The following is a 144179-nucleotide window of genomic DNA, read 5'->3' on the forward strand; positions in this document are numbered from 1 at the left end:
CCAGGGAAATACATAAATCTGCTCAACTATAACACTGCATACTGAATATCAAGGCGGGTAGTTCAGAAGTAAATAAGGCATCCCACAGCCTGCTGTGGCAACATCAAATGGTTCAAAAAAGTCCCACAGCATGCTGTTGCCACAGCCTGCTGTGGCAACATCAAATGGTTCAAAAAGGTCCTCAAGTGATACTCCTAAGCCTGGTTCCATAGGAGTAGAAACACGTTTGCAATTTGCCATTTGGAACCTTTCTAAGAGCTGCTCAATGTATCTCCGTGGAGATAGCATGATGCCCCCCAAAATTGGTATAAACGGAATACCCAAATAGCAATGCAAAAGCCCCACGTCTGTAACATCAAATGCATGCTGTAATTCAACTATGAAAGCTGAAATTTGCCCCTTATCAGGGCCAATCACGAGTAAATCATCCACATAAAGGTTCAGGATTATGAAATTTTCCCGTTGTCTAACATAGAGGGTACTCTCAGTAGGACTATTCTAAAAAATATGAGAGATCAAGAACGCATGAATCTTTTGAGACCAAGCACGAGGGGCTTTTTTAAGGCCATAAAGTGCTTTACGCAATCTACACACTTTATGCTCTGCACCTTTCTAAACAAAGCCAGGAGGATGTGATACATAAACCTCCTCCTGTAAATCACCATTCAGAACAAGCAATTTTGACATCCAACTGATGCACATTCCAACCTTTATACGCAACCAATGCAACAATAATGTGTATGCTAGTCATACATGAAGTAGGCACAAAAGTCTCCTCATAGTCAATGCCCTCTCGCTAGGCATACCCTTTGGTGACTAAATGAGCCTGATAGTGATCAATCAAGCTATCAGGCTCACGTTTCAATTTATACATCCACTTTGTGCAAGTCACATAACTCCCATGTAGCATTCTTTTCAATGGAGGCCAACTCCGAGCGCATGGCTGTAACACAATCATCACTCTCCAATGCATCAAAATGAGAAAGTGGCTCTTCATTACATGCGGTAGCAACAAGGACTGTGTCAACAAAATGAGATGCATGTCAAGAGGCAGTGTGTGTACGACCTGGCATAAGTGTAGGCAACTTGTTATCACGCAAGGTGTCAATGAGCCAGTAGGAATGTGAGTCAGGACTTGGTGCATCCTCTTCAACCAATGCATCACCCATCGCATCCTGATCAAAGTGTGGCAAATCTAGAGCAATATGGGAATGTTTGGCTACTGCTGATTTTTAGCAACAACAGGGGGTTGATTTGGAGCCAAAGCAGGCTCTCAACAGGTTCAGCACCTGTACCAAATAATGGCAGCAATATATCAAAGACATTTGGGGCATCAATTGATGGCTGAAGCCTACATGAAAGCATGGGCTAAGATGCATATTCATCAAAGATTACATCTCTGGCAGAATAATCTTCTTGGTGGAAGGTACATAAAGCCTGTATCCCTTGCTCTCATTGCTATACCCCACAAAAATACATTTCAATGCTTATGTTTTTGTCTCTGCTATGCTGGTACATGCATGTAAGCCAGACACCCAAAAACACACATGAGTAATTACATGAATTCTGTCATTCCAAGCCTCATAGGCTGTTATAGACTTCAAGGCTTTAATGAGACAATGATTCAATACATAATTAGCACAAATGACGGCCTCAAGCCAAAATCTAGATGGCAAATCCTTGCTTGTTGTGGCCATTTCCATAAGTGTACAAGCCACATCATTTTGTTGTGGTGTATAAGGAGTAGTACAGTGATGAGAAATACTACGGGACTACATAGAAGCTGTAAACTCATGTGACAGATATTTCCCCCTCGATCTGTATGCAATGCCATGAGCTTATGGCTACAAAGCATTTTCAGCCATAGGGAGAAACTATTGGATATAGCTCGCACAATGCCATCCTTTGGAAAGGACTGACGACACATCTTTCCCAATATGCATCCCTCGCATACATGCTTGTGTGGGAGCTACATAGGTGGCAACTCATGAACCATAGACTCATGCTATAAATGCATAAGAGAAGGGAAATTAAGGTGATCAAACCGAGCATGCCATAGTTTAGTGTCACGCACAACCTGCGAGGTGGAAGCAACCATCAAGCCTGTAAAGGCCATTGCTCAATGTACCGGAGAGCATAAGCATATCAAAATATGTTATGTCATAAATGGAGCAACGATGATTAGGAAACTGGATTTTGAGACCAGCTTTTGCCAGTGCTGAGATAAAAATAAGATTCTTACAAATCCCAGGTATATACAAAGTATCTGCAAGAGTAAATGTGTCCCCACTACATGATGTCAACTCTACATTGCCAATGCCTTTAATGGCATATGATGCATTATTAGCACATAGAACCGTACCACTTGATGGGGCATCTCTCAAGGTAGCAAACAGCTTCTTACAGGAGATAATGTGTTTTGTAGCACCACTATCAAAGTACCAATAAGCTTCAGATAAAGACAAGCATGAAGAAGACATAGAAATAGCACTGCATGTGACTCTCAATGCATAGCCATCATGTGTGAAGTTTGCCTCTTCATTAGTGTCACCTATAGTTGCAACAACAAGACCTTGCTGTTGCTTCTTTTTCTCACTCTTTTTACGCTTCCTACATTCCTTAATTACATGGCCAGGTTTCTGACAATACTTCTCAATCTTCTCCTCTTCAGACTTAGGAGGATCTGAATGGGCTTGTGCTTTGCCCTTAGGCTTAGCAAGAGAACCAGCCCAGATTTTCCTTTGCCATGATAAGAGGCAGCAAAAGCTTGATCTGCAGTAATCATGTTGTTCTGGTTGGACCAGGATTACTGTTCCTGTAAACAAGAGAGCTACCAAACCATCAAATGTGTACAAATATGAATTTATCTTCGTCAAGAGATGAAGAGTGGTAGGAAATCCTTGATAGGATTCAAGTAAACCATTGAGAACCGTAGAAACAAGTGAACTGTCCGGTATCGCCTCATCATTATTGATTAATTGCTCTCGTAAATCCTTAACACGGGTGAGAAATCCATCCATAGAATCACCCTCAGTCATATGCTCCAAATCCATCCATAGAATCACCCTCAGTCATATGCTCCAGATCAAGCTTTTTCTGGAGTTAAGCTACACAAGCTTCATTGTTGCGGATCTAATTTATTTGCCAAAAGTTAGGGTTTCCAAAAACTAGGGTTTCCAAATAAGGGGGTTTAGATTAATAATGCTTTCACATGCTATAGCAACAGTTCAATGGTAGGTCCAAATCACATTTACTTTCTTGAGATTGCTTGTCGGGATGCATGCATAGAATGCACAACCTAATAGTTGTTAACAGAATATGATGTGATGCCTCCTTTGAGGGAAGAGTTGCAACCACTATCATTTCTGGTCGTGCTTGCTTTACTGCACAAATGAAAGGAGCCACCCACTCTCTTCTTAGTGCTTTCCTAATCAGCACCGCCTTTTTTTTCTCCCTTTCTTGAAGTGTCACCTAGTTGTTATTATTGTCTTACGATTGTGACTTTACCTCTATAACTACTCTTGATTAGCCTTCAACCATTGAAAGAACACACCAGCAGTGAATGGTCTCACACCCTATCACATGCTACAACAATTCCAACAACTTCAAGAGTCCATGGCCACATTGGCTTCTCAGATCCAACAATTGCAAACAGATCGCCATTCTCATACCAGTTTTGTACCAATAGTCGACATTACAGCATCAATACCAGACAATAAAGACAACATTCCCCTTGAGGTGGAGGTAACAATCTTAAGACTCTTTATCGTCTTTTGCAAGCTAGTAAAACAAAGAAATTGGAAATTCAATCCCCTGAGTTCTATGGAGGACAACGCAAGTATACACTTGAAAAATGGATTTACAAACTTCACCCGTATTATGACTTGATGGTCCTTACCGATGCCAAGAAGATTACATTTGTCACATCCTCACTTAAGGATACTACCTTACTTTGGTGGTAACAACAACATGTTGGGAAAACGGTTACGATGTGGGAAAATTTTGAGCAAGTCATTTGTAAGCAGTTTATCCCTGCCAATGCGGATATTCAAGCCTGAACTCATTTACGCCACTGGGACCAAACTCGTTCTCTGGCTTCTTATATCTCACAATTCACTAATCTGATACTGGAGATTGATTCTTTGTTCCCAGCGAACGAGCTTCATGTCTTCTTTAAAGGTTTAAACCCTACACTTAGTACCGATTTGCAAAAGTACAACCCTGTAGACCTTTCTACTATTGGAATTAGGGTTGCAGGAATGCACACACAACTTCAAGAAGATGAGGAAGCTTGAGCACAACACAGTAGTGTATTATGAGTGCCAAAAATGAAAGATAACAAGCCCTAGAAGATAATGGGCGTATATACAATGCACGGGGGAAAAAACCTCCTAGTGAGGGAAAAAGTGCCCCGGCGGTCCTAAGTGTGTTCACACACATCACTACTATAATATGGTAACAAATCCCCCCTGGAGTGATGCGGTGAACAAGAGCTAGCACTCATGTATAGGGAAGTGTCTAGCTATGTGGATGAATCCACAAAAGGGAGTAAGCCCAAAGCTTTGCGAAAAGCTTCGAACTTCTCACGAGGCAGAGCCTTTGTGAAAAGGTCTGCAAGGTTATCCTGTGTTGGCACATAAGCCAAACTGATCTCTCCTGTAGAGAGTCTCTCCCTGACATAATGGTAGTGCACCTCAATGTGCTTCGTACGAGCATGGAACACTGGGTTCCGCGCAACTGCCAATGCGCTCTGACTGTCAGTGAAGATGGTGGTGGCAGATGGCTGCCCAACACCCAAATCAGCCATAAGGCGTCTGAGCCACACACACTCAACCGTAGCTGTGAAAGCTGCCCTGTACTCAGCTTCACAACTAGAAGTGGCCACAGTAGGCTGCTTCTTGCTCAACCATGATATGCATGAGCTTCCAAGCATGAAGCAAAAACCACTCGTGGACACGCGTGTGTCATAACAACCAGCCCAGTCAGAATCTGAAAAAACATGTAAATCTGGCGGCAATGATCCCCCCTTGGGATAAAACAACCCAAGATGCCGAGTACCACTCAAATAGCGAAAGATACGCTTCACTGCCTGCCAATGCTTAATGCCTGGGCTATGCATAAATCTGCTCACCTGTGAGACTGCAAACTGAATGTCTGGCCTCGTAATGCATACATAAATGAGGCAACCAACAGTTGTCTGATAGAGTGTGACATCAAAGTGATCTCCAGCATCATGAAGACTCAACTTCAAACCTGTCTCCATTGGAGTAGCAATAGGCTTGCAGTCTTCAAGGCCAAATCTCCGCAACAATGTTTCAATATACTTTGTCTGACACAAAGCAATACCTCCATCACACTGCTTAAATTGTATCCCCAAATAATGATGCAAATGCCCCAAATCTGACATCTCAAAAGAGGCATTCAAATCAGCCTTAAAATCAGCAATATGACTCTCATTTGGTCCTGTGAGCAGCATGTCATCGACATAGAGAGCAATGATTAGATGTACACCATCCACACGTTTAACATACAAAGTGCTTTCTGTTGGACTATTCTGAAACCCATGTGCAGTCAAATATGCATGTATTTTTTCATACCAAGCTCGTGGAGCTTGCTTTAAACCATATAAAGCCTTTTTTAACCTGCACACTTTGTTTTCCTGCCCTCTTTGAACAAAACCACGAGGCTGCGATACATACACCTCCTCATGCAAATCTCCATTTAAGAACGCAGTCTTTATGTCCAGCTGATGTACATTCCAACCATTATGAGCTGCTAATGCACAGATGCTACGAACAGTGGTCATACGACATGTGGGAGCAAAAGTCTCATCAAAATCAATGCCCTTCTCTTGAGCATAACCTTTTGCAACAAGCCTAGCCTTATGGCGATCCACTGTGCCATCAGGCTTACGCTTCAATTTGTATACCCACTTAGTGCCAATGGCCTTCTTGCCAGGGGGCAAGTCACATAAAGACCATGTACTATTGGGTGGTTGCAAGATCAGGGTACCCAGTTTTGTCCACTCAGGCACCCTGTAAACAGTAAAAAAACAGGCATTTGTTTACCTTTAGTGGCTAATCTCTCCTAGTAAATGAAGGAATTTCGTTTCAAGTTCTTTTGTTGGAACATCATATTCAAAGTTGGAAATATAGCTGCATAATTTGATTAAGCATTAGATAGTCAAAAGTTCTCATTTTCTTAGGTACAAAGTCAATGTATACACCTTGTCCCAATTTTGAACTGATTCCATAAAATGCTAATATCTTTTACATATAAACTCATATGAGGTTCCTACTTTGTACCTTAGATCTTCACATAATATGGAGCTTAACTTGATTTTTTGAAAAAATTTTAAGATATTTGTCTATTTTCTTTAAATATTTTAAGATCTTTAAAGTGTTATAATATACGCCACTTTTTGTACCCATAATAGCTAACACTTAAAATCCTCAATCTTGTAAATCAAAAGATTGGGTAGATATTGAGACATTAGTAGAATGTGGTGGTTAGTAAAAATTACAAATCCAATGGTTGGATTTTTAATGATCTCTTTTTCAAAATTCTTCCAGACTATCAGAAGGCCTGCAAATATTAATAATCTAATTAGTAAAATTACATTTTTGATGTGAATCATCTAAAACCTATAGGGAATAGTGTACTTGTAATGGTGCACCTATGGAAAAATAAATTGGATCACTCTAAGTATGGAAATATCATTTGTTTATCATTTTATCATATTTTTGATTAATTTTGATTAATTAGACTAATTTATATTAATTTAAGTTATATTAGGTTAATTTAAGGGCAAGTGTATTTTCTATTATTTGCTTGATCTCATTTTAAGTACCTTGCCTCCCAAAATTTGCTCTCCAAGCATTGTCCCAGTCCAGCATAAACTGGATAAAACTGGACACCCTGATCTTGCAACGACCCTATTCTTCATAATAGCATCGTATTCTGCTTGCATAGCAGCCATCCAATTTTCTGAACTTTGTGCCTCATCAAATGAAACAGGCTCACTTTCATCGCACATACTAGAAACAGCCAATGCATAACAATCTGACGCATAAGAGGCACCATGAGAGCCAGAACGAGTGCGACTAGACAAAGGGGCATCCAACTTGCTGTCACGCAAAGTCTGCACCAGCCATCTAGGCATGTTCCTAGAGCCCTCAATCTCTTGTCTCTCATCCTCAAGTGCATCATGCACATCTGCATCAGATATAGGCTGATCTGTGCCATCATTTAAAACCTGCATAGGCTGAAAAACTGCCTCATGAGGTATTGCACTTGACTGTGCACCACTGAAAAGAGGCAACAATGTATCATAGACATCACGTGAGCTGATATCTGTCTCCTTAGTACATGAAACCAAGGGCTGAACTGCATCTTCCACAAACACAACATCACGGCTAACCAAAATGCGCTTTGTCTGTGGATGATACAAATGATAGCCTTTGCTCTCAGCACTATATCCAACAAAAATACATTTGACAGCTTTGTCATCCAATTTTCTGCGATGTTGCACAGGCACTAATGCATATGCTAGGCAACCAAAAACATGTAAATGGCCAACAGATGGCTTGCGGCTATGCCAAGCCTCATATGGAGTGACAACCTGTAATGCTTTGGTGGGACACCTGTTTAGTACATAAGTGGCACACATGACAGCCTCAAGCCAAAAACCATGTGGTAGACTTTGACTCTTAACCATACATCTTGCCATTTCCATGAGAGACCTGTTTTTTCTCTCAGCCACACCATTTTGCTGTGGTATATACGGCACTGTACATTGGTGTTTTATCCCACGCTCAGCCAGAAATGCATTAAATTCTGAAGACATATACTCCCCCCCTCGATCTGAACGGAGGGTGCCCATCTTACTTTCTGACACATTTTCAGCCATAACCAAAAACTGTTTGAAGCACAAAAACACTTCGGACTTTGCCTTCAAAGGATATACCCATGCATGCCTGGTAAAATCATCAATGAAAGTCACGAAGTAAAGGTAGTTTCCAAATGATGGAGTTTGCATGGGACCACAAACATCACTGTGAACAAGCTGCAATCTGCGTTCAGCTCTCACTGATCCATCTTTGGGAAAGGAAGCACGCTGCATTTTACCCAATATGCAGCCCTCACAAACATGCTTGACAGGTGCCTCAAGCTTAGGCAAAGAAGACACCATTTCAGATTTCTGCAGGCGCAGCAAACTTGCAAAATTCAGATGACCAAAACGTGCATGCCACAGTTTTGCATTTGAAATAGCTTGCGTATCCATAATAGCACATGCTGAATCCTCTACACATTTGCCATCCATATTGAGCTTATACAGCCCTCGACATAGTGAACCAGATGCTACAATGATGTCACCACAAGAGAGATCATGAACAGTACATCTGTCATCCACAAATTTTACAACCAAACCTGTTTTGGCAAATGCGGAGACTGACAACAGATTCTTTTTGATCCCTGGCACATACAATGCATTAAAAAGTGTAAAGGTGTTGCAATTTGCAACATTCAGCACAATCTGTCCAACTCCTTTAACGGGATAAGAGGAGTTATTGGCACAAGTGATAGTATTCCCTGTGGGAGCAGACTCAAGGAAAGTGAATAAACTGCGCTGCGAGGTGATATGCTTAGTGGCACCACTGTCAAAGTACCATACATCTGAATCTACTGCAGACATACATGTGTCATGCAAAGATGGGTCATAACTGCACTGCGCATTGAATGCCCATTCTGTATCTTGAACAACATTAGCAGATTCATTGTTAGAAGGAGAGGCATCTGCAACAGCCATACCAGCCTCTTTCTTCTTAGCCTCTTTCGCAGCCAGCTTAGGACACGCTTTGATGACATGATCATTTCCCTTACAGTACTTGCAAAATGTCTTCTGTTTGTCACCCTTCTTCTCATCTTTGTCTTCCTTCTTTGGTTGCGCAGCATTTGCAGATTTCTGCTTACTAGAAGAAAAGCCAGCTTTACCTTTCCCGCTTCTCTGACTAGCAACGAAAGCTTGATCTGCGACACGCATAATATTCCTGTTTTGCCTTGACTGGTCTTCTTGCAGCAAAACAGAAACTAACTCCTCAAATGATAAGGCATTGGGATTGCCTTTCATCATCAAGCGAAGAGTGGAAGCAAAACCCTGATAAGAATCTGGTAGACCATTCAAAACAGTCTGCACAAGTGAACTGTCTGACAGGATTTCATCTGCAGAAATGAGCTGCTCTTTGAAATCCTTGATCTTTGTCAAAAAACTATCCATAGAATCACCTTCGTTCATATGCTCACTCTCCAACTGTTTTCGGAGGTAAGCAACACGAGCCTCATTTCTTGCCTGATACAATGTGGCAAGTACATCCCAAGCATCCTTAGAAGTCCTGCAAGAGCGAATATGTGGGATAATGGTACGTTTGACAGACAGCGCAATCAAGGCATGAGCCTGCGCATCTCTACCATCCCAACGAATCTGCTCTGCTGAAAGTGGTGGTTCTCGAACAGCTGCTACAGCACTTGTGCCTGCACCATCATCAACAGTACCTGTTTCTGATGTGTTTGCAGCATTCCCAGCCACAATAGGACGTGCATCAATACCCTGCACAATGTTCCATAACCCCTTTGCTCTACCAATACATGTCGCATCATATATGCCCACAATGGATAGTTGGTGCCATCCAACTTATCCTCAGCAGAGCCAACATGCGGAATACATCATTATTGTCAGCCATGGCAAATGACTGTACTACTAGATGTAAATGCTGTCTGTAAGAGGTAAACCTGTATAAAATCGACCTGTGCTATGTAGCACAGCCCAAAACAGACGAATGGGCACCTGTCCTGCAGATTTTAATCTTGACAGAAAATCTGCACAGTAGGACGATTTTGCCTGCGCAATACTTGGAATGCAAAAACGGAGGGCGAAATGACTTCAGATCAAAATTCTGAAACGAACGTGCCCTACGGGCTCACCCACGGCATATACTAACCTGCAGACGCTCGTGAAACCTCGTCGCAATCGGAGGAGATGAAGCGGCAGGTGCCGGTGATGCTGCCCGGGAGGAGGAAGCCTGCTCTGATACCAATTGTTGGAATTAGGGTTGCAGGAATGCACACACAACTTCAAGAAGATGAGGAAGCTTGAGCACAACACAGTAGTGTATTATGAGTGCCAAAAATGAAAGATAACAAGCCCTAGAAGATAATGGGCGTATATACAATGCACGGGGGAAAAAACCTCCTAGTGAGGGAAAAAGTGCCCCGGCGGTCCTAAGTGTGTTCACACACATCACTACTATAATATGGTAACATCTACCACACCATTCATTATGCCGAGCGTGTTGCGGATCTCTCAAACATCGACCTCTCTGGGTCATGAAGGTTATCAATAGTCCTCATTAGGCAACTTTCAATTCCGACCCAATTTCCCTTGGCAACATCACAACAACCTCGCTAACAAGAGGAAAGGTCATCTTCTATCATTCTAAGTGTCAACAGTTCTTTCAACCACATGCATCTGATCGTGGATTGGACTCTGGACATGAGTAGCCTCACAATCCTCCTACAACAGCCTAATCTTCCCATGGACAACAAAATAGGGATTGTATATAATTTGTAACAACAACCATATATGGTTTGAATGCATTATGCTTTAAACAACCCAATGCTCCTCAAAACCGTAATGTGGAACCTTCAACTTTAGAAGACTACTCCGATACAAGAAAACATGCAATAGCTCATACGTTGCATGGTAGTGCTAACCTTGACACATCTATGGTGGCAAACTTTATTGAGTCACTTGATGATAACATGGAGGATTCTTGTAGCATGACTTCAGAAGAACAAGAAGAAGATATTGAAGAGGCTTTGGATTCTTTTTCTCAACATGATGTGTTACATGCACTGAGGTTGATCGTGGGTAATGCACAACATGGCTTTCTTTATACCTTTATCTAGAGATATCTTTAGCATCCATTCACAGAGTAGACAGAGAGAGAAAAGAATAGAAGAGAAAGTAAATGACACAGTAGTGAGTCCCAATTACCCACTAAAGCTCCCCCCCAAAGTAGGAGTACTTGATTATATTACTTCTTTGGAGAACTGTTGTACAATGCTTGAGAACAAGCAATATGACTGCCCAACGCAATGACAAGGAAGATCGTACGTCGGCTGAGTATCCACCAATCCAAGAGCACTGTAGAAGATTCTTCAAGGCCACATGCAAATCCAAGATAGTTGTAGCAAGTAGGACTACACCTATGCTGGCTAAAAGTGGAAGAGAAGCTTTGATGTTTGCCTGGAGAGGATGACGACTGAATGCGGACTAAATAATGCTTGATGGACTAAATTTTGCTTGATAGACTTTGCTGATGTTGAATGTTTTTATGTTGAATATATGCACCTTGTTTTATAGGCTTATGGCTAATGATCAGCTAGTACATAATACATCCTACAATGCTAGACCTACATATTGCTTCAACCGAGAAACATGAAAGACATTGTGCATAGTATGATTTAGGAACGTCAAAGGCCAATTGATTATGTATTTCTGTTTGGCCATCTGTTTCTGGATAGAATACACTAGACAACTGTAACTGTCATGTGCAAGACATGTGACGGCTAATCCCAGGGCTAATCTTTGAAGGGCAACAAATAAAGAACCAGACTAGAAGACAAATTAGGAGCTTGTACTGCTAGGTTTGGGGAAAGAGAACCTTATGGAAGAGGACAAGAGGTTGTCGGCCAGGTGTGGAAGGAGCTTCTTTTGTCGGTTGCAATATATACATGAATATTTATCCAAGACATGTGCTGGCTAATCTCTGAAGGGCTAATCTCTAAAGGGCAACAAATAAAGAACCAGACTAGAAGACAGATTAGGAGCTTGTGCTCCTAGGTTTGGGGTAGGAGAACCTTATAGAAGAGGACAAGAGGTTGTCGGCTAGGTGTGGAAGGAGCTTCTTCTGTCGGCTGCAATATATACATGAATATTTATCCTAGAGCTGGCCAACAACAAGTCGGCCAGTCCATGAAGGCAATTCAGCCCTATAAAAGGGCACACTTGCTCAATGATAGGCATTCAATCCCTCCTTGGGATTGGGTCTTAGATTTAGGACTAGACTAGGATTTCTACCTTTTCATGAAGGCAGCCTATGGTTGTAAGATTTGTACTAACTTTTTGTATATTATGAATATACTAAATACACAACTATCTCTCTCTCTCTCTCTCTCTCTCTCTCTCTCTCTCTCTTCTATATGCGTTTTTGCACCAGCATGTTCCAAGATGGTATTTAGGGCTGAAAGAAGACTCTCAGAGCCTCCACATCATGTGACATTTCAAGCTAATTCTAGGATATTGTTGATGTCAATGTCCCACCCACCCTTACTGCATCATGCATGGATGAAACTGTCGCCCATGTCTTGATCTTTTGGTGGTGTGGGAACCAAGTAACATTGTCTCACCATCAGACTTAGCAAGGCTAAACACTACTTTAGTCCCAAATGAAGGTACACAGGTCCAAGGTACAGGAAAGTGCACATGTATAAGGCCCAAGGAAAGGAACATGAGACATGGAAGAAATTCCTAGATGTTGGTTGGTGGTGCTCCACAAGACCCAAGGGGAATGGCAGTCCTGTGAGTCAGGTGCGACTAGTCTCTAAAGGGCAATAGTTAAAGAACCAAACTAGAAGACAAATTAGGAGCTTGTGCTGCTAGGTTTGGGATAGGAGAACCTTATGGAAGAGGACAAGAGGTTGTTAGCCAGGTGTGGAAGGAACTTCTTCTATCGACTGCAATATATACATGAATATTTGTCCTGGAGATAGCCGACAGCAAGTCGGTCAGTCCATGAAGGCAATTTAGCCCTATAAAAGGAGCACACTTGCTCAATGATAGGCATTCAATCCCTCCTTGGGATTGGGTCTTAGATTTAGGACTAGACTAGGGTTTCTACCTTTTCATGAAAGCAGCCTATGGCTGTAAGATTTGTAGTACCTTTTTGTACATTATGAATATACTGAATACTCAGCTATCTCTCTCTCTTCTCTATCTTATGTATGTATTTTTGTATCAGCATGTTCCAGGATGGTGTTTAGGGCTGAAAGAAGACTCCCAGAGCCTCCGCATGTGACAATAACCTAGTCCCAAATTTGCCGAACAATGCTCTCCAAAAATGGGAGGTAAACTTAGGATCTCTATCTAATGTGATTGTCTATGGCAAACCACCAATGGGTACCGAAACCGAATGAACAAGCGATTCATGAAAATTTCATAAGTAAGGGTTTTTTTAAATACCCCTTGAACGCACATGATACATAGGGTTTCTTAGTAGTGTACCCCCAAGGGTTTCTTAGTAGTGTACCCCCAAGGGTGCAATAATCTTGCTCGCTTTTGTTGATCAAACTTGACCTTTTGACAAACCAAATATTCTCCAATATATTAATCAGTGTCCTTACTCATGCTAAACCAATAAAAGTAGCTCTCCAAAGCTTGAGTTGTAGACAAGATGCCTCTATGCCCCATATAGGGTGGAGCATGGCACTCTTTCATCACTCTAGGCCTCAAATCCTTTGTTACACATAAATGGGTTTGCATAATAAGAAAAACCCTCCTTAAAAGTCACCAAGTCTTCATTCTACAATCAATTCCAATGCAATCTCTTGAGGCATCACATTCATCCATAAAAGACTTTGACGAATCATGAATAATCAACACTGGTCCTTTGCTAGCATAAGGTCTCAATGCTTCAAAGGATTCTTTTTCAGGTTTGGTCCACCGAAATCTTAGGCTTTCTTTTATCGAAACATGTAATGGTTTAGGCACCACTGCAAACCTCTTGATGAATTTCCTATCATGATGTCAATTTGATGATCTTTTGGTTTCTCTGGCTTCTTGTTTTGGCTTATTGGGATGATTTGCAGCCATATCTCCCTTCTTTCCGCATTGGAAAAACTTCCCTTCTTTGGCATATTTCTCACATTGGTTGAGGTACAATCTTCTTCATAAGAGTGGAGGTTTCTCCCCACTCATATCCTTATTCTCTTGAGGCTTAGCTCTAGATGGGGATCGGTCTTTAAACTTCTTCTTTTGAGGTGAATCCCGATTGTCGTTCCTTATCTTGCCCTCCATCCAAGGCATATACAAAACCTCAGCTTACAAAGCTTTGTCTTGGGCTTCTTTCCAAAGTTTTCGAACTAGCCATATACATAGCTTGTAGAAGCTTGGGTTATAGCCCATTCACAAACTTACTCATTTCCATGAGTGGTGGAATAGGAGTATAAGACGTAACCTTTAGTGAAACAGCTGAAAAGTTATTTAGATAGGTTGCCAGATTCTCTCCAACTTTTTGTTTTAATACCTCATCCCATTCTTTTTTTACATCTTCAAAGTTTGCAGGTAAAAACTTCTTGTTGAACATAGTCTTGAATTCAGTCCATGTCTTTGGCTCGATCCCTTCTTGTATCACTTTTAACCACCAATTCAAAGTGGCATCCTTCAAATGCATGCAAACCATGTGAAGCTTGGACTTTTCAAAGAAGTCCTCTTCTCCAAAAGTGATTTCAAACTGCTTAACAAAAGATAAAGCATCGAACTTGACACTCTTCTCTCTTGGCTTGAAGTCTATTTTGCTGGTAGATATAGGCTCATTAGCCTTCCTTTCTTTTGCTGCTTATCCTGATGAAGCGGCATCTGAGATAGCAGGCCTATGAGTAGCCTCTCTGTCTCCTCCACGAGAAACAAACCTGGTGGCTCTAGATCCTTCCACAATGGTGACTCCTTTGGCACGAAGATAGGCTTTGGTGGCTTCAACTCCTTCAGCTTCAGTGGCTCTATCTTTGATGAAGTCTTCAAACATTTGAGCCCTTCTTTTGACATGTTCCTTCTTGGCTCTCCAAACAAGGAATTCTTCGTCTCTAATAAGACATCTGAATTGCTGAAAGTCATGGTACTCTTCTGATGACATGGCTGCGGTCTCACGAGTAATGGATCGACGACCCTAGTTCTCATCGTGAAGTCCTAGATCGGCCTCATAGTTGTTCCCTTTATTATGCCCTTGGTTTCCCTCTACTCTCGACATGGCTCTGTCACACCACAAGAAATATTCCTCGAGAGAAATCCTACTTTGATACCACTACAAGCCCAGTGGAGCATGCTAACAGATTCAACCACGTATCCAAGAGATAAAAACATAGAGAGAGAGAGAGAGAGAGAGAGAGAGAGAGAGAGAGAGAGAGGGAGAGAGAGAAGGGTTTAGGGAATTTGCACAGTATACACACACACACTAAGAAGGGAACAAGACCCGCCCCATTTCAGGAATTTATTAAGGAAAAATCCACGGGCTCATAAGCCAAGATCAATACAACCAATGAATACAAAATTAAACAAATATGTCAGTATAGAAACCCAAGTCAAAGTCAATGTCAAGGCACAAGATCTCTGATGCCGAGCACACCACAGGGATGACCCACAAGAATCTCTCACTGAGATAGTACCAGATCCAATATCCAAGTCCAAATCCAAGCTTTACACAAGGTGGACAGAGAGATAAGTGTAAGTGATGGAGCTTCTGGTGTTCAGCTTTGTAGGCTTGATACCCAGTCTGGATGTAGAAAGTAGTCCACAAAGAAACACATAGGGGTGTATCGGCTGTTTAATGTCCACCAGGTTAGGCGACAGTAGCACACAATTCGTTGGCGACGATGGCATACCACAGCTGTATTGTGGTAACGCATAGCGAGTGGCAGTAAATCTGTTGGCCACAATGGCGGCGGCCACATCAGGTGGCTTTGTTAGCTGGCGTAGCCAGTAGCACTAGCTATTTGGAGGTGTTAGCCGATGGAAACATTGGCATGGGCAGCACTATTCTGAAATAATAGGTGTTGGCTGGAGACATAGCCAGGCGGCACAGGTGGCTTAGACGACGGTTAAGCAGCAGCAGGTGTTGGTGACTTAGGTGGCGTAAGCAACAACAGCAGGCAAGCGGCGCTTTTATAGGTGGCACAATCCAACAATGCAAACAAGCGGCATCAGCACAGTAGCAGCCGACAATAGAGGTTGGTGACACCGGCGACGCACAATACAATAGGTGGCACAAAGAGGCTGGCACTGGCCATTTTCTAATGAAGCACGAAAGGGTGGCGTAGGTATATAGGAGAAGCTGGTGATGATGATGATCTTCTCGCACACTTCCACGATCTTGATGATGACTATGAAGAAGATGATCTTCCAGCTTTGATAATAGCTAGCACCCTTCAATGATCTTGTTCATGGTGATGTAAGAGAGGTTGAAGACTTTTTATACTTGAGGAGGGCTCTGTTTTTTTGGAAAAAGCTTATCCATGCTTTTTTAAAAAAATATTTTTTTCTTTGCTTTTCCTTTTTCACTTTATACAATAAAATATTACTCAAATAAGACCAGCTTTTCAAAGTTCTTTTATGCTATGCTTTTTTGGCTTCAGGGCCTTGCTTTTTGGCCCTAGAGCGGCTTTTTGCTTTTATGTTCGACTTTGAGTCTCCTCTTGCCACCAGTGGTGTTCCTAGCTTGCAGCAATTAACTTAGTTTTACTTTTTGCTTTTCTTTTCTTTTTGATAAAAAATGGTCCTTATGGTCCTAATTCCTTGCCTTCTTCTATCTGTCCAATGTCCGGGCAAAGGTTCCATTATGTGAAAAGAGCTAGGAATGCCAAATAGTTACAGGCTCCTAGCTACCTCATGTGGCAGCTCCTCCTTTTTTCTCTTCTTATATATTATACTACTATAATTTCATATATATATATATATATATATATATATATATATATATATATATATATATATAATATAGTACACACACACACACGTGTGTGTATTATGTACTATATGTATGTGTTATGTGTGTGTGTGTGTGTGTGTGTGTGTGTACTACTACCACTACTACTATATCTTATTTGAGGGTTAGATTAGAGGGTTAAAGAGTTAATGTGTGTGTGTGTGTGTGAGAGAGAGAGAGAGAGAGAGAGAGAGAGAGAGAGAGAGAGAGAGAGTCAGAGAGAGAAAGATCAAGAGAGTGAGTTAGAGAGAAACAGTGAGTGTTGTTAGAGAGAGAGAGGGGGGAGTTAGAAAGAGAAAGAAAGAGAGTTAGAGAGTGAATTAAAGAAGGGTAAAGAGAGTAAGAGAGAGAGAGAGAGAGAGAGAGAGAGAGAGAGAGAGAGAGAGTGAGTGTTAGAGAGAGAAGACTAGAAAGAGAAAAAAAGAGTTAGAGAGAGAGAGAGAATGGGGTTTGAAAGTGAAAGAAAGAAAGTTAGAGAGTGAGAGAGAAAGGTAAAAAGAGTTAGAGAAAAAGTGTGTTAGAGAGAGTTGGCCAGTTAGAGAGGGTTAGAGAAAGGTAAAAAGAGTGAGTTAGAGAGAGAAAGTGATTGTTAGAGAGAGAGAGAGAGAGTTGGCTAGTTTAAGAGAAATAGAGAGAATTGATGATGATGTTTATCATCCACGGGAGGCAAAATATTGACCTATGGGACCGCTAGTGTGTTATAATAGTCTCCACCCTAAAGAGGGAGGGTAGTGTGGCTACACTCTTTTTGGTGAGCCATTAGTTGATGGCGATGCTTGGAAAGAATCCCTACATACCTCCCACATTTTCAAGGGTGAGACTCAAGGATTTGCGGGACACTAGCACAACCCTCGAGGAGATGTGAAAACCCTCGTCGAATTTCATCATCATACGCTGAGCAAGCAATCATCAAGTGATGCTCATCCTCGATTGCCTGGTTGTCTCACAGAGAGTGCAAGTGCGGTTCTCAACTATCTCACCTCTCCATAGCCCACTCTCGATGCCTAGGTCATGAGAGTGAGTGCGTAATTGAGCTAAAGCTCTATGTGACCTTGCAGTCATAGGTATGCTCAAGTAAGGCTGCGTACATTCAGGTTTTGTTTTTCTATATATTCTCCATCAATTTATGGCCGATGTAGTATTGCATCTTAGTTACCTTCTTCGCATTCTCCCATAAATCTTTCAATGCATCAAGTAACTCTAGTTCAATATTCACATAACACATTTGATCCGGTAAAAGCTCAAGAAAGGTATGCATGTTCCATAAACCATCTCTTGATGTCTAAGACCCATCCCGATAAGAGAATTTTGCGTTTCTTAGTTTTCTGTAGTTTGGAGCTCTCCTCCCAAGAAAGTTTAGGTAATCTGTACCCATCCAAATTGCAAGCCTTTGTGACATATTTATAAGTTCTCTCCAATGTAAGCATCTCAAGTGTCCTGTCTCCCAAAGCATGATGGCACAGGGGGTGGTTACCTTAACCCCAAGGTGCCGACATAGAAACATCTTTTGTACCTTTTTAATTTCCTTCCATATGTAGATTTGGATACACTTCCTCCCCAAACCTCTACTCCATATAAGAGGACCCGAGTGACCAATACATTAAATAAAGCAGCTTGAACGTGCCACCCACGTGTATCACTTTGGTTGCATTGGTTCTCAAACATATAATAGCTTGCCCACCCACCAGCTTCCAATCTATGTTCAATACATGTTCCCTGCTTGTGAGTCACTGGCACATCAATACCCAAGTACTTGAACTTTTGTACTATTTGAATTGGCTGCTCTAAATATGTAAAACTGGTATTTCAATGGGCTGATTTGTTTTGACAACCATCGCTTTAGTTTTTGCCACATTCACAAAAAAGTCCACTTTCCTTATAAAAAGCCTTAAGAGCTTCTAGGAGGCACTGTAGAGTGGGGGGATCATATGCAAACAACACTACATCATCAATATACATAAGTAGCATGACAAGGTGTCTCCCAAGAGAAGGCCCTTCAAGCCCTTCACATTTTGTAACCTCATAGATCACCTCTTCTAGCTTGTCAATGCACAATCCAAAAAGTGTCGAAGATAGTAGACATCATTGTTGGACTCCCATGGTACTTAGAAAGGGCATTTAGAACCCTATATCTATTTAGAACCCTATATCTATTTTAAGTTGGCATTAACATTATTACATAATCATGTAACTGCACTCCTAATTGCTCCATTGACCTTTTCGAGGGGCAGTGTTAAAAGCTTTTCTGAAATCCACAATCTGAAATCCACAAAACAACAATACATTATGTTGCCTTTTAGTCTACTTTGCTCCATCAAAACCCTCAATGTAACAAGATGATCTGTAGTGCTATGTTTAGCTCGAAAGCCTACTTGTCCCCAAGAGCCCTTTTCATATGATTTTCAGCCCATGAGCTAAGCTTTTGCTCCATAATAGTACCAAACATCTTTGCCATAACTGAGCCCATATGTACCCATATGTACCTTTTGTATTCATCACATTTACACACTTTGACTACATCAGCAAACAAGTGACTCATGAAATATGCATGCAACTCCTTCTCTGCCTCACAACTTTTGCAATGGATTCCATACACATTCTGTTACATAACCCTCTGAGTCAATATTTGGTAAACGACAAGTATCATGATGTTCCCAAGTCTGCTAGGACAATTAAATCTGCACCTTTAGCCACATCACTTAAGCCAGCACCCTTTTGCCATGGATAGCCTCTACAATTCCAAAATAACCCACGTAAGCATGTTGTAGAGCAATCCCATAGGTCATGAGTCCCTATGCAATAGGTTCCTTTTCTTCCTTGTCCTTGAGAAACTTCTCATGAGAGAGAGAGAGAGAGAGAGAGAGAGAGCTAGTTCGAGAGAACTAGAGAGCGTTAAAGAGACAATTAGAGAGAGAGAGAGAGAGAGTGTGTGTGTGTGTGTGTGTGTGTTAGAGTTAGAGACAATTAGAGAAAGGCAAAGAGAGTAAGTTATCCCCACATGGCAGCTCCTCCTTTCTTCTCTTCTTCTATACTATACTACTACTCTTTTATATCATTATATATATATATATATATATATATATACTACTACTACTACTACTACTACTACTACTACTACTACTACTACTACTACTACTACTACTACTACTATACATCTTATTTGAGGGTTAGAGAGAGAGAAAGAGAGAGAGAGAAAGAGAGAGAGAGAGATATTATCCCGGCATGTTATCCCGGCATGGCAGCTCCTCCTTTCTTCTCTTCTTCTATACTATAATACTACTCTTTTATATTATACTATATATATACACACACACACACACTACTACTGCTGCTATTTGAGGGTAAATAGAGCGAGTTAGAGACAATTAGAGAAAGGTAAAGAGAGTAAGTTATCCCGGCATGGCAACTCCTCCTTTCTTCTCTTCTTCTATACTATAATACTACTCTTTTATATCATATATATATATATATATATATATATACTACTACTACTACTACTACTACTACTACTACTACTACTACTACTACTACTACTACTACTACTACTACTACTACTACTACTACTCTTATATCTCATTTGAGGGTTAGAGAGAGAGAGAGAGAGAGAGAGAGAGAGAGAGGGTTAGAGAAAAGTAAATAAAATGAGTTCGAGAGAAATAGTGAGTGCTAGAGAGAGAAAGAAAGGGAGAGAGAGAGAGAGAGAGAGAGAGAGGGTTAGAGAGACATGGCTACTATTGTGGCAAGTCTCTTCCTTGCGAGACGGTCAGCTCATTTGGTGGAGAATGACATAGCTATATATTGGATGAGGGTACTCCGAGCTACACCTGTGGTTCGGAGTGATTAGTGAGAGAAAGCTAGTACATCACATGGCCGCCATGTGTCCATTTGTAAAGTAAATTTTGGCCACATGGCGACCATGCAGCCATGTGGCCATTTGTAAAGTAATTTTTGGTAATATATCTTCTATTATGAAGAGAGAAAGAGAGGGGGAGAGGGAGGGAGAGAGAGGGGAGAGAGTTATTGAAAGAGAGAGTGAGGTAGAGAAAGAGTTATAGATAGTTAGAGAGAGTTAGAGAGTTAGTTATAGATAGAGTAAGTTAGAGAAAGGTAAAGAGAGTGAGTATAGAGAGAGAGAGTTAGTGCTACAAAGAGTTAGAAAGAGAGTTGGCCAGTTCGAGAGAAATAGAGAGAGTTATAGAGAGTAGGAGAGCTTAAGAGAGTTAAAGAGAGAGAGAGTATGAGTGAGAATGAGGTAGAGAGAGAGAGTTCAAAAGAGAGAGCGAGTTAAAGAGAGAGAGAGAGAGAGAGAGAGAGAGAGAGAGAGAGAGAGAGAGAGAGAGAGAGAGTGAGGTAGAGAGAGAGTTACTAAGAGTTCAAAAAAGAGAGTTAGAGAGCGAGAGAAAGGTAAAGAGAGTGACTGAGAGAGAGAGAGAGAGAGAGAGAGAGAGAGAGAGAGAGAGAGAGTTGGCTAGTAGAGACAATTGGAGTGAGTGAGTGAGAGAAAGAGAGAGAGAGAGAGAGAGAGAGAGAGAGAGAGAGAGAGAGAGTTAAAGAGAGCCAGAGAGAAAGAGAGAGAGAGGTAGAGAGAGAGAGAGAGAGAGAGAGAGAGAGAGAGAGAGAGAGAGAGAGTACGAGAGTTAGAGAGAGAAAGAGAGAGTTAGAGAGAGAAAGAGAATTTTTAAAAAAAGATATTTTATTTTATTAATGAGCCTTTTATCAAGGGGAAAAAAGAGAGAAGAAGGAAGAGAGAGAAAAAGAGAGGGGGGAGAGAGAAAAAGGGAAAAATATAGCCAGAACCAATGAGCAACCAACTCTGGGCCATATAAAGTATAAAAGGACTCGTTACAAATAGTTTGGACTCCGAGGAAAGGGCCTATTATAATTAATTAAATTTTTTGAGGGTGCTTATTTTAATTTTATATGAGAGAGCTTAGAAAACCTAAAGTTACAAGTTTAAGTGGGAGCCTTATAATAATCTTAATGTAAGATAAAATTATTGCAAATTAAAATATTTAAAAAGAAATAAGGAACAAATTAAAATTTTCCAAAAGCAATTTGGAACTATATATATATATTTATATTAGGCAGAAATTAACTAAAGTTAAAGAAATTAAAATGCAATCAGATGGTGAAAAAGGCTAAACAAAGTATATTTCAAAAGGTGAATTTACAAGAGAAGATTTCGGTACAAACCCTCCCAAAGTCAAATCTAATACAAGGCAGAAACATAATCCAATACAAGGTAGAACATAATCTACAGGAAGCAAGTTTCTTCTTCAGTGAGACCCACATATTTACAGACATTTGGTGAAAGTGGTACAACTTCATCTCCATCCACAATAGGTTTTTTAAACTTGTTGTTACCATATTATAGTAGTGATGTGTGTGAACACACTTAGGACCGCCGGGGCACTTTTTCCCTCACTAGGAGGTTTTTTTCCCCCGTGCATTGTATATACGCCCATGATCTTCTAGGGCTTGTAATCTTTCATTTGTGGCACTCATAATACACTACTGTGTTGTGCTCAAGCTTCCTCATCTTCTTGAAGTTGTGTGTGCATTCCTGCAACCCTAATTCCAACAATTGGTATCAGAGCAGGCTTCCTCCTCCCGGGCAGCATCACCGGCACCTGCCGCTTCATCTCCTCCGATTGCGACGAGGTTTCACGAGCGACTGCAGGTTAGTATATGCCGTGGGATAGCCCGTAGGGCTAGGTCATTTCAAAATTTTGATCTGAGGTCATTTCGCCCTCCGTTTTTGCATTCCAAGTACTGCGCAGGCAAAATCGTCCTACTGTGCAGATTTTCTGTCAAGATTAAAATCTGCAGGACAGGTGCCGATTCGTCTGTTTTGGGCTGTGCTACATAGCACAGGTCGATTTTATACAGGTTTACCTCTTACAGACAGCATTTACATCTAGTAGTACAGTCATTGGCCATGGCTGACAACAATGATGTATTCCGCATGTTGGCTGCTGAGGATAAGTTGGATGGCACCAACTATCCATTGTGGGCATATATGATGCGACATGTATTGGTAGCAAAGGGGTTATGGAATATTGTGCAGGGTATTGATGCACGTCCTATTGTGGCTGGGAATGCTGCAAACACATCAGAAACAGGTACTGTTGATGATGGTGCAGGCACAAGTGCTGTAGCAGCTGTTCGAGAACCACCACTTTCAGCAGAGCAGATTCGTTGGGATGGTAGAGATGCGCAGGCTCATGCCTTGATTGCGCTGTCTGTCAAACGTACCATTATCCCACATATTCGCTCGTGCAGGACTTCTAAGGATGCTTGGGATGTACTTGCCACATTGTATCAGGCAAGAAATGAGGCTCGTGTTGCTTATCTCCGAAAACAGTTGGAGAGTGAGCATATGAACGAAGGTGATTCTATGGATAGCTTTTTGACAAAGATCAAGGATTTCAAAGAGCAGCTCATTTCTGCAGATGAAATCCTGTCAGACAGTTCACTTGTGCAGACTGTTTTGAATGGTCTACCAGATTCTTATCAGGGTTTTGCTTCCACTCTTCGCTTGATGATGAAAGGCAATCCCAATGCCTTATCATTTGAGGAGTTAGTTTCTGTTTTGCTGCAAGAAGACCAGTCAAGGCAAAACAGGAATATTATGCGTGTCGCAGATCAAGCTTTCGTTGCTAGTCAGAGAAGCGGGAAAGGTAAAGCAGGCTTTTCTTCTAGTAAGCAGAAATCTGCAAATGCTGCGCAACCAAAGAAGGAAGACAAAGATGAGAAGAAGGGTGACAAACAGAAGACATTTTGCAAGTACTGTAAGGGAAATGATCATGTCATCAAAGCGTGTCCTAAGCTGGCTGCGAAAGAGGCTAAGAAGAAAGAGGCTGGTATGGCTGTTGCAGATGCCTCTCCTTCTAACAATGAATCTGCTAATGTTGTGCTAGATACAGAATGGGCATTCAATGCACAGTGCAGTTATGACCCATCTTTGCATGACACATGTATGTCTGCAGTAGATTCAGATGTATGGTACTTTGACAGTGGTGCCACTAAGCATATCACCTCGCAGCGCAGTTTATTCACTTTCCTTGAGTCTGCTCCCACAGGGAATACTGTCACTTGTGCCAATAACTCCTCTTATCCCGTTGAAGGAGTTGGACAGATTGTGCTGAATGTTGCAAATGGCAACACCTTTACACTTTTTGATGCATTGTATGTGCCAGGGATCAAAAAGAATCTGCTGTCAGTCTCCGCATTTGCCAAAACAGGTTTGGTTGTAAAATTTGTGGATGACAGATGTACTGTTCATGATCTCTCTTGTGGTGACATCATTGTAGCATCTGGTTCACTATGTCGAGGGCTGTATAAGCTCAATATGGATGGCAAATGTGTAGAGAATTCAGCATGTGCTATTATGGATACGCAGGCTATTTCAAATGCAAAACTGTGGCATGCACGTTTTGGTCATCTGAATTTTGCAAGTTTGCTGCGCCTGCAGAAATCTGAAATGGTGTCTTCTTTGCCTAAGCTTGAGGCACCTGTCAAGCATGTTTGTGAGGGCTGCATATTGGGTAAAATGCAGCGTGCTTCCTTTCCCAAAGATGGATCAGTGAGAGCTGAACGCAGATTGCAGCTTGTTCACAGTGATGTTTGTGGTCCCATGCAAACTCCATCATTTGGAAACTACCTTTACTTCGTGACTTTCATTGATGATTTTACCAGGCATGCATGGGTATATCCTTTGAAGGCAAAGTCCGAAGTGTTTTTGTGCTTCAAACAGTTTTTGGTTATGGCTGAAAATGTGTCAGAAAGTAAGATGGGCACCCTCCGTTCAGATCGAGGGGGGGAGTATATGTCTTCAGAATTTAATGCATTTCTGGCTGAGCGTGGGATAAAACACCAATGTACAGTGCCGTATACACCACAGCAAAATGGTGTGGCTGAGAGAAAAAACAGGTCTCTCATGGAAATGGCAAGATGTATGGTTAAGAGTCAAAGTCTACCACATGGTTTTTGGCTTGAGGCTGTCATGTGTGCCACTTATGTACTAAACAGGTGTCCCACCAAAGCATTACAGGTTGTCACTCCATATGAGGCTTGGCACGGCCGCAAGCCATCTGTTGGCCATTTACGTGTTTTTGGTTGCCTGGCATATGCATTAGTACCTGTGCAACATCGCAGAAAATTGGATGACAAAGCTGTCAAATGTATTTTTGTTGGATATAGTGCTGAGAGCAAAGGCTATCGTTTGTATCATCCACAGACAAAGCGCATTTTGGTTAGCCGTGATGTTGTATTTGTGGAAGATGCAGTTCAGCCCTTGGTTTCATGTACTAAGGAGACAGATATCAGCTCACGTGATGTCTATGATACATTGTTGCCTCTTTTCAGTGGTGCACAGTCAAGTGCAATACCTCATGAGGCAGTTTTTCAGCCTATGCAGGTTTTAAATGATGGCACAGATCAGCCTATATCTGATGCAGATGTGCATGATGCACTTGAGGATGAGAGACAAGAGATTGAGGGCTCTAGGAATATGCCTAGATGGCTGGTGCAGACTTTGCGTGACAGCAAGTTGGATGCCCCTTTGTCTAGTCGCACTCGTTCTGGCTCTCATGGTGCCTCTTATGCGTCAGATTGTTATGCATTGGCTGTTTCTAGTATGTGCGATGAAAGTGAGCCTGTTTCATTTGATGAGGCACAAAGTTCAGAAAATTGGATGGCTGCTATGCAAGCAGAATACGATGCTATTATGAAGAATAGTACATGGTCTTTATGTGACTTGCCCCCTGGCAAGAAGGCCATTGGCACTAAGTGGGTATACAAATTGAAGCGTAAGCCTGATGGCACAGTGGATCGCCATAAGGCTAGGCTTGTTGCAAAAGGTTATGCTCAAGAGAAGGGCATTGATTTTGATGAGACTTTTGCTCCCACATGTCGTATGACCACTGTTCGTAGCATCTGTGCATTAGCAGCTCATAATGGTTGGAATGTACATCAGCTGGACATAAAGACTGCGTTCTTAAATGGAGATTTGCATGAGGAGGTGTATGTATCGCAGCCTCGTGGTTTTGTTCAAAGAGGGCAGGAAAACAAAGTGTGCAGGTTAAAAAAGGCTTTATATGGTTTAAAGCAAGCTCCACGAGCTTGGTATGAAAAAATACATGCATATTTGACTGCACATGGGTTTCAGAATAGTCCAACAGAAAGCACTTTGTATGTTAAACGTGTGGATGGTGTACATCTAATCATTGCTCTCTATGTCGATGACATGCTGCTCACAGGACCAAATGAGAGTCATATTGCTGATTTTAAGGCTGATTTGAATGCCTCTTTTGAGATGTCAGATTTGGGGCATTTGCATCATTATTTGGGGATACAATTTAAGCAGTGTGATGGAGGTATTGCTTTGTGTCAGACAAAGTATATTGAAACATTGTTGCGGAGATTTGGCCTTGAAGACTGCAAGCCTATTGCTACTCCAATGGAGACAGGTTTGAAGTTGAGTCTTCATGATGCTGGAGATCACTTTGATGTCACACTCTATCAGACAGCTGTTGGTTGCCTCATTTATGTATGCATTACGAGGCCAGACATTCAGTTTGCAGTCTCACAGGTGAGCAGATTTATGCATAGCCCAGGCATTAAGCATTGGCAGGCAGTGAAGCGTATCTTTCGCTATTTGAGTGGTACTCGGCATCTTGGGTTGTTTTATCCCAAGGGGGGATCATTGCCGCCAGATTTACATGCTTTTTCAGATTCTGACTGGGCTGGTTGTTATGACACACGCGTGTCCACGAGTGGTTTTTGCTTCATGCTTGGAAGCTCATGCATATCATGGTTGAGCAAGAAGCAGCCTACTGTGGCCACTTCTAGTTGTGAAGCTGAGTACATGGCAGCTTTCACAGCTACGGTTGAGTGTGTGTGGCTCAGACGCCTTATGGCTGATTTGGGTGTTGGGCAGCCATCTGCCACCACCATCTTCACTGACAGTCAGAGCGCATTGGCAGTTACGCGGAACCCAGTGTTCCATGCTCGTACGAAGCACATTGAGGTGCACTACCATTATGTCAGGGAGAGACTCTCTGCAGGAGAGATCAGTTTGGCTTATGTGCCAACACAGGATAACCTTGCAGACCTTTTCACAAAGGCTCTGCCTCGTGAGAAGTTCGAAGCTTTTCGCAAAGCTTTGGGCTTACTCCCTTTTGTGGATTCGTCCACATAGCTAGACACTTCCCTATACATGAGTGCTAGCTCTTGTTCACCGCATCACTCCAGGGGGGATTTGTTACCATATTATAGTAGTGATGTGTGTGAACACACTTAGGACCGCCGGGGCACTTTTTCCCTCACTAGGAGGTTTTTTTTCCCCGTGCATTGTATATACGCCCATGATCTTCTAGGGCTTGTAATCTTTCATTTGTGGCACTCATAATACACTACTGTGTTGTGCTCAAGCTTCCTCATCTTCTTGAAGTTGTGTGTGCATTCCTGCAACCCTAATTCCAACACTTGTAAGCTCTTTCCCAAACAAAAAGATATGATCCAGAATAGTTCTGTTGTGGTTGACTGTCCTGGTCATCATCAATGATGACAATGGGATTGCCACGACTCTCAAGCTCTACATTATGGACACCTTCATTACTTTGTCTTCCATCAACATCCTTTGCCTGCATCATCTTGGCTTTCATCATCTTCTCTGTTATATGCTGCATGAGATGGATTGAAGTATCTATAACCTAGAGTCTCTGCAAAGAAGATTTCATCAATATCTATACATTAGGTTAGATGAGGGAGCTTCATCACTTTCCAAACGGCAGCGGACCTTGTCCTACTCATGCTAGACCCAGTCTTTGGAATTATCCATGAAGTTGCCGAATAGTCATTAGGAATTTTTTGGACCCAAAAAGAGCCTCCTAAGGATTCCTAATTTTAAGGGATTAAAGCTTAAAAAGCTGGGCTTAAGGGAGACAAAGGCTATGATGACCTCTATTTTTTGCCTTGCCACATCAGCCATACCCCCTAGTTTCACTTTTTAAAGGGAATATTCTCATACTCTCTCTTACTTTTTGACTTTTCTCTCTTACTTTTTAAAGGGAATATTCTCATACTCTCTCTCTTACTTTTTGACTTTTCTCATACTTTCTCTCTTACTTTTTGAATTTTTTATCTTCACTCTCTATAAATTGAATCTTTCTTGTCAATTTGAAATCTCCTTTCTCATTAACTCCCACCATATCTCCCTTCCACATCAATAAAACATTCTCGTATTTAGGTGGGCCCCAAAAAGTGAAATTTTTTTATTTTTTTATTTTTTAACATTTTGAGGTGGAAACAACACCACCCAACCAATATGTATGATGAAAATAATTTTTTCCCTCCAAAAAACTTGTAATTCAAGGGTCACGTCAGAGGCCTGTCAGGAGCCAGTACATCCATAACTAACTGTCAGGTCCCCACAACCCCATAAACATAACTAACTGTCAGATCCCAAAATTGTGGGGACCCCAAAAATTATTATTTTTTAAATTTTCTCATAAATGTAATTTATTGATGAAAAACTCCATGTTAGTATATTTGTATATCAAAAATATCATTTTCTACTTAGAAAAACGGATTTGTATTAAACCTGCAACAACAGTAAAGTTTTAACAGTCTCTCTCTCTCTCTCTCTCTCTCTCTCTCTCTCTCTCTCTCTGTGCTTTAGCTTCTTCCTTTGCTTAGCTATGGAGCCTTTGCAAGCTGTGTGTATAGCACCTTATGAAGCTAGAAAACGGAAGGTTGATTTACACATTCGTATTCCTGAAGAGTATGGCAGCTCTAAAAAAACCCATCCTACTGATGCACAATCTGTCCAAGCTCATAGGATAGCTAAGGAGAAAAATGTAGATCTTTGGGTTGATGGGCATCTCTATTCAGTTGACCCTCCATTAAGAGCAAACCCTCCTTTCCGTAATTTATCATCTTTTATGCAATTTGTTGGTGGTGAAGGAGAGCTTGGCTTGTTAGGATACTGTAGAAGACTGACTACAAGTGGAGCTTGGCAAACCCATATTCTCCAATCTCAATTGCAAGCATCACAATTCAGCCTTTTACAATGTCAAGAAGGACTTAAAACATCATCAGATAAAATGAAAGAGATCCTCACAGAGAATGTGGAGAAGGATGAAGATTCAAAGGCTAGAGGAACTTATCAAACGACTCAAAGCATAAATCTAGATGTAATAAGGCTAAGAAAATAAGTTTAGTTAGGTTTTTTTTTCCCTTAAAAAAAACTATTAATAGTTCCTTCTCTCACTTCATTTTCATTTCACTTTTTTAAAGAGCTTGAGCTCAAGATCTACGTAGACACCCACGTAAGGACACCAGCACATCACCACGTTAGCATAGTCGTACATGGATATGGCACGCAGCACAAAGAACACCGCATGTGTTACCATGCCTTCATAAAACACAGTGCAAGGCACCCAACGACCACATACTGGCGACACCACGAAAGAGAGTGACCCCTTGGATTCTAGGACGCCCAACGGGATCACCAGAGTCCAACCCTCCTCCCACAGCACACCAACGCACACACATGCAGGCCCTTCTAGTGGGAGCAAGCTTGTGAAGAAGACCCCACAATGCAACCACCCCAGAGATCAAGACAGAGAGGCCAATGATGAGTAGTTCGATTGGGTTGGTGAAAACATTCCTACATTGCGTAGGACCATAGGCCCAAAACCCTACTACCAGGACAAGGTTCCTTACCTACCCGGGAGGAAGTTGATACACAGGTACCACAGCAACAGGAGGAGGAGGATTCAGACTATGAGAGAGACCAAGAGGAGGTTCCTGCAAGTGCACGCAAGCGTAGAAAGGTCAAGCTCTTCAAGCCAAGGAAGTCCCAACCTTGCCAACGCACTAACACAACACAGAGAGCTCCAAGGAGAAGGATGCGCCAAGGGCATAGGGCTCTACAAGAAATCAAGTTTTATCAGAGGAACACTAAGTTGCTATGATAAGAAGAGCCCCTTTTGCTCGCACAGTGAAGGAGATTCTCCAACGATATAGAACAGAGTTTCGTGTGCAGGGGATTGCCCTTGAAGCATTGCAAGAAGCCTCCGAGGCTTACCTTGTTGGGCTTTTTGAAGACACCAACCTCCTTGTTGCAATACATGCAAAGAGGATTACCATATTTGTCAAGGACATGCAACTAGCTCGGCGCATTCGAGACGAGCGAGACACGATCTAGAGATCTTAGATATAACCTTTTTTTTGAAGCAACTCTTTTGTTTCAAACCCCCCTTTGTAACACGCCTTTTTTTTGAACCAACTCTTTTGTTTCAAACCCCCCTTTGTAACAAGCCTATCTGGCTTTCATTTGTAACCTTTTGATAATTAAAATTTTAAGTTTCGCTTACAATGTCTCGGTGTCATCATGTTTGTTTAACATGGAGTGTCTATCATGTGCCAGTTTGTCACCCAAGGCATCAGAAATACCCCTGGAGGACTGAGGAAGCTGTGCCAGAACAGTGCGAATTTGGCCTCTGCATGGCGATGTAGGCTCACTGTTCTGGCACTTCTCCCCTAGCAACTCAGGATCATTTTTGATGCATTTATAATGAAGTTGAGCACACTAATTGTGAGAAACAGTAGTTTATAAGATAAAAACACCTTTAATCATGTGTAAAAATATAGGTTTATCATCCAATGCATCAAAATTGCTCCTGGAAGACTGGGGAAGCTATGCCAGAATAGTGCGAATTTAGGCTCTACAGCGGCGATGCAGGCTCAAAATTCGCACTGTTCTGGCACTACTCCCCAAACCGCTCAGGATCATTTCTGATGCATTTATAATGAAGTTGAGCACACTAATTATGAGAAATAGTAGTTTATAAGATAAAAACACCTTTAATCATGTGTAAAAATATAGTGTTTATTATCTAATGTATCAGAATTGCTCCTGGAAGACTGGGGAAGCTATGCCAGAATAGTGCGAATTTAGGCTCTGCAACGGCGGTGCACGCTCAAAATTCACACTGTTCTGGCACTGCTCCCCCAGCCACTCAGGATCATTTTTGATGCATTTATAATGAAGTTGAGTACACTAATTGTGAGAAACAATAGTTTACAAGATAAAAACAGCTTTAATCATGTGTAAAATTACATTGTTTGTCATCCACTGCATCAGAATTTCTCCTGGAGGACTGGGGAAGCTATGCCAGAATAGTGCAAATTTAGGCTCTGCTGTGCGACGGTGAAGGCTCAAAATTTGCACTGTTCTGGCACTGCTCCCCCAGCCACTTAGGATCATTTCTGATGCATTTATAATAAAGTTGAGCACACAAATTGTGAGAAACATTAGTTTATAAGATAAAAACACCTTTAATCATGTGTAAAAATATAGTGTTTCTCATCCAATGCATCAGAATTGCCCACAACAATGCGAATTTAGGCTCTGTAGAGCGGCGGTGTAGGCTCAAAATTCGCACTGTTCTAGCACTGCTCCTCCAGTCACTCAAGATCATTTCTGATAATGAAGTTGAGCACTAATTGTGAGAAATAATAGTTTATAAGATAAAAATAACTTTAATCATGTGTAAAATTACATTGTTTGTCATCCAATGCATCAGAATTGCTCCTAGAGGACTAGGAAAGCTATGCCAGAACAGTGCGAATTTAGGCTCTGCAGCGGCGGTGCACGCTCAAAATTCGCACTGTTCTGGCACTGCTCCCCTAGCCACTCATGATCAAATTTGATGCATTTATAATAAAGTTGAGTACACTAATTATGAGAAACAATAGTTTATAAGATAAAAACAGCTTTAATCAGTGCGAATTTAGGTTATGCAGCGGCGGTGCAAGCTCAAAATTTGCACTGTTCTGGCAATGCTCCCCCATCCACTCAGGATCATTCTGATACATAATGAAGTTGAGTATATTAATTATAAAAATAGTAATTTACAAAATAAAAATACCTTTAATCATGTATAAAAATACGTTATTTGTCATCCAATGCATGAGAATTGCTCCTGGAGGGCTGGGGAAGCTATGCAAGAACAATGCGAATTTGGGCTCTACAGCAGCGGTGCAGGCTCAAAATTTGCACTGTTCTGGCACTGCTCCCCCAGCCACTCAGAATCATTTTTGATGCATTTAATCAAGTTGAGTACATTGATTATGAGAAACAGTAATTTACAAGATAAAAATACCTTTAATCATGTGTAAAAATACATTATTTATCATCCAATGCATCAGAATTGCTCCTGAAGGGCTGGGGAAGCTGTGCCAAAATAGTGCAAATTTGGACTTTGTAGAGCAGCGGTGCAGGCTCAAAATTCGCACTGTTCTTGCACTACTCCCCCAGGCTCCTAGGGTCACTTCTGATGCATTCACAAAAACATTGATGGTACAAACTAGAAAGAACAATGATATACTTGATGAAAATAAGTTTGCAAAAATTGTATTGTATTCAATAATAAGTTTGCAAAAATTGTATTATATTCATAATAAGAAATGATACATCATCTTTCCAAAGCTTTCTTACAATATTGAGCTTCCTTCTCTTGTTATTAGGCAGACTGTGCTCAAGGAGTGATTGGGCTATTTTTTGAGGATCCTCTATGCCTATGCTTTTGGCTATACCTATACGAGCAAGAAGCTTACCCCTAAACCCAGAACCAAAAACATCGAAGGTAAGGGATTTTTTAATCAGAACTATACATTTGGTGCTCTGTGCCATAGAGGCTACACATAGCACCTTAGAGAGGGCTTTCAAAAAGAAGAGAGTGAAGGCAGATTGAGGGGTGTAGTCCCTGTGGATAATGGCGATGCCATCCCACAGGAAGTCGACCAAGATAGTGCGCCAATGCAGCATCATGTCCATGGACCTTGGCCTGGTCTCTGCTGCCACTGCCTCTCCCAGCAAATGCGTCAATTTCAACCACCCTCTGCAATCAAAGGAAAAATCAAAATATTTTCCTATACATAATTACAAATGTTTCTAGGTTGTAAAGGGTCGATTATTACCTCTTGCTCAATGTCTTCTTTTGCCAAAGTGTTGGTGGGGGCAGAGAGGTCAACCGAGGACTTAGCCTCATCCTTTTTTGGTGCTTTGGTCTCCTCCATTACTCCAGTAGAGCAAGGGTATCCTTTTCAGCCTCTAGCTTGTCTTGTAATGTTGTGAATTCCTCCTCTGGAACTAGGGCTTGCTCCCCGGTCTCAACCACAGTTTCCTTGACCAAAGCAAATGTCTCTGCGCGATAGATTCTCCAAGGGGTAATATAGCACTATCTACGTGAGGACCGGGGTTGGACGTATCAAGGTCCTCACATCGCATGCATATAATGCCCAAGCATTCATCCATTCTCAAGCCAGCTATCTTTTCAAGGTCATGATGAAGAAATAAGTATTCTTCACCTTCCACCACAATGGTGCTCAAGAGATTGATCTCAAGCTCTGGTAGCACCTTGCTCTCCTCGTGTGGGAAAGATGGCCCCGCATCTTCTACTACAGTGAGCTATTCAGCCTACAGATTGCACCCTCTGAAAAGTGCTCTGATGCAAGCTGCTCTTCTACACCAGTACTCGTTCCTACTGCCTTCACTTCCTTGTCATCCCTCAAATACCCTGCCAACTGCAATGCAGGCATCTCTACCTCCTCATCCGAATCCTCATCGCTAATGAGAGGAACGCAAAAGTGGCGAGCCACGAGAGGAACCTAGTTCCTAAATTGCTCTTCCCCAACCTCTTCACCTCCTGCTTATTGAAGGTACAGTAAGCTCCTGCGAGGATGCAGATGTCGATGAAGCGTTCAAGGCGCTGGATGTAGGGGCGGGCATATTGTTGAATGTACTTAAGCAGCTCAACAGGCACCCATCGAGGAAATGGGGAAAGGAGATGGAGTGGGGAGCCAAGTATTGCTCCATGTATGCAATCTGCGTCTCATAATGTTGGGACGCAAGGGCGAGCGACTTTTCAAAGTCGACTTCACGAGAGAACATGACAAAGAGCTCGCTCTTGCCCGCCCACCACGGGGTGGTGGAGAGGAACTCACAGAAGTTGTCAAAGTGGGTAGACATGTGAATGCAAAGAGATAGTGTGAGCTCGTGCTTGGTTTCTATCGCGTGAAAATGAGAAAGAAGGCACCTTTGGCTATTTATAGTTAAAATTTAAAGTTTGGCCTTTTCACACTAGACCGCTAGACAAAAATTACAATTTGCAAAAATATTAAGATTTCAATCAAATAAAGATTGGTTAAAAAAGAGCCTGCTACAAAATTACAAGCATGTCATCTAATCTAAAATTGTTATAATGTCTTCATTTTTTGCCCCTCTTGTGACATTTACTTTATGTTGATCTCCATCTCCTTGTTGACTTGAAAGCTTGTCATTGCCTTCACCTCGATCCTGAAACTCTTGCCCCTCACGTGCATCAAAATAGAGGCTATTTTCCCATATACTCAGTTCATCTTCAAGCTCTTCCACATGCCTACTATGTGTTAGTAGGGCTATGCACCTTGCTGTGCTGAAAATTCAAGGTCTCCCATTTGCCATGATTCTGAGATAATGGTTGCTCCCTCCTTACGCTTCCCAATTTGTAAAAATATAAAAAGTGGCACAATAACGAGAAAGTGTAAGGGTTAACTCTAGACATGCAGTGAAATCAGATATACTCTTCTTCTCATCAACTTGAAACTTGACTCTTCCACATTGTCAAAGCCCATGATGCTAAAGTGTTGATGCAGGTGTGCTGGGCTCTAATGTTTGCTTTTGCTGCCACTCGCTCAATCCATCCATTTTGCATCATCACAGCTACCTCAATAGGCATAATTTCTTCTTTTGAGGCTTGAAGTGGAATCCATGTCCTGTGCTTTTGTATCCATCTTTGGTAGTGCAGACGCATGTACAAAATAGAGCGTGCCTTCAAGAACTTGAAAGACACTGTAGAATCTACTACATTGCACTTGTACACATCACTTTGATGTGACCCCTCATTAACCTCCCAACCCTCTCCTAGTAATCCTTGAATGAGGTCAGCCCGTACCTCCTTACAAATATACATTATTTTTGTTTGGTGCATTGGCATGGAATTGAACATGTGCACCAAAACATTGTAAAGGACAACCCGTACCTCCTTACAAATATACATTATTTTTGTTTGGTGCATTGGCATGGAATTGAACATGTGCACAAAAACATGTAAAGAACAAAACCAATTTAGCCCTACTGACCTAGATGCCTTTGAAAACTTGAGTGATGTCTTGATATCACTTACCATCTTAAACTTTAAGCATAAGCCATTTGGGATTGTTAAGAGGGGGGTTGGGGATCTCTTCTAGCTTGCCAAATAAACCTGGTTTTTTATCTACAAAATATGAGTGAGAAAAGAAAAAGATATTGTTCTGTACAAGATCACTTGGGCTTTGAGATACAAACATTGCCTCTCCAATGGATGCATGCATAGAAAACTCCAGTGAGGCTTTGGAGTGGTTGTTCCTCAACATAACTAGAGGGGAAAATATCTGCAGAGAGAGACATAAGAAAATGGAGAATCATAAGAAAATTTGAAACAAAAAATCTAATATTAGCATGTTGTTAAAGCTGTGTTTATGTTACACTAACAATTTAAAGGAAACCTTGGTCGTTGGCCTTGAATGTACAGGTCTCCAAGGGTATACACATGTTGCACTATGGCAACCAGTCCTTCCTTCTTAGTATGCTTGAAGCCTTATAGCCGTCCCTTCCAATGATGTAGCATATTCTCCAGTTTTGACGCACTCGATGTGGTCCCTTAGAGCTTGGCTGCATGTAGACACAAGCCCCAACCCTGAATCTTGTTGGAGCCCAAACTCCATTCTCATCTCTTGTGTTATGCAGCACAAGCTCTTCCACCTTCTCCCTAGGTCTTCTCACATTACTGGAAGAGGCCATGGTGGTGGTAAAAAAAGAGAAAAAGGGAAAAGAAAAGCTTGTTTTACAACAAAAGAGTGGAGAGGAGAGAAAGTTCAGGGTTTTCAGTGTAACAATGGAAAGCTTAAAAGAGGGTTAGAGTTTGAGAATAGGCTTCCTGAACCTAGAGTAGACTAAAGAGGGATAGATTTTCTGCAGCAATGGAGAGGGAGGGAGCTTGAGAGAGAGAGAGAGAGGGAGATTGAGAGGGAGGGAGCTTGAGAAGGAGGGAGAGCTTGAGAGGGATGAAGTTTCTGCAGAGCAATGGAGAGCTTAGAAAAGGAAGAAAGAGGGAGAGGGAGCTTGAGACTGAGGGAGGGCAGCAATAAGATTTCGTTAGCGAAACCTTTGTAAATGTTATGCACCCTTCTTTGATATGTTTATATTTTTAATTTTTGTAGTATTTAAATAACATGATATGGCCGTTTCACTTTTTTTGATATTCTACATTAGTTAAATGCATACAATTTTGAATTATACGTGACTAGTTCTTAGGCTCTGAATTCAAGCTTCTAATTGATTAAAACAATGCTTTTTTTAAAAGACATTTTTTTCATTTTTGATTCTTTTACTAATAAGCACCCCAATCGTCATTTCTTTAGCTAAACGTTTGTAAATGTTATGCACCCTATTTCTTTGATATGTTTTTCGTGAAGTATTTAGAGAGCGTGATGTAGCACCTTGATGTTCAAAGATTTAAATTTTAAAACACCCTCTAGTACACATTTCAAAGAAGAGAGAACAAATTACCTTCAAGAAAACCACTTAAGCTATCAATGTTAAACATTGAATATGTAATAAAATAAATGTTAACAAGTAAATTTATTTCACAGGATCTTGTCTCATAAAGAATCAAAAGGCAAGCAACCTATGAACAAATGAAAAGAATGCAGAGTTAAAGCCCTCTATACACAAAATTTCACAATTTCCGACAAAGAAGAAAAAAAACCTCTTCGAAGTTTTAAAAGGAATGTTTGCACTTGAAAAAGGTGGTACTTTAAACCACTTACATTTTCAAATGGTTGTAAGTCTGATTGCACCATCACTCATAAGCATAGGAAAAACCATAAAAAGGTACTTAGGGTGGGATTTGTTCATACCAAAAGGTGCTACAGTAATGTGTAGAGGATTAAGACAGATTAAAATGCACATGTTTGAAGGCATGATAGGATACTGTATGAAAGATTTACATAAACCTCATTTCAAGTTTTTCTCGCATAATATCTCGAGTGAGAAGATAACAAGAGGCCGGCAAGTGTGTTATGTTTATGGACAAGCAAACTTAAAAAACAAAGTATGCTTATCACTAGGAAATTTGTTTGAAAGGGCATATGTCTCGGGGGGGTCACTCGTATAAATATGTAAGTATCACGTGGGTTCAACAGAAGGACATTTTAAATATTTAAAACTTACAGAAATATATTTACAGAGGGGATTTATTTATTGTATTTTAAAAAAAATTCACAGATTTGAATAGGAAAGGATACATTATATTCACTAAAAAATTCACAAATAAGGGACTTTTTAAATAGGCCTTGAATGCACGTGATATAGAGGATTTACATATAGTGACCCCCCTGAGGCATATGTGTACATGGACAATTACATAGCCAACAAGCTGGGTGCTTCTCTACAAAGTATCTTCTCAAAATGGTCTGAACAGGGAAATACATTAGGAATTTTTTGGACCCAAAGAGGGCCTCTTAGATTAACTTTTGATTAGGAATGTACCAATAGGAAGAGGGCTGGGTGTACATTTTTTACTTCTTTGACCCTAGGGGGCCTAGGCTTTGGTTTGCTAATGGGGCCTAATTACTACTCTTGTCCCCCTACCTCTTGGGTCCAAACTTAGAGTTCCCCCCACCTAGAATCGTGCAGATGAAAAACCCTAAAAATTAAAATTTTTTCAACTTTTTTCCAAAAGTGTGTTTTCCCTCTCAAAGTTCCCCCCAACAAAATCTAGGTTTGGAAAGCTCTTTTGAACCTCTTTCTTCCTCTTCTAAGCTCTCCATTGCTGCAGAAACTCCATACCTCTCAAGCTCTCCCTCCTTGTCAAATTTCAGAGGCCGAAAAGTGGTTTGAATGCATTTAACTATTGCAGAAAATAAATAAAGTGAAATAAGCACGACTAAGGTTTAGAGTTTGTTATCATAATAATGGAAAGGGATACTCGACATGAAAAGGAACATTGAAGTAAAATAGTTTGATATATGTACGTATGTTCATGGACTTCGAAAGAAGTAAGCGTACTAAACGACTGCTCTGAAATAAGCAACTGATTATGGACGGCAAAAGCAGTATGCCAACAAAATAATAATTGCTGTAACAAAAAAAAAAGCAGTTCGATTAGTGAGCTTCACAAGAATAAAGAGATTATAAAACAAACATGTATGGCAAGTCTATATACATCATAAATTTGAGATGTTGCTTATTTTGCATGAAGTGAGCATAATCATTAGAAACAAAAGACAAACAAAAATACCATAAGAGCGTGCTCTATTTTTCACTGCACAGAGGCTACTAATAGTATAGGCGCCTTTCGGAGGCGTCTCAATTCGAGGATAGGGATATCATTCAGCTCTGGGAACAATGGATGTGGAAGGTTGGGCTTCATCCCAAAGCGATGCTGAAGTAAACGGACCAACATGTTCATGAGAGGCAAGCAACTAGAATGAAGATGGACAACGATCGAGAGCTTCATGATATTAGTGATATCATGAAGAGGGTTCCTCCTCTGTGGCATGGCAAGCAGAGGAAATGAACCGAAAATATATTGGATGAAATTGAAAACAGCGAGCAGTGGTCATTAAATACTGCACACAACGAATTATCCACAGACACGCAAAGGATTTGAGAAGCAGAAATACCAGTGACACACGCATCTCGACATACATGGTGAACATGGCAGATGGCAAATCTGAGACATGCACCTAGAACGTCCAGGAAAGCAGCGACCGAACAGAGAAGGTGGCGAGGAATCAAACCTTGTAGAACACAAGCATGCAGCAAAACGTGAACAGAGAACATGCCAGGAATCGAACATTGTAGAACACAGTGAGACCGGGTACTGGAGGTAGCGATGAACAGGAATCGAACATCGTATACCAAAAACGTACAGCCTGCAGCCATCGACCCGCAGTAGTCGATCAGCCCGGGCAATGGAGAAGAAGCATGCAACAGACGACGCAACAAAAACGTGACACGTGCCAATGAAATGCTAAAAAGAACACGAACTTAGCTAATAAAGAGAAAAATTAATTAACAAAAGCACCCAAAACGTTTGGGGTGTCGGGGACTCCGAGGAAAGGGGCCTATTTCTCACCTTCTTCCTAGTTAATATAATTTTGTGCAGCATTGGTATGCTGTGACGTAGCATGCAGAAATAATAGGATCTCCAGAGTCCAGACTCCGGTCCACAACAAACACACACACGCACACAGCGCTTCCTTGCTACCACAACGAGCATAAACACAAGCACTTCCTTGCCGCCACAGCCAGCATGGTGGTTGATGTGAAGAAAATTCCTGTCAAAGGCGATCGTTGCGTGTTCCAGTTGGTTCTAATAGGGGACGGCGAGCACAGGTATTACTAGTTTCTCTGAGTGAGCGTCCCATCATTTCACCACAACTGTTGCTGCCCCTCTAATCTGTCATCTCGGTGATCGCAGGCTAAACCCAGACAGTATTGCCGAATTTAACAAGGCCCTGGACGAGGTGCTCGTCGCACTCCCTGCTGCACTGACCTTAACTTATACACAATCTCACATCATTGAGTATCTTATCCTGAATCAACTTATACATAATCTCACAGTTTGATTTGATTATTTTACATTGAATCACCTTCCTGCAGGTGGAGAGCGACCCAAGCGCTTCAGCTTTACTCACTACCAATGAGGTGCTCATCTTAAGCACTTGTATTTATTTTAGAGGAAAATAATGGTATGCACCTGCTATTGTTTTGAGCAAAGCTTTTCTGGTGTTCTCAATTTTGTTTTAAAAGTTTACCTAAAGATGTGGCACCAAAAACACTTAAAAAGAAGCCAAGTTGTGGAGTCATAAGGACAGCTTGTTACTAGTAAAAACACAGTACCTTTTCCAGCTAGTGTGGAGACAAATGCCCACCTTCTTGGAGGGAGCTTGATGAACCTCAATGGAAAGTTCTCTTGCATATTCATCAAGACTATGTGTGCAAGAGAAAACTATGTGTATCATCTGGAGTACATGTTGCTGCTTGGGCTTGATAATCCAGGATGGGGGTTGGTGCCTTCTTGAATGATGCTTGATTTAATGACAGGAAGGACACAACTATAGCTTGCTAGTGTTGTCGACCTGGGTAACCCAGCAGCACCATGCAAAGAGGCATGGTTAGCAGCAGGTTTATATTATGTGGCGCCAACAACAAGCTCTTAGTCACCTTGCATTCATGGATAGTTATTGTGAAAAGCCTTAGCTAGGAATGATGGAGGGGAGCAAACAGAGAGGTACATTGGACCAGCTCTTAGCACCGTGCATTCATGGACAGACACAACAGTAGACACTTATCTTGAAAGGCTGGTGGTAGGAATGGAGGAGGCGAGCAAACAGAGAGGTACCTTGGACTGCTACAAGTATGGAAGGAGTGCTCATCTAACTGGCATAACTAGTCTCACAATGGGAAACACAGATGGAAGATGCATTAACGTAGCACGAACAGCCTTAGCATGGGGAAGGTTAGTTTTGCAAACAAGCACGAGCAGCTTAGCAACAGCTGCCACATACATCAACTCACCATGAGAAGCCCCGGCAAGGGAATGATAGTTAGCACATGCAGCATGGATAGTCTCAGAAAGGGGCAGATTTTGCACGTGAAAGGATGTTGCATTCACCACATGCTCCATAAAAGAAATTCCATCACGGACAAAAATAAGAGGACATGAGAGTCGACATTATGCTTTCAGAGATAGACTCTATGGAGATGGGGTTGCAAAGGTCATCATGGGGTATTGGGCCTATCGCTACCTATGACAGGTATGGGGGCCATGCATGAGCTGCTTATCTACAATGGGATATCCCTTTGACCCGCATTCGATAGCGTGACTTGCTGATATCCTCACGGTGATGGCTGGAGCATTGTGGATTACTTGATGGGGTCTCTTGCTCTGATGCGACACATGCGGGAATTCACTGTCCCGCCTGGGGCAGATCACACATATATTGCTATCTTCAGTATAGTCTTCAAGTGCAATCTCGGAGGCTTTTCCACCACCTGACTCAACTTCGAATTTGCCATTATGTGTTTGTGAGGATCTCCCGAATCTGGAGCTGCCACATAGATGGTCCTTGGGGCCTATGAGATGAGGACGTCTGGTGGGTTGTGGTTGATGTGCTCTATCTAGGGTGACGAAGATCCATTATCTGAAATACTTTGTGTTTAGGACCCAAAAAGGCTCAAGGTAATGTAGAATTGGTCAAAATCGCATTGATACCCGAGGTTCGAAGGGTTTTTTTTTTTTTGAAGGGGGGGGGGGGGGGGGGGGGGGGGGCTATTTTCATACTACAAGAGACTCTTTGCTAATGAGAAGCAAGCTTATGAGAGCCTTAAGGAAGCTCTCATCTCTAGACCAATGACACACCTCACCTATCGTACACCATAGTTCCAATCAGGCACACTTGATTGATGAAGAAGCATACATTTACAAACGTTGGATACAAACACGTATGAAATGTGGGTTTCATATGTAGCCCTATTTTTTAGATTTTTTTGGGGATTTTTCTTTACATGTGACGCTTTAGCCCTTTTTTTGTGTTGCGCCTCGTTCCAAGCGCCCAGCCGTCGCCGGGGGCACTTCGCCTCGCCTCCTCCAAGTAAACACGTCGCATTGCCATTTGCCCCCTCTTCCATCAGAATCTGTACTGTACAGCTGGTATGTAGCTGCTGGCCGCTGCACAGTGTCCAGTATTACCTGTGGGCTGTAGGCTGTATGCACATTTTCGTACATAGTAGTAGGTACAATGATTGTGCTATGCATTACAAGCAATGGCAGCCTATCATCTATGTAGTATGGCCGGGGGCGGGGGCCCTGTACTAGGCAGCAGGCTGAAGTTTTGAACTTCGAAGCCTGAGTATAGGGCTGCCTACTACCTAGGCCTAGGCCCTAAGGCCAATGGCTAGCCTCAGCATTGGACAATGCACACTGTTGAAGCCTTAAAATTGGTAAAGTTGGGCCTTTTTAAAAACTGATCATATTGTGTAATTTGAATTTTGTACAACGCTCATTGCTGAAGCCCAAAAATTGGGGCATTTAAAATGTTCTTCAAAATCCAGATGGGAATGGGAGCATGTGAACATTTTGAAATCCGCAGGCAAGGGTACATAACAATGCAAGTGCAAGTATTGCAGGCACGAGTGGAATGGGGGGCCATTGCGTAGGAGGGCCCATATCCTATGTATTACTGGCCAACTCACAGCCCTGTTCACTCTTGGCTAGCACTTCGCCTATAGAGAAACACTTTGTGAAGTACAACGTTGAGGAAAGCAGATGAATATGACGATTTGGCTAGCTACGTATATATATGCACCAATGCTCGTGTTGCCTCTACTGCAATCAATGAGAAGCAAGCTTACGAGAGCCTCAAGGAAGCTCTCATCTCTAGACCAACTTATCGTACACCATAGTTCCAATCAGGTGGGTTTGATTGATAAAGAAGCATACATTTGCAAATGTTGGGTACAAACACGTATACGTAGCCCTATTTTTTAGATTTTTTTGGGGGCTTTTCCTTACGTGTGACGCTTTAGCCCTTTTTTGTGTTGCGCCTTGTTCCAAGTGCCCAGCCGTTGCCCGGGGCACTTCGCCTCGCCTCCTCCAAGTAAACATGTCGCCTGCCATTTGCCCCCTCTTCCATCAGAATCCGTACTGTACGGCTGGCGGGCCGTTGCACACTGTTCAGTATTACCTGTGGGCTGTAGGCTGTATGTACATTTTTGTACATAGTAGTAAGTACAATGATTACTGCACACTGTTCAGTATTACCTGTGGGCTGTCGGCTGTATGTACATTTTCGTACATAGTAGTAAGTACAATGATTGTACTATGCATTACAAGCAATGGCAGCCTATCATCTATGTAGTGTGGCCGGGGCCCGGGGCCCTGTACTAGGCAGCAAGCTGAAGTTTTGAACTTAGAAGCCTGAGTATAGGGCCACATACTACCTAAGGCCTAGGCCCTAAGGCCAATGGCTAGCCTCAGCATTGCACAATGCACACTGTTGAGGCCTAAAAGTTGGGCCTTTTAAAAAACTGATCGTATTGTGTAATTTGGGTTTTGTACAACGCTCATTGCTGAGGCCCAAAACTATTTGATGTCCGGATGTGCACTACATACTCGCAGGTGTGCCACATTCTCCCCTACTTGCATCGCAATTGTCCTTAGCTACGTGGTCTCTTGATAAGCTCTCAACAACGGGCGTGAGACTCATGCGTGAATTGATCCTCATCAAACTAGATTGCTTACTGGATTGGGTAGCCCTTGAACTTGAGGAGATACTGGAGTTGCTTTCGACGAGAACCCCCCTTGTACTTGTGCAAAACAACTTGCTTCGGTACTAAGACCTCCTGTAATCCTCGTCATCCACCAACTTGGGTTCATCCTCATCTAGCGGAGCTCAGCTCGGGCCCATGATACTCTGCAAGGTTGCTCAAATGAAACACCGGATGCATTCTCCAACGGCTCGGTAACTCTAGCTCAAAGACGACATCACTGTCCTTCTCGATAATCTTGAATGGGCCTTGCTTCTTCGGAGCTAGTTTGGAAAAATCTTCCCCGAACTATTTGAGTCTCCGCCTCATGATCTTTAAATAAATCCAGTCTCCTCCTTTGAAGGTACTATCATGACGATATTTGTGAGCCTCGCGGACTTGCTTTGTCTGCTCCTTCTGGATTTCTTCCTGAACTTGTCGCAATAGTTGGTCCAAATTGTGAACTACCTGGTTTGCACCATAGTTCCCTGTGGAGGTTTTGAGAGCTCGGGACATCGGGTTAATAATCGAATGACCATATACCATCTCAAAGGGATTCTTCTTGGTCTATGCCTGCACTGTATCATTGATTGCATGCTCCAATGGCAAGAACTCCCAAAGAGTTTGATATTCCTGACAATAACTCCCAAAGAGTTTGATATTCATGACAATAACACCGGAGCATTGTGATCATATTCTTGTTCATGCTCTCGGTTTGGCCGTCTGCTTGGGGATGAAAGGCGGGTACTGAATTGTAATTTCGTCCCCAAACCATAGAACAAGGTCATTCGAAAACCTCCAGTTAATTTTGGATCCCTGGCTGAGATGATCCTCTTCGGAAGTCCATGTAAGCAGAACACCTCCTGGATGAAAAGCTTGGCCACCTCTCGAGCATCTGCATCTAAGTTGCAAGGAATAAGGTGGGTATGCTTACTCAACCGATAGAATACAATCATTTTGGAACCTCTCGCTCTTCTGCAATTGCATTAAGAAAATTCAGCCTATCTTGAATCAAAACATCCACATTCACATTACTTTGGTCAATTTTGTCACGAACAAAAACCAAGTACGCGGAAAGACTCTTTTTCATTGCCTTATTAATTTGGATGTGAGATACAACTAGGATAGAATCCCCTTCTTTACCAGCATCAATGACATGCATGTGTCCTTTATGCATAAAAGTGATCCTGTTGGTTTTATATTCTTTGCGGAGCTCAAGCCTATGATGCCAAGGCTTGCCAAGCAATACATCACATCCATTGAGAGGGGCAATCAAGAAATGCTCATGATCCAAATAACTCCGTATATGTATGCGTAACTTACCAATAAGTGGAGTCACTTGCACCTCTTTGCCAACAAAAGTAGTCTCTACCTCAATCTGGGGTCCCATGTCCCCAATCTCTATGCCCAAGGCGGGTGCCATCTGTGTAGAGATGAAGTCGTCTGTTGCACAATCATCAAACATGAATAAGGCAGGCTGATCCTTGATTTGTTCCCAAGCTTTGCATACCATTGTCTCTTTGCCATCATGCTCAGTGTTACCCTGCACATCGGGAATGGCATGCACATTTGCCTTGGGTGGTTTGTCCTCTTGCTTTTGCTTGCAGGTCGGGCATTGCCTAAACATGCGCTCTTTACTACCACAAGAAAAGCATTTCCCCTCTTTTGCATATTGCTCCATTTGCCCGGGAGTCAAGCCAAACTTATTCTTCTTTGGTGCAATGTCCTTGGATGGGGTACTTTCAGCTTTACCTCCCTTTTGGGCTTTTTGAAAGCTCTTTTTAGGTGGCTGTCCACCTTTTTGCAGGTTTGGGACAACCCTCTCTTTGCCCTTAAAACCTCCTTGATCCTGCTTAATTTTAAGCACCAATTGCTCCGTAGCAAGAGCAAATGCTATGAGCTGCTGAAGGGTGTGTTTCGGGTGCAATTTGAATGCCCGAATGGTAAGTTGGTTGTAACCCAGACCGAAACTTCCTTCTCCTTTCACATCTTTGGAGAGTTGCATAAAGGAAGTTACCTCAAACAAGACTTTCCAAAATTTGTTGATATATTACTGCACACTCTCATTGTCTTTTTGCTCAAGTCTATCCCATCTTTGTGTGAGAGTTTGCTCCGTATTTGGAGGCAAAAATTGGGCATAAAATCTGTCCTTGAACTCTTTCCAAGTGAAACTGGGATCTTTGGTGGTCTTTTTACTGATCCACCAATGAGTAGTTGTCCCCTTCAAAAACATGCTTGCATGACGAATTTTAGACTTCTCAGTGAAGTCCTCGTCACTAAAAGCAATGTCAAACTGAGCCACGAAAGCAAGCACCTTGGAGGCATCATACTCTCCATGAAAGACATCAAACTTCACGGACTTGTCGCCTGCCTTGAACTCCTTGAGCTTTTTGGAATGTGATTCATGTTCTTCCCTCTTTCTCTTCCCCTTATCCAATGGAATACACATTTTTAGATCACTTAACTAATACAAAAAATGGACAATACTTGCAACATTAAAACTAAAATTGACATAGAACACTTGACACCATCACTGGGGCCGGAAAGGGCCGCTCCCCCATCAATACAGTTGTATTTCTTGGAGTATTTATATGTACAAGTGTTCACGGGCTGTCAAATCCCCACGGATCTCCTCGTGATTGTTCCTGGTACTAGACTCGAATCCTGCAAACAACAAACAAACAAACAAAGGGGGTGCAGGCCTGACTCACCTCCCAACCATGACAGCCGTGGGCAAGCCCACAGTCTTGGCTGTCCCCATTGAGCCACGAGCTGAGCTAACTAGGTTGACGTACCGACCAATCTCCTCCTTGCGACGTCCCATACCGCCACGAAGCTGCCCTCGCGGGCCTCGAGATTGTTGCCGGCCTCGGCTGCATAAAGCAGGTGCATGTCTGCACTAGATCCAGGCTCCAAGACCATAGAGCTCTCACAAACTTGCGAGATTCTCTATATCCCAATAACTAACCTTGGCCACCCTTTTATAGGCTCTTGGCCGGTCATCGAGCGCCTACACTTGGGCGCCAGCCCGGGCGCCAGCCCGTCCATACTTGGGTGCCCGCCCGTTAGTATATCTCTAACTCAGCTCGTCAATTAGCCTGCCTAGCTCCAAGCTTCCCCAAGCCTCGAAACTAGTCTTGCGTGTGTGTAGCACACAGTAGATACACACTGTGCACATGACATACTCCCCTTCCTCTAAGAGCTCACTCCTGAGCTCACTAAAAAGCCAGGATAATCTCTCTGAAGAGTAGTCCGTGTCTCCCATGTAGCGTCCTCCTCAAGATGATCCTTTCACTTAATCTTGTATTCCGTGAGATAAGCGTATTACGCAATCTTCTTTCACGAAATCCAAGAATCTTTTCAGGTTCGTACGGAACAAATGTCATGTCCTTGACATCTATAATTTCTTGAGGAGTAACTAACTGATCTGTTCCACCCAGTACTTCCTTAAGTCTACTGACATGAAATATAGGATGAACTTTCACATGAGAAGGCAAATCCAATTCATATGCAACTGAACCAATTCGTCGTGTAACACGAAATGATCCACAGTATCTAGGGGATAATTTCAGAGATCGACCTGTCCGTAAAGTCTCGAAATTTTTCGGAACTCGCAAATACACCGTTGTTCCTTCAGAGAACTCTCTGGGTGAACGATGTCTATTAGAATAAAACCTGTCTCGGTCTTGAGCACTTCTAATAGATTCCTTCACAACTTGTAACATTTCCTGCATATCGTGCAAAAAATTACGTGCTGCATCATGCTGAAGTCCTGAGAATCCTACTGTAACAGGTGATCTAGGTTGAAAACCATACATAAGCATGAAAGGACTAAACCCTGTACTCGTATGCTTAGTACTGTTATATGCAAATTCTAACATAGGAAGATAATCCTCCCATGAACTCTGTCTTTTGGATACATATGCTCGAAGCATATCCTCCAAAATCTGATTCACTCTTTCAGTCTGGCCATCAGATTGAGGATGATCAGAGGAAGTCAAATTCAAAGTTGTTTCCAACTTCTCAAAAACAAGTTTCCAAAAATCACTCGTAAACTTAGAATCCTTATCACTGACTATGTCCTGCGGTAACCCGTACAGTCTAAACAATTGCTCGATAAACTGCCGAGCTAATTGCGTAACTGTAATAGTCTTTCGGGTCGGTAAAAATCTAGCCATTTTTGTCAAGCGATCTACCACAACCCAAATAGAATCGTGGCCTTGATGTGTTCTTGGCAATCCAGTAATAAAATCCATGGAAATACTTTCCCATTTATTTACCTGGGATTTATAAAGGATGCTGTTTGGGGCATCATAGCATAGCGGAGGCTACACTCCAACCCACACACTTGTCAATCCGTGAATGCAACCCGGTTAGCGCATAGAGGCTATCCCGAATGGGAGAAGAAGAGTTAACCACACACCAATGACCTCTAGTCCTACTCAATCCTTCTCAACACTCAAGCAATCAATCTTACATAATCAAAGCATCAAGATTAGGCTACACTTAAGCCCACAAATGCAACTTATGCAAGGAACCTAATATGCAAAGAGCTATCACACAAGCCTCAACTACACATTATTTCAAGCACAAGCTTCATCAAGAGCTCTCTATAACTCACAAATCAAAACATCATTAAGAAATCTAGATTAGCAAGAGTGTAGACCAAAACCTCATATCATTGAAAATGTAAAGAATAGAAAGTACATGATTGAAACAAGAATGGAGATGGAGAGCCTTGGGAGAGCACTTGAGAAGGAGCTATGGAGCAAGCTCTCTCTATGAGCCTCTCAACCAAATGACCAAAGAGTGTGCTCCCTCTCTCAAATGGGCCACCTTTTATACAAAAATTCTAGAACTCCCAAAAGTTCCCATGTGGGATTATTGTCAAGCCCCCTCCCACATTCATCTACAACTTAGAACTCTTTTCAAGAGCCCTAAGTGTCTTTTTTGTTGCATCCTTGTATTGATCTTCATTTGCATGCAACACTCCCCCCTTCCTATTTTGCGCACGTCCTCGAGCGCGGTAGTAGCAAGAGCTGCAACAAAAAAAACAATTGATACGAGTAAAGTCCCTTATTGAAAAGAAAAGAAAAGAAAAGAAAAGAAAAATCAGCAATGATGACTCCACAAGTGAGCATACAAGTGCAGGGCTGATTAAAGTTTTAATGAGTACTAAAATGGGTGAGTAAAGACTGGTCAAAGTGAGACTTAAGTAGTAGATAATGCTATGCAAAGGCAAGTGTGCTTTGTACACCGCCGGTTATGACCGTAGTCTCAATGTCCTACCAGTATGTAAGTTACTCCTAAATGGCATACCTACTTCTAAATATGAGCAAAGGTGATTGGAACTCTCGTTTTTTTTTTTTTTTTTTTTTGATATGTGTGTAGAAGTTGATGAAGATTAAGGTTCTATCCCAAAGAGACCCAAGCAATGGCCAAGAGACCTCCGCCAAGAGAATCTAAAGACCGCTAAGTATCTCAAGGGCGACAGACCCTTTTTCTTTCTGTTATGACCTAAGGAGTACCCCTTGAAGATGAAAGCATCGGTCTTGAGGGCCCATAGTGTACCCCCGAGTCCTACCAACATCTATCAAGGCGATAGATTCCTCAAAGTTCTTCTTCTGAAGTTCTTAGACATCAGTGTTCACCCCATGGAAACCAAGGCATCGGCCCCAAGGTGCTAAGACAACCTCAGGTCCTACCAAGCATTTCACATGGCGGTAGACACTTCATGTCTCAATTCACTTTGTATATATATATATTTTTTAGGGTATATTTTCATAAATTTTTATGACTCCTAGCACCTAGCTCATATCTAAGAGGTAACTACCACTAGGGATAACTAATATACCTTGAAAACATAAGTACTTGGCATACTCCATTGGTATATATCCTACACTGTCTTTAAATAGAAATATCTTTTACTAAGTCTTCTAAGACTCTAGAACTCACTCACCATATTTTAACTACTAATCAAAAACTCAAACCAGCCAATATTGTGTGAACATGCAAACCATATATTCGAAAGATAAGAGCACAAAAAGAAGTAGAGATTAAGATTTGAATACACCTGTTGTAGTGCCCTGTTGATGTTGTTCATTTGCATTGATGAATTGCTGATTTTGGTGCAGATTGCTCCTCCTTGATCTTTGTAGGCGTAGCATGTCTCCCCCCTTCCTAATTTGTGTGCAAGGTAGGTGGACTAGTGGGGCGTGTTTGATGCTCTTGTTTTAGTGAGGATCTCTGCAAAATTTTTATTAACAAACACGAAAAGAAAAGAAAAAATAAAATTTGCCATTGGTGCCAAAGACCGAATATAGCCGAGGGGAAAAACCTAGTGGGAGAAAAGTGCCCTGGCTTGTCGATCTTATTGTGGAGTCGATGTGCTTACCCTTGCGCTGGTGGTGGATCCGTGTCCTCGTCTGCTGGAAAGATGGTATCAATTTCCTCAGGATGCAGAGACAACCCCTCACAAAAACCTGCCGCTGGAGAAGGTGGTAGAGGAAGGAGTGCTTCCTCACTAAAGTATGGCATTGGTTCTATGGGAAGATTAATCAGACAGTTTCGATTTTGGAACTGTGCAATGTAGGTACTCATATTGATCCAATATTGACATGTAGGGGCTTGGGGAAGGAGGGCTTGCATGATCGGTGGTTGCAAGTCATTTAGGCTTGTATCCCTCCATTGTTGTGCTTGAACCTCCTCAGGTAATCGTCGTTGATTTGGTCCCCTCTCTGGTATTCTCACATTAAGAAGATTATGGCGTTGGGGTGTAACTCCCACAATTTGCTTTATTAAGCCCGTGCCATATCGTCTAAAGTAAGAGCGGCATATCCAACAAATATGTGAAGCTTCTTCTAATACAAGTCGTGCACACTCTTGACAATGTGGAAATGGGTGATGCTGTTGATAGAATAATGTGACAAAGTGATGCCCACAGCAACTTTCACCTAAGGGAGCATAGAAGTACCTAGAATGTGTTTGAAATGGAGGAGCACTATAACCCCCGCGATGATCTGGTCGAGTACTATCGGGGTCAATGCATGGTGGACATGTATCACGCCAAATATCCATCAGGAGTTATCTGGACGTAGAACAATGAAATTTAGAACACTCATATCCATCATGACAATTCCAATCAAAAACAAGATTATTTCAAAGAAAACACATCTTCTAAAGGCATAAGGAACTACATTATTCAAACATTGATTTACCAAAGAGCTTTAATTGTAGTGTTAATGCCTTATCATTAGTCTTTGGTATATCCTTTTTAAGAGGTGGACACTTTAACAATTGTCTTGGAATTTGAGCAAGATAAGAAGATTTAGGCATTGAAATGCTAGAATCTATGCTCAAATGAGACACATTTGGACTCGTCGTAGGTACACAAGTTGTTGGTTGAATTGTGAAACAAGGAGAAATAGGGACAGCAGGTGTTTCAATACATGTTTTAGGAAGATCAACACAAGTTGTTTTGTAGGTGCTATCACAGCCACCTTTCCTTTCTTGAAGAGTTTGTGTTGATTTCTTTTGCACCCACTGATATGGGCAATCAAGGGTGACTTTTGGAATCTTTCTGAGACACTCTTTTACCCCTGTCAAAGCATGGCATTTTGGAAGCCAAAGTTGCACCCTCATAATAGCCTTGTGCTTTGAGAACATGTTTTGGGACCCATCGAGTAACAATTCGAGGCTTAGGCTTGGAAATGATGTGCTTCTTAAGAGGCTTAGCAACTGGACTGGATGGTACAAGTTTGTACGCATCTTTGGGTAGCCACATTGATAATTCTTTTTTGCCTGGCCTTCTTTGAGCAGCAACTAGATTAGTTGGAACATGCCAGCCATGGCCCTCACTTGAGTACTCATCAATTATCCACATCATTTGTTTTGGAGCTTCAAGAGCAGATTTTGATTGTGGGTTGGGTAAGGTAGAAACATTACCCCTTTGACACGATAAAGCTCGCGGTGTAGCAGATCCCAAGATGCAATCAGAATCAATTTGCAACTTGTATTGTCTATTCTTCCAATCTAATGAGCAATTGGTAGCACTTAACCACGATCTACCGAGAACAACCTCTACTACTGTCTTGGACTTACATGCCACATAAAAGGGCACTGACATCTGGTGATCCTGAATGGTCATCATAATGACACATTTTCCCTCTATAGGGTTATCTTCTCCAGAGAAGCTGCGTAGGTCCACAGGAATTTGCACAAGTGGTGGTTGACCCAAGGCTATCCAGGTGTTAAACGAGAGAACATTATAATCTGCACCAGAGTCAATTATGGCAGAGACAAAGTAGGTAGTCTCATGAAGATGAAGTCCCACTTGAATATTGAATGGTTCGACATATGGCTCATCAGTAGCCAACTGTATGGCTAACATAGAAGCTTTGCGACGCTCCTTGGTTTTTGCAACTCTAGCTTTAGCCTCCTCTTGAGCCTGACGTTTAAGTAGGTCAAGTGCTTTTTTCCGTGTTTGTGCAGCATGCATCTGTTGAAGCATGGCTTCAGTTAATGGTTCATTGTATTTCTTGAGACGACTTCCATTAATGAAGTTAGGCATTTGCTCACCTTCTAGTGTCTCTAAACGCACTGCACCACTTGGGGTAAGCTCATTAATCACAAACGGTCCTAAGCCACGTTTTTTGAGCTTTCTCTTATGCTTCTTAAGTGTGTATAAGAGCACCAGGTCTCCTTTTTTGAATCGGCCAGTTGTTACATTTCTATCATACCATTGCTTTTGTCTCCTCTTCTCAGCATACATCCCCATTACCGCCAATAAGCGGGTCTCATCAAGCTTTTTCAATTCGTCAACGCGTTGTGAAAGCTCATGACCAGTCCAATCCAGTTGTTTAGCTACTCGTAGAGTAGGTACAAGAAATTCAATGGGAAGAATTGCATCTAGCCCAAAAGCAAGTTCAAATGGGGTTGTGCCCACAGATGTTTTATAGGCTGTCCTATATGCCCAGAGAATTGAGTGCAACTTTTGCTCCCAATCAGTCCTATGTCCCTCAACAATCTTTGTGAGTGCTGTGCAGAGAATCTTGTTAGTACTCTCGGCTTGTCCATTAGTCTGGGGATGATAGGGTGCAGAACGCTTGTGAATTACCATAAATTCTTGAAGCAAAAATTCTATGACTTCATTTACAAAGTGTACACCTTGATCACTAACAATCTCAATAGGTAAGCCATAGCGTGTAAACACGTACTCATACAAGAACTTGGCTGTGGTTCTGGCATCATTTTTGACTGTTGCCTTTGCCTCTACCCATTTGGTCAAATAGTCGGTTGCGACTATAATATATTCTGCATGCGTGTTACGAGCTGGAGGTTTAATGGGACCGACAAAATCAATACCCCATTTTGCAAAAGCACGTGTGCTTAACATTGGCCGCAATGGCATGTTATCCTTTGTGATGGGAGGTTTGGTCCTTTGACAATCGTCACAACGTTTCACATATTCTTTGGCATCCATTTGTAAGGTTGGCCACCAAAGCCCAGACCACCTAATCAACTTTGCTGTGGTATTGCCAGAAAAGTGTCCACCTCCAACACCTGCATGTGCATGAATTAAGATTTTCAGATAGTCAGCTTCACATACACACATGCGTAAGTTGCCATCCTTGCCCCTCTTGTAGAGTTGGCCCTCTATCAGCATATAGTTTGCCGCTTCAATTTTAATAGCCTGCTTTCGATGTTTAGGAATTGTTTGATCCAAATGACCATGCTGAAGGTAGTCCACAATATACTTACTCCAACTTGGTGTAGTTGAAATTTGGAATAATGTGACATTATGAATTGGCTTCTGAATTTTACATGAAGCACAGTTACGAACAAATGTTTTAGCATCTGCATGCATGGTAGGCCACCATTGCCCATCTTGAGATATACGTCGCACACAAGTGGTAGCTGATGCATGGATTCCATCTATACCCTCATGTGCCCATTCCAAGATCTCCTCATATTGGTCGGGGTTAGGTATAAGCCTCAACACTCCATCATTACCCTGACGATATAATCTCCCGGAAATTAACTTGAATGGTCGCCATAGGTCCACATTAGGACCCGCTAGTTGTATTCGCCCACTTGTCAAAATTTCTAAAATGGATTCAGACCATCTAGGAGCTGTCTCTACAAGGAAAAGTGTTGAATCTAACATATCATCATCCACACCCACAGGAGCTTCGCCAGAGGTGATTCGAGACAAATGATCTGCCCTTAGATGAGTTGTTCCTTTTCGAACTGCAACTTCAAAATCAAACTCAAGAAGGATGATAAACCACCTTACTATCCTTCCAGTTGCACATGGCTTATTCACCAAATATAGCAATGCTTGATGGTCCACAAAAAATATGAATTTGTTTGCCAAAAGGTAATGGCGAAACTTTTTCACTGCATATATCATGGACAATCCTTCTCTTTCTGTTGTGGTGTAATTCCTCTCAGCATTGTTCAACTGTCGACTAGCATATGAGATTGGGAAATCCTTATTGTGTTCTCCCGATTGAGCCAAAATACATCCAATCGCAAAGTTTGAAGCATCAATATGGACATGAAAGATTTGGTTCCAATCTGGTGCCCGTAAAATGGGTGCAGTCACTAATGCTTGCTTCAACTTTTCGAAGGATTCCTCACACTCATCAGTCCAATTAAACTTTACAAGAAGAGCATATAACGGTCTGGCTAGGACAGCATACATGTAGATGAATCTACGGTAATAGCCACAATGTCCCATGAAAGTTTGTACCCCTTTAGGGTTGATAGGCCGAGGTAATGAGACAATGACATCAATTTTATCCATATCTGTTGAAATCCCGTTGCGAGAAACAATATGGCCCAAAATTTTTCCTTGTCTTACCATGAATTTGCACTTGTCAGGATTCAAGCATATACGATAAAGTTGACACTTTTGAAACACAAGTCTCAGGTGTTCTATATGATCATCACGCTCTTGTGAGTGAACACATAAATCATCCATGAAAATCTCAAGAAATTGCCTAAGGTACTCCTTGAATACATGACTCATTAACCGCTGAAAGGTTGCTGGCGCATTTGTTAGACCAAATGGCATAACACGATAGGCAAAGATGCCATCTTCAGTAGCAAAGGCTGTTTTGTGTTGATCCTTTGGATCAATTGACACTTGGTTGTACCCGGAGAATCCATCCAAGAAACTATATGCCTTTTTCCCTGCAACTCGTTCCAGAACATGATCCGTGATTGGAAGTGGGTAATGGTCACGCACAGTAGCTGCATTTACCTTCTTGAGGTTGACACATACTCGAAGTTTTCCATTTTTCTTGGGCACCACTACAATAGGGGAGACCCATTCAGTGTGTTCAATCTCATAGATAAATTCTGCCTCTAAGAGCTTGTCTATTTCTTCCTTTATCTTCCGTGCAAAGTTTTCATTGTAAGTATAAGGACGTTACTTGGAGGGTTTTGCATCCTCCCGCAATGGAATTGTATGCTGACATATGCTTGGATCAACTCCTTTGAGGTCTTTATAACTCCAAGCAAAAACATCGCGATACTCCTTTATTGTTTGTATTAATAACTTCTCCTCATCTAAGGATAAGTCTGTGGCAATCCACACATAGCGAGGCTCTTCTCCTGGCTTAGCAATATCAATCTTTTTTGCATCCTCTGGACCATCGTATGAAACCCCTGGCACGCTTGGTTTTTGTCGCATGGGCTGTTGAAGAACAATCTTCCGATCTTGAAGAGTGTACTGTGTGAAATTGGGAGGAATATTTAAACCTTGTTCTTGTCCACTTGAGTCTTCACTCATTGAAGACCATGCGGTTTTGAGCTCTCCTTTGCTATCTTGCATCGGATTTTTTTGTTCAACCGTTGTCTTTGCACTTCCCACACTCTTTTTTGAATCGGTTTTAGACTTGAGTTTTGGTCTTTGTTTCTTCGTCTTTTTACGATTTTTGCTAACAGTTGTTAGCTGTTCCCCTGCTTGGAATCCATCTGATCGTTTGACTTGGTCTTTGATACTATCTTGTGCTTGGACATAGTATAGATATCCGTTCTTTCCTGAGAAGTGAGGTGGTGGTCGAGAGTTTTCACTCTCAGACTCCTCCTTTTCTTTCTGCAGTCTCTCACGTTGTTCACGCTCATCTTGTCTACGGATTTTTTTATGGCTCTTACAGCATTTTCGTTTAGGTCGGCCTCTAGGGATCTCTACCTGAACCTCCCTTCCTCTCAAGAGTAGGCGTGCCTTTCCTAACTCTTCCTCAGGGATTGTCACCTCATTATTAAAATCAGAGTCCCAGCCATCTTCCTTATCAGCATCATTAGCAGATTCGAGTGTCAAATCCTCTACTGAGACTTCCTCGACATGCATAGCTGTTGTGGATGTATCCCTATAGTACAAATCATCTAAAAGGGCACGTGTTTGTACCATTCGTAGAGGAATAATATCATATCCATCTGAGTCACAAAATTGAATTGGCTTCGGTAAAGCACATGTCGATAGTGTTGCAAGGACATGACTCCATTCTAATGGATCAATTAAATGCTCAGGGAAGGGTTGTGGAATGTATGCCTCGTCTGATACACTTCGATTACCCTTAAGTCTCTCAGTGTTGAAATCCCTACATGAGGCTCCGCACATCCATAGATCTTCTCGCCCGTCGGACAATGTAACTCTTGAGCCCTCAGATGAAGCAGAATCAAACTCATCTATTGGAGACCTTGTTACATCACGATATGAGTGATTCCTTAGGTTGACCCTTGTGATGACAGAATCATGTCGGAGGTACAAGTAATTGTATCCCCAATCTTGAATCATTTGAAATTGTCGCATGAATGGTCTACCCAATATCACTTCGTAGTTTGGATGCTTTCCGAAATCCACTACTGCAAAGGTATGCTCATATTCAATCCCACATGTGGTGACCAATATGCTCTCGAGCAGCCCAAGGGGATGTTCTAAGCTTCCATCTGCTAGCTGCAAGCGCATCCTGGTACTCCTAATAGCTGGTTTGCCCCATTTTTCCCAAATGGACCTTGTCACAATGCCCACTCCTGCTCCACTATCAAGTATTGCAGTTGAAGATACTTTTCGCACTTCTAATGGAAGGGTAGCATTTCCCTGATCGTCTTCACAAAATTTTCCTACTTTGTTGATAGGAACTGGCATTACATGCTTTGTCTCAGGGTGTATAGTACACTCATGGTGACCCTTTTGTAGCAATACCTGCTCTGACAAACATGTTGCAATATCATTCCACAACTCAGGTTTAAGCTTTATCAACTCAAGCAAAGGTAAGGTACAAGCCACTGGTGCTGACAAAATAGCCTGCACCATACTCATATCTTTCTCCTTTGTCAACCTTTTATGCATGGAGGGTATCCTCAAGGTTTGAGAACAATTCTCATATTCTCCCAGATATGATGGTAAGGTTTTCATTGTATGCTTACTTCTAGGAGAAACAATTGTTTGAACTTCCTCCTGAATGCTTGGGTGTCTAAATTTGTTTTCCGTGCCTCTGGTAAAATCCACCTCTGAGAATGGAGGCGAACTAACAGAAGACATGTTCCCATTAATTTTCTCATTTACTGCGGCCCACATGTCATTTGCCATGTCCTCATTAGCATCAATAACTTCATCATTGCATGGGAAGACAAGGCTAGGTGATGGCAGAATGTCATCTTTCAATGGAGTGTCAATTGGTGCAGACCTTTCGCTCTGAGCTTGTGAAATGAGCTCACTTTTCATTTCTCTACTTGATGACACTTCTGGTATAGTTTCTAATGTTGGCTTAAGAGAGGTTGGGCCCCGAGGAATAGGTGGTGGTGGTCCCTCAAGTACTGACTGAGCTTCCCTAATGAGTTGCTGATGTACAGCTAGATTGATCTTCTCCTCACGAGGGTTTGGGTATTCTTGAAGCTTCGTGGGTAGCTCAGATAAAGCTGCAATGCGACTTCTATGAGCATCAATGATGGCCTCTAGAGTCTCATTTACTTTATCCACAAAAACAGAACCCCCAGAACTATCCTCAGTCGTACTAGCCTCATTTTGTTTAGCACTAGGCCCAGGTTGAGGTTGATGTTCCTCATGCACTTCTTGGGAAGTAAAAGTTTTATCCCTCATGTTTTGTTTAGAGGTCTCCTGAGAACTAGTGGATGTACTTTTAGTTTGTTTGTTTCGGTTCTTCTTCCTCCTAGTGGTCTTATTTCTACTGGATTGTAGGGTTTTGTCCACTAGATTTGTCTTTGCGTCCCTAGTTCGAGGTGTCTCATCAGTTTGTATTTCAGCGTTTCTTGTCTGTGATCTAGTCATGACTCTTAAGTGGCACGACATCCTCATTCTCAGATGAAGGTGGGGATGGAACTGTACCTACAAGGTTGAGTGAAACCTTTGGTTGAGAGGTGCCTTCCTCATGTGGTTTCAGCAGACAGTCCTTTGGGAAGTGTTCTACACAACACCCTAGACAATATCTTTCAATCGGTGGAAACTGTTGTACTGTTGTATTTGACCGAGATGCTTGCCTTGAGCGATGTGGACAATCACGAGCCCAATGGGGTTCTCCACACTCATAACAGGGGCCCATTGGTTTGGTCTCTACTTTCCTTGGCTGCCATTGACCTGAGGGGCCTGGAGTCCTAGGTTGGTAGCCGCCTAGCAACATTAAAGAGTTTTGTTCCCCTGGTTGAGTCTCCAGTGCTGGGCTTGGGTATACGGGACTTTCAAAAATATTTTCTTTGGATGAATATGATACATATTCTTCCTCCGCATAGCCCGGGTTTACCAATTCTCTACACATATTTGAATTGTCGTAGTCGACAACCCTCACAGGAGCAGTCCCTGGAGCAGGAGGTTGAGCACCAAGAACAGGTCGTGCTTGTTCTTGTGTCATCGGTGGCTTACGTTCAAAACTAGTATACTGTTGATACATTTGTGGAGCCACTCCACCCCTCGGTCATCACCCCATTGATTTCTAGGTTTCACCTCAGGGCCAGAACCATCTTGGAACTTGAAGTTATCGGTGAAATCCATAGCATCATGGCAACACTCATTGAAACTTGTATGTTTCTTCGCATAGAGATGTGTATGCAGTGTCGAATTTTTAAGGCCTTTTAAGAAGAGAGAAATTAATCGACTTTGGGCGGCGGGCTTCTCATCTTCTGGGCAACGATTAATGTACTGCTTCATTCTATTTACACAGTCTCTAACACTCTCATTCTCACCTTGCTTGAAAGAGTAGATGTGTGCTACCGTGTCATGTTGAATTCCCATCAAGGAAAAAGCAGCAATGAATCTCTCTTCCAAAACTCGTAAAGAAGTTTTGTCTGAAGCTTCTAATGCCTGAAACCAAGCAAGGGCTTTTCCTTCAAGGGTGAGTCCAAACCCTTCTATTTGAGTATGCTTATCAGCAACTTACTCAGCTCGAACTGCTTGCCTAAAAGCTGCTACATGATCGTATGGATCTCCCGACCCTTCATACTTCTTAACCAATTTCTGAAGAGTTGATGGCCTTACTTGTCGTGAATACTCATCATAGGGCCTACGGCCTCTCACTCTCAGTGGAAATTGCTCCTCTCTTTGGAAAGATGGTCCACATGTTTCCAAAATTGGTGTGGGTGCCCTATTACCAGCCTCACCAAACCCCTCCAAAGATCTTGTCACCCTCATTTCAGGAGGTGCATTTATAGGAGGCCGAGTTGGCTCCCCTATCCTCCTATTGTTATAGTGAGAGAGATGTTGGTGTGGTGTGACCTGAGGTCGCACATTTGGTGTAGGACAATATCTTGGTGCTAGAGTTGGGCTACTAGCAGTGGTCCACTTAGATGTTGAAGGTCCCTCTCTAGTGAACTCTCGTAGGGGAGGAGCAACAGTTTCTCCAAGAAAGGCTGTCTCTCCTGGTTTGGCTGTATTTGTTGATAACACTTCCATAAATAATGGTTGTCCTTTCCACGTGAGTTCCCTAATCTCTTTCCAATCTAAGGTTCGGTATTCATTGGCCCATTTATCAATTATTCTGTTCATGTGTCCTGCACGCTTCTCAACTACCACCACATGAGCTAGAGGAAGATCTAGCTGTGGCAATTTAGTCGTGGCATAATATCCCTCTAACGAGTCCTTATAGACCTCTTGAAGTGGGTCATCCTGTAAGACCTTTGTCACAGGAATTTGTCGTACAAACTCCCATTGGCTTTCAGTCCCCTGATCCAGTTTACTCTTGCCTTTCCTATCCCTTTCCAAATTTAGATCTACAAGAAGTAAATCATCTATGGATGGCTTTGAGGATTGGGCATTGGATGGTCCAGGCATGTCCGGCTTGATGAGCCAATCATCTCTAGACTCCCTTGCTCTGGAGAGTTCAGATAAGTCTAAGAACTCGGTTTTAGAGAGCTCCCCTAATTTGTCTACCTTTTCTGGATGGTAGGTGACTTCGTAGCGAACACCATCTCCACCCATGTACATGTTACCCTGGTCATTGACTAGAGGTGCTCTATCAAGTTCTGAGAATATGTCGGCTATCTTAACAAGATACCGTTGTTGTGGATCCCTAAAGATCTCAGCTCCTTGAGCATTTGTGTAGACATATTGGAGTCTCACATTAAGTGTTAACCCCATGGTGTCGGCTTCAAATGGATTAAAGGATCTTGAGGGTGTCCTATTTGGGGCTACGGGATGACTATTTGTCGGCCCTAGATTGTCCATGGACAATGAACTAGTTGTTCTAGAGGAAAGGGTATCGGATTGGGATTCCGATAGTGTTTCAGCAATATCTGCCAAATTTCCTACCGATTGGGTCCCACTTTCCTGCGTAGGTACTCTAGAAGGTGCCCTAGGTCCTATGGCAGAATCTACACGACGTCCCGACCGTAATTGCATAAGGTCAAATTTTTTTTGTTTTGTTTTGGTATGTTTTTTTTGTTTTGTTTTGGTTTTGGTTTTTTTGTGTAATATATATATATATATATATATATATATATATATTTTATTTAACCTACCTAATCACTAAAGGCAACTAAAAATGGGTCTGTGTGGCGTAACTATCTACCCTATTTTTTTTTGTTATTTGTTTTTTTTTAAATGTTTTTTTTTAAAAATGATTTTATGTTTTTATGATTTTTTACTTTTTTTAACACAAAAATTATGAATCACACTAAAAAATACTAATTATGCACAAAGTTACAAAAAATTTAAAAAATGCAAGTTAAACTAATTATGCAAAAAATTAAAGAATGAAGAATTACAAATTATGCAAAAAAAATAGACTCCTAAAAAATCAAAAAAAAATTCTTTTGTCTTCTTTTGTTTTTTCCTCTTTTTTTTTTGGGTTTTTTTTGTTTGTTAGTTAGTTTGTTTTTATTTTTATTCTATTTTTTTTAAAAAAATAAATTTCGTGCCAAAAAATATGAGTTTACTAATTATGCATCATTTACATACTTCTAAAAAATAAAAATAAAAAATGCAAACTTCTTTAATTATGCAAAAATTTAAATGATAAACAATGATTTCAAAATAAAAATTGTTTTTTTTCTTCTTCTTCTTTTTCCTTTTTTTTTTAAAAAAAAAATTTACAAAAATTTAAAAAATGCAAGCTACGCTAATTATGCTAAAAAAATTACAGAAATGAAAAAAATAAAAATATGCAAACAATATGGACTCCTAAAAAAATAAATGATTTAATTTTTTTATTTTTTTATTTTATTTATTTTATTTATTTTAAATTTCTTCTCTTTATTTTTTTAATATTTAATTGTTTTCTTTTTTTCCTTTTTTTTTCTTTTTTTTTCATTTCTCTATTTTTTTTAAAAAATATTCTTTTTTTTTATTTTTTTATATTTATTATTATTTTTTATTTAACTTCTAAAAAAACATGAAAAATATAAAAAAAATAAAAAAAATAAAAAAAATAAAAAAAATAAAAATTTGCACCTACCTTATCTTTTGCTCGCCGCTCGCCGGATTTGCCGCTGGCGCACCCACTTGCCCTCTTCAATGCACCAGCTCACCGTCTGCAGTCTTCTCGATGGTTTGCTTACTTCGCTTTTGCTGCTGTCCACGCTCTCGCCTCTCCTCTTCCACGTCACAGTCTTCTCTTCGACGACCTTCTTCCTTCGCTTTCAGCTGTCGCCCGCCACCACCGCCTCCACACCGCCAGCCACAACCGCGCAACAGCCACCACTTTGCTCCACCTTTTCAGCCGCCTTTCGGCCCTTAGGCGCAGTCGACGTCGGCGGCCGCTCCACCTTCTACACTGTTGGCTTTGAACCGGCTCCTTCGCACGCTTTCCACATGCCTTTTGGCCGCCTACCAGCCAGCCCACTTCCTTCACCTTCGCACCTTGCGCCAGTATCCTCTTCTGCCGCCTACAGCCTTCCCGCTTCTGGCCGCCTGCCCAGCAGCTGCCGCCTACAGCCTTCGACACTTGGACGCTTCTACCCTCTCCCGGGCTGCTCACAGCTTCTCCACGCCGGCCTTCGTTTATGTTAGAGGTGCTTGCGCCACCTCGCACCGTTTGGCCTTTTTTGCCTCACAACACCTTCTCTGCTACCCCTTGGCCGTCTTTGCTACAGTATTTGACCCCGCCAGCTAGCTGAAGCACCAGCCGCCGCCTTCAATGCATCAAAAAAATTCGTAAACGGCGCTCGATGCAGACGACTCCCTCCGGCTGCCACGTCAGACGTATAATATATATATATATATATATATATATATATATATTCTTAAAAGCTTCTCTGCTCTCCTTTCAACTGGCCTTCCAACAGCCGCACACTGTAAACAATAGAAATATAAATCTATATATATATATAGATGTAGATGTATATTTTTTTTTAAGGCCGCCTCTCCAAGCTAGCATTTCTTCTTTAATTCTTTTTGCTGCGATTATGGAGATGCCTCCCCACACGATAACAACACAACAAAACATCAAAAGAAAGGTCGCCTCCTATGCTTTCAACCTACCTCTTGCCAACTTGCAAAAATACAAAAATAGAAAGTACTTAAATTCTGATTAATGGCGGGATTACTCAACCGCAATGGGGTTTAAATTTTTTTCTTGCTTCTCATCAAAAAAATGAAAACACACAAGGCGCCCTTGAGATCACACACTCAATGCCCTTGTAAACTCTACTCTAATCTACCCTAATCCACGATTTTGCAATCAATGGAGCACTTAGTAAGAAGTAATGGTTAACACCCTTCACTAACTTAGGTGTGCGTTCCCCGGCAGCGGCGCCATTGTTTGGGGCATCATAGCATAGCGGAGGCTACACTCCAACCCACACACTTGTCAATCCGTGAATGCAACCCGGTTAGCGCATAGAGGCTATCCCGAATGGGAGAAGAAGAGTTAACCACACACCAATGACCTCTAGTCCTACTCAATCCTTCTCAACACTCAAGCAATCAATCTTACATAATCAAAGCATCAAGATTAGGCTACACTTAAGCACACAAATGCAACTTATGCAAGGAACCTAATATGCAAAGAGCTATCACACAAGCCTCAACTACACATTATTTCAAGCACAAGCTTCATCAAGAGCTCTCTATAACTCACAAATCAAAACATCATTAAGAAATCTAGATTAGCAAGAGTGTAGACCAAAACCTCATATCATTGAAAATGTAAAGAATAGAAAGTACATGATTGAAACAAGAATGGAGATGGAGAGCCTTGGGAGAGCACTTGAGAAGGAGCTATGGAGCAAGCTCTCTCTATGAGCCTCTCAACCAAATGACCAAAGAGTGTGCTCCCTCTCTCAAATGGGCCACCTTTTATACAAAAATTCTAGAACTCCCAAAAGTTCCCATGTGGGATTATTGTCAAGCCCCCTTCCACATTCATCTACAACTTAGAACTCTTTTCAAGAGCCCTAAGTGTCTTTTTTGTTGCATCCTTGTATTGATCTTCATTTGCATGCAACACTGCAACAACCCAGCCTGTCTAAAGCGTTCAGCTTTATTTGCCTGACAAATTTGACACTTGAGAACATAATCTTCTACATACCCTTTCATCTTTGGCTAATAAAAAGTGTTTCACTAATGATAACGTCCTGTGTACCCCAGGGTGTCCAGCAGAAGGGGCGTCGTGACACTCCTTAAGAATCTTAGACCGAATGTCCGGGATTTGTGGTACACAAATTTTATCATTACGGAATAGTAAACCATTCCGAATCATCCCACTGGCCTCATGCAGCCTGAATGGTAGACTGCTCAGTCATCGAGTCTTGGTCAACAAATGAGCTCCCGTCCTGGATCTTCTACCAAAATGGACCAAAATAACTATCAGTCCTGCAAAGCCCTCTCAATGACTGAAATAAGTCAGTAGAAATCTCGGTGAACGACAAAGTATTCACCTCTCGAATTGGATTAAGCGCATCTGCAATACTATTCATGGACCCTTTCGATAATGGATCTCAAAATCAAAATCTTGTATTAACTCCGCCCAACGAGCTTTCCTTCCTCTCAAATCATCCGCATCACACACATTCTTGATTGACTGATGATCAGTCAATACCACAAATTTAGAGCCATATAAATAATGTCTCCAAACCTTGAGAGCATGAATCACAGCATAAAGCTTCTTCTCAAGGGTTGGCCAACGAGATTGAGTGTCGTCTAGCTTTTTACTTTCAAAAGCAAACATAAGGCCGACTATGATCGGGTAATGCTAAGATAGGTGCTTCCTTGACTTTATCTTTCAAAAGTCTGAAGGCCATATCCAAGTCGTTATTCCAAGTGATAGGTTGATTTGACTTACGTCCACGACCTTTCAATAAGTCGGTCATCGGTAGTGTGAGCTGAGAGTACTCCTGTACAGATTTCCGAAGAAAAACTACAAAACCGAGAAAGAACGAAGTTTTTTCACTGTTCGCGGTATAGGCCAGTCCAGAACCTTCTGAACTCGGTCATAGTCAATGCTCAGTCCATCTCGAGTGATCTTGTGTCCCAAGTAAATGATGTCGATCATAAAGAACTCACATTTACTTAACTTAGCATGTAGTCGATTCTGTCTTAAAATAGATAAGACAATTGTGAGGTGTCTGACATGATCCTCAAGAGTACGACTATATATCAAAATATTATCCAAGAACACCACCACAAATTTTTCCAAATGTTCACAAAAAAGATCGTTCATCATTTTGCTGGAAAGTGGCTGGAGCATTGGCTAATCCAAAAGGTAATACGAGAAACTCGTAATGGCCATACCTAGTCCGAAAGGCGGTTCTTTCGACATGCCTTTCATGAATACGTATCTGGTGATAACCAGTACGTAAATCTATCTTCGTGAAATATTTCGCTCCTGCTAACCGGTCAATCAGGTCATCTGATCTAGGGAGAGGATAACGGTTCTTAATGGTCAGCTTGTTCAATCTCTTGTAATCTATACACTCTCTCCAGGTATTGTTCTTCTTTCTCCTAAGGAACACAGGTGTACCCCAAGGTGATTTACTTGGACGGATCTGGCCCATCCTTAAATAATCTTCGAGTTGTTTAGCCAACTCATCTTCCTCAGCTTGGCTCATCCTGTAAGGTGGAATACTGATGGGATGAGCACCAGGGATCAAGTCAATACGATGATCTACTGCCCGTTCAGGTTGTAAACCCGATGGCAGTTCCTTAGGAAATACGTCTTGAAACGAATCAAGTATCTTCTGTAATTCTTTGCTTTCAAATATACTTAATTCATTTACATCCAAGGAAGGGATGAGAAAAGAAGAAAGTGGAATCAATACATAATGGAAAGCGGTATACAAAGAAGAATCCATTATATTTCCAAAATCAACTGTATTTACAAGAGGTCCCTGAGAGGGATGAATGCAATCACCTAAAATACTATACTTGGTGTCCCTATGCCGAAAAGAAAAAATATGACTAGACCAATCTATCTGGACTTGAAGAGTCTTAAACCACTCAATCCCTAATAACAAGTCCACATTTTCTAGATGCATTACATAGCATTCGAGAGCGTCTTTGTAGTCCTGAATCTGGATTAGAAGCATCCTCACCTTTCGATACCAAACGTGCCTTCCCGCAGGTAGGCGTACCTCATAGGTATGATTGCTGGGTGTCGTATCAAGACTCAATTTTTGCACAAGTTTGTAGTTAACAAAATTGTGTAAGCTGCCAGGGTCTAAAAGAATGTGAATCTTATGGCCATTCACTTCTCCATAAACTCGGAGAAGATCATGCAAGCCAAATACTTTAGAATTGAACAGACAATCAGAACAAGTACTAGGGCAAGACAGTACAGTAATTGATGTACCTGTCAAAGACAACTGGTTAGCTGCCTTTGGCTTGGGTCCTGCGTTTGTCTTTGCAACCTTTTGCTTCGGGCACTCGTTACGCATGTGTCCTTTTTCTTTGCAGATAAAACAATTTAAAGCCCTAAGGAGTCGTTTCTTCTTCACTGGTGTCGAACTTGAATTCTTCGAAGGTTGGTCCAAAGACTTTTCTTCTGTCGTGTTAGCCATAGGTGCGGAGAACTTTCTTTTATGCTTGTTCCCCTGCTCGGTAACGGGTTTCGACTTGAAAGAGACCATTGTATCATCATAGATACGAGCTGAATGAATGGCCTCGTCCAATGTTTTACATTTGTTATTTTTAACCTGTAAACGGTATGAGTCTGGTAAACCAGCTACGAAAAACCCCAACAGAGTGGTGGGATCCATCTTTGTAGCTTTCATCTGCAAGTTCCGAAACTTCTGGAGGTAGACCTCATAAGTGAGGTGCTGTGAGGTCATGGTCAAAGCTGAAAACCGGGCAACAACATCATAATCATCCTCTTTCTTGAGGAATTCTTTCTTGAAGACGTCTTCGAATTGTGCCCAAGTCATTGGCTTAGGGTTGAGTTGCTTCCACCAAAGCAAAGCTTTGCCGGACAGGAATCCTGCTGCTCGCTGGATCTTTTTTCCATCATCATATGGATGAAACTGAAAGTGAACTTGCCACTTATGTAGCCACGTGTCCACGATCTCCTTGCCCCCGAATGGTTCCGGAGTAATATTGGGGCCTAAAGCAGAGGCCAAGGTATCCATACCCGATAAAGTAGAGAGGGTAGTGGTCAATAGAGCGATGGAGTTCTGCAAAGCTTGCATCTGGGCTGCAATTTTGAAATATACAAGTGAATAGGAGTGACTGCTCAATCTCAGGTCGAAAGAAGTCTGTAATCTGCCTATGTAGGTGTGTCTCCCTCTCTGATCCCGTTCCTCTCAAGAGACCCTCTCTATGTCTACGAAACTCCAGCAAGTATAATCCGAGGCATCTCTGATCCTGGTATCTCATGACTCTAGAAAGTGGTCCGAAACCCTCTCTAAACAGGCAGTGAAAACGGCCTCGTATCTCATAATATACTGGACAGTGACATGTGTAATGTAACTCTGTCTCTGGCTCCATTTGGCATAGCCGACAGATCCTTGCCTCATGGGTGTTACCACTCACAGACAGTCACGGATTACCTTCCGGCACCTAGTGCGACGGAAGAAGAGGGCTTATCTTGCTCAGTTAGAGAGGAATTTGTATCAGTTATTTATGAGTCGGGACTCAGGCGAGGCATGGAGACTATTTCATGAGCATTCACCATCACCAGCCATTACCTGCACAGAGATTTGGGGTGAGTATGCAGCATCCCTGTACACAGCAGCAGGACAGCCGCCCTTGCCAGACCCATCGGAGCCATGCCCAGAGACATGTGCTTTCTTTACTGCTGAGATGGTAAAGAAAGCTATTGACAGGATGAGGACTGGGAGAGCATATGATCATGATGGTTTGGTAGCAGAGCACTTTATTCATGCCAGAGATATGCTTGCAGTGCTTATTGCTATGATGTTTAACCGAGCCATGTGTGAGGGTTTTCTTGAGACTTGGAATATGTCCACGATTGTGCCTATCTTCAAGTCAGGGGATCCCATGCTTCCTGGGAATTATCATACCATCATGATTGGTCACACATTGACTAGATTATATGCATCTATTCTTGAGCAGGAGTTGAGTAGATGGGCAGAGAGAGAGGGCATACATGCATCAGGGCAGGCAGGGTTCAGGAGAAGAGAGAGAGAGTGTCAAGGACTATGAGATTAAGGACTCGAGGCACTGGTTGTAGGCTATCAAGTAAGAGAGAAACTTGGTATAGGGTCCAGGTGTGCTAAGATAACTTGAGGGGAGGTGTAGACACTAGTCGCAGGCTATCAAGTAAGGAGGAAAACTTGGTATAGGGTCTAGGTGTTCTAGGAGTATTCACTTGAGGGGAGGTGTTGAAATATACAAGTGAATAGGGTGTGTGCGGGAACAAGCCCTTGGTTGGAGGCTGTAAAAGAGAATGTGTAAATGTGAAAAAACCTGTGAAAAGGTGAGAAGAATCTACTGGGAGAGAATAAAGGGTAGCATGAGAAGATTTAGGAAGTGTGGAGATATTCTGGGAGAGGTGGAGAGAATCTAGCAAAAGAGGTGGAGATACTGGGAGAGGTGGAGTGAATCAAGGAGAAATCAGTGGGATTAGATGCTTTGATGTAAACATTATAAATTGAGGCATAGACCTAATGAGAATTTGCTAGTTTTTTATTATTCATGCCTACATTAAGCTATTTGTTAATTACTCACTAATCACGTCTTAATTATCGTCTAATCACTTTGTTAATGATGTTGATTCTAGTATTTGATCGACCATAGCTCATCACATTGTGCTCTGAAGGAGCCACATTGGAGTTCAGCGATGAGGGTTGTTCGTTATCTAGCGGGTACCTACATGTTTGGACTTCACTTCAGTCATGGGTTCACCTTGCATGGTTACACAAACTCCGACTAGGCCAGTGATATCGATTCTTGCCATACTCACTTGGATCTAGCCCTTTCTCTTGGTCTAGCAAGAAGCAGGACACACCGTTGCAAGTTCTTCCACTGGGCTGAGTACGGGGCCCTCTATGATGCCACCACTGAGGCTATGTATCTCTGTCAGCTTCTTGAGGAGATGTGCGTCTTCATGGACACCACTTCTACCATCTTCGTCGACAGTTAGAGTGTGATTGCTCTCGTCGGCAGTACTTTTTTTTTCTAATCGTACCAAGCATGTTGGTGTTCATTGAGCTTGGTACCATCAGGCTCCAATACATTCCTACGGCAGACAACCATGCCGATATTCTTATAAAGTCCGTCAACCGGCTCATCCTTCAGTGTCTTCACGAGCGGATCGGCATCGGTCCTACACCACCACCCTCAGCATCTTGAGAAAGAAAGAAAGAAAGAAAGATATATTAAGCGTCTACTAAAGACCCAATGGGCCTATGAGACCAAAGTGATACAATAATGTCCATGGCATATCACATCATGGAATGGAAAATAAAACAGAAAGAAAACATAAACATAGCTATCTCACTGGGGTGATACAAAACTGTCCATGGAAACTCATCATGGAATACTAAGAACATAGAAACATGAGAGCAACATCAGCTGCGACGAGTAGATGGTATACCACTCTCCAAAATATCACGCATGGGGCTAATGAGTATGGCCGAGAGGTCTCCCTCAGCTATGTCACGTGGAAAGGTAGCTCGATGGCGGTGGAGCATGTCTTGGATCTGGAGCTGATGAGGTGATCGTGGCCTAAGGGGGGTTGAGGGCGTTGGGCACGCTGGAGTGCAGAGGCTCGGTCCGAGGTAACTCCGATCGAGCGAGGTAGGTCCAGAGCAGTTCGTGGAGGGTCCACAAGATCCACTATGTCGGTGTCCTCAACCGCTTGGGTCCGGAAGAAACTAGTGATGGTTGGCAGGCAAGGGAGAGGGGGACCATCCTCACCATTTGGATTATTTATCATTGTTGTAAAGGGCGCATGAGTAAGTGAAAACCCTTGAGGGCACTGCTCATGTGAAAACCCATTGCACAACATTTACCATCTTGCATACCCTTTGCATTACATTCTGTTTTGTGGGCACGTGTATGAATGAAAACTCAAATAGGCATTCATGCATGTGAAAACCCTTGCTTTGTGGCAATGATCTAGTACAGCCCAAACTCATAAGACTCTACAAAAGACGAAGAGCACATGATCTACACCCGCAACAACCAACCCCACCCAAAACCAAATACTTCATCATGTTCCTCTTCACCCAATTCTTCATCTTCTCTCATGGTCCCCTTTCGGCATGAGAGGGTGTCTGTGACTACCAATCCAAAACGGCTGCCCAAGGTCATTATATTACCTTAAAAAAACACACTTTCTCTTGTCGTTTTCTATTGGCCGATTGCTTCTCCCAACACTATAAAAGCCGGCCACGAACCAACACGCATTGGATATGATCAATGTCACCAACTCAACGCCAACCAAGATCTCAACTCTAGCACTGCAGCAGCCACCATCATCTACACAACATCAATCATCTCAGCGTCAGCTCTACACACAGCAACAGCTGTGCAGACCATCAACCGGGTGCTCTATCTCCTGCGCATCCTACATCAGTAGTAGCGCGGGTAACCTCGTCATCATCAACCTGCAGCCGCGTATCCAACTGCAGCGTTTCATCATATGTAATCAACTAATACACAATCTGCACCCCGCTGAATATCCACGTCAACAAACACTCATCACCAATCTACGTCATCATCATCCTCACCAGTTTCTACGTTTTACAATCTCTACACACTCAGAGTGCCACCACCGTCCTCGACATGAGCCTTCGTCTCACTAACTGAGCCTCTTGCTTCAACTTCGTCTTTGCTTCCTCTCCGATCTTCTACTCAGAGTCACCTCACATCAAAGGGCCTCTTGTACTAGATTACTTCATCATAATACATACACTCATTCATCCATTTCATGCTGTGTTGATTTGATGTGATCTCTCACACATCTGGTCCTTTCATCCTTTTGCCCTCACAACGCTCTTCAGGGGTGAGGCGAGTCACTGATGCTCCCCCACTTGCCTTGTCCTTATCATCCTTAGTCTTGGATTGGCTACCCTTGTCTTTGTCTTTCTGTTGCCCCTGTTGTTGAGTCCCAAACTTGGAACTCTCCTGAGTCTTGAGGGTTGTAGCAAGCCAAAATGCATCATGGGGCCAATGTGCTTGAATGTATGTGTGCAAAGATGGTTTCAAACCATCGACAAATCGCTCAACCTGCTTTGACCATCAGACGGTCCTTGGGAGCATAAGCAAAAACTTCCAGAAACAAGCGAGATAGTCGGTTATCGATTTGCCATGTTTTTGCATAACACACGCCCATTGTTTCTTCAATTTACGCTGGTAACTATGGGAATAAATTTCTTTAAGTCCGCCTTGCGGGCAATCATTCCAGCAAGTCACGAAGTGGTGCTGAAGGTGGTCTTCCTACCACAAGAGAGCGGCATTGTACGCACCAAATGGAGCTGAAAAATATCTGAACCACTTGCTGCTGCCAACGTGATAGCCATCTCGCGGGTCAATTCGATTACGACTTCTCCGTCCATCTTCCGTTGAACTTGGGAGGCTTCAAAAGTTCATTGATTGAGCTCGTTCCTCATGAGTCATGGAGGAAGAACTCGGCAACCAGTAGTCCCCCGATGTCGAGTCGATGAAGACAAGTGGGAACTGTCCAAAGAATCCGATGGAGAGGGACTCAACAAAGGAGACCGTCGGTGATGCGAATGGAATCTCTCTTACCGACTACGTGCAAGTGTAGAATGATGACTATCGAACTGGGAGCAGAGCTCATCTAGTATATCCTTGCCTGCATCCAAAGGAGTGGAAAATCCTCCTCTAGAAAGTTTTGCTACATCGTTCTCGGAATTGTCCAACACTTGCTCCGAAGCACGGGCCCTTGTATATTCCAGATCCGGAATACTAGGTGTTTAAGGTGCCCTACCTGTCGAGATGGGCAGATATAGCGTCCATTTTAGCCGCTTGCACATCCATGGATGCCTTCATGCTGAGAAGCAAATTAGGGAGTTGTGAATCCATGACTAGTAATCAAGGACCGGGTGAGGGATTTCAGCCTTGCGCAATGACGTAAGGGTTTGGTGGCGGGGGAAAGCACAATATACCTCAAATAACCCAGGTGCAATGAAGAGAACCCAAATATGCACTTTTCCCAAATGGTGCCAGAAAAGAAAACAGATTTGTGGGTTCCCTAGGCTTTGATACCAAGTGTAGAACTTGCGCCTATGTGCTAGTGTGGCAGAATCACGCATACAACACAAACATGAGTCCTAAACTACTGCTTTGTATTATGTACAAGAAAGAAGTAATACAACTGAAATTCAAGTACAAATTCAAGTACAAGATCTGGCTGAGAATGAAGACATCAACTCACAGCCCTGTGACTTACATATATGTGCTAGAGGGTTTTCCAGACATAGAAAGAAGAGTGTGAAAGAATCACACATAGAACACACACAGGAGTCCTAAACTACTGCTTTGTATTATGTACAAGAAAGAAGTAATACAATTGAAATTCAAGTACAAGATGTGGCTAAGAATGAAGACATCAACTCACAGCCCTGTGACCTACTGTTCACTCCTGGCTAGCATTTCACCCACAGAGAAACACTGTGTGAAGAACCACACTGAGGAAAGCATATGAATATGACGATTTGGCTACCTACATATATATATGCACCACGCTCCTAGTTGGCCAACAATACTAGTGTTGGCTACCTGTACCCGATTGCCACATCATCGCTGCCATGCCATCATCGGTACATGGCAATGCCACATGTCCTCTGCGCTATCCGACTTTGCCTGTTGGCTGCTATTTGATGTCCGACTGTGCCCTACATACTCGTAGGTGTGTCACAACCTTCTTGTTGCAGCTCTCTGGCTGGCTTGCATGCTGCATTTTGTGGCTGTTGTAGGCTGCCTATGTGCTGTGCATTTTGCTTTAGAGATGGCCTTCTTGATGAGCTGCGTTTTAGGGTTACAGGCTGGTTGGACAGCCTTCTATGCTCTCCTTCAGATGATGAAGTCATGGTTGTTCTCTATTCAAGGGTCAATTGCTTCCTCATGCTTGGGCTGACCCTTGAGCTCATAGGTTGATCTGTATTCAAGGGTCAATTGCCTCTTCATGCTTGGGCTGACCCTTGAGCTCATAGGTTGCAAGATGCTTTATGCCCTTGGCTGGCTGCTCTTATATAGGCACCAAGAGCTACGGTTGCTCTCAAAAGATGTGCCCTTAAAGTCTCTTTACATAGGTGTCCTCTATCAGCCCAATAATTGGTCCACCTTTGCCCCTTTTTGGTCCCCACCAAGGGTGCCCATGGGTGGCCCATGCCCACCCAAAGACTAAGGCTTTTGACCATATAAACGGCTAACTTCCAACATCTAAGAGGGTTACATTGAATTGTGCCACAGGCACAACGGACACTGTCCCTAAACCTAGATGGTGCCTGGCAACTTGTCCCTTGGACTAGGGCTCACGACATGCTCTTGGCCCATCAGAAAAGGTGATTGACTGTCCTAGAAGCTGGAGAATGTCCATGTGGCACCCGAGGACAATGGTGCATGTTACGTACCTAGTATTAATCCTTAGGATTAGTGGTCTAATCCAACAGGGTTAGGGGAGCCCTAGGATTAGAGGAAGCAGGCTAATACAGTGTCACGTGCATCTCGCACTTGGATGCCATGTGGACATATATATACAAGTAGGTGTAGGACCTGGAGTGGAAATTGGTCCCTTGTGAGCCCTAGTCTGGGACGAGTCACCACTCAGCGTCCAAGGTTAGGTGTACAAGTCCCATACATGGTATTGGTCAGGTGTGCAAGTCCCGCACATGGAACAATGCTAGTCCGTACTGTGAGTCACCCAATGATGATAGGTGTTTGGGTATTCAGCTTGTAGCCAGATGCCAAGCATATGAGGAATAGCATGTAGTTGCATGTAGTTTGCATGGAGTGTAGGGTGGAACCCTACACATTGGGCCATGCGGGGCAGCCCATGGGCCATGGCTTTGGGCCATGAAGCCCTAGTGTATGAGTGGCCAGCCCTAGGAGGGCATGGGCAGCTTGTCAGCCAAGCTTGGCCAACATGGCAGCCAGCCCGAGGGCTGTAGCCCAGTCAGCCAGTCCCAAGGGCTGCACAGCCAGTCGGCCAGCCCATAAGGGGGAGTCCAGCCAGTCAGCCAGGCCAAGCAAGGCCATTGGCAGCCCGGACAGCAAGATGGCCAGGCCAAGCAAGGCCATGGGCAGCCTGGACAGCAGCCAGAGCAAGGCGGCCAAGAGCAAGACCATGGTGCCTATTTAATGGACAGAAAACAGGTCATGGGCCTTACTTCAGCAGGCCGACTCCCTCTAGAGACCACCGACCAGTATAAAAGCATGGGCTAAATAATCATTCAGGCATCTCATAATTCACGAAGTGCTGAAGTGTTCCAAGGGCCAGGATAGACAAAGGGAGCATAATGCAAAGGTGAACTTGAAGGTCAAGAACGAGATCATCTTCAGGCTGAAGATTTACAGCCAAGGGAAGATCTACAGATTTGAGTCTTTTTGTCATCATTCAATAAAGCAAATACGCCATCCTTGGTGGACTTGCAAAGGGCATTTAGGACCCAATCGGGTGTACTGTGTCTATATTGTCTCTCTTCCCTCTCTCTCTCGCCAGGCGGCCTATGGGACATCGGCTATGGAGGATCCAGATTCACAGATACACATAGCAGTTTGGAACTGCAATGGAGCACTTTGGACACATCCTGGGAGGATGGAGGAGGTCATGGAGGGACGGGACATCATGAGGCCGAACTCGACCTATGAGACAAATCAATGTACAACTGTCGATGTCTTCTGGATGTCCAAAAAAAGAGAGGACAAAATGAACATGAAATAAACTATGAAAGTACTGAGCTAGTGGGGGGGTGTAATGTCCTGAGTCAGGGTAGGCACTGGGATAGATCTCTAGAAGAAATCAGAGAGCTGGAGCTGTCGCCCACCTCTCCCTGTGGTATGAGTCCGTAGTAGTGTCTCTAACAAGAACTGGCCAAATCTGTGCTGGTCTGCAGACTCCATGATCTGGCGGAGTGAGGGATGTCCACTGAAGATGGTGGTGTATCTCTCTCTAATGACACTATATGCTCTGCATCTGCATACATAATGTTCCTCACTCTCAACCTCCTCCTGGCATAGTCTGCATAGCCTCTCTGCTCTGGGGATCCGTGCTGCCCTACCTGCCTCAATCTCAAGCTGGTGTGACGACACTCTGAGCTGGCCAATCACCACTCGGGCACTGTGAGGCATGTACACATCCATGTATCCAGGTCTTTGTATGAATCCATCCGCTGAGATACGCATAAACTGATCTCCGTAGTATAGCATCTTCGGCGGTAGAGGCTGACTGGGTGTAATCCAAGTCTCTTGAGTGTATCGCTGCCATAAATCCTGCCGAAGGACTCTATTCCTCTCACTGTGAGAGAGCTAGATGTGTGGTGCATGTATCTCATACGGGAAAGGTGGCAGGTGATCTATGTCAAGACCATGCTGAGTGAGCCACTGTATCATCTGTGAATACCATGATCTCGCATCTCCACTCTTTGCGAGTTGCCTGGACGCCTCAAAAGCTCTATGTGAGAGTCGATCTGATGGCATATCTCTGATCCTCTGTATGAAGCAGATTGTCTGGAAGAGGGCCTCTACTAGCATAGGAGGTGCAGCAAACTCCATCCGAACAATGTCATGTGGGACGGAGGGTTTGCTGCGGATCATCCGTGAGCGCATGAGAATCTGAGGCCTCTCTATCTGAGACCATGTGGAGGTGGCGAGCCCAGGTGCCCATACTGCTGCGCAGCAGTACCAATGTTACATGCATAACCTTTTAATTGATATTCAGAGAACACTTTTAATTGATATGTAGAGAACACCAAAACTGAAATTATGCAAGTGGGATGGCTGACCAAGATGATGTATATAATGCAGATCTCAGGGGCTGATTTGCTTGCATTGAAGTTGTCCTTTGCTGGACATTAGCTATGTGCTGCATTTTTGCTTCAACAGGCTGAATTACTAGTGTTAATGCTTCCATGCTGTTTAGGACTGCTTCTAGACCTCTTATACCTTGCATTTAGGGCTTAAGGCGGCCTCAGGCAGGGGTACATTGGCGACTCGTCCCTATGCAAGGGCTCACAAGATTCGTGGTGTCCAGCTTTAGGGCCTTGCACTTGAGTTGGTGTAGTATGTCCATGGCATCCAAGTGCATGATGCATGTCACATTGTACTTTTGTTTTTTAAAACCTATGCAATGGTTTGAAAGGGATTCCATTATCTTGCCACAGGTATACATTTCTATGAATATTTAGGATAGCAATGGAGGTGTTGAAGTGTAGGGTTAGGCTAGTTAAAACTGTATCTACTCACTATAAAGTATTGGTAATGATTTAAGGCAGTTCCAATGCAAAAATCAGCCTTTTCTTTTACATTGGGGAAACAGCCTTTTCTTGACTACGTTTAAGTAAAGTATTGGTAATGATTTAAGGCAGTTCCAATGCATTAAAATGATGTAAATATGTATTGGTAAAGAAATCTGCAAATTTTGCAGGGAAAATTCTTTTCCAATGGGCTTGATCTTGACTACCTTAAGCACAATCCAGACAAACATACTGTAAGTAACTAGTTTGTGTTTTGATTCACCGATTTATTGGCATTCAAAGCGGAATTGAGAGAATGGTGATCTTCTGTGCTTCTAATTAGTTGCAAATGTGTTGCTATTCTACCAGTATGGGTCTCACATTCATAAATGACCTACAATATTTTCTTCTGCAGCTTTTAATTGTTCTCTTCCACAAACTGCTCCAAAGGATCCTCTGCTTTCCCATCCCAACAGTTGCTGCAGTGTGGTAGTTTCTCTATTACCTCTTATAGAAGGTGGTATTGAGAGTTTTTAGAGGGTAGTGTAGCTGTTATATGTGAATATGCCACACAGGCCTGGTTCAAGACTTTGTCGATTTTGCATTTGTTATGTCTGTCACAGAAAGGACCAACTTTGTCGATTTTTGCCTTTGTTATGTCATGTTATGGAAAGGATCATACATGGATTTTTATAGAGAAAGTTTTTAAGATTGTGATATGATACATAAATGTTCTAGCTTAAAAACCTTAAAACTTAAAAGTCTACAGATTTTAAAATTCTTCTTGGAGCTTTACAGCAAATTGAACCCTTTTGCACAATCAAGGTGCTCTCTTACTGATCCGCAAGCTGCTCAAAGATCCAACAGCAAATCACTAGCAATGGGCATCGACAGACCTTTGCTCTCATGTTCAACCTTGTTGGTTCTGTGTGCACTATCTTATATGCCCATGCATCCTACAACATCGGACATCTACCAATGCACTTCTACTGAAGATCTTATAGCCTCTTTTGCCCGTTTTTGAGTAGTAGCTAAGCTCCTGCTTGTAGGTGTGGGATCAAGCTATGTGATATGTTGACCTTTTTCCTCCTGGCTGTACAAATAGGATTGTAAATTCTGGCTTCTTTTTTCGATTGTTTCAAAGAAATGCTGTTGAGATTGGGAATAAGTTTAAGTATGAGCTAACTGTAAAAGAGACTGGCAAAGAGTTCTTTGCATTAAGATCAGAAAGTTGTCTTTTCTTGTCCATTGAGGCGTTTGATGCTTTTTGAACCATGTAAAAAAATTCTTTAAAAAAAAGATCATACTTATTCACAAATGCCAGATTTAAATTTAGCATCACGTGTAAGTTCTCATGTAAATGGTAATTATAGCATCCAAGAGGTCCCTCATCACATTCTTACACATGGTTGTGGAGGTGAAACAAATTTTGTCTTCAAACACCTAGTTTTTGATGTATTTTTTCTTGTGCAGTGGGCATGCAACTGCTGGAGGCTGCATGATAGCACTTGCCCATGACTATCGTTACATGCGAAGTGATAGAGGCTTCATTTTCTTGAATGAGGTGCTGGTTTATTTATTCCCCATTTGACTTGTTTTCAAGTTCGGTGTGTCTTTTTTTCTGGACTCTCTTGCAAGATCTTGATGGGCTTTACTTAGTGAGTTTTTCAGTGGTAGAGTGGTAAGGGGCATGTTTTTTTGGGGAACGTATAATCAATGGAAGGGGGAATATTGTAGGTTGTTCTGGTGAAACTTATTGTGAATAGTAATGACAGTAAATTGTATAGCACAAACCCAAGGAGAACTGTATCACAAAAAGAACAGAACAAACATCAAAAGCAAAGTTGCATACAAGGGCAGTAGAAGGCAGAGGCTAACAACATTCGTGACAACTTGCCAAAGATTGACTGGTATACTATCAGCGAAGGGAGTATGACCTTTCCACTTCTCTAAGCTTCAAAGTCTCTTCCTAGCCCAATTTGAGCGCTTAGAATCTGGCATATATTCTTGCCATAGTAATTGAAGAAAGGAATGCTTTCAAGCATTCTCCAGACATCTACTTATCCCCAATCCCATGGTAAATTTCTCAAAGGACATCTTCCATACAGCCAGTGTCTCCACCATCAACCACCAGCCAAATGAAGAGGGTCTCTTCTCTCATTGACTGAAATTCCCAGTGGCTATAAACTTGACTTGTAATGGGCCCAGAATGTGTGTTTATAATGTCCGAGGCATAGATAAGAGGGTTAAGGTTGGTGAAAACAGCACTTGAGTTCTGTTATTTAAAGACTTAAAATGACTCTTAAAAATGTCAAGTTTAAGGCCTTGCAATGTGCCAATGAAGTCTTACAACAACAGGGTGTGTTTAAATCTCAAAGCATAGATAAGATGGTTATGTCTAGTAAAAAGGTTCAATGAGGGCAAGGCTGAATCAACACGTCTACTTCTAAAAATTTGAGTCTGGACAAAGCTCAGGGAAAGCAGCTTTAAAGAAACTGAAGAGGCTTCTTAAGATAAACCCAAGAAAACTGAAGTATCTGGGATCTGGGTCTATCATCTGGGAATTTATTAAGGGCCAAAGATGGAGGCCTTTTTTTTTAATGCATGTGTCTGGACCACTTCGCAAAGAGAGTACAAAGAACAAAAGCACGTGTATGGTGTGCCCTTCCTGGATACTTCAAAGATAAAGAAAGTAGAGCTTTACCATGAGGAAAGAACATGTGTGCTGCATATCAATTGCTGTGGGAGCTTACTTCCGCATCCCATGATTTCTGAAGTTGTTTTTTTTTTCCAAGAAAAGATCCTTTCATTAGTTATATAAAAACGCCCGTAGGGCTACAAAAGATCCTCTCCTGCTCATAAGAAAACAGAGCAGAGATCCAAGCAAGGCAGCTAGGGAGACTCCCCCTAGGTGCAAAAAAGTACAAATATCAGTACAAAGAACTGAGGGGCTATATCATACAATAGGAGGGGCAAACAGGTGGCCTGTAGTCCCAGTGGGGAGAACCCGCGTGTAGGGTATAGAAGGGGTCGCTGCGCCAAGTGGTGTAAAAGGCCTAGCGCCGCAAGATCGCCTCATCCGAGTCGCCCCGGATGCGGTCATACTGTCCTCGCAGGGTGTGGATCAACTCCTGCCAAATCCCCCGAACAGTCTCTGCTGGTGGCTCCAGTCTCCCCTCAAAGGCCCTGAAACACCGGGCTCTCCAGGTGAACCAGATGGTGAGGCTACTGAGGAGCTCCCATTGTAGATCCCTCTCCTGTGTCCAGCTGGCGGACGAGAAATCCAGTGAAGGAACCAAGCGAGGCTGGCCCCTAATGAATCTGATGGCCTGGCTGTCCTGCTCCGTCTCATAGCCCATAGCAGGCCCTGACGAAGTCGACCAAGCAACGGCACCCCACGTATACATACCCTCTGGAGAGAGGGGGGACCAGAATGCGCAGCATCTGTAGCCAAATGTGCTGCGCCTGAGGACAGTCCCATAGGCAATGTCTCTGTGTCTCCCAAGGGTGGCCGCATCGGACGCAGGCCGCCGGAAGCCCGCTGTAGACAAGCCAGGTGCCAACTGCAGAGCCCCTGTGGGCGACTAGCCACTAGAAAGTCGAGATCCTGCGTACCTGTCGACTAGCCCAGAGCCTGGTCCAAAAATCCTCCAGGAACTCCTGTGAGAGTCCCTGTAGCCGCCAATGCTCCGATGCAGCTGGAGAGACCATCCTCCTCGCCATCAAAATATGTCACCCCAACCCAACAGTATACTGGAAAAAGGTGATCTCTGTGGCCTTGAGGGATGCATAAGGATCATGCCACTCGTACTCGCCAGGGTCCCACTGGAGCCTGGCCAAGGGGCGTGGTGTATATGCCCATATGCGCCAATCAGAGTCCACATCTGCAGGGTCTGGGTCAATATGCCACTTCCGCGAAGCGGCGGCCACTACCCGTATCCTCTGAAAAATGCACTCTGCAACCAAAGGCGACTCCACCTCCACTCTCTGAAGTCTACTCTCATCGTGGATCTCATATTAGAGGCATCTACCATCCTCAGTGCAAGCTCTGACAGCAATCAGGATCTCCAACTGTGTAAAGGCTCCCATCCACCGTGGGGCCACTGGCTCGAGAGGCGTGAACCACTCCTCCGTGAGTGCCTCCTGAAAGTCATCCCTCATAATCAGCCCCCCTCTGAAGTGACTCAGCCTCTCCACCTGGATCTCCTCTGGGAGACTGCAGAAGGCCTGCCAGTCTCCAAAACTACGTGCTGGGCCTGCCGCCGCCAATGGTCCCCAGGCTAGACGAGGCTGAGAACCCAACATATGACCTTGCTTTGTGCGAACCGCTGGGCTTCAGATGAGCGGCTATCTAGCCCGCTCCTCATCACAAGAAGGAGGTCTCTGAGAGAGTCCCGGTCTGGGCAACTCCCAAGCTCGCAGGATGCTCAAGGCAAATCTGTCCTCCCATCCTCTACTGAGGCCTGTCCTCCTCATCTCTATGAAGATCCATCGTATCTCTGGTGCCCAAGTGCCCCCTGCTGGGGGAGCCCGAGCCTGCAGCCGCTGCAAAAGAAGCTCTTTCTAAGGCTCAGCGCCTGGAAGCAGCCCCTGAACAATAAGCTTCCCCAATAAGGCTCTACTCTGATCAACTGGATCTATAATGCCCAAGCCCCCCCTGGGCCAGCGGAAGTGTAATAATTGCCCAAGCGACCTTAGCCCAGGCTCGCTGACCATCCTGCCCAGACCAAAGAAAGTTCCTGATCAGCCTCTGTACCTGGCTGATGCAAGAGCTCGAGAAGATCCAGCAAGACGTGATGTACCACATGGTCGCTAAAAGCACCTGATTTCAGAGTCACATGGGGACGGGGACGGGGACGGGGACGGGGAAGTGCCGTCCCGGGGACGGGGTCGGGAATGGCAAAAAAAAAACCTCTTTTTTAAAAGCAATTTAGGAGTTGTATGCATGACATACATATAGAGACACACTTTGAACAAAATTTTACACCGAATAGACAAAAAAACAAGAGTCATTTTGAGCAAAATGCGCTAATAAAACATCGATGGCACACTGATTATGTGATTGATAGTCTGATAGATACAAAGAGATAAGTACATGCCTCATGGGCAGTGAGGGTTACAAAAAAGAGTGGGTACAAAATAGGGATACTAGATAGATCACAATAGATCATGGCCATTGGCAGTGGGCACAAAAAAGGTGAGATGGCTCAAGGCTCAAGAGTCAAGCCTCAAGCTCCTGAAGTGCTAGCCTGACGGGAGGCTTGGAAGTCGAAGTCGTCGATGCCATTTGAAGCCTCCTCCTCCCCCTCAGGCTGTAGCTCCTCCTCTACCTCCTCAAGATGCTCCTGAGCTGCAGGATCCTGCTGTGCCATCTCCCATTCGGTGAAGGGATCCGCCTTCCCTGTTGCTGTCGCACATAGCATGCGCAAGTTAGCGCTCACAAAAACCAAATCACTTGCCCTTTGCACTTCAAGGCGGTTCCTCTTCTTAGAGGCAATGTGACTGTAAACGCTCCAAAGTTGCTCCAAGCAACTAGAGCTCACAGCCTGGCTAAGGATGCGAATAGCCAAGCGCTGCAACTCCGGCCCATCTGATCTATAATCCTCCCACCAAAGAGGAGACCCAATCTTGAGGCGGTCAAGCTGTGCATCTAAACATCCAAAAGATCCCTGCCGCGTCCTGTACTGAGATAGCTGGTCTGTGATCTTCCGCCTGATGGTAGGGTCGAGCTCTAAGCGCTCCAAAATGATCCGCCATCCCCTGCTTACTTCCTTGTCGGCCTCTTGCTTTCTGCCCTGGAACTCTGGATCAACCACAAAGGCAGCCGCATGAAGAGGGGAGTAGTAGGAGTTCCACCTGGACTCACATAATGAGTGGATCTCCTCAAACTCGGCCCTGTCTGCTGGCACAAGCTGCTGGAGTGACTCGATCATGTGATCCATGGCCTCATAGACCTTGCCGATACATGGTTCACGGCCGTCAATGACTTGTAGAAGGTGAACAATAGGCTTGACCAAGGCATCAAGTGTCTTCACCTTCTCCCACCAAGCGGCATCATCGGCGCGATCTCGGCACGTTCTCCCTGTTGCCGATTTTGACTGCGGCATTGCAGAAAATTCATCACTAAGGAAAAGCCCTCTTAGGGCTCCGCCACATGTAGACAAGCGGCCTAGCATGAGGAAGTTGTATGCAAACCTTGTCTCAGAATACTTGAGGAGGGAAAGAGTGCTCCTTTTAGAGAACTCATGTTGCAGCCTTTGGTGGTTGAGGACAAAGGATACAAGCTGGTTAGCCTCCTCAATGGTGGGTGCAATCCATGGCAAGGCACCTATGTCTTTGAGGAGGTTGTTGAGACAATGGGCCATGCAAAAAGAAACTGTGATGGATGGATACATTGACTCAATAATGCTCCCGGCTGCCCTATTTGACGCCTCTCCATCCGCCACCATGCCGACCACAAGCTCCGGCCCAATGACCTCGATCGTGGACGCCCATTCCGCGGCAAGCACATCCACGGCCTTCCCAGTGCCACTCGCATCATGTGACTCGATGAAGTACACTTTGCCCCTTGAGTAGGCCACCACTCCATGGATGGAGCGCTTGCGCGTGTCACTCCATCCGTCTACAATGAGAGAGACTCCGTTAGTCTCCCATGTTGCCTTTGTATCCGCCGCCGCCTGCTCAACGGCCAACTTCTCCCTATCAAGCAAAGTGGTGCGAATCTTTTCCGATGAAGGTGGCACATAAGAGGGGCCATATTCCCCGATCTTTGTGGCCATCTCACGGAAGTAAGGAGACCTATTTCAAGTAAGGAAAACCATGTAGCATGTTAGCTTTTTTTGGCAATATGACAAATGCTTTGAAGCATGAGACATTAAAGAAAAAAAAGAGTGAAGAGAATTGAGTCTCGACTCTCACCGTGCCGCTTGAAACGCAATGTGGTCGTGGTAGAAGAACCTAGCCACTGACCTATCCACCTCATCCTTCAATTTTGGGTTCCAATTCTCGTTAAGAGTGGATTGACGGCGGATGGGAATGGAGGCACCCGATGTGGATGGAGTGGACTTGAATGGTTGAGAGCTTGACGCAAGATTTGGGTTCCTCTCCACCTCCATTCGCGTCGGTTGCTCTCGTGCTCTCACCACATCATGAGGATCAACGGCAACATGTCGCCCTCTCTTTGCCGCCTCGGCCACCGCATAAACCTTGAGCTTCTCAAGAATCTCCGCTCGCTTCTCAGGAGTAACACGCGCGCAAAATTGCACTTGATGACCGGCCTCGTGCAAAAAGTGAGCTCGCACTTTGTTGGCGCCGCCACTTCTCTTGTAGGAACAAAGCTTGCAATTCCATGCCCTTGAACCACCGCCCACTCCACGACTAGCGTAGTGGACCTCATCCCACCATGACCATGTGTGCACCGCCGGCCTCCTTCGTGAAGAGCCCGCAACGGAAGATGTGGCGGCGGCGCCTTCACCTTGAGATGCCATGAATGATGAATAGTGTGAGAGAGAGGGAAGAAGGGTGAGAGAGAGAGAGAGAGAGAGAGAGAGAGAGAGAGATGGCTTGGAAGTTGGAACTTGGCACAACTTGGCACAACTTGGAGAGAGATGGATTTGGAAGCTTGAGCAATGAGGCTTGAGAAACGAGTGTGGGTGCAATAGAGAGTGTGCCTTTTTTTATAGCTGGAATTCCGCCCGTTTCCGCCCGTTTCTGCCCGTTTCTAGCCGTTTTCTGCTCGTTTCTGGCCGTTGGAGACGTCCCCTCACCGCGTCCCCTGCCCGTCCCGCGTTTCGGGAACGCATCCCCGGGATGCCTTCAGGTGTCTCCGTGTTGCACGGCGTCCCCTGCACGTCCCACGCGTCCCCGGTCGTCCCCGTCTCCGCGTCCCCGCGTCCCGCGTCCCTACGGCCCGTCCCCGCGTCCCCGTGTGACTCTGCCTGATTTGCCACCACCACCCTCCCAGCCAAGGATAGCCGAGCTGTACTCCAATACAAAAGCTTCTTCCGAATGCTAAGAAGCGGGGCAATCTGCTGCTCAGGTGACAAATCTAGTCCAATCTGGCATCCCAAATACCGCACTACTGTGCCAGGAGGAATCCATCTAAAACCCGGGTCTGGGCTCCATGCCGGAGTGGGAGCGCTACTGATCCAAAAGGCCACTGTCTTGCGCCAATTGATCAATGCTCCCGAAGCTGCACTAAAAACCTGAAGTGACTACTCTGCCCTCTGAAGATTGGCCTCCTGGCCATGCAAAAATAAACCTGTGTCATCAGCAAACTCAGCATCGAGCAGGTCCTCCCCCCGGATTGGGAGCTGGAGTCCTCTCAAACCAACCTCCTCTGCCGTCAGATACATGCTCATAGCCTCAGCAAAGAAGAGAAAAAGAAACGGGGCGAGAGGACACCCCTGACGGACTGATCTGGTCAACTCAAAACTCGGCGCCGTCCTCCTGCCATCAGCACCTGGCTACGAGCTGTGGAATATAGAGCCGCCACTCCTCGAATCCAAACTGGCTCAAAGCCCAAGCGAAGCATAGTGCCCTCTAAGAAACTCCAATCGACTCGATCGTATGCCTTCTCAAAATCGAGAAGCATCACGACCAGGTCCTCACCGAGAAATCTAGCTCGGGCCGTCGCCTCCCAGAAGGTGAAAATGTTGTCAAGGATACTACGCTCCTTGACGAATCTTGTCTGGGTAGCATGAATCAATTCCCCCAGGAAGGGCTGGATCCTCAAACTCAAGGCCTTTGCTAAGACCTTGTAGACATTATTGAGGATCGTAATAGGTCTCCAATGCCGAATATCATTTGATACTTCCTCCCCCTTGGGGATAAGAAAGATCAAGCCCTCTGAAAAGCTCTGTGGCATCGCCCCAGTGTCCAAAACATATTGAAAGCCCCTGTGGAGGCCTGGCCCCAAAAGGTCCCAATAGCGCATAAAAAAGGCAGGCGTCAATCCGTCCTCCCCAGGGCAACTATGGCGCGGAAAGACCCTCAAGGCCTCAGCAAGCTCAACCTCTAAAAGAGGCTTACCCAGAACTGTACGCATACGATCTGTGACCCTCCTCTGCACATGGGCCCACATAGTTTGTCTGCAAGCATCCCGAGCCTCAGTGGCTGGCTCCGCTGAAAGCAAGTCTCTATAGAAATCAGTGGCAATGGCTCTGATCTCCCCGAGCTCAGTGGCTACCGATCCGTCCTGCCTCCTGAGCTGGCGGACTCCTGCTCGAGCATGGCGAGGTCCAGTGATCTCAAAAAACTCCCTAGTCACTCTATCACCAAGCTGTGTCCACTGAGAGGCCTGGCGACGATAGTAGAACTCATGTCTCTGCTCCTCTGCCTCTCTAACCTCCTGGCGTGCGTGGCTCAGCTGGGACGCCACCCACTCACATGCAGGCTGCTGCCCCTGAAGGCGCTGGAGCAATGTCCTTAGCGAGACTAGGATCTGTAAGTACCCTCTATGGGATCCTCAACTGCAAGCTGGTCTCCTGTGTCCTCTCCTCAAGTGTCAAAATAACTGGCGCATGGTTTGAAAAAGAGGTGCCAGCGAGAATGCCAACGGAGCCCCCTCGCTCCCCTAACCTGTCGCCCACATAGAAGCGGTCAATCCGTGATAGATTAGTCCCTCCCTGCCGGCGATCCGACCGAGAGAAACTAAGACTGTCCTGAGAGCGGGAGAAAGCCTCAAGCTGCCATGCATTAGTGATCCTCAGTGTCATGCAAAAACGCTCCCAAGCTGCAAGCTCCGTGCCGTGCACTGTAACATGACTGCCTCCGACCCTATCGGCCGGGTCCTCAAGCATGTTGAAGTCTCCCCCGACACACCAATGTGCGGCCTCTGGCAATGCATCCGTAACCTGGGTCCAGAACTGTGCTCTGGCACTAGCATGGTTGGGCGCATAGACATTGAGCACGCCAAAGAGCTCATCATGCATCCTCAGAATGACATACTATGCTCTACCAGGCAGCAATCCACAATGGCCTGCCGCCATACATCCGCAATGACCATACATACTCCTCCCTGCCCACCCAAGGGGCCAAACCCTGCAGACCAAAAGGAATGCCATCTACCAGGCATCACCAAACCGTATCTCCGGATCCTGCTCTCACCCAAATGGTGCTCCTGTATCATCAAAATATCAATACTGCCTCCAACTAGGCATCTCTGAAGCTCCTGTCTCAAGCAACCACGATAACGTATATAGTGTGTGCCGCCAAGGCCTTGTACATTCCATGAGATGATCCTCATGGATGGCCTGCTGAGGTGGAGGCTGTCTCAGCCGTACGGCGGGCCTTCGCAAGCGGCTTGGATGGAGAATAGTCCCCATCCGAGCGGCTACGAATCTGCCTACCCGGTGTGCTGCAAGAATCTCGGACCAGGCGCCAGTGGGCTGTCCCATGGAGACTGCCTCCCGCTCAGACAAAGCGACCTCGTGTATGCATACATATCCAGGGTCGCGTGCTAAGTCTGCCACTATGCGAACCACCAAATGTCGAATCCCGGAGGCATCCACACTCCCGAGATCAAAGAAAAAATGAGCCAACTCCCATTGTCGGCCTATCACGTCTGTCACCTCCAGATCGCTCACATGGTGAGAAAACTCAACTGCTTGAGTCTTCAATGTGCTAAGAGCGAGATCCATATTCCACTCCCTGTCGCTAGGGCCACAGAGAGGGAATGAGAAGGCCACCGCTGAATCAAGTGCCTCCTCCCCTCGGGCCGGAGGTATCACTACATGAACTCTGATGGGTGCTGGCTCGTGGGGGCCCTCTGCTCCAAAAAGCCGTGTGAAGGAATAATCAAAAGCCTTCGAGCGCTGTCTAGTGTCGAGACGACTCAGCTGACTGCGGATAGAGGATATCCGTGAAGCCCGAATCGGCATGGTAAGTCTCCTCTGTGGTGCCCGAGCAAGGTCGGTGCTCAGTGTCCGCCGCGGACTGCAGGTGAGCGCCAAGGAACTGTGAGGGCCTCCCGGGGAGCTGAGGCGAGCGGGGGGGGGGGGGGGGGGGGGGAGAAGGGGCCGCTGCCAAAACCGGAGCGGGGAGGGGAGGAGGCGAAGGTGGAAGCGAGGCGGGAGGGGGAGATGGGGGAGGGGGGGGTGGGGACGAAGGAGGGGGTGCTGGCATCTCTTGATCCTCAGTCGGCGTTGGGGTCTCCTCCTGTAGGGGAGCAAAGCTGTTCCCCACATCTGCAAGAAGGCGGGCCTGGAGAAGATCCCGGATCTCCCCTCTGCTGGGGCGAGTGTCGACTATACGGCAGATAGTGGAATGTGACTGGAGGCGTTTCACCTCTGCGGCGAGGCTCGCTTCCTCTTCTGGCGAAAGAGAAAGCCTGATGGGGGTATCCTCAGGGGCGGGCGAGGGGGCTGCGGGAGAGTCCCTCTGAGGTGGGGCGGGAGGAGCCTCCATCAGAGTTTGAAGCTATGTCGAAGGCGGAGCGAATGCGGAGAGTCCTGCAAGAACTGAGCTGGGGGGGGGGTGGGGGGGGGGGGCTCGGAAGTAGCGTGAAAAAAGGGGGGGGGGGTGGGGGGGAAGAGAGGGCGACGGCTGGCTGAGGGGGGGCGGGGCGCTGAAGAAGGGAGGGGGGTGCGAAGGAGAGGAGCAGGGGGGCGGCAGGCGCTGCAGCACTGGGGCGCGCAGGCAAACCAGGCGGGGGATAGAGAACATACGCGAGGGCAGGCGGGGGGGGGGGAGGGGGGAGCAGACGCGTGGGCGGGAAGGGGGGAAGGGCGTGCAGGCAGCAGGGCGAGCAGGAGGGGGGAGCGTGAGCTTCAGCGAGCCGTTATTGTCCTGAACCATAGAGCCTGATTTCCACATGTACATAGGGGTCCATGGGCAAAAGGAGAAAGTGACTATAAATAGGGCTTGGGGTACATTGGTAGGATCTTTTGACACTTTTACTAATTTTGGTCATCTTGTACCTTTGGGCTCCATCAATGGAGATTTGGCCTTCCATGGTCAAGTTTATGGCTAACTTGAAAGCCATCCTCTTGGTGAGAGGTTAAACACACTTAGGCTATTTGTGCATCTTCTCTTGCTACATGCACTTATAGATTTTCTCTCTCTTGTATATTCATGTGATGAGCCATTTGATAACTAATCTCATGATTAATGGATACTAGATTCTTACTTTGACGTGTTTGATTCAATATTTTACTCTAGATCCATTTCATTTGGTATCAGAGCCTTGATTTTGATCCATTATCAAGGTTTTGGACATGAGATTAGTCATTTTCTTGATAATTTTTTGAATTTTCTTTTGATTTCTTGGAGTTTTGGCTTAATCTTGCTTAATTTCTACTTAATCTTTTGAGATTAGTGGAGGGAAGGCATCATTTAATGTGATTTCATGTGATTTCATGGAGATTTAGCTCAATTGGACCTAATTTGGGCACCCTGGATCAATTATTTGGAGTGGGGTACAAAAATTGAGAAAAAATTGAATTAATCACTTATTAATCTCTCTATTAATCACGTTTATCTTTTATGCTTCTACTCCAAGCTTTCCATAGCCATTACTTCTCATCTTTCTCCCGTTTTGCTCCCATTTGCTAGGGCTTTTGTTGATCTTGAGGAGAGGAACACAGAGTACCAATTTACATGCATTTTTCTAAAAAATTTTGAAAATTTGTTTCTCTTTTCTTTCCCTTTGCTCCAAACCCTAATCTCTTTCACATAGCTCAGCATTGTCCATCTCCACTCACTCTAAATGGCTGTAAATGTATTCTATTGCTAATGAGAGTCAAACTTGGAGTTGATCTTACTCTTTTTGACTCATGAGGCTAGGCGTGGCTGCACCGTTTTCCCACGCAGCCTCACAGCCTAAAATCTCAAGAAATAGCTCCATTACATTCTATTCCATTCCATGTGGTTGTTAGCTATGATGCTTGGCATCTTTTTGGTGGATTTTGGGGAGTTCTTCATTGCTATTGGAGAGGGAGAAGAGGAGGTTTGAGCAGCCCTCAGAAATTGCAAAAATCTTCAAGATTTGGATCCATTGGAGGCTCTATCAAGCAACAATCCAACCATTGAAGCTTTCGGAATACCATTGGTGAGTTGCTATGGCCATTTTCTCAAGCATTGGTGATTAATCCTCATGCTATGGACAAATTGGGGTTATTCATGAAAGGAAACCCTAATTTACAGAATTTTAACATTCCTACATAACTCATGATCCATTGGAAAGTGATTACATGCTCTAATGGGGATGCATAGAAAGCTTATTGCTCACATCTTTCTTTAATCACACCCATTTGGATGTCATGTGGCCATTTGTGAGACAAATGCAAGATTCTTTGATGAATCCATGCATAAATGGATGAAGGAATGCATATCTTAGATGCATTGATTGAGCCACATGCATGGAGTGGATGTTGGGATAATGAGAAGGTTTTTGCTATGGACATGATGCTTTTATGCATTGGTATGATGCTATTGAGCATTGGAAGAGCTTGATGTATGATTGGAATCAATTGTTGGTAATGCTACATTCAAATGTAAGTTCATGCCCTTGAATGCCATTTAATGCCAATTACTCATAAGCAATGCTTATGGGAGTGATACCAATTGGATATTGATATCATTGGTATATGGTATTACCTCACTTGTGCTTATTGATTGATGTTGGATCTTTGGATGAATGGCGGACATTTGGAGCTATGTGGATAAGCATGAGTTCATGCATAATGGTTTATGAGTATATTGTAATGGGCATGAGTCATGCCACATCCTTGTAAGTGATTCGTCTCATTTTCATATTCAAGCTATATGCACCTCACAATTGTTTGCACTCACTTCAATTTCTAGAAACTAGATATGTTGGTGAGGATATCCCGGGTGTTGGCGGAGAGGCCCGGGGGGGAGCATGGCTTGAATCCACCGTGCCGTGAGTGCCGTGGTAAAGCGGTACGGTGGAGGATTAGGTGTGGAGGTGAAGACTTGGTCTCAACCCGTACCTTGGTTCGGACTAGGTACGGGGGTGAGAAGAGCTTGGCCGGGAGATCGGCAAGCTTCAACGTGCTACACCGACGATCTTCTTCGCACAATCATCCTCTTGGTTTATGTACATGGCAATGGCGCCTTAATATGGACATCTCATGGGAATTGATCTTGCATTATGCCATGGGAAATGTATGGTGAATGCTTGGAATTGTAAGAAATTTGTATGCCTTTTGGTGATGCAAGTTGAGGCACATGCTATGTAATGGATGGGAATTGATAAGAGGATTATAGATTTTTGCATTGCTACTTGAGAAAAATTGAGATTTAGCTCCTAAAACAGAGGAGACTATGTCAAAATTTTCTCAAATTTCTGGTCATACATGGACAATTGAAGCTTGTGGAGCATAATTTGCAGACCTTGGGATGCCAATGAGGTGTGGAAGGTGTTGACATTGGTTTGGGAGCAAACAAAGATCAATTGGGCACAAAAAGGGTCACTTTGGCAAGAATCCACGGATTCACAAAAACCCTAATTCAGTCCCAACCCTTTTGGACTGAATTAAAAGGGACCATATGAGCTCTTAGTGCTTCCTTAGAGCTACCCAACGAGCCCTTAACCTCCGCATTTCGATATCTCTTTAGGGTAGAACTTAGGTGTTTTGCAGAAACAGTAGACCCTAATTTAGTCACAGGGGTTTGAAGGTCTTCTAGATCTAATTACATAGGCTTGTAGTACTCATCGAAGGCTTCCATTTGAGCTAAAAAGTTTTGCATTTGGATATCTCTAGCTCAAGTTGTACCCAAAATACCGTTTCAACCTATAACCCTGTAAACCCTAAAACAGAGAACAGTAGCACACCTCATCTCTTACGGGTGTTTGCATAGTGGTCTAGTACACTTCATTAGCTCTCCAACAAGCTTTAGATCACTTCAATTGGACATCCCTATCTCAATTTAGAGCCAAATTTCTGAAACCGAAGGTTTCCATGGGGCTGAAGCCAAAAGGGCGACTGAGGCGCAACACTTTGGCTTCCGACGAGGTAGAGGGTGAAGAGGCAATGATGGAACAATGAATTTTGGATGCCGAAGCCAAAAGGGCGACCGAGGCGCAACACTTTGGCTTCCGACGAGGTAGAGGGTGAAGAGGCAATGATGGAACAAGGAATTTTGGATGCTCCGGAGTACAGTCTAAACAATTGCTCGTTAAACTGTCGTGCTAATTGCGTAGTTGTAGTCTTCCGGGTTGGTAAAAATCTAGCCATTTTTGTCAAGCGATCTACCACAACTCAAATAGAATCGTGGCCTTGATGTATTCGTGGCAATCCGGTAATAAAATCCATGGAAATACTTTCCCATTTATTACTTGGGATTTGCAAAGGATGCAACAACCCAGCCTGTCTAAAGCATTCAGCTTTATTTGCTTGACAACTTTGACACTTGAGAACATAATCTTCTACATACCCTTTCATCATTGGCCAATAAAAAGTGTGTTTCACTAATGATAGCATCTTGTGTATCCCAGGGTGTCCAGTAGAAGGGGCGTCGTGACACTCCTTAAGAATCTTGGACCTAATGTTCGGGATCTGTGGTACACAAATTTTGTCATTACGGAATAGTAAACCATTCCGAATCATCCACCACTGGCCTCCTGCAGCCTGAATGGTAGGCTGCTGAGTTATCGAGTCTTGGTTAATCAATGAGCTCCCGTCCTGGATCTTCTGCCAAAATGGACCAAAATAACTATTAGTCCTGCAAAGCCCTCTCAATGACTGAAATAAGTTAGTAGAAATCTCAGTGAACGACAAAGTATTCACCTCTCTAATTGGACTAAGCGCATCTGCAACACTATTCATGGACCCTTTCCGATAACGGATCTCAAAATCAAAATCTTGCATTAATTCAGTCCAACGAGCTTTCCTTCCTCTCAAATCATCCGCTTCACACACATACTTGATTGACTGATGGTCAGTCAATACCACAAACTTGGAGCCATATAAATAATGTCTCCAAACCTTGAGAGCATGAATCACAACATAAAGCTCCTTCTCAAGGCTTGGTCAATGAGATTGAGTGTCGTCTAGCTTTTTACTTTCAAAAGCAACCGGTCTATCATCTTAAAATAGAGTAGCCCCGATGGCATAGTCACTGGCATCAGTTTCAAGAACATAAGGCCGACTAGGATCGGGTAATGCTAAGATAGGTGCTTCCTTGACTTTATCTTTCAAAAGTCTGAAGGCCATATCCAAATCGTTATTCCAAGTGATAGGCTGATTCGACTTACGTCCACGACCTTTCAATAAGTCGGTCATCGGTAGTGTGAGATGAGAGTACTCCCGCACAAATATCCGACGAAAAACAACAAAACCGAGAAACGAATGAAGTTGTTTCATTGTTCACGGTATAGGCCAGTCCAGAACCTTCTGAACTCGGTCATAGTCAATGCTCAATCCATCTCTAGTGATCTTGTGTCCCAAGTAAATGATGTCTGTCATAAAAAACTCACATTTACTTAACTTAGCATATAGTCGATTCTGTCTTAAAATAGATAAGACAATCTTGAGGTGTCTAACACGATCCTCAAGAGTACGACTATATATCAAAATATCATCCAGGAACACCACCACAAATTTTCCCAAATGTTCACGAAAAAGATCGTTCATCATTTGTTGGAAAGTGACTGGAGCATTGGTTAACCCAAAAGGTAATACGAGAAACTCGTAATGGCCATACCTAGTCCGAAAGGCGGTTCTTTCGACATGCCTTTCATGAATACGTATCTGGTGATAGCCAGTATGTAAATCTATCTTCGTGAAATATTTCGCTCCTGCTAACCGGTCAATCAGGTCATGTGATCTAGGGAGAGGATAACAGTTCTTAATTGTCAGCTTGTTCAATCTCTTGTAATCTATACACATTCTCCAGGTGTTGTCCTTCTTTCTCCTAAGCAACACAGGTGCACCCCAAGGTGATTTACTTGGACGGATCTGGCCCATCCTTAAATAATCTTCGAGTTGTTTAGCCAACTCATCTTCCTCAGCTTGGCTCATCCTGTAAGGTGGAATACTGACAGGATGGGCACTAGAGATCAAGTCAATACGATGATCTACGGCCCGTTCAGGTGGTAAACCCGATGGCAGTTCCTTAGGAAATACATCTTGAAAGGAATCAAGTATCTTCTATAATGCTTTGCTTTCAAACACACTTGGAAGGGATGAGAAAGGAAGAAAGTGGAATCAATACACAATGGAAAGCGGTATACAAAGAAGAATCCATTATATTTTCAAAATCAACTGTATTTACAAGAGGTCCCTAAGAGGGATGTATACAATCACCTAAAATACTATACTAGATGTCCCTATGCTGAAAAGAAAAAATATGACTAGACCAATCTATCTGGACTTGAAGAGTCTTAAACCACTCAATCCCTAATAACAAGTCTACATTTTCTAGGTGCATAAAATAGCATTCCAGAGTATCTTTGTAGTCCTGAATCTGGATTGGAAGCATCTCCACCTTTCGATCCCATACTTGCCTTCCCGCAGGTAGGCGTACCTCATAGGTATGATCGCTGGGTGCCGTATCAAGACTCAATTTCTGCACAAGTTTGTAGTTAACAAAGTTATGTGAGCTGCCAGGGTCTAGAAGAATGTGAATTTTATGGCCATTCACTTCTCCATAAACTCGGAGAAGATCATGCAAGCCAAATACTTTAGAGTTGAACAGACAATCTGAACATGTACTAGAGCGAGAAAGTACAGTAATTGACGTACCTGTCAAAGACAACTGGTTAGCTGCCTTTGGCTTGGGTCCTGCGTTGGTCTTTGCACCCTTTTGCTTTGGGCACTTGTTACGCATATGTCCTTTCTCTTCGCAGATAAAACAACGTCCTTCCTTCTTGAGCTTTAAAGCCCTAAGGAGTCGTTTCTTCTTCGCTAATGTCGAACTTGAATTCTTTGAAGATTGGTCCGAAGACTTTCCTTCAGTCGTATTAGCCGTAGGTACGGAGAACTTCCTTTTATGCTTGTTCCCGTGCTCGGTAACGGGTTTCGACTTGGAAGAGACCATTGTATCATCATAGATACGAGCTGAATGAATGGCTTCGTCCAATGTTTTGCATTTGTTATTTTTAACTTGTAAACGATATGAGTCTGGTAAACCAGCTACAAAGAACCCCAAAAGAGTAGTAGGATCCATCTTTGTAGTTTTCATTTGCAAGTCCCTAAACTTCTGGAGGTAGACCTCATTGAGGTGCTGCGAGGTCATGGTCAAAGCTGAAAACCGGGCAACAAGATCATAATCATCCTCTTTCTTGAGGAATTCCTTCTTGAAGACGTCTTCGAATTGTGCCCAAGTTGTTGGCTTAGGGTTGAGTTACTTCCACCAAAGCAAAGCTTTGCCTGAGAGGAAACCTGCTTCCATCATCATATGGATGAAACTGAAAATGAACTTACCACTTATGTAGCCAAGTGTCCACTATCTCCTTGGTACGCTGCTTTTGCTCGCCCCCGAACGGTTCCGGAGTAATGTTGGGGCCTGAAGCAGAGGCCAAGGTATCCATACTCGAAAGAGTAGAGAGGGTAGTGGTCAAGAGAACGATGGAGTTCTGCAAAGCTTGCATCTAGGCTGCGATTTGTGCCTGACGTTCTGACGAAGAAGCTTCGAGAGCTACTTTGAACTCTTGGAAATTTGATTTTGACACATAATCGTCAAAAAGATCGCCATCGGTATCTTTCGTAGCCGGCCTTCGCGTTTGACAAGGGGCTCCAACTCCGATTCTTGGGTCTACATTGAGAAGATGACAAGTGGAGAGAAAATTCGATCTTTGCACAATAAAAGTGCAAGGGAACTTGAGAGCTTGAGAGCTTGAAAACTTGAGAGATGTGTGGCAAGAAGCCCACTGGCTTTTGTGTTTTTTTTATTATATATATATATATATATATATATATATATATATATATGCTGGTTTCTTTTATATAAAAAAACACCTTTAACCTTGGAGAAGGTTTTTAAACTTTTTTTTAAAAAAATGTAAACTTAAAAAAACGAAAGCAGGCCCAAATCAGCGAGTGCTTTCCTTGTTTTTTTTTTTCTCTTCCCTTCTGTATTAACGCCGCTGGCTTGCTGCTTTCACCACTTGCGCTACTGCCGTCACCCACCGGGCTAGAGGCGCCTGCTTTTGCTGCCGCCATCGGCCACCTTGCCGCCATTGCCTGCCGGTGCCTGAGTGCGTAGAGATAGCCTGCGCGAGCCTACGCCTGGTTTGGCCGCCTGCGCAGGCCTGGGCGCCTGCCTTCGTAAGCCTAGGCGCCTAGCCGCCTGTAACTGCCGGTAGCCCAACGCCTGCGCCCGCCAGCCTCCAATAGCCAAACGCCAACACCCGCCAGCATGCCCACCTCTCACACGCTTGCTCTCTTTCTCACGTTAAACGAAAAGCAAACCTGCTTTTTTTTCTGTTTTCTCTCAACGTTTCATGCGACTGCACAAACGAATCTTTACCTACTTCTTGCAAAGCAAATCGACCCATCTTAGACCACCATCTCCATCATCATGGGTTTCTTTGATGAAAAAAAACACATACAGCAGTATGCATAGAAAAACAGCAAGCTTTTTGAACACATACCTTTCTTCGACCTCATCTTCTCTACCTACCGACTTGCTTGTTCATGAGGCACGCTCTGATACCACTGTCAAATCCCCACCGGATCTCCTCGTGATCGTTCCTGGTACGAAAACTCGAAACCTGCAAACAAACAAGGAAGGGGGGTGCAGGCCTGACTCACCTCCCCACCATGACAAACAAACAAACAACAAGGGGGTGCAGGCCTGACTCACCTCCCAACCATGACAGCCATGGGCAAGCCCACAGTCTTGGCTGTCCCCACCGAGCCACGAGATGAGCTAACTAGGTTGACGTACCGACCAATCTCCTCCTCGCGACGTCCCATACCGCCACGAAGCTATCCTCGCGGGTCTCGAGATTGCTGCCGGCCTTGGCTGCGTAAAGCAAGTGCATGTCTGCACTAGATCCAGGCTCCAAGACCATAGAGCTCTCACAAACTCGCGAGACTCTCTATATGACTAATGACTAACCTTGGTCACCCTTTTATAGGCTCTTGGCCGGTCATCGGGTATCCACACTTGGGCGCCCGCCCGTCCATACTTGGGTGCCCACCCATTAGTCTATCCCTAACTCAGCTCGCCAATCAGCCTGCCTAGCTCCAAGCTTCCCCAAGCCTCGAAACTAGTCTTGCGTCCGTGTAGCACACGGTAGATACACACTGTGCACATGACACTACCAATGGCCGACTTGTTGAAAAGTCGTACACGTAAGTTGAATCAGCCTATCCGTTGGAATAATGATTTGGATCTGTCCTTCAAACTTCTGAAAGATAAAGTCAAGGAAGCACTTACCTTAGCACTATTCGATCCTAGTTGGCCTTATGTTCTTGAGAGTGACGCGAGTGACTATGCGATCGGGACTGCTCTATTCCAAGATGGTAGACATGTTGCTTTTGAGAGTCGAAATGTGGACGACACTCAATCTCGTCGACCAACCCTTGAGAAGGAGCTTTATGCTGTCATTTACGCTCTCAAGGTTTGGAGGCATTATTTATATGGCTCCAAGTTTGTGGTATTGACTGATCATCAGTCAATCAAGTATGTGTGTGATGTGGATGATTTGAGAGGACGAAAAGCTAGATGGACAGAGTTAATGCAAGATTTTGATTTTAAAATACGCTATCGAAAGGGATCCATGAATAGTGTAGCAGATGCGCTTAGTCGGATCAGAGAGGTGAATGAATACTTTGTCGTTCACCGAGATTTCCATTGACTTATTTTAATCATTGAGAGGGCTTTGCAAGACTGATAGTTATTTTGGTCCATATTGGCTAGTTAGTCGGTCATAAAGTCTCGCGAGCCTTTGCGAGAGCTCTACGATCAGGAGCCTGGATCTAGTGCAAACGTGCACCTACTTCATGCAGCCAAGGCCGGTAGCAGTGTCGAGGCCCACGAGGGTAGCTCCATGGCGGTATGGGACGTCATGGAGTAGAGATTGGTTGGTGTGTCTTGCTAGTTAGCTCAGCTCGTGGCTTGGTGGAGACAACCAAGACTTGTTTCAGGAGCACTCTATGAGGAGATCCGTGGGGATTTGACAATCTTTTCTTTACCTTTTTATTTTCTCCCTCCATTGTGCTCATAAGCAGGATTGCTCGAAGTTTGATGGAGAAAAGAAAAGAATAGATATGGTTTCTGTGCATGTAACGTTTTGCTTTGGTGGAGGTATGAATTGATTTGGCTGCATTTAAAGGAGTGCAAAGTTTTTATTTGCTAGATTTTCCCCGTTTTGCAATTTCTGTTTGGTTTTTGGGTATTTGTGTGAATTTTTTTTTTCACGTTCTCTAAGCAAAACTCTTATGTAAATTACTTGCAAACTTCTCTCTCTCTAGTGGGTGAAAATCTCATAGAAACTCGAGTAACTATTACAAGCTTATAAAAGTAACATTTAAAGAATGTGTCCCGAGCATTTGATTTCTTAAATAGATTTTTATCTTGTAACTACAACTTTGAGCTAAGTGGAATACCATCATGAAGTTTTTCTCCAGTTCGGGTGTTTCTTTTTATCTTGTAACTACAACTTTGAGCTAAGTGGAATACCATCATGAAGTTTTTCTCCAGTTCTTTTAGAGGAGGGGGTTCAGCCTAAGAGATGCATCTCGTGCTTCTAGTAGCAAGTTATTCAAGGTCTTTAATGTAATTTGCCAGATCATGCTGACTCTGAAAGATATGCTTTCATTGACCTGAAAACACTGTTGATTATGGAAAAGAGTTCATGATGATTCGAAAGTTTCCAGGAATGCAGACTTATTTTTCTTTATGCACCCTTTTTGAAGGTGGAAATCAAGCTCCCATTAACGCCTGGTATGAATGCTATCATTAAAAGCAAGTTGCCTGTGCAGACTTACCATGAAGCGGTGCTATCAGCGTAAGTGGTCCATTGATGTTAGATTTATTTTGACTCTCTGGATTTTCAAGCAATCAATCTTATAACTATCATGAGTTCTTCTACCAGTCATCGATATGTTGGAAAATCTGCTGCTGTTGCTGGCATTATAAACAAGGCTTTGCCAGATGTAGTCTCTACCAGAGAAGCAGCTTTTGAAAAGGGTAAAATTTTCAACATTGGGTCAGTTCTAGCTCTTTCTTTCTTGGCTTATCCCTTTCTTTTAAATCTATAATAGCAGTAAATGCTCAAGACTTCTCAGGAAATAAATGCAGGAGCATGATAGAACCTTATGAATGAATCATCACATCCATAAATCCTAACATTCATAAAGAAAAGGTGATTATCTGAGATTTCATTGATGCAGCATCTGAATTGGCTTCCAAAAACTACGATCGCAGCGTCTACAAAGCTTTGAAGGTACCCACTTGCAATATGTAACCTTCAAATTTATTTTGAATTGAAGGTACTCACTTCTTGCAGTATGCAACCCTCAAATTTATTTTGAAACCACAGTTAGACCTTGTCATGTAGATCTCCTCACCTCTTCAAATGATAACTAATGGTTTGTGAGGAAGCTTCTAGTTTTGAATAATCCTTTGTTTTGCTATCATTATCTCATTGTCCTTATGTCAACACCTGGTATATATGGGATTTGAGAAAATCGTGATCTTGACTTCGCTTTTGAGCCTTTGGTCTTTCATTGTCAGTTTATTTTTTTGCATGTGTGCACTCATTTATGCCCACATGCATGGGTACATATTTACATTAACAGAGAAGCCCATGTAAGTATACACATTCGACATATGCATAATGTAACTATCAACATGCATAACAGATACATAGATACAGGCATACTGATGTACACAAACGCTCTGAAGTCTTATCCTTTTGTATTACTTTTTCCTGAACTAAAGCTGGAATACACTAAATCAGCGCATGCATACTATTACTGAAGAACACACACATAGCAAGCATGCGTGCTTTTATGCATACAAACTCAATACATAACAAGCAGAGTTACCTTTTCACCTACCTAGATCCGTGCGTACTTTTTTTAAAGACTTTAGAGTGGCCATTCACAAAATACTGCATACAATGTACAACCAAAGAACTAGACACATACAAATGCTTGCTTGCTTGTATGCCTACATACTCATACACCTGAAGAATATACATATGCGCTTGCTTGTATGTGTATGTAGTCATACAAGTACAAACTGTACTACCTTACTCCCTACCTTCTTGTTGAGTGCATAGCTACGTACTTTTTTGAAGTGGTCAGTGGTTTTTAAATTGCAAGTTTTTTCTGGCTGCTTTTATTCAGCCTTAAGAAGCAACGGGCAAAGAGGCTTTGTTCAGGCAAAGTCACTTGAGACCTGCACTCAGTCCTGTACCTTGTTTGTTTTCAGCTTTGAGACATTAGCAGGGATCTTTCTTGCAGGCAAGGAGTGGGCAAGGCAGCCACCCACAAGTTTGAGCATGTCTAGCCACGCCCATTGGACGGGATATCATTATTTCTCTGGAATAGACATTATTTTTGGCGTCCACACTTGGCTATGAGCATGAGCAGGTTCTACAGATGCATGCATTTGTGAACATGTATTCGTTCATAGGTGCGAACAGGCTTGCTGCACACATATTTATCAGGAAGATGATTGCAGGGCTTTACCTTGATATACATCAAAGAACATCAACTCTTACCACTAAAAGAGGTTTTCATAGCTATTGCTTTGCACCTAAACAACATGTCTCCATACAGGGCGGTAATGGGCTCCCAATTTCCACTGTCGTTGTCCTTGTGGAAACGATAATGGGCTGCCTTTAGTCGATATGACATCTCCCACTGTGCAAATTCCTTTTTGTGCTAAAAAAAATAAGCTTTTCTTGGCTCAGCCACCATTGCCAATGGTGTATCAAACGCTCTACTCCAATGCACATTTTCAGCTACCAGTGTATTTCCAGTAGGCACTGGCATATGTGCCCAATGCAAATGTATGAGCACAAACTTCCAGTCTTGTAGCAAGCTAGAAGAGTAGGGGCAGCCTGGGATTTTTCCTTGTACCTGACCTACCAAGATATCCCAGTAGGAGAGATTCCAATGCCCAAAAGAATCAACCTTGTAATGCGCATTGTAATGCACACACAATGCCCAAAAGAATCAACCTTGTAATGCGCACGCATTGCAGCCAGCATGCGTGCACTTGGTTGTCCTTGTTCCACGAAAGGCCAGTACATGGTAATGTACATTCAAGATATTCAGCTCACCATGCATTTGAGGGTTGCATACATGCTCCATTTTCAATAGCCTTCCTATGAGTGCTTGTTTCCATAATAGTTCCATTGTTGATGACACGAATGTGTCGAGCCATTTTTTGTCCCAAATCAGCAACGGCAAGAAGAACTGTGTAAGCCATTATGATGGAATCTGGATTGTACTATTTGCAGCCTGACATGCAAAGGCCATGTAGACAAGCACCAATAATCAACCTTTTGTTTGACTTTTGGTTGCACCCATGCGACTGCTTCTTTCAAAGATATGCTCCAACCCCCTAATGCCTAGTGATTTGGCCTAGTATCTAACGGGAAGAAAAAAGATTCATCAGCGTATGCCTGTGCAACCATTGATGACCCATCTGGCTGTACCAGTACATGTAATTCTCCTTCCCGAGTAAGAATATCCATATACATCGGTAAAGGATAGTGGAAATTGCACCCTTTGTTAAGCACATTGGCAAGGCATACATCCTTTTTTGGAGCCAATTTCACAAGGCCTAATCCTCCTCCTCAATAGACAAAACAATGAAACATGGTTGTTGAACATGCTAACTATTGCATGCGATGTAATTAGCTATTTAATTTAGTCTTAATTTCTTGACTCGATTACTTTGGTAATCAGCCGAAGAAGAATAATAGTTAATTCAGCCTTAGCACAAAGAGACAACAATTCACATGACACAGAGAGGGCTCTGCTTCCATTTTCCACCCAGCTATGAATAATCCTCACGGGCGTTTCTTCTTCGTCTCAATTTGGTTTTCTCTATAAACACCTTTAGCCCCCCAAGCCCAATGTGTGCCATGTGGCGGCTTGACCTTAGTCTTTACACTGCTTTTTGTACACCTCTTAATTTATAACTTAATCAATGCCTTGGGATTAACCTAGACACCACCTCATTTCATTGGGCCTAACATCCAAATCATGGTACTTGCACACATGGGGGAGTCGTCTAGGCTTCCTAATTATATAACCAAGTTGGGCCATAGGGAATCTCCTCATTATAGGATATGACACTTTACTTTCCTAAGAAAAGTTCACAACCTTGGAAATTCTTTTAGGAAGCCTCCACTTTTAATTTCTTACTTCCTCCCAAGTTGAACTTTCTTCAAGTCTACCTTTCCACTTTTCTAGATACTTCAAAGATTCGGTATGTCGAGTACAATCTCTTGTATTTAGAATTGCTTAAGTTCATGTCCCCCTATCTCGTAGTACATTGGCCATCTAAAAAGGTAGTGCCCCCCCATTCGGCCTTAGGTCCAAGATCCTCTCATAGTTATCCCTTTTCACTGCATGTAAGTGCCTGCCCATAGGCGCTTTTTTATCTGCCTATAGGCGATGCCGCCGAGGAAGCACCTTGTGGAGTTTTGAACCCAGGACCTCCTGGTCCTAGACAAACACCTTTACCACTTGAGCTATTACCTCATTGACTAGTGCTCCTCTATCTCAACCTCCAGTGAACAGAATCGGCAGATCTTGTTCTCTCTAGCCATGCTCTCTACTCGCCCAATCTCTAACATTGGGTGATGTGATGAGACTTTTTTTTTTTCCGAGAAAAGATCCTTTCATTAGTTATGTAAAAAACGCCCGTAGGGCTACAAAAGAGATCTCTCCTGCTCCTAACAGAGAGAAGAGCAGTGAGTACATCATGGCAGCCCGGGAGACTCTCCCTAGGTGCTGCAAAAAACAAGCATCAGTCTAAAGGACTGAGCGGCTAAATCATACAATGGGGGGGGGAAAGAGCCAAACAGGTGGCCTGTAGTGCCAACGGGGGGATCCCGTGTGTAGGGTGTAGAACGGGCCGCAGCGCCAAGTGGTATGAAAGGCCTGGCGCCGTAAGATCGCCTCATCCGAGTCTCCCCGGATGCGGTCGTACTGTCCTCGCAGGGTGTGGATCAACTCCTGCCAAATCCCCCGAACAGTCTCTGCTGGTGGCTCTAATCTCCCCTCAAAGGCCGTAAAGCACCGGGCCCTCCAGGTGAACCAGATGGTGAGGCTGCTGAGGAGCTCCCATCGTAAATCCCTCTCCTGTGTCCAGCTGGCGGACGAGAAATCCGGTGCCGGAACCAGGCGAGGCTGGCCCCTAATAAATCTGATGGCCTGACTGCCCTGCTCCATCTCATAGCCCATAGCAGGCCCTGACGAAGTCGACCAAGCAGCGGCACCCCACGTAAACATACCCTCTGGAGAGAGGGGGGCCAGAATACGCAGCATCCGCAGCCAAATCTGCTGTGCCTGAGGGCAGTCCCAAAGGCAATGTCTCTGTGTCTCCATAGGGTGGCCGCATCGGACGCAGGCCGCCGGAAGACCGCTGTAAACAAGCCAAGTGCCAACTGCTGAGCCCCTGTGGGCGACCAGCCACTGAAAAGCCGAGATCCTGCGGGCCTGCCGACTAGCCCAGAGCCGAGCCCAGAAATCCTCCAGGAACTCCTGTGATAGTCCCTGCAATCGCCAATGCCCCGCTGCCGCTGGAGAAACCGTCCTCCTCGCCGTCAAAATATGCCGTCCCAGCCGAACAGTATACTGGAAAAATGTGATCTCTGTGGCCTCAAGGGATGCATAAGGATCATGCCACTCGTACTCTCCGGGGTCCCACTGTAGCCGGGCCAAGGGGCGCGCTGCATATGCCCATATGCGCCAATCCGGGAGCACGTCAGCAGGGTCGGGGTCAATATGCCACTTCCGAGAAGCGGCAGCCACTACCCGAATCCTCTGAAAGGTGCACTCTGCAACCAAAGGCGACTCCACCTCCACTCTCTGGAGTCTGCCCTCATCCTGAATCTCATAATAGAGGCATCTGCCATCCTCAGTGCTAGCTCTGACAGCAATCAGGATCTCCAACTGTGTAAAGGCTCCCATCCACCGTGGGGCCACTGGCTCGAGAGGTGTGAACCACTCCTCTGTAAGTGCCTCCTGAATATCATCCCTCATAATCAACCCCCCTCTGAAGTGACTCAGCCTCTCCACCTGGGTCTCCTCTGGTAGACTGCAGAAAGCCTGCCAGTCTCCAAAACTACGAGCTGGGCCTGCCGCTAAAGGTCCCCAGGCTAGACGAGGCCGAGAACCCAGCATATGACCCTGCTCTGTACGAACCGCTGGGCTCCAGATGAGCGGCTGCCTGGCCCGCTCCTCAACACAAGAAGGAGGCCGCTGAGAGAGCCCCGGTCTCAGCAGCTCCCAAGCTCTCAGGATACTCAAAGCAAATCTGTCCTCCCATCCTCTACTGAGGCCTGTCCTCCTCATCTCTATGAAGATCCAGCGAATCTCTGGTGCCCAAGTACCCCCTGCAGGAGGCGCCCGGGCCTGCAGTCGCTGCAAGAGGAGCTCTTTCCAAGGCTCAGCGCCGCCTGGAAGCAACCCCCGAACAATAAGCTTCCCCAATAAGGCTCTACTCTGATCGACTGGATCTATAATGCCCAAACCGCCCTGAGCCAGTGGAAGTGTAATAACTGCCCATGCAACCTTTGCCCGAGCTGGCTGACCGTCCCGCCCAGACCACAGAAAGTTCCTGATCAGCCTCTGTACCTGGCTGATGCAAGAGCTCGAGAAAATCCAGCAAGACGTAATGTACCACATAGTCGCTAACAGCACCTGATTTGCCACCACCACCCTCCCAGCCAAGGATAGTCGAGCTGTACTCCAATACAATAGCTTCTTCCGAATGCTCAGAAGAAGCGGGGCAATCTGCTGCTCAGGTGACAAATCGAGGCCAATCTGGCATCCCAAATACCGCACTGCTGTGCCGGGAGGAATCCATCTAAAACCGGGGTCCGGACTCCATGCCGGAGTGGGAGCACTACTGATCCAAAAGGCCACTGTCTTGCGCCAATTGATCAATGCTCCCGAAGCTGCACTAAAAACCTGGAGCGACTGCTCTGCCCGAATAAGATTGGCCTCTTGGCCATGCAAAAATAAGCCCGTGTCGTCTGCAAACTCAGCATCAAGCAAATCCTCCCCCCGGACTGGGAGCTGAAGTCCTCTCAAACCAACCTCCTGTGCCGACAAATACATACTCATAGCCTCCGCAAAGAAGAGAAAAAGGAAAGGGGCGAGAGGACACCCCTGACGGACTGATCTGGTCAGCTCAAAACTCGGCCCCCGACCTCCTGCAATCAGCACATGGCTGCGAGCTGTGGAATACAAAGCTGCCACCCCTCTGATCCATCCTGGCTCAAAGCCCAGGCGTAGCATAGTGCCCTCTAAGAATCCCCAATCAACTCTATCGTATGCCTTCTCAAAATCGAGAAGCATCACGACCAAGTCCTCGCCAAGAAACCTAGCTCGGGCCGTCGCCTCCCAGAAAGTAAAGATGTTGTCAAGGATACTGCGCTCCTTGACAAATCCTGTCTGAGTAGCATGAATCAACTCCCCCAGGAAGGGCTGGATCCTCAAACTCAAGGCCTTTGCCAAGACCTTGTAGACAGTATTGAGGATCGTAATAGGCCTCCAATGCCGAATATCATCTGATACTCCCTCTCCCTTGGGGATAAGATAGATCAAGCCCTCTGAAAAGCTCTGCGGCATCACCCCAGTGTCCAAAACATGCTGAAAGCCCCTGCGGAGGCCTGGCCCCAAAAGGTCCCAATAGCGCATAAAAAAGGCCGGCGTCAGTCCGTCCTCCCCTGGGCAACTATGTCGCGGCAGGACCCTCAAGGCCTCGGCAAGCTCAATCTCTGACAGAGGCGCACCTAGAACTGTGCGCATATGGTCTGTGACCCTCCTCTGCACATGGGCCCACACAGTCTGTCTGCATACATCTCGATCCTCAGTGGCTGGCTCCGCTGAAAGCAAGTCTCTATAAAAAGCAGTGGCAATGGCTCTGATCTCCCCGAGCTCAGTAGCTATCGATCCATCCGGTCTACCAAGCTGGCAAACCCCTGCTCGCTCATGACGGGGTCGAGTGATCTCAAAAAACTCCCCTGTCACTCTATCACCAAGCTGCGTCCACTGAGGCGTGACGACGATAGTAGAACTCATGTCTCTGCTCCTCTGCTCCTCTGCCTCTCTAACCTCCTGGCGTGCCTGGCTCAGCTGGGACGCCACCCACTCACATGCAGGCTGCTGCTCCTGAAGGCGCTGTAGCGAAGCAAGGCTGCGTCTCAGCCGTTGCTCCCGCTCGCGAATCTCTCCTAGTCGTGTCAAAGCTGCAGCGTGTAGAAAAGAGCTAAGATCAATGAGTCCCTGGGCACACTGGCCCGCTGCATCCTGGTCAGAGCACTGACTATCATGCCAGATCCTCTCAATGTCCTCAGCGAGACTGGGGTCTGCAAGTACCCTCTCTGGGATCCTCAACTGCAAGCTGGGCTCCCGTGTCCCCTCCTCCAAAGTCAATATAACTGGCGCATGATCTGAAAATGAGGTGCCAGCAAGAATGCCGACGGAGCCCCCTCGCTCCCCCAACCAATCGCCCACATAAAAGCGATCAATCCGAGATAGATTAGTCCCTCCCTGCCGACGATCCGACCGAGAGAAACTAAGACTGTCCTGAGACTGGGAGAAAGCCCCATGCTGCCATGCATCAGTGATCCTCAGTGACATGCAAAACCGGTCCCAAGCTGCAAGCTCCGTGCCGTGCACTGTAACATGACTGCCTCCCACCCTATCTGCCGGGTCCTCAAGCATGTTGAAGTTTCCCCCAGCACACCAATGTGCGGCCTCTGGCAATGCATCTGTAACCTGAGTCCAGAACTCTGCTCTGGCACTAGCATGATTGGGCGCATAGATGTTGAGCACACCCAATAGCTCATCATGCATCCTCAGAATGACATACTGTGCTCTACCAGGCACAATGATCCCTCGATCCACAATGGCCTGCCGCCATGCATCTGCAATAACCATGCATACTCCTCCCTGTCCACCCAAAGGACCAAACCCTGCAGACCAGAAAGTGTCCCATCTACCAGGCATCACCGAACCATATCTCCGGATCCTGCTCTCACCCAAGTGGTGCTCCTGCATCATCAGAATGTCAATGCTGCCACCAACCACGCATCTCTATAGCTCCTGCCTCAAGCAGCCTCGATAGCGTATAAAGTGTGCTCCGCCAAGGCCCTGTACATTCCATGAGATGATCCTCATGGATGTCCTACTGAGGTGGATGCTGTCTCAGCCGTGCGGCGGGCCTTCGCAAGCGGCTTGGATGGAGAGTAGTCCCCATCCGAACGGCTGCGAGTCTGCCCACCCGGTGTACTGCAAGAATCCCGGATCAAGCGCCAGTGGCTGTGACCCATGGCGACTGCCTCCTGCTCTGACATAGTAACCTCGTGTATACTCACATATCCTGGGTCGCGTGCCAAATCTGCAACTATGCGCATGACCAAATGCCGAATCCCGGATGTATCCACACTCCCGGGATCCAAGAAAAAATGAGCCAACTCCCAAAGTCGGCCTATCACATCTGTAACCTCCAAATCGCTCATGTGATGAGAAAACTCAACTACCTGAGTCTTCAACGTGCTGAGAGCGAGCTCTAGAGTCCACTCCCGGTCACAAGGTCCACATAGAGGGAAAGAGAAGGCCACCGCTGAGTCTAGTGCCTCCTCCCCGCGGGCCGGAGGTATCACTACATGCACTCGGATGGGTGCTGGCTCATGGGGGCCCTTTGCTCCAAAAAGCCGTGTGAAGGTATAATCAAACGCCTCCGAGCGCTGTCGAATGCCGAGGCAACTCAGCCGACTGCGGATAGATGAAATCCGTGAGGCCCTAATCGGCATAGGTCTCCTCTGTGATGCTCGAGCGAGGTCAGTGCTCAGCGCCCTCCGGACTGCAGGTGAGCGCCAGGGAACTGCCAGGACCTCCTGGGAAGGCGAGGCGGGCGGAGGGGGAGGAGGGGGAGGCGAGGGAGGAGGAGAGGGAGCCGCTGCCGAGACCGGAGCGGGGGCGGGAGGAGGCGATGGTGGAAGCGAGGCGGTGGGAGGGGATGGGTGTGGGGGAGGTGAAGGAGGGGGAGCTGGCATCTCCTGGTCCTCGGTCGCTGCAGGGGTCTCCTCCTGAAGGGGAGCAAATCTGTTCCTCACGGGAACCCAGTGAGGCTGAGACTGTGGCTACTGCTGCAGCGGTATCTGGGCGTGCTGCTGTGGCTGTCTCCCTCGACGGCGCCCCTGTCCAGGCTGCCACTCCGAGGTCTCTGTGGCCTGAGCAGGTGTCCCTGAGGCAGCCTGCCGAGCCGAATCTGTGGGCGGGCCATCCGTGGCCTGCTGCTGCTGTGGTGAGGGCCGAGGTCTCCTGCGAGGGCAGGCCTTGGCCAAATGACCGACCTGCCTGCAAATGAAGCACTGGTTCGGGAGCCCCGAGAACTCCACTCTCTGATCTATCCACCCCCCCCCCCTATCCTAGGTAGCTGAATGACCTTAGGAAGGGAGGAGATGTCAGATACCAACACTCTGACCAAAGGTAGCCCAGCTGCTCTGGCCACCACTGAAGCTGCTGAGGGGCCCGTCTCAAGAACCGAGCCCACCAATGCTCCGAGCCTGGAGAGGAGCGGAAGATACTCCCGGCGGAGACGAGGGAAACAAACTGTAATATGGAAGAGGCGCTCTCCCTGCTCCGCCGCAGCTGGGTCAAATCCATGCTGCCAAGGCCTGAAGAAAGCCCGAGCACCCCTGATATCCAGAGGACTCATGGCAAGGACCTTGGCAACGCTCTGGGCGGCCTCGAACTCGATCTGATAATGTCCCCGGCCCAAGAGCTGTACATCCAGGATCTTGCCCACATCTGCAAGAAGGCGAGCCTGAAGTAGATCCCTGATCTCCCCTCTGCTGGGGCGAGTGCCGACTATACGGCAGATGGTGGAGTGAGCCTGAAGGCGTTCCACCTCTGCGGTGAGGCTCGCTTCCTCTTCCGGCGAAAGAGAAAGCCTGATGGGGATGACCTCAGGGGCGGGCGAGGGGGGCTGCGGAAGAGTCCCTCTGAGGCGAGGCGGGAGGAGTCTCCATCAGAGTCTGAAGCTCAAGCGAAGGCGAGGCGAAAGCGGAAAACCTGCAAGAAGCGGGCTGCACACCAAGAGGCAGAAGGACGGATGACAATGAGGAAAAAAAAACAAAAACCCCCAAGGGGTGAAAAGCAGCACGACAGAGGAGGGAGGGGGGGGCGAAAAACGGAGGAGAGGCCCAGAGGGGGGGGGCGGCGACAACGCGAGAAGGAGGGGGGGGGGGCGCTGCTGAAAGGAGGCGGGCGTGAAGAGGCGAAGAGGCGGGGGGGTGAACTGGCGGCAGCGGGGAGGGAGGGCGAACTGGCGAAGAGGCGAGGGGGGCGAAGAGGGGAGGGGGGCGAACTGGCGAAGAGGGGGGGGAGGCGCAGCAGCGAGGAAGGAGGGGGGGGGGGGGGGCGCAGCGGCGAGCAGAGGGGAGCAAGCGGGGGGCGGAAGGAAAGAAAAGGCCGCGAGGAGGGGGGGGGGGGCGATGGCGCGCAGAGCAGGGTGGAGGCGGGAGCTTCAGCGAGCGTAAGTCATAGATAGGCAATTATGGAATCGGTGATGTGATGAGACTTTGCTCTGGCCGATCTTCTTAATCCTCATGGCATGTGACATGTGTCTATGAAGATATCTAGGCTTCTGAATAAATCCATCCTCTGCAGGAAGCTGTAGTGGATCCAGCCATGTGACATGGGTCTCCAGTTTGAAGAGGTCCGCTCGGATAAGTTGGTAAATGTCTTGGCAGGAGAGAGGTCATAGTGGTGCATCCAAACTGTAGTGGAATGGGGGCAGGTGATCCATATGAAGCGCATGTGAGAGGAACAACTGTGTAACCCTGGCATGCCAAACCCTAAAGGCTAACATGTCCAGTCGTGGCTAGTCGCTGGATGACTCCAGTGCCAGCCGAGGGAGCCTCTCTCTATCCAAGGTGTAGATGCGGTATATGAAGGTCTCTGTTTGGAAGAGGGAATCAACTACCAAGGGGGCTGCTCCAAACTCTGCAAGAATAATGGAGTGGGCCACTGAAGGCTTACTTTGAATCATCCATGAAAACATCAACCTCCAATCTCTCTAGCCTCCTCTAGTTTTCCATCCTGAGGTCTGGTCCCCAAAGGAGGCCCCATACATCATACTAGGTGTCACAAGTGTGTCAAAAAGCCACCCCTTAGTGCCAGGCTCTTGAAAGTGAGCCTGGAAGCACTGCTCCAATTGAGCCGTACCCTCTCATAAGTCGAGCCTGGGCCACTAGTGGCATAGGGTCCACAGAGGTTGATTACCAAGTATACATAAGATGAGAGAATGTCTACCTGATCCCCTACATATGTGAAGCTCAGTCTAGAAGCCACCGGAGGTGAGGTGTTGAAGATCATAACCTAGGGCGTGAGAGAGAGAGAGAGAGAGAGAGTAGCAGAGCACAAGGTACGCTTTGGGTTTTGCACAAGGCGGCTTGCAAGGAAGTGTGCATTTAGATAGGCAGCTCCAAATAGGGTTTGAAGCTGTTACAGATGGCTGTGTTATATGTGACATGAGGAGTAAAAGCACTGTGGCCAAAAGGAGGCGTCGGCACATGTGTGGCCTGCTTTTGTATTAGTGTGGGCTGCTTTTGCACATGTGAAAGGATTCGCCTGTAGGGATGAAGGCCAAGTGCGCTGTGACTGCATGTACAGACAGCACTGTAATGATTAAGAGTGAGCCACATGTAGAAAGGATGCTTTTTCTTAGGAGGATCGAGTTTTGGGCTTCTTCAACAATAAAAGCAATGCCTACATTGGCAAGAAAGTCGTGATTCTTGTATACTTCAGTTCACGAAGATTGAGGTGCTGAGTTTTAAGTTTCACCAGGCTTTCGCAAAACATTGTATCAAAGTTTGAAAATAAAGGAATACTAAGACGGGTGGACCTGGCCAATCTTTGGTCCCTAATGCGGTGTACAAAACGCATACAGGCACATATGCATGACTGACAAATCGTGCACACATTCTACTTGCACGGTGGGTATATTAAGATCTTGAGGGCCGGGCCAGGCCTGCTACATGGGGGGAATCTCTGTGTAACAGGCTCAATGATCAAGAAAAAACCCCTTGTAATCACAAAGGGGTTAAGTGTGTTCATGAAAGCAAGTTCTTTTGTCAACTCGTATAAAGTTTGATTTTTTTCTTTTTTTTGGTGAGTTCATAAGCTATGGCTGTGGACGTGCAGGTCACAGGTTCCAACTCATTTACTGTACATACATATGCAGTCTTGTTTGTCCTGATGTGTACTGTTTCTATGTCAAAAGCCTTCACACACTTCTGTAACTGATGCTCACTTTTGCTCTGTTTTATATTCAAATGTTTGAAGTGTCTCATTGTGCTGCTGCTCCTATGCAGGATGAGATGTTCAAGTCTGAAGCTCAAGAGCTTTTGCACGGGGAACTTCAAGGAGTGCCAGAAAGACTTGGACGGGTAGCTAGACTTTGATAGAATGGATTGTGTATGACAAAGATGATATGATGACCCAGTTTTATATCATCAATCAAGACTTGTGCAAGGCTTCATAAGCTGAGTTTGTCAAAAAAATGTACACATTCAAGTTGGTTTTGCTCTTCATGCTAGTCTTTGCCATGGCTGATTTCCATAAAAGTAATCGTCAGCATTGGGTTTTTTTTTGGATCTCATCGAATTCCCATTGGGTGATCTTTTTTCCTGATTCTTCATTGGCTTGAGAATGATGCTCGAGATTGGTGCTTTTCTTTGTCCCAAGCCATTCGTCAGGATTGGGATATGCATTGGTACATGCTTTCTGTACAAAGTTTGGGCCCGTTGAGAGCCCTACAGAGTTGTGGGTAGACATTCAGAGTTTATCCAAAGCTGCTACGGAATCTGTGCAGGATTTCGTTATGCTCGTTTTGAAGCGAGCAGTGGCTCAAGGTCAACAAGCGGTAGCCCAACCCATCGCTCCTAGTCTTGAGGTTACCTTTGTGAAGCTAAATCGCTCCTGTTTACAAATCAAGGTTCAAGGACGAAGGCCGGCCACTCTTCAAGATGCTGTAGCAGAAAGAGAGATAGATGTGGTTGACTTTGTGTTCTCCATCATCTTTGGTACCGGCTCAGAGTCTCAATTGATCAAAAGCTCGAAACCCCAAGACTGCTTGAATCATGAGAAGGGGACAATCGTTATTCATACAAAACCTTGGCTTAAAAAAAGCCAAAAAGCGAACTCTGTAAATATGACCATCTATTAATGTGCACACCTCTAAATATGCCATAATTCAAATTAATGCTTATACTAAACCAATGACCTTATAGTAGATGATCTAAGTATTCCATAGGACGAGATTCAAGTAATCCAAGGCATAGACTTACAGTGTTTTCACGATCTTAAAATCAATTTAATGCAAATTCACATCCCATACCCTCTTCACCACCTCCAATGTCACAAAAGCTCTTGAAGTTAAATAATTGCAGAGATAAGGATCATGAAGACCTCCTAATACACCATTTGGCACACAGTTGAAAAGTTGTGGCTTCCATCCTAGCTCACATTTCTAATGGGACCCCTTGTGAAGGCTTTATCTCTTTATCTTAACTATTGTGATTAATCGTATATTTGCCAATATTTTCAATGCATTGTTGGAGGCTCATATTAGCTCATGGGCAGAGGGGCACACATAAACGAACAATACGTAGGGTGAGATTCAAGAGGAGTTACTCAATCTTAGTTTACATCTTCATCCTCAGTGTGATCATTAAGAAGGTGAGAGCTTTGTGGATTTCAAGAAGACTTGGGGCTTAGTATTGAGATTGTGGCTTTTTACTCCGCTTGCAAGAGCTCTAGTTTCCATTAGAGTAATGTGGGGGGTGATGGCACTATGAGTCCATGATTGGTCGGATTTAGGCTCCAAGGATATGCCAAGTAACATTTGCAGTATTATCGGTATCAAATAGGGCTACTCACTCTCTTTTATACTTTATGATATATACATCTACAAGATTTTAGGTTATATTGATTGATTAAAGGGCATATTATTACATCTTATCAAACAACATAGCTCTTGTCTCAAGCTCAATAGAGTAGCTATAAAGACACCTTGATGCACTTTAGACCTTTTAGGGATTTCATAGTGCTATCTGGAGGGATTTCATAGTGAAAAGATCATAAAACCAAGATCATACTCTTTAATACTTCACATTAACAAATGTATGGGAGTTTTGTTACAGGACCAAGGTACATGGAAAATTGATTAATCTACAAATTTATAAACAACAAAAATAAACCATAGATACCATAGCATAACTCAAGAGTATAAAATCAAAGAACACAAGATTGGGTGCAATCTCCGTCCTTATGTGTGTAGCTTCACTTCCACGACATGAGTATTTTGAGAATTATATTCAATAAATAGCCCGAGGAGCTATTAATAGTTGTGCGTAAAAAACTGGGCTTACTTTTTTCACTTTTACAAAAATAGCTCAAACACTAGAGCTTGTTCACACACTAGGTGTAAATAATCAAAACTCTTCTAACTTATGATCTAGAAATATAGCAACGCTACGCACCAGCATGCATAAATAATATGTACAAATATTTGGCATATGGCCAACAAAAATAACCTCATACTCATTCGCACATATAATAACCTTGTGTACATTCGCACATTCCAATAAACTGATTTCTACACACATTAAATCAAGCATATTTTTTTACGATTATTAAGCATCAAAAATATATACCTGTAAACAGTCCTTCCGTTTAAGCTGTCCTCAGTTGTGTAGAAGAAAATGCTACAACAACAACATTAGGCTCGTTGCTATCGATGTCATAACCTGCAAGGTAAATTCAGAGACTGATTAGGCATGGCTCAGAGGTTCTTATGGACATGAAATACCACAAACACACTCAGAGGTTAATTAACAGAACATGGCTCAGAGGCACAAAGGCATGGCTTAGAGGCTTGGGTGAACACGGACTGTAATAATAAAACTCGTGTGACACCTAATTTGGTGACCCTCGCACTCCTCAATCACAATTATTAATAATATAAAATAATATGATATAGACAAGATCCCTTATGTGCGACACACGCACCGCTCATCACCTATTTCTATAAGCATATCCCAATTAATTGCCCTTCTGTATAATTGATCCCAGTATGAAACGTTGATAGGCACAAACACAACATATATTCACTACTTGTTTCACTATGTGAGAGTATCATTATACACAATATCTAGCATGGTGTGAGTTACCACACTTGTTACACTCCAATGAGCATGGCACATCAGTTACATAAACCACTTGTTACACTTCAATCGTGTGCAGTCCACTTGTTTCACTCTGACCACAATACAGTTGTCAAGCATGGTACTACTTGTTACACCTCAAACAACATACACCCGTCAAGCATGGTCTTAAGCTATACCAATACCACTAGGTAATCAGTAGTATTGGATACCAATTCACTAGGATGAAGGGTGGTGGACATTATGTAACATCCCTCCTGCTTGGATAAGCAACTCACCTCAGATACGTGTTTGCTTATTGCGAGCAAAGGAGATCAATTGTCGTATAATATATAAATTGAAGTGTCTTCTCTAATCATAACAAAATAAGTTGTATCAAGGAATTCTCTCAATTGTCATATAATATATGAATTCAAGTGTCTTCTCTAATCATAACAAAAGACATTGTATCAAGGACTTCTATGTGTAATAAATTCTAGTGTCCCATACCACCAAAAATTATCCCACAAAGATCTAGAGATAAGTATACATCAGAATCCTTCATACAGAATTAATCTCGTGTCCCATACCACAAGACATACATAGTGAAAAATTCATAAAGTATAGTTCAAGATGGAAGGGCCAATTCCTTTAAGAAGTTCTACTTTTGATGCATAAAAACTCTCCTTGAAATTTACCAAAAAGTGTTAAATAATTAAATGAAATAAATATGTTATCTCAAGAGTCGAAGTAGTCGTCGTGTAGTATTCTTCTTCTTCATCATTGATCATATTGAGTCCAAGTGAAATAAACTTTTGACTTCCATGGACAATTTGATGTGATTTGTCCAATCTCGTTACACCTGTAACACTTCTTTGAATCATGTTTATTAGCCTTTTGTGAAACATCTACCTTGGTGTCAATATCCGTGTTATGGTCATTAAGAGATGTGTTAAATGATTTTGGAGAGGTTTTAGGCTTCAAAAATTTTGATGCCGAGGTTTGCGATTTCATTGTTTCTTAGGGAAACCATTTTTCTTTTCACAATTCAAAGCTAAAGAAATAGCTGAGCTAAGAGAATGTGATCGAAACATATTTACCTCTGATCGAATTATAGGTTCTAAACCTTCTATGAAATTTCTTCTTTGATCCTTGGTGTGAATCTTCTCGATTACCTGTATTTGTAACAAAGCTTGCCCAAAACCTATCCACATAAGCCGATTTCTGCACACATTAAATCAAGCATATTTTTTTATGATTATTAAGCATCAAAAATATGATAAAATATATACATGTAATAACAAGTTTGCATATCGAGACTAGACCCATGTCTTTGAGGGGGGGATGTTGCTTTTAGATGTAGACATGTCAAAGCCTTAAGAGAGGCCTACTTGAGGTGTTAAGAGATGTATGGGAGTCTACATATATGGCCTATGTTAATGCATAGAAAGACCAACTGCAAGGGGTATATGTATGAATTCCATGCAGACCAAGTTATGCTTTCAGAGATGAATCCTATGGAACTGGAGCTACATTGATTAATCAAATAAAACTGGGCACATCACTACCTATGGCAATAGTTTCTTAAAAAATGGGAGCCATGCATGAGTTGCTTATCTACAAAGACTTAGCCCATGCCAGATAGCCTAACCTGCTTCCCCCACAGCGGTGGTGGCTTGAGGATCATGGATTACTTGATGGAGTCCCATATTCTTATGCAAGATATCCAAAATTTCATATGAGACTAGACAAATCTATATATGTGCAATGCAAAGAGAATCTTGTTGCCTCACCTTCCTTTGAGAAGAAGCGAGCATGCTAAAGCAAAGCGCTTGTATGAATTGTTATGAGTGTGGACAACTCAATCATGTGGCACATCTTGGAGGAAGAGAAGAAACCTACACCCATCATAGACCCTCTCATATGGGAGATCTATGCATGCCATCTATACATCCCAAATCATCCCTCTAGATATCTCACATCTCCCACCCTGTCTCTACTAGCCTATTTATTATAATGAATGTCTCATGAAAGCCTATTTGAAGCTACAAAATGGTAGATCCAAGGACCATGAGGACCTCTAGCACTTCACACACCACACAATTTTTTAACAAGGTTTCGTGTGAAGGGTTCCTTTCCTCTTCAACCACAAACACCATTGTTTACATCCATAAAGTAGAAAACTTAATGGACCAGAATAACCAGTTAACCATCATAATTGGCCATAATTTGGCAAAGGTCTCTATGAGGCAATATTGGAGGCAAAGATTAACATCTAGAGAGAAAACTAGGCCATGTGGGATTTAGGAGCAACTACTTAACATTAGATTATATCTTCACCCTTTGGGCCATAATTTGAGGAGGCTACAACACATTGGCAACATGTTATAGCTTTCTAATACATGTTATATCATTGTTCCCCCATTGTTTCTCGCTAATTTCCCTCTCAACGAAATGGCAAGACAGCAATCTGGGGTGACATACTAGTCAGGCAATGCCGTGGGAGACGTGCAGTCACCCACCAGAGTTTTCGGGTACGAATACCAACTCTCAAATGGTCATGGGGACAAAAAGAACACCACTCTACTGAGCAAACCTTCACTCTCACTCTCTTAGTTCTCACTCCGCATCTCTTCACACTACATATCTCACTCTCTCCCACACATACACATCATGTTCAGTTTTGCATACTTAATCCACATAGCGCAGAGAGTAACACAGAAACATGATGAAATGGCAAGATTTCTCTTGTTGTCTTCCTGTCTTACCGTTGCGAGTGGAGTTTTAATGATGTTGTGGCACTTGTCCTCCATGCAGTTGCTTATGTCGACATCGTGGCCTTTTGAGTTGTTGACATGGATCGGGCTGGCACACACTTGATCACTTGCTTTTTTATTGTCCTGGCTTTGATTGGTTTTGCAGAGATCTGCGCTTTTGCGATCTGGCCACCCTTGCAGACTGGCCATCCTTTCATGGCTTTGTGGTTCTTTGAATTTCCGCATCCACCTCCACTAGTGAGATCATGCCACATCATATGCTTTTGGACCGGCTCTTGGTCCTCCGCTTCTCCTTCTTCCGGTGTAATTTTACCACCGGTTGGCCCTTGTATTTTCTCATCGCGTGAAGACATTTATTGTCTTTGGAAAAGGTGTACTATCTAAGTTTTCTAAGGTAAAGGCATTCTGGGCTGATCGGGTCTCTTACTATGAATGGTCCTATCCATCGGATTTTGAATTTTTCGGGGTGAGGTCCTAGCTTGGAATTGTAGACCAATACAAGGTCTCCTTTCTCGAAAATCTTGTGCTTGAGATGCCTATCAGTGCAGCGGACTGATAGGCATTCTTCTTCCGGTGTAATTTTACCACCGGTTGGCCCTTGTATTTTCTCATCGCGTGAAGACATTTATTATCTTTAGAAAAGGTGTACTATCCAAGTTTTCTAAGGTAAAGGCATTCTGGGCTGACCGGGTCTCTTACTATGAATGGTCCTGTCCATCGGATTTCGAATTTTTTTGAGGTGAGGTCCTAGCTTGGAATTGTAGACCAATACAAGGTCTCCTTTCTCGAAAATCTTGTGCTTGAGATGCCTATCAGTCCAGGCGTTTCTTCTCCGCTGCACTCTAGGAGAAAGGAGAAGACTGATAGGTACCACAAATTCCATAGGCATAACTGCTTCCAACCCATAAACCAACTTGAATGGTGTTTGCCCAATTGAGACTTTGTAGGATGTGCGGAATGCCCATAGGGCAGCGTCTAGCTTCTGGTCCCAATTATTTTTATTGGCATTTATAATTTTCTTTAGAATTTTGGTCAGAACCTTATTGTTTGATTTCGCCTGGCCGTTACACTATGGATAGTAGGGCGAGGACTTCTTATGATTGATCAAGTATCTCTCCATCAACCCTAAGTCATTACTTTGTTCATGAAATGCGTGCCCTGGTCACTGACTATTTCCACTGGCAACCCATGCCTAACAATGATATCCTTGAAGAGGAACTTCACCACCTCTTCTGTGGAGTTGCTCTTTACAGCTTTAGCTTCTGGCCACTTGGTGAAATAGTCAGTATAGCCACAATGATGTACTCACATCTGATGCCTTTTATGGTTGGCTTGATTGTTCTAGCAAAATCCAATCCCCACTTCATGAATGGAGATAGCGGCAATATAGGTGAGATGGGCTATATATCGAAATCTCTGAGTTGACCCATTTGCTGACAGACATCACACTTCTTTGCTTCACTGTTGTTATCCCTCATGATAGTTGGCCACTAAAGGCCCGCTTGTAAAATTTTTCGAGCTATTATTTCTCCATCGATGTGTCCTCTAGTGATACCACAGTGTGTTTCTCTTAACATTGCTTTTACTGCTCATGATCTGGGACACATCTGCATTTGTGAAAATCTGAGCCTTTGCTCTTTTTCATTTCTTGCATTAGCTGCTTTACCTACAGCATCAATTCTCTGGGGCTTACTTATGCCTTCCCAGTTTTCTTCTTTTTCTCTTTATTTTTCTTTACTACCACACTGGAGTGTCCTGCGAGGAGCCGCTTGAATCGTCCTCTTCAGAGGTGACACTCTTCCGAGGCTTCCTCTTTTGTCTCCTTTCTCAACTTCTACGCAGTGGAGGTTTTCCTAGCAGAATGTTTCTTGTTCTCCACCAATAGGATTGCCGGATTTTTCTCACTGATTTCCCTCTCAGCAGAATGGCAAGACAATAGTCTGGGGGGGTGACAAATTGGTCAGGCAATGCCATGGGAGACATGCAGTCACCCACTTGAGTTTTCAAATACCAACTCTCAAATGGTCATGTGGGGACACACAAAATACCACTCTACTAAGAAAACCTTCACTCTCACTCTCTTAGTTCTCACTCCGCATATCTCCACTACATATCTCACTCACTCTCCCACACATACATAGCATGATCAGTAAAACAGAAACATTGTATACTTAATCCACATAGTGTAGAGAGTAACACAGAAACATGATGAAATGGCACAATTGCTCTTGGTTATATTCCAAAAGTATTGTAGACTAATATAGAGAAATTGCCCAACACAGACTACCATTTCCTGAGTACTGTCTCTATAACAAGCTTCATAACACAAACTGTCAACTATCAGTTTGAGAGCATACAATGACTACACCCTTCATACGTTCATTCTATCTGAGTGTCTATCTCTCTTTTTGTCTATCACCGTATCTCCCATGTGTCTCTATCTGTAGTGATCAGTCGCCCTTTTAAGCTGAGACTTCTTGTTCTTGGCGAGACGGCTCTCTGGTAATTTGCCACCTCCACACGTGCGATACCGAGGTGGTGCTGACAACGTGTGGAGTGGGTTGCCTGCACCTTCTACTACCACTGAGCTCTGCTGGGTGCAACACCCATGCAGCTACAATTATTTTCACAAGCGTGACTCCCTCACATGGACCTCATAGTAGTGAATCTTGGGAGGGCAATGTGAACAAAAGCAACTGTAAGTGACATCTTGATAGTTTCTTTATACTTCCAAAAGGCCTTTCACAATGAATCTTGAAATGTAATTCATCTAAGGGAAATGTGACTAAAAGCAATGGCATGTGACTAAAACCAATGACATGTGACTAAAACAATTGTAAGTGACATCTTGATAGTTTCTTTTTATACTTCCAAAAATCCTTTCACAAAATGAATCTTGAAAGGTAATTTATCTAAGTGTGACTAAAACCAACTGCAAGCGACTAAAACCAACTACATGCGACTAAAACCAACTGCAAGCGACTAAAACCAACTGCAAGCGACTAAAACCAACTGCAAGCGACTAAAACCAACTACATGTGAGTAAAAGCAATTGCATGTGAGTGAAAGCAATTGCATGTGAGTGAAAGCAATTGGTTGTAAGCAAACATTCTTTCACATAAAGAGCTGATGAGGATGAGTTTGTAGAAAAGTGTTCAAGAGAATATACAATAGCTCTTACCTTAGCCTATGTGGAAACAGGTGTCATTCGGTACTTTACTATAGAGCCACAAATGCAACTTCCCTTGTGGATGCACTAGCCTATCGTTCGCATCATCTAATTGTTATCACACGAGGAGTCTTTATGGCCATGGGAGTGAAGGTAGAACTCTCTTTGCCTAGATAGAGGCCAAAAGAGGATAACCTTCATGGTGGTTCTCTCTCGCAAAAGGGTAAATAAGTAGTTGAAGCAAGGGAGAGACCTATAGTGAATCTTATGTAAGCAAGCAAACCATCAAGCTATGTGAAGATTCAACCAAACCCAAGCAAGCAAGAGAGAGTAGAGAAGAGGGAAAGCTCACTTGTATTCTTTTGTGAGGGAATGAAGGTGTATTGCTTAATGTCAAAAATCTTATATACAAGGACGTATAAAACTTTAAAAAGGTCCATGGACACTAATTCTAATCTTAAGCAAGTATTTACACAAAGTTTGTGACTTTTTCGCTTCATAGATTTACAATTCCATTTTATAAGGAATGGACTTCCATTGCACATGTGTATGCACGTGTAAGATGGCAAACTAGGTGGGAGAAAAACCATTCCATTTTATAAGGAATGGACTTCCATTACATGTGTATACATGTGTAAGATGGTGAAGCACCTTATGGTAGGGTGGGGGTGGGAGAAAAACCATGTTAGTTGATAGGGCGGGTGAGAGAAAAACCATGTTAGTCAGTGAACTCATTATACACCCCAACTGCGTCCTCATGTCACCAAGCTCGGTTGTTGAAGATGCGTTCGCTTTAGAGAGGTGTGTATGGTAAAAGATGTTAATGAAGAGACCAATCCACATGCTTCAAGGCCTATTAGAGATAGAGTTTGGTTGGCCATTGAGTTAGGAAGCGTGTTGAGGCTATATTTACTGTAATGTAGGTGTAAAAAAGCTTAATGTGAGGCCTCATCTCTAGGGTTATGAGGTGTTTAGGCCCGTACAAAGAAAGAGGGTCCTATGGCTTTCTTTATGTATTTATGCACTGAGACCTTCATTTGATTGGCAATGACCAGTGGTGGTCCATATTTATTTGGTGCGGCAAGGTATGATTCCCAAATCTCACGACGGTGGTGCAAGAGATTGGGCTGCTTCGTTGTGTGTTGCACTTTTGGTAGGGAGGTTCTGATTATGATGGTGAAGGTAGTCAAAGAATAGGCATATGGTCCAATAGAGACCACAAGGAGTTATTTTCTTTGGAGAATCCTGCACAATCAAAGAGGATCTAGGCAACTAGTCATACTATAGAGACTAGGCTTTCACCCATCATGGCCCCCCTTCTTGGATGGTTGTTGATGACAAGGCTTGGTGCATGTGCTAGCTATTATGAGTGCGAATTTATGTGAGATGTGTCTATGAGAATTGCAAGCCCTTAGTGATTATTACAGGTGTTGTGCTGTCCCACCGCGCTAAGCGGCACTGTGCCACTATGTTGCCACGCTACTGCCGGCTTGCTCCGCCTTTGCACTAGGCCCTCACTTTGCTACACCTAAGCCGCTAATGGCCCACTACAAAAAAACATAAACAACTTAATGAAACAACATAAGACTATTGTAAAGAATATATTTTTGATCATCAATAGGAAAACAAGGCTACTTTTATATGTGTTTTATATTCACAACACTGTAACCTAAGCCTACCTAGCCCACCTAGCCAACCCCGCCTCCCATCTCCTCCCCTACCCAGTTACTCCAGGCCCCCACACCGTCCCCCCCCCCGGTCTCCTCCCCCTGCCCATTCTCTCAAAGGAGTTGCAGCAGAGGAGAACCTTACATCACTTTCTCTCTCTCTACCTCAATCATCCCATCGTCATTATCTATTGCATTATCACTTGCTTCATTCCCTCTCTATCTCATGTGCCCTCTGTAGCTTTCCTTGCTGCTGAGCTATGGTCGCGCTCTCTTTCTCTCTCTTTAATCTCTGTCGTCCTAGTTGTTGCCGATCTTGAGGACCCCACCCATTACACGATGAGATCAAGGAGGAGGGAAAAGGGGTGGAGGATTAGAGGCATGGAGATGGTGAAGGAGTCGTTGTTTTCTGGTTGCAGACTGAAAACGACCTCAAAATCATCCTATAAAGGGAGTGGTAGCATGTAAGACATGTTGCAAAAATCAGGGAAACTATTCTCTTGCTAAAAACGTATGTTTAAAAATTTGGTACATAACCTTGCAAACTCCTTGGGTAACAAACACCAATTAATTAATACTACCCTAAAAAACATTATGGGGCCCTATTATCAAGAATGAGCCTCATCGTTAAATATAGAATGTGTGTTGGATATGCTCCATCACATACACACATAAACATCATTTTGGTAGAGTTCAAACTCAAAGGTTATTGGCCCTCTTTTACTATTGTAATAGGCTCATAGATCAACCATAAAAGGCACGCCTACATCCATTTGCTTCGAGATATTCTTGGAGGAAAGAGGTGGAGATAATCAAGGAGTTAAAGGAGGAGAGTATTATGGAAAAGATTAGTACCTAATCATCATTAGCTCCAAGCTAATGCGTGTATTTCTCCCTATTTAAAGATGCATTGAATCATTGACACCCCTAGACAATAGTATATAATCTATCCATCCCCTTGTTTGAGGCTATGAGCCAATCTCTCTCTCTCTCTCTCTCTCTCTCTCTCTCTCTCTCTCTCTCTCTCTCTCTCTCTCTCTCTCTCTTCCAAAGATGAGAACAAACCTTTTTGTGAAGCAATGTGCTTACTAGCACCACCGTCAAAGTACCAAGTATCCAATTCTGCCAACTGACATGCATACATCATGAACAGAAGAGTCATAACTGCAATGTACAATCCATTCCCAATCATCTTGAGCAAAACTTGCAGATTCCTTCTTCTCTACACTTGGTGCAGATGCATCAACCACATCCATGCTTGATTCTTTCTTTTTCTCCTTCTCTAGCCTTTTCTTGCACTCATGTATGTAGTGCCCTGGTTTCCTGCAAATAGTGACACTTGGCCTTCTTTTTAGGCTTATCACCTTCTTCCTCTGCATCCTTACCTGCGGATTCTAATTTTGGCTTATAGCCACCATGCAAAGAAGCTTTACCTTTGCCTTTTTGATTGGCAACAAAAACTTGGTCACCAACTTGCATATTAGATCTGTTTTGCCTAGACTGCTCTTCTTGCAAGAGTACTACCAACTCATCAAATGTAAGGGCATTTGGATTTCCCTTCATCATGAGTCTAAGGGTAGAGGTAAAACTCTGATAAGAATCTGGCAATGCATTGAGAACTGTGGGCACCAATGTACTATCAAGATATATCTCATCCACACTAGCAAGCTGCTCCTTAAAATCATTGATCCATGTCAAGAAGCTGTCCATTGAGTCTCCCTCATTCATGTGCTCAGACTCCAACTGTTTGCACAGATATGCAACACGTGCTTCATTGTGCACCTGGTATAATGTAGCAAGTGCATCCCATGCCTGTTTTAAAGTCTTACATGATTGAATATGAGGAATAATGCTTCGCTTCACAAAAAGTGCAAGCATGCATGTGCATCTCTTCCATCCCATCTCATTTGAGCAACAGTGGAAGGTACTGGTGGTGCATGTGGAGGAGCCACATCTATATCAAATTCTACTTTAGATATACCTACAGCACCTAGTTGCACTGGTAGTTGTGAAATAAGATGAGTTTCACTACCATTGACCACATTCCAAAGGCCTTTAGCAACCAATACATGCCTCATCATATAGGACCACAATGGGTAGTTAGTCCCATCCTTAGTAGCCAACAACATGTTGAATACATCACTACTTCTAGCCATGACTTTCTACCAAATGCAAAATCTTTCAACACATTATTAGTATTTCACTGAATGTAACCTTGGATGGCTGCCCAACTAATTGAATCACCTGTAAAGTGTATGAAAATTAACACAGAGTAGAGAATAGAGTGTTACTAGCGAAAGTATGATGGTCGATGTTGTTGAAGACACTGTAGATGCTGCTGCACACACCAAATCTTTGCCGCTATACACAACCCAAACACCCAAAATAATCGAGCACAACCAATCCAAAATGATGCCTCTCCAGAACGTCTGCAAAAACCTTGCGGCAACCGAATCGCGCGCCGTGGACCCAAAAATTTTATATACTTCGTATACCACCATGAAGTTAAATTCCAATAGTAATAACAACCAGCATGTGATTCTTCCCGTGGTGCAAGGCTTGCTCACCAAATATAATAAAGCCTGATGGTCCATAAAGAATATAAATTTGTTAGCCATAGGTAATGTCAATACTTCTTAACAGCATAAACCATGGCTAATCCTTCTTGTTCTATAGTGGTATAATTCACCTCTGCATCATTCAATTGGCGACTAGCGAAGCAGACTGGGTAGTCCAATTTGAACTCACCAGGCTGTGCCAATATGCATCCAGTAGCAAAGAGTTCGATGCATCGATGTGCACATGAAATATAAGCTCCCAGTAAAGTGGCCTTAGAATTGGTGCACTGGCCAGTGCTTGCTTCAATCTATCATATGCTTCCTAGCATTCTTCAATCCATTCAAAGACAATGAGTAGCTTATATAATGGTCTGGCAATTTTAGCATAAAATATTATGAAGCGACGATAATACCCAACGTGGCCCATAAATCTTTGCACACCTTTGTAATTAGTGGGTGGGGGAAATTCCAAGATCAACCTGATCTTGTTGTCGTTAGTGGATATATCATTCTTGGACAATGTGTCCTAATACCGAAAATTGGCACTTTAAAGGGTTTAAGGATACAATCGACATTGCTCAAACACTTTAAGCCAAATGATATGTCCATCGAGAGTGCACAAATATCATCAATGAATACCTCCAACCACTTTGGCAAGTAGTCCTTGAAGGCTATGCACATTAATTGTTAGAATGTTGTTGGGCATTGGTGAGACCAAAAGGCATGACTTTGTAATAAGCAAACGTCCCCCACATTGTATTGAAGGTTGTCATATTCTGGTCTTCGGATGCTATAGACACCTGATTGTAGCCTGAAAATCCATCTAAGAAGCTGCAAGCTTCTTCAGGTACTCTTTTCAAAACATGTTTCGTATAAGGCAATGGGTAATGGTCCTTCCCTAGTAGCTGCATCGACCTTTTTGAGATCAATACAGACCCTAAGTTTCCCATTCATCTTTGGCACTATATTACGATTGGTGTGATAACCAATCCGTATGTTATGTCTCGTAGATGAAATCCACAGTAATGAGTTTATCAATTTCCTCCTTTACAATTGCCGCATATTTAGGATTCATCTGATATGGTTTTTTCCTAGTAGTTGGTCTTGATCCATTCATGAGTTTATCAATTTCCTCCTTTACAATTGCTGCGTATTTAGGATTCATCTGATATGGTTTTTTCCTAGTAGTTGGTCTTGATCCATTCATGATTGGGATCGTATGCTGCACCAGTTCAAGTGGTACACCCTTCATTTCTTTATAGTTCTAGGTAAAACAATCCTTAAACTCTTTAAGGAGAGCAACAAGCTCATTTTCTTTAGCCAGAGTCAAGTCCTTAGCGACATAAACAGGTTTGGTTTTCTCCCCTAGTATTGCAATATCAATTTCCTTGACTTCTACTAGGCCATCATATGATGTGGATAACCCATCTTCCTTAACTCTTTTGCCATTAATCGGACCACCTTTCGTTCGTCAATTATGTATGTTTTACTGGTATTGAAAGCAGGTCTGGTTTATCCTCATTCTCACTTTTTGTTTTAGCCATCACTTTCTTAGCCTCTCACTCAGCTTTTGCCAAAGCTTTGTTTCGTTTTTTACGCCCAACTTTCATAAGATTAGGCATTTCGGGTTCTCGAAGGGTGACTTCCTCCCTATGTTCTCCTTCAAGGGATATCTTACCCAATTCCTCACCCCAATCCTTAGAAAACTCGTCTCGTACCTTAGTAGCTTCGAGGTATCTTAGCCACACTGGACATCTATGGGTTTTCTTCATAGTAGGGCATTTCGTCGAGCGATATATCATTTCTCCTTTTGCCATCTTCTAAGGCGTTGGGCACTGGTACGGCCTTGTGATCCAGCCCCTTCTATGCTAAAAACTTCCTCCTCCGATTCCTCATCAATGGGTTGCCACAATCGACCATATAGACAGAGGTAGTGGGAATAGTCCTAGATTCCACGTATTGGGTTCCTCGTCGGGATTGCATCACATTTAGCACATGCATCCAGTTTTCACTGAAATTCGAAGGAGAAAGTGATGCATACGTTTCTGCTTCCTCTTGGAAATTTCCACGGTGGGCTGGCATATTTGTACAGATGTGGTTCGCTTGGTTGTGACCGAATCATTACCAAACAGTTGCCCTTCCATGGGGTGTGCTTTCCATGTTCGTAGATCTATCTTTAGAATTCGCAGATCCCTTCGAACATACACTTTGTCTAATGCCCAATCGTGCACCAATTTGGATTCCCTCATGAAGGGTCTTCCCAATATTATGTCATATGAGTTTGGTTGGCATAGAAAGTCCATTACCACAAATGTATGATGGTAGCGAAACATAAAGAGTTTGAGTCGCACATTCTCTAAAAGCCTAATGGGTCTTGAAGATGTTCCATCTGCCATTTTAACGATAAGATCTACTCTTTTCAGATCGGGTTTTTTCCAACGTCATTTTGTGATGATGCTGATCCTCGTCCCACTATCCAGGATAGTGCTTGGTATTCGATATGATGAATTGGGATTGTAGCATTAGTGTCGTCACTTTTGTAATAACGCCCTAATTGTTGATTAACCAGTATTCAAATGACTCTGGTCATTCTTTCCCTTACGTGTTTTAAGGTTCTTTCTGCTGGAGGTGATTGAATCTCCTCTATAGTGTCGGCCACCCTCCACCAATTCTTTTATGTCTGCCCACAATGTTGGTGAATTGCATAGCAATTTTCCCAATGGCATTTGCATGGTAGTGGACAGTACAGTTGCGAGACTGCCTATGTCTCTGGGCTCTCTAGCAATTGAAGGTTCCTTCCATGTGTGCGTCTCATATCTATCCCTTAGGGAATGAATGGATGGACTCATCCTATGTAACCTCCTCAAACATTCTTGACATCATGTTTCCTTGAGATCCCTCTTCCGACTCTTCTGGAATTGGAGTAGTAAGGTACGTCCAATTCCCTTTCCCTTGTTGGTTCGTTTCTTGGATACATTGTATCCCTGACCTCGTTAGCCCCCGTAATTTGGCTTCGTGAAGTCATTGACACTCTTCTACTAGGGCCGTGGCTTCTTCAAGCTTCCATATCTCCTCTTCAACATTTGGGTATTCACCGACTCCTTTAGGGTTTGATGGTCTTTCCCCTTGCACTTAGGCTCATTTGGTTTGAGTGCTTAATCCCTCTCTTCTCTTCATTGAGTGGATCCGATGTTAATTGTATCTTAATCCCTCTCTTCTCTTCATTTGGTGGATCCGATGTTAATTGTATCTTAATCCCTCTCTTCTCTTCATTTGGTTTGAGTGCTTAATCCCTCTCTTCATTGAGTGGATCCGATGTTAATTGTATCTTCTTCATATCCATTTTGAATTGTGACTCTGGTGTCACCTTTACCCACTTTTTTCACCCTCCTTCTCTTGCCAACTCTAGAAGTGGTTGCATCTGCTGGGTTCTTCTCTTTATCCCCTAATTGGGCTTGGGCTCGTGTCAGGACATTGAGTGGCATGATGTTTTCAGGTTGCACACTTATTGTCCGGATGGTGGCTTGGTTAGAAGTGGAAGTCAAACCACTTGCACGATATGGACAATCTTTGATCAAATGATCAAATCCCACATTTAGTACAAGTAAGTACTAGCATGTCATTGGGTGGTGCAGTCAATTATTGAGATTGATGTGTATGAACCACATTCTTGTTAGGACATTCAGCAATTCGATGTGATCCACCACAACCAAAACATTATAGTGGTCTTCTCCTAATATTTGCGTTTATGTCCTTACCTTTCCATTGTACCATGGTTTGAAACACAGGTACTGGCATGTTATTCTGTAAGATATAAACATGTTATTCTGTAAGATATAAAATTCTAGTGCAATCTCCATAGCTTCCTCATAGTACTCACCCACTGATTTCTACTTCACACACCATATCCATATCCTCTAATGGCTCTTCGATCAATACTTAGTTGATTTTAGCATGTGGTGGTTGTGGTGGTAGAACAGGTGGCGGTAGAGGTGGTGTCTTGTACTCGAAACATCCCCCTAGGTAAATAGGAAGGGTTTGGTTGTACTCTAGCTGCAGTGATTTGCACGGGTGGTGCTGGTAAGGCCAATGGGTCTCTAGGTTGTTCTGAAAGTTGTGCTACGGTTTGAAACCTTGGATATCTGCACATGGAGGTGTCATGATTCCCTAATTTTACATAGTGCGCATAATAGAGTAATGGCCTTGCTCTTAACTGTGGGCATTCAGTGGTAGTGTGATTCAATCTACACATAGAACACCACACCAAATCTCTATGAGGGTAAAGATGGTTATTTTGCCCATAGATTGTGCTTCCTCATCGTTGCTGGTTTGGAGACTAAAAAATCCCCAGGCTATATCAATGATACCACTGGATTTTGTAAGGGAGGGTGGTTTCTTCTCTTCCCCAAACCCAAAGAATCGTAGCCCTTCTTCCATGGATTCTTCACTACTAGTGACGATGGTAGACACTCAATTGAGTGGCCTAAACCAACACTCTTTTGATAGGAAGATCCTAGGTGATTTGATGCACTATTGTCACAGAGTAAGGTCGTCTCCGAGAATGAGCTTTCCAAACCTCAAGTGCATGTGAATATGATTTGATAAGCTAATTTACTATCCCAATTAGATTCAGGTAAGATACTGACGATTTGTTTTCTAAGGCTGAGAGAATGTAGATAACAATTCACAGTGTGAGAAGTCAGAGAACCGTTCACGTCGTGAAATGGTAAACCGTTCACGTCATGAACTAATTTCTATACTTTCATGCGCTCCAAATTTTACTTCGGACTCAGAAATTCGCGTTACCTTGTGATAATTTTTACTAGTCTCAATATCAAGTTTGGGAACTAGATCTATCGTGAAACTGCAGAAACAATGCACATCGTGAAATGGAAACCGTTCACGTCATGAGTTTCTATCTAGTTCACATAGTGAAATGTAATTGGTTCACGTCGTGAGTTGCGTTGAAACAGTTCACGCCATGAAATGTAAATTGTTCACATCGTGAACTATTCAATATTTCACGTCGTGAAGCATTTTCTGCTAGTTCATGGATTACAATTTTGTCTGACCCATGGTGTGAGGATAAGACGACCTATTTTTAGCAAGGTAATCTTGTGAATTGCACGATGATTTCGAGAGCGTTTCACATTGTGAGATTGCAGGGAGTAGTTTACGTCGTGAATGTTTTCCTGCAGTTTCAGATGGAGAATTTCGGCGTCGATAGAGAGGAGTTTGGGTACAAAATACCTATCTAGATGCTTCCAAAATGATTGTGCCAAGCATAAAGAATGTAATACAAATTCAAGACACAACCAATGACTCCTTATTTTTATGATTTTTATAGATTTTTTCAAGGAGAAAGAAAAACAAAGTATCACTCTGCTTGTTCATGTTCACAAATTTGGTGATACAAACATCAAAATTGAAAGGAAAAAATAGTGGAGCTTTCCTCCAAGGTCACTCCAATACACAACCACACAACAAAAACAACCAATTTCTCACAACTTTTCATTTCCACTCAAATCTTATCCATTCATTCCATACACAATCCACTAACAGAATGCAAAGGCAGTAATAAAACTTATGTAATGGGAGTTGAAACTCAAAGAGGATGGAAGAAACAAAGGTGTTTCTCGGTAACAGCGCCAAAAAATATTCTGGGCTACCACACCTCCAAGAAGGAACTCAATGCATTCACCTTTGGAAAGAGCAATAGAACACAACTGTTATAGGGTACTTACCAATGCTTCGAGCTCGTGTCCCTTGAGGTCTCCAAGCTCACTTGAGAAGCTCCAATCCTCCAAGCTCCACCTCCACGCTATCACTATAGAGTCGCTCACCGTAGAGTCGCTCACACCACCGCACTCTCTCTCACTCCTCCTCCACACAAGCATACAAACATACAAGTTTAGACAAGGCACATGTGCTAGAGTACTCTCTCTCTCAATCTCTCTCTTAAGACAAAAGCAAGAACTCTCATAGCATAAAGGGGAAATATATCCATTCATTATATGAGAAAATGCCTTATGTACAATTGGCCCTTATTCACACTTGGGTGCCCAAAACTTACTTAACTAAGGCCTTAGGTGTCCAATATCTCATAATGTACAACTTTTATAGTTCCTTTGCATGACACTTATTAATGTCCTCAAATGGAGGAGCATATTTGTTAATCCAAAATGGAATTAACAAGCTTCTTTCTCGATGTACATGCCGAATTGGGCCAAGCTCTCTTGTGGGTATCTTACCCATACCCTAAGGAACTCTTATATCAAGTCTTGTCAAATATCATCAAGTGTATGCACCATAGTAAGTAGAAATCCAATTGCTAATTTGCAATCTCTTAGCACCATTTTTTGGAAAATTTGAGGTATAATCTCTTGGTTGCCTACTCCTCTCATTGAGTTCTTCCAATGTATGCAAAAAGCCCTATCAAGAAGTGCTCCTACAAGCTCAATTGAAGCATCCAAGCTCACAATCTAACTAATCACAAATTTTGGACACTAATCTTATTATTAAGATATAATTAACAGCAATTGGGGTTAATTGAAGGTAGACTTGAAAACTTAGAACTAAGTTTTGCATCAGGAAGTGGTCACTTATATTTAAATCTCCTTTGTACTAAGATTAGATACTAACCTAAGTAGTACTCAAGTGTTAAGACCTTCTCAAACCCAAAAATGACTACTTCGTTTATACTTGATAAGTTCAAAGGGAAGTCCTTCCACACATACCAAGTTAAAATGAAATTTATGTTAATGAAGGATGGGCTATGGGGCAGTGTAAATGGGAGGAAAAAATGTCCAAAGAATGAAGGGTGCTTGGATGAGCTAGAGAAATTGTTTGAAGCAAAGCAAAAGAATTAAAAAATAAGCTTAAAAATATAATTCCTTGGCTTGGATAAAAAGATCAAATGGTTAAGCTAGAAAAGGGACTAGCTATCATTGCATTAGGATTGGGAGATTGATTTATCCATCACATTACATCACAAGAAGATACATCTAAGGGTGCTTGGATGAGCTAGAGAAATTGTTTGAAGCAAAGCAAAAGAATTAAAAAATAAGCTTAAAAATACAATTCCTTGGCTTGGACATTAAAGATAGTGAATCACTTTCAACACACCTTAACAAAATGAGAGTATAACTCAATAATTGGTTGGCATTGGGGCACTAGTAGAAGAAGAGTATGCCATAGCTATATTGTTAAAAATCATAACGAATATGTGCCCTTATTGGCTATCTTAAAGAATCTCCCGGATCCAACCATTAGCAGGAGTGGAAGTAGCACTCATAGAAGAAGAGAAGCAGATTCGAGGGAAGACAACTCAAGCCACATCAAGTGAGAGGACCATGAATAAGGACCAGAGAAGGACAAAGGACAAAGATAAACTATCATCATTGTGGTGAAATTGGTCACATAGCAAAGGATTGCTAGCATAAAAAGAGAGCCAAAGAAGCCAATGTAATGTCAAAGAAGGAAGATAGTAATGAGGCCTCCTAGGATGGACGCAACACCGATCATCTCTTATATATGATATGACTAAAATGGATCCTAATCCTTGGTTATAACCCCACTCTCCCAATGTGTAAAGTGTCAAGAACAACAAAATTATCCTAGTTTATCTCAGCTTTTCCTCAGTAGGACACATGATGTTCAAGTTCTTGAGATAATTGATGTAATCTTTTGTAGTTTTATGTTTACCTATGCTATGGAGCTATGACACTTGTTTTGGAGAACCTTATCGTAAATGCTAGCTCCAAGTCTTCCATGTTTCTCTTAGTGAATCCTTTAGAATGTGAAACCAGAGCAAAGTACTACTCTCCAAGATTAAGCCAAACACATCAATCTTTTTCTAAGATTGGTCTCATCACCCTTTCTACTATATATACTTGCTTAAAAGTGACCAAATGGTTGTAGGGGTGTCCCGTTCCATTGAACTTGGAAATGGTTGTTGTAGGGGTCTCCCATTCCATCAAATTTGAGGTAGGAGTAACTAGCAATTCATCTAGCGAGGACTCCTTTGTAGAAGAATCATTTTTTGTGTTGCCTACAATCACTCGACCAAGAAGGAGAAAACTACATAGAAATCCTATGAAATATCTTCTCCCCATGGAGAAAAAACTTCACTTGCTATGCTATCTTAAAGCTGTGGATCCACACAAAACTTATGCCTAGAAAGATGACCTAAACAAGGTCACAATTTAGACCAAGATAGTGGTTTATAAAAGAGATGAGGAGCCCACAAGTTTTGAACAAGAGAAGCTCTACTCAGCTACTAGACAAAAGCTCAATAAGCTTAAGGCTAAAGCAAAGAAGGAAGCGAAACTCAAAGAGCTCGCCAATCCTCATGTTAAAAGCATGAGGACCTCAAACCATGGCTATGGAAGCTATGACTGCTTAAGTGCACTCATAATGAGAAGATAAACCAATTAAGCTTTGGACTCAAGTTCAGTTAAGTTACAAGATTAAGACTTGTCCTCATAGAAATTTCATGGAGCTACAAAAGTCACAATCTCCATTGACCATAATAGAGTGCTCTTGGAGTTCTAGTCACTTCCAGCATTTCCACGGTGTGAGCTAGAGATTCTAGATAACCATACGGAAGAAAATAGGTACATCCTGATGCAAAATTCCTCCGGTATATCAAATCATTTAGTGTGCCAACTAGGGCACAAGGACCTCATAGAGTCTCGAAATTTAAGAGCTGACACGAAGCCTATTGTTGAGGCTCAATAGATAGATTCTTTCTTAGAAGAGTTTGAGCCAATCAAAGCAATATAGGCCTATACAAGGATGCCAATGGAAACCTATTTATCACCATTATGTTCAGAGGGACATGGATGGAAACCACAAGTTTCCTCATGCACCCTTATTATTATTCAACTAGTGACCAAACTACGTATGTAAATATGAGGCTTCCCTCTACATTAGACCCTATAAGGGAGAAATATTTAGCTTTCATAGGTATGAGAGCCTTTAGAAAGAATAAAATCCAAGAATATAGAGCCACAAATGCACCCCCCAATAACTCCCAGAATACTGGTATATATAGATACCAGTATTCTGGGAGAAATATTTAGCTTTCATAGGTATGAGAGCCTTTAGAAAGAATCATATTAAAATCCAAGAATATAGAGCCACAAATGCACCCCCCAATAACTCCCAGAATACTGGTATATATAGATACCCAATGATGCATTTGGGCTTTGTAACTCTTGAGCAACCAAGAGAAGCACCTTTTGGGGCACTAGCCTATGGTTATGTAAGAGCATCCTCCCCTATACTTAGCTGTACTCAGGTACCTCTCCTATACTTAGCTGTACTTAGGTACCTCCAAAAATCAAACCTGAACATACGGTTGTAATGGCTCCCAAACCAATAGCAAAATCAGTTGAAACAAAGGTCAAAACTCATATAGCCCATGAACCGAGGAGAACTGTGTATTAAATCCTCCCTAGTTGAATTGGTTCCAGAGGAAGAGGATCTAGAATAGGTTTTTGTATGTGGCCTCTTAAGAATGGATACAAGATTGTCTAAGGCCTTGGGAAAACTATGAGATTCTCTCAGTTGGTCTATTATTGGTTTTGGGATAGGGTCTAGGAAACGCTCAGAGGAAGGGCGAGTGATTCAACTTGATCACTTTCTCTAACACTAGCTCTAATTTAGCATCTATCTTCCATAAGCTCTTGGTCTTGTTTCATTCTCCCTTTCTCCAACACTGGGTTGGGGTACTCATTAAGTTTCTTTAAAAGGTTTTTGTAGTCTATGGGTTTCTTTTCTTTGGGAAGATTGGGTTTAAGGTGGGAAATTGTTGGCCATCTGTGGCTTCAGAGCTCTCATCCAAACTCTCTCTTTGAGAAGAGAGGATTTGAGGTGGGAGATTACTAGTTGTCTCTTTGTAAGGGAGGTAGCTTCATATCTCTCCTCTAAACCACTTTCAATGGTTATGACATGTTACCCTTGATAACTAATCGTGCATTACGTTTTCATGTACTCTTTGAGGTCTTCTTCTTTTGGACCTCTGGTCCTGGTTCATGAGCCCTTTTAGCGGCTCTATCATCCACAAATTTCACCTTCAAGCCTGACAAGGCTAAGGCTGAAACTGACAACAAGTTCTTCTTAATGCATGGCACATATAAAACTTTAGAAAGAGTAAATGCGCCCCCATTTTCAGTAGTGAGCACAACTCTACCAACTCCTTTGATAGGATATGAGGAACCATTTACACATGTGACGGTTCTTGCACTTAGAACAGATTCCAGAGATGAGAACAATTTTTTTTTTGTGAAGTAATGTGCTTACAAGCACCACTGTCAAAGTACCAAGCATCTGATTCTGCCACTAACAGGCATACATCATAAACAGAAGGGTCATAACTGTAATGTACAGTCCATGCCTAATCATCTTGAGCAAAACTTGCAGATTCCTTCATCTCTGCACTTGGTGCAGATGCATCAGCCCACAGCCATGCCCGATTCTTTCTTTTTCTCCTTCTCTAGACTTTTCTTGAACTCATGTATGTATTGTCCTTGTTTCGTGCAATAGTGACACTTGCCCTTCTTTTTAGGCCTATCACCTTCTTTCTCTGCATCCTTACTCGAGGATTCTGATTTTGGCTTATAGCCACCATGCAAAGAAGCTTTAACTTTGCCTTTCTGATTGGATAAAAGCTTGGTCACCAACTCGCATAATAGATCTGTTTTGCCTAGACTGCTCTTCTTACAAGAGTTCTGAAACTAGCTCATCAAATGTAAGGGCATTTAGATTTCCCTTAATCAGGAGTCTAAGGGTAGAGGCAAAGCTCTAATAACAATTTGGCAATGCATTGAGAATTGTGGGCACCAATGTACTATCAGGATATATCTCATCCACACTAGCAAGTTGCTCCTTAAAATCTTTGATCTTGGTCAAGAAGTTGCCCATTGAGTTTCCCTTATTCATGTGCTTAGACTCCAACTGTTTGCACAGATATGCAACACGTGCTTCATTGTGCACTTGGTATAATGCAGCAAGTGCATCCCATGCCTGTTTTGAAGCTTTACATGATTGAATATGAGGAATAATTCTTCGCTTCACAGAAAGTGCAAGCAATGCATGTGCCTGTGCATCTCTTCCATCCCATCTTGTTTGAACAGTAGTGGGAGGTACTCGTGGTGCATGTGGAGGAGCCACATCTCTATCAGATTCTACTTCAGATGTATCTGCAGCACCTAGTTGCACTGGTAGTTGTGAAACACGACGAGTTTCACTACCATTGACCACATTCCAAACCATATAATGCTACAATAATCAAATGTTGGGGGAGCTCTAAATCATTATTGATAAAGCGTATAATTAATCCAAATGTGCAAATGATTTCACACACACCCCATTAGTGCAAATGAATCCACAGACACCACATTTTTTAAAGTTTTAATTAGCATGGATGTGAAAGAGGGATCCATAATTTTTAGGGACATTAAAATCTCCATCGATGATGATTGAAAGTGTTCTACTAGTCTCCGAAACTATTTTAGGTGAACTATTTAGAGAAAGCATGGGAAAATTGGACCTCATGTCATATTGGTTCCTTACCTTTGGGGATCTCCTATTTTGCAGAGAGTTGAGTACTCTAGCCTCACCAACCAATGCTTCATTTGCCCAGAGAAGGGACACCTTGCTAGAGGTCGTCCTTGGTCATTGTAAGTCTAGGAGGGTGTTTCCAATGGTCCCACCTATTCCCAATTTAACTCCTCTCATCAGGGGGGGAGAGGGGAAGATCCTGGCCCCTAGGCACATTAGAGCACCAAGGCTTAGCCTCTAAGGATTCCATGTAGGAGAATGGCAAACCATCAAATGGTAAAACCAGCGAACGATGGAACCACTTCCAAAGTAGAGTAAGTGGCACACCAGTCTAGCAAGCCACAAGAGGATACGATTTCGTCACAAGCACTAAACTCAACAGTTGCCCCGCTTGATGATGATGAGCCCCCCAATACCTTTGAGGAACCCGTCTCCCCCCCCTTTCTTGAGACCATTGCCTCATCTCATGATCCCACTCCAAGCATCCAAATTCTTGCAAGGCCCTCTGACGCTTCAAAGCCTCTAGCGGGCCTAACCTCATAGCCCCTGCCTCCCCTCCCTTGGAGGTGAACCCTTGTTCCTCCGACCTTCCTCCTCAGCCCTTGTCCCCCCACCCCTGCCCCCATCTTCTACTATGGCTTTCCCCCTGTAGCCCTCTTTGCCTCAACTTCATTCGAAACCCCCCCGCCTCGCCAAAGCACTCATGTCACCCACCACGCTGAGCTAGACCTGACCCAAAGAGGAGGCAACAAGCTAGTTCGGTTTATTGCTTGGTTCACCGTTCTCGGAGCGATGACCATTGCTACCTCTTTGGTTGCCAGTTCTAGTAGTCAAAACCGCAAAAAATTCCATAAAAGCTATGCAAAACTAACCATGTAGTTGGATTTATCATGAATATCACATTTTATATATAACATCTTGAGATTCATCTATTAAGGCCTCTACCCAGGGTGGTGAAAACGGTGTACACCCATATGGGGCAGCCATTTAACTACAACTTTTTCCAATGCCTCCCTGTCAAGAGTGCCGGTATTTTTGAGGAGATGATGGCCCCCTACCCCCATTTGCATCTGTGTGGTTTTGCATCACTCCAAGCCTTCCACCCTAGGGAGTGGCGTGATGATCTTCTCCTTCCCTTTAAGTGTAGCATTGGGGAGCACGGAGTCGGTGTCTGTCACTATCCACGGGTAGACATCATCTTCATGATCTGCGTACCACCACCGATGTGCTCAAAATGACTTCTAGCCATTGGCATGGATGGAGGTGGGTGTCTCTGGCCCCATAGGGACCCAGGAGGGGAGATGTTATCCTCCAGTCTTGAGATGCTCCACTTTGTGTTTCTTCATGTTTCAGTGGTAGTACCTCTTCCTCCCTCCTACAAATACCTTCGGCGTTGTGCAGGTGGAGCCCAAATTATGCATATTCTAGGGCCTGGATAGAGTGGCCCCACATGGTGGCAGCATTCATGCCCATTTGTGGCACGCAGCTTCACCCCAAGATAGATAGTGATTACTCTCCATCCAAACACAAGATAGATAGTGATTACTCTCCATCCAAACACAAGCCCCAAGACTCTTCAAGTGGAGGTTAGTTTCAACAGTTTTTCCTCCCATCACTCTTAGTTATGCAGATTGTCTCATGGAACATTCAATGTTTGGAAGGACCACAGTGCTTATAGACACATGGTGTCCTCAGATAGGAGCTTCACAGAGCCACAATTAGAGCCACAGTTTTTGAAATTCTCTTCCTCTAGGGAGAATCATCTTTCTAAGGGTCATACCCAATACTATAGAAAGATTCTTTAGGGTAGTTGTTATGTGTACATTATATGTGCATATACTAGGAGGCTAACCCACATTAGGCTTATGAGCATGGGAGCATGGGAATAAGCTCTAGTGGAGCATGGGTTAGGACTAACCTTAAGGGTTGAGGTTAGGGTCAGGCGTCCAAGGGTCACACATGGGAAATGGAGAGTCAAGAGTCACTTCAGGGCCCTCCTATATAATAGGGGCATGGTGCATACTCATGGTGCACACTCAAGGGATGTTGTCTTGTGTAGAGGATTGTATCTACTCTCATACCATTTCACCCTAGAGCTATGTGCTGCTAGAATGATGTCATATCTCTTGGTGGTATGGGACACCAAGGTAAAGTATGTTGTACTTCATTGCATTTATGTGTGCACCCTTGGGCTCGGGGGTGGTTGGGTGGATGAGTTTATTCCTGGTTTATGCATGTTTATGTATGATGATTATCTAAAGAGATCTTAGGGTTTTAACAGTAGTAGTCACACCTTTTGGTCTCATACTGTTGGCCTCTTTGGGATCGAGGGTGGGTCAGTGAGTAGATCTTACTTGTAGTGGTTGACTTAAGCACCACCATTATCACTTAGAGAGCTCAGTGGGTGATCATTAGGATCAAAGAGGATAGAGTGGGCTCTTTATGAACATATATGCACCAGATGCCATAACAGGTAGAGCCACTTTCTGGAGTACAGTTTATCAGCCCCTCCCACAGGTGGATTTCTAGTGCATGGGTGGTGATTTTAACACGTTAGAGTCGGTAGAGGACAAATTCGAAGGTGGAATGGCTATAGTTTCATACATAGAGTACTGTCGTGGGAAGGGTTAATTTTGGCTTTGAGGGGACAAGACTCGTGGCATTTACTAGAGTTCAAATGTAGCCTTAGGGATTCTATGCTTCTTGAGATTTAAAAGGAAGTGTACAAGCCCTAACCTTTCCAGACTAGACCAGCTTTATGTAGATGAGTGGGCTTGTGGACGTGGTGGCATGATTGGTATTCTGGTAGGCACTACTTTCTTTGATCATGCACCCATTATTCTATCCCTATGGAGTATCCCTTAGAGGCAAGACATACATTTGAGCACCTGGATCCTAGACAGCTTCATTCAGGACTCTGAGATATGTAGCATGATAGAGGAGATTTGGGAGAGTATGGATTTTCACTCTGGTACCACAGGAGAAACCTTGGACGTAGGTCTCACCAATTTCTTATAGGAGGTAGCACGGAGCATATTGTTGGTTGGCTTCCGAGAGCAAGAGAGGAGCATCCATCGAAGCCTAGCCACCTTGCAATAGCTTCACAAGAGTAGCCCAGATAGCCTATGGATTGAGACCCACTTGGCCAAGGTGGGGTTCAGAGAGTGATCATTCAGTTGGGGGGCTGGGCATCATTGATCCTTTTTACATATACATACACTAGTGTGTTAGATGTTTTCTTTTTACCTTTTTCCATGGCTCACAGTGTTCATGGTACCATTGTATAGACTCTTGGGGCCTTTCAAAGACGTTAATATTATTTCATCCAAAACGACGAGATTTCATGGACATTATATACACATCCTGATGAGATTCAATTGGGGGGCTGGGCATCATCGATCCTTTTTACATATACATACACTAGTGTGTTAGGTGTTTTCTTTTTACCTTTTCTTTTAGTTTTCCATGGCTCAAAGTGTTCATGGTACCATTATATAGACTCTTGGGGCCTTTCATAGACGTTAATATTATTTCATCCATGGCGACATTTCATGGACACTATATACACATCATTTTGGTCTCATAGAACCTTTGGGTTTTTTGAAGACGTTAATATATATATATTTTTCGTAATAGAAGATATATTACCAAAAATTACTTTACAAATGGCCACATGGCTGGAGGTGATGTACTAGTTTTCCCTCACTAATTACTCCGAACCACAGGTGTAGCTCGGAGTACCCTCATCCAATATATAGCCATGCCATTCTCCACCAAATGAATTGACCACAAGGAAGAGACTTGCCACAATAGTAGCCTTTTTAATATAACTCTCTCTCTCTCTCTCTCTCTCTCTCACACACACACACACACATGCACACACGCACGCACGCACGCACGCACGCACACACACACATTGATTGAAGATATTTGTTGTAATCAAAATGATTAACTTTAGCAACAACTGGTGATGTTGGTTAGCATGTTGTTGTATTCTATGAGAGGCTTCTTCTTCTTCTTCTTCTTCTTCTTCTTCCACACACACATTGATTGAAGATATTTGTTGTAATCAAAATGATTAACTTTAGCAACAACTGGTGATGTTGGTTAGCATGTTGTTGTATTCTATGAGAGGCTTCTTCTTCTTCTTCTTCTTCTTCTTCTTCTTCTATATTTAATGACAACGAGACTTGTTCTTGACAATTACTGTGCACTTCTTCTATATTTAACGATGAGACTCGTTCTAGACAATTACTCTCGAAATTCTAAACGCATCCTTGGTTTCCTATGGGATGATTAAAATATATATTCTTTACAATAGTCTTATGTTGTTTCATTAAGTTGTTTATGTTTTCTCGTAGTAACGTTGAGAAAAAATCGTTGGCCTATTAGTTAACGCCACCGATTTTGAGCAAGCTAGCATGTCATCTTTGTTTCTTCAAAGTGAAGTGATTAAAGAGGGCTTGCTTGATTTCCAAATGTATTGTGATTAAATGTCAAAACTTTATTTCTTAAAAAACACATACAAAGCTGCTCAGAACATTCCTAGTTAAATATTATATATATATATAACTAAAATGTCTAAAGTCTTGTACATTTTCATATAAACTTAGGAAATGAACTTGTGTAGTAAACACACAAAATATATAGATATAAATATAAATGATATATATATATAACTAAAATGCTTGTACATTTTCATAGACTCAAGAAATGAACTTGTGCTATAGATATATAAATTATATATATATACTGAGAGAGGAGTAAAGAGAGAGAGAGAGAGAGAGAGAGAGTATGCACCCTTATGTACGTTCTGCAGAGAGGTATAGAGAGAGAGAGAGAGTATGCACAATTCCCTTACCAAGGTAAGGTTTTCATTTGGAGGATGTTGGTGGGAGGGTTACCTACACGAGATCAGCTCAGCCGGCGTCATAAAATTACATTAGCCTCTTGCTTCTTCTGCACGACATGCACTGAAACAGTTATGCATTTGTTCATGAGTTGTCCAGTGGCCTGTCAGATTTGGTCTTTTATCTCTCGCGTTTGGGAGGCAGTAGTAGAGAGGTCTACTGTTTCGACTCATCCAGTGGATATTTGGGATTTGTCCTCAAGTCATTACTTCGGACAATCACCTTGTGATATTCCATTTCCTTAGATGGACAGGACTTTGGCATATTTGTACTACATGGAATGGGTTCATCTTTGATTTCTTGTCTGGAATACATGGGCACATTCTACGTATCTGCGGTTTGCTGCTTTGGCAGTTTTCTTCTCTTCTCTCAGCTCAGCTATTGGATGTTATTTCGTTATGGGTTACGGCGGCTCGGTTGGCTCATCTTTGATGCTTTTATCTGGGATGCTTATTTGGCTAGGAGGCTTTCTTATTAGTGTACAGGTTTGCATGGTCATGATCCTTTAGAGGATCTTCTGTGTTTTTTTTGGGGGGGGGGGGGGGGGGGGCCATAGGTTCTCTGTGAGCCATGTGGCTGATGTACATTTTTACATATAATATAAAACACCATTTCACGAAAAAAACAGAAAAAAAGAGAGTATGCACCCTTATGTACGTTCTACAGAGTCGCATGTTTTTCCATGTTGATGTAGCTTTGAAAATAGTGTTTTTAGCTCGGCAGTCTTTCATCATCAAGCAATGCGCAAGCCTAAGAAGGGGGAAGTGAGAATTTCTTATTTTGATGTGGGCGTGCTGGGTTGGCATTCATGCCAAGGCACATAGGTGAGCTACTCGTGCATTGTTGTAGTGGCCCTTTGAGCCCAGGCATCCTGCTTGGGACGATCCCTCCAGCAGCAGCAACACCGAAATGCAGCAACGATGTCCATGTTGCCACTTTGGCCTCCCTCTTGAAGCAGTCCAAGACCCTCACTTGGGGTAGACGAGCTCATGACCACATCATCCAACAACACAGGTATGACAACAACACCTTCATAGCTAATTTCCTCATTGAGATGTATGGACATTTTGGAAGCTTGAACGATGCCCGAGCCGTCTTTGATCACATGCCCAAACGCAACCTTCACTCATGGAACATCTTGATCAAAGTGTACGGCCAGAATGCCAGCCTACATGAAGCCAGCCATGTATTCAGCATCATGCCTCATCGGGATGTCGTCTCTTGGACAGCCATGATCATGGTCTTCTCTCAACATGGGTTTGGCAAAGAAGCTCTCAACCTCTTCTTTCAGATGTTGCTGCAAGGTATAACCCCAAACAAGATCACGTTTGTATGCTCCCTTGAAGCTTGCACTAGCTTGTTTAGCCTGATTCAAGGTCAAGGTATCCATATTGCCATTGTAAAATATGGGTACGAGAAGGATGTGTTGGTGGGAACGGTGCTCATTAGTATGTATGGCAAATGTGGGCATTTGCCAGATGCAACCAAAGTGTTTGGAAGCATGACTGATCGTGATGTTGCCTCGTGGAATGCTGTGATTGCCTCACTTACCCACAATGGTGAGGACAAGGAAGCACTTGACTCTTTTCGGAAAATGCAGCTTGAAGGCCTTAGCCCAGATTATGTTTCATTTGTCTGTGTTCTTGATGCATGCAGGAGTCTTAGCGAGGGGTTGGACATCCATGCTGCAATCGTTTGCTTAGGTTTGGAGCAAGATGTTGTAGTAGACAATACCCTCATTAACATGTATGGGAAGTATAATAGTTTGATGGATGCTTTAGCTGTGTTTAGCAAAATGCCCTACCGGACTGTGGTTTCTTGGAATGCTCTGATAACAGCATTTGCTGAGAATGTGTATGGCAAGGAAGCCCTTCAATTTTTCTGCCAAATGCAAATTGAAGGCTTTATGTTAGATAAGGTGACATTCCTTAGTGCACTAAGGGCATGCACAAGCTTAGCAACCTTAGAAGTGGGGCATGAGGTCCATTCGACTCTGCTTGAGAGAGGCTATGGGCTAGATCTTGCCATAGGCAACACCATTATCACTATGTATGGACGGTGTGGAAGTCTAGATGATGCAAAGAATGTGTTTGATAAAATGTCAAACCGGGATTCTGTTACTTGGAGTTCCATGATTGGAGTATACTGCCATGCAAGCGAAGGTGAAGTGGCATTAGATTTGTTTTACTGGATGCACCCAGAAGGACTGAAGCCAAACAAGGCCATTTTTGTTTGTATCCTTGATGCATGTGCCATTCTAGGAGCTCATGAACAAGGGCATAAGGTTCATGCCTACATTGTAGATATGGGTATTGACAAAGATATGATGGTGGGAAATGCTCTTGTGAATTTGTATGGAAAGTGTGGGAGTTTGCTTGATGCAAGATGTGTGTTTGATAAGATGGATGAGCGAGATGCCATTTCTTGGACTGGCATGATTGCCGGATTTGCCCACAGTGGGTGCGGCAAAGAGGCATTAGAATATTTTTGTAAGATGCAGCTTGAAGGTTGGAAGCCTGACAAAGCCACTTTTTTGTGCATTCTCTCTGCTTGCAACCACGATGGTCAAGTTGATCATAGCAAGCATTTGTTTGTCTCTATGATTGGAGATTATTGCATACCAGACAACAAAGATCACTTTCTGTGCATGGTTGATCTTCTTGGTCGTTCAGGACACCTGGATGAGGCAGAGAGTTTAATTAAAAGAGCACCAGTGGAAATTGTTTCTGCAGCATGGCTGTGCTTGCTTGGAGCTTGCAAACTCCACGTTGATGTAGAACGTGGAGCCCATGTTGCAGGTCAAATTTTAAAGTTGGAGCCAAATAGTCCTGCACCGTACGTCATGCTTTCAAATATATATGCAGTAGCTAGAAGATGGGATGACGTTGCAATCATTAGAGAGGCTTTGAAGAGTATTGGCATGACAAGAGAGCTGACATAGCCTTTTTTTTGGTACCATAACAGGCAGATTGAACTCTGCTGATGATGACAATGGTGTAAGATGATGAAAGGACTCTTTCAAATTGCAGCACGGTCGCTTTTATAGTTGAAAAGGATGCTAAGTAAGCTTTGGATCCTGGCTTATCAGGGGGTTTTTCTGCATCTTGAGGGCTTGCACAAACTTTAATAGCAGATAAAGGGATGCTTGGATGCTGTGGTGGGTGAGCCTTGGCACCTAGATAATGTGCAGCAAGGAGACTCCCAAAATGGTCTCAAACTGGGTGTTTCTCGGTGCTGTTGCTGTTGCTGTTGGCTGCACATTATGCCTTTGGTAAGGTCAACTTGATGGAAGTATCACATGCATGCAAAGGATGCTGCAATGTGAACTGGGTCTGAGGAAGATGAATAAGAAGAAAGCCCTTGGGGAACCAATTTACAGCTGGAAATCAGACCAAGGAGCTCTCTTATGCCATGTTTCAGGGGCGAGTCCAGAAATTGCAGATGTATTTGTCAAGCCGTTGGTAAACACCCTTGATTAATGTGAGTGAGTTTTGAGATTCCTGTTATCTTTCTTCAATTTCTCTCTCAGCTCCACACAATTATTCAGTGTGTTAAATCCCAATTTAGCCTGTATAAATTGCTTTGTTGCTTCATAATAACACATACAGAAGTTCATAAAGTGTACGGCGATGAGGGCTTCTTCCTTCATTCACCTCTCAGCCTTGAATTCCATGATTTATATGGATATCGAGAGCAACCTCCACCCATAGACTATTCCTCTCTGTTTGAAGCCATGGTGCAACAGAGGCCTTAACAATATGGCACGCAGGCCACTAGTGCAATGTGTCCATTGTAATGGCCTGCAGCGTGTAGAGCTCTACAAGGCTAGTTGAACCTCTTTGAGGGTGTTTACATATAGCTACACACTTGGTAGAGTTGTATCTGAAGGATACATGCTATTTCGGGTGAATATGTCCCCAAAAGTTGTAGGCTTTAGCGTTAGGAAGTCTTTCTAGGCTTGGACTTGTGCACAGGTGGGGCCTTGGGATTGTACGATCTTGTGGCAGGTCAACCGTGAGGCTCACGGATATAGTTTTTCTTGTCTTCATCTTTGTATTTGGAATAGTCAGGTGCAGAGCAGTGGTGAACCCGGGCACCTGTAAGTTTGTATCTGTAGCAGACTACTTTTTGGTAATCTAACCTTAAGGGGAAGAGGCGCGGGCGGGGGGGTGTCGCGGCTAGTGTGGTGTACTATGCAAGACCTAACTCTTTCTTCTCTTTTACTCTTGGCTGAATTATGTCGTGGTTTATGCTTGATCATGGTTTACCATAATTGAATTCCGTGTATCACATTGTCCATCCGCCACATTGGCTCAAAGCATGGCTTCCCTTTCAGGGAAAATGGTTTAGGGTGCAGAATTGTTCTTACATGTAGCTTGATTTTAGTATCATGACTAACCACTCAGCACAATGTGTGGAAGACACTATTGAGAGAGGCCGTCGGGAATCCGAACATGTAGGGGCACCGATTGAGATGCCTGTTGACAGAGATGCCATGATGAGGGTGATTGGAGAGCTCCGTGTTCTCAGGGATGATCTAGATGTACAGAAAGTGATGGTTGTAAAAGCCCATAGCACCACTGCTGGGCCTATGTTTGAGGCTATTGCTAAAGAGATGGGAATAGAGAAGCCTCGTGAGGTGGCAGTTGCATACTTGAAGAGTAAGGGTGATGTGGCTTTTGATGAGGAAGGTAAATGGGTATTCACAAGGCAA

At 43.6% G+C, this 144179-nt stretch overlaps 2 protein-coding genes across 2 annotated transcripts; both read left to right on the forward strand.

Moving 5' to 3' along the window:
- The first annotated feature begins 39074 nt into the window (after nucleotides 1-39074).
- On the forward strand, nucleotides 39075-110221 carry LOC147617390 (enoyl-CoA delta isomerase 1, peroxisomal-like). The gene is made up of 10 exons (XM_086775647.1): nucleotides 39075-39306; nucleotides 39392-39437; nucleotides 39574-39618; nucleotides 75684-75746; nucleotides 75908-75981; nucleotides 76966-77056; nucleotides 97323-97414; nucleotides 97502-97596; nucleotides 97800-97852; nucleotides 109988-110221. Exons 1-10 carry the CDS (start codon nucleotides 39224-39226, stop codon nucleotides 110075-110077), a joined length of 732 nt encoding a protein of 243 aa, XP_086631773.1. The 5' UTR covers nucleotides 39075-39223; the 3' UTR covers nucleotides 110078-110221.
- Nucleotides 110222-140040: 29819 nt separating this feature from the next.
- LOC147617391 (pentatricopeptide repeat-containing protein At2g13600-like) lies at nucleotides 140041-143084 on the forward strand. The gene is made up of 2 exons (XM_086775645.1): nucleotides 140041-140769; nucleotides 140944-143084. Exons 1-2 carry the CDS (start codon nucleotides 140274-140276, stop codon nucleotides 142404-142406), a joined length of 1959 nt encoding a protein of 652 aa, XP_086631771.1. The 5' UTR covers nucleotides 140041-140273; the 3' UTR covers nucleotides 142407-143084.
- Nucleotides 143085-144179: the final 1095 nt, after the last annotated feature.

Source organism: Cibotium barometz, chromosome 36, assembly GCF_041138505.1.
Source record: "Cibotium barometz isolate CiBa-2024 chromosome 36, ASM4113850v1, whole genome shotgun sequence".
In the NCBI taxonomy this organism is placed as follows: domain Eukaryota; kingdom Viridiplantae; phylum Streptophyta; class Polypodiopsida; order Cyatheales; family Cibotiaceae; genus Cibotium; species Cibotium barometz.

What these genes read in the sequence shown, in the direction of transcription:
- LOC147617391 (XM_086775645.1), top strand. Translation starts at nt 140,274, where the DNA reads ATGCCAAGGCACATAGGTGAGCTACTCGTGCATTGTTGTAGTGGCCCT. An exon ending in CTTTCAGATGTTGCTGCAAG is followed by an intron (nt 140,770 to 140,943) that starts GTATAACCCCAA and finishes GGCATTTGCCAG; the next exon opens with ATGCAACCAAAGTGTTTGGA.
- LOC147617390 (XM_086775647.1), top strand. Translation starts at nt 39,224, where the DNA reads ATGGTGGTTGATGTGAAGAAAATTCCTGTCAAAGGCGATCGTTGCGTG. An exon ending in TTAACAAGGCCCTGGACGAG is followed by an intron (nt 39,438 to 39,573) that starts GTGCTCGTCGCA and finishes ACCTTCCTGCAG; the next exon opens with GTGGAGAGCGACCCAAGCGC. An exon ending in AGAAGCAGCTTTTGAAAAGG is followed by an intron (nt 97,597 to 97,799) that starts GTAAAATTTTCA and finishes TCATTGATGCAG; the next exon opens with CATCTGAATTGGCTTCCAAA.